A 121,896-nucleotide genomic window follows, 5' to 3' on the forward strand; every position below is an offset into this window, starting at 1 on the left:
TTATCCCATATCCTGTTAACAATACAAAACTGGTTATCTACTAATAAATTGGCACTCAACCTTCAAAAAAAAGAAATTATCTATCTTTCAAGATATCCATCAGATTCGATTCCATCAGAAATACTAAAAAATAACCAATCAGTTAAACTCTCCAAAGATGTCTGCATTCTTGGAATTCAAATCGATCAATCTTTAAACATGCAAACTCAGATAAAAAATCTAACCTGGATATCACCCCATAAATTACAAGTACTATGTCATGTAAAACCATTCTTGGAGCCCAACGATTTTCGGACTATTCTACAAACATTTTTGTTCTCATCTATAGACTACTGTAATTCACTACTTATTGGTATTCCTAAATATATAAGATATCTACTACAAATCATTAAGAATACAGCTTATTAACCATTATGTCCAGCCATGAACACATCTCACCCATTCTAAAACAACTACATTGGCTACCTATATCATTTAGGGTCCAATATAAACTTGGAATAATTGTTCATTCATTAGCCTTCAATTTATACTCTTCCTGGACAAATGCTATTTTGAAACTCTATTCTCCCTCCAGGTCTTTACGCTCGGCAAATCAATTCCTCCTAACTATTCTATCTCCTAAACTCATTCGCCTTGATGAAACGTGGAAGAACACTTTCTGCAGCTGACCCAATATTTTGGAACATGCTGCCAAAAGAATTAAGAACCTGTGAAAATTCCAAAATATTCAGAAAGGCATTAAAAACACATTTATTTAGAATTGCTTTTAACATTTAATTTTATCTTCTGTTTGTATTATTGTTATCAAGAAATTATGAATATTAATTGTTATCTGCTCTGAATGAAAGGGCAGACTAGAAATCATTTTAAAATAAATAAAATAAATAAATAAAAATAGGAAGCAGATCCAAATGAGCAAAATAGGAAAGAGCATCTGAGAATTGCTCTTGTTCTTTTTCTCACTGAAGACCCCATAAAAGGGGTGAATGGAGGCCAGGGAAACCCCAGGTTCTGGCTTATTTGCAGGTGGTAGGGGAATCAGAGGGGTCTGGGGAGGCTCCAGCTGGGCTTGGCTTGGCTTATTTGCTTTGGTTCAGGGGAGAGGAGAAGCCTTGGGATGCCCCAGGACCTGAGGAATGAGGAACAAGGAATGTGTCTGCTATTTAGGATCTGCTGGGTACTTGTGACCTGAATTGGCCACTGCAGGAGACAGGATGCTGAGCTTGATGGATATTTGGTCTGACTCAACATATACATCTTATGTTTTTTTTGTTCTAAAGAAAATAAATAGGCCAGAGGATGGAAATGTGAAACTGTCTATCCATGCAGTATCCATTTATTGATTTGTCTGTTTATCTAATCTATAATGCTATAGTGCTTCCCTCTCTCTATGTATCTCCAAAGTATTTGTGTGCCATTATGTTATTGTTTTGAAAATTTTTTATGGATGTTACCTCGTACCCTGCTTTGAACTATGGAAAATTTTCTTTTTCTCCAGTATCTATGTATATCTATCCTTACAGTATCTCTTTTGCTATTTATCATTCTCTCTCTTTCTCTGTTTCAGTATTTATTACCTGAGGTATCCTCTGCAGTCCTAAAATTCTCGCTATTTGAATGGACACGGCAGAAGTGTGATCTCCCAGGATGGCTGCCACCTTGGTTGCCGGCTGACACCTGTAATTGGGGACAGTGGTTTTCTGTCCTGACAGCATCCACAGGACTCCTTGGGTAGCCATGGATTCTGTGTAACAGGAGTCAAAGATCCTGAAGCCCAGGGTCACATTTGGTAATATCTTTGGATCTCGATTAATCTCCTCCGTGGCAAAGACCATGGCAAGGGCACATTGATACAGCTCTGGGTAGAATCTGGGAAAAGAATTGATTGGTTTTGAACTGTAAAGAATTTATGAAAAGTTAACTAACAAAGTATTTGATAGAAATACTACTTTTATTAGCTCAATGAGTGTTCTAAGATATAAGCTTTATGTATTGCTAATGTCATTTCCTTAGGCCTTGCTTGAATTAGTTGTCCTTAATAGTAGGGATGTGAATCGTGTGCCTGATCGTCTTAATGATCAAATTTGTCTGGCAGGAGAAGAAAATCGTGATTGGCACGATTTTTTCAGTAAAAAATCGGTTTTTCCGATTAGTGCGCACTAACTCCCGTTAGTGCGCACTAACAGGAAGTTAGTGTGCACTATCCATTGTTAGTGCGCACTAACAGAAAATGATACAATTTGACACTTTTCAGGTCAGTTAAGGTCAGTTTAGGAATGAATATGTATTCCTATTGGCTGCCCTCTTATTCTTTGATGTTACCAAGGTTCCCACTGACGTGATGGTTTAATATATGGGGGATGGGAAATGGAAACGGTTGGTAGCTTGACAAAAAAAGTAATGTGATCAGTCAATGTGACGTGAAATGCTAGTGCATGTTTTGAATTTGCCAATCTCTGTGCATTTCAGAAAGGTGGTCCTGGAATTATTATACACACTTCGAATATATGTATATGGTAATTGTTGGTAAGTGTATTTTTGAAGTGGCCAGTACGTTTACTTTACCTCCTACTTTTACTCACCAGCTAAGCTTTATAAGAAGGGCTTCTCTGCTTGTGTGTTGCTTTTGTTTGGTGTGAGGAGAGGAGAAACATCAGCTCTTTATTCAATCTACTAGATCTATTTTATCAACCTACTCAATTTTTTTTATTGATTTATTATATCAGTGAATTAACTTGGGAGTGTTGTGATCTTCCTGCATGCAGTGCCCTATCCCTGATACCGGGAGTGCTGTGATCTTCCTGCATGCAGTGCCCTATCCCTGATACCGGGCGTGTTGTGATCTTCCTGCATGCAGTGCCCTATCCCTGATACCGGAAGTGTTGTGATCTTCTTGCACACAGTCCCCTATCCCGGTTACTGGGGGTGTTGTGATCTTCCTGTACACCGTGCCCTATCCCATTTACCAGGGGTGTTGTGATCTTCCTGCATGCAGTGCCGTATCCCTGATACCGGGAGTGTTGTGATCTTCCTGCATGCAGTGCCCTATCCCTGATACCGGGGGTGTTGTGATCTTCCTGCACTCAGTGCCCTATTCCTGATATCGGGAGTGTTGTGATCTTCCTGCACACAGTGCCCTATCCCTGATACCGGGAGTGTTGTGATCTTCCTCTCTGCACTGCCCTGTGCAGGATCTCGAGAGCTGTGATCTTCTACCTTGCAGTGCCCTATCCTTGATACCGGGAGTGTTGTGATCCTCCTCCACACCGTGCCCTATCCTTGATACCGGGAGTGTTGTGATCTTCCTGCATGCAGTGCCCTATCCCTGATACCGGGCATGTTGTGATCTTCCTGCATGCAGTGCCCTATCCCTGATACCGGGCATGTTGTGATCTTCCTGCACGCAGTACCCTATCCTGATACCGGGAGTGTTGTGATCTTCCTGCACGCAGTGCCCTATCCTGATACCGGGAGTGTTGTGATCTTCCTGCACACAGTGCCCTATCCTTGATACCGGGAGTGTTGTGATCTTCCTGCATGCAGTGCCCTATCCCTGATACCGGGAGTGTTGTGATCTTCCTGCACACAGTGCCCTATCCCTGAAACCGGGAGTGTTGTGATCTTCCTGCCTGCAGTGCCCTATCCCTGATACCGGGCATGTTGTGATCTTCCTGCACGCAGTGCCCTATCCCTGATACCGGGAGTGTTGTGATCTTCCTGCACACAGTGCCCTATCCCGGTTACTGGGGGTGTTGTGATATTCCTGCACACAGTTCCCTATCCCGGTTACCAGGGGTGTTGTGATCTACCTGCATGCAGTGCCCTATCCCGGTTCCCGGGGGTGTTGTCATCTTCCTGCATGCAGTGCCCTATCCCTGATACCGGGGGTGTTGTGATCTTCCTGCACGCAGTGCCCTATCCCTGATACTGGGCATGTTGTGATCTTCTTGCATGCAGTGCCCTATCCCTGATACCGGGAGTGTTGTGATCTTCCTGCATGCAGTGCCCTATCCCTGATACCGGGAGTGTTGTGATCTTCCTGCACGCAGTGCCCTATCCCTGATACTGGGAGTGTTGTGATCTTCCTGCACAGTGCCCTATCCCGGTTACCGGGGGTGTTGTGATCTTCCTGCACACAGTGCCCTATCCCGGTTACTGGGGGTGTTGTGATCTTCCTGCACAAAGTTCCCTATCCCGGTTACCAGGGGTGTTGTGATCTACCTGCATGCAGTGCCCTATCCCGGTTACCGGGGGTGTTGTGATCTTCCTGCATGCAGTGCCCTATCCCTGATACCGGGCATGTTGTGATCTTCTTGCATGCAGTGCCCTATCCCTGATATCGGGAGTGTTGTGATCTTCCTGCATGCAGTGCCCTATCCCTGATACCGGGAGTGTTGTGATCTTCCTGCACGCAGTGCCCTATCCCTGATACTGGGAGTGTTGTGATCTTCCTGCACAGTGCCCTATCCCGGTTACCAGGGGTGTTGTGATCTTCCTGCACACATCCCGGCTGTGCTGCACACTATCTCGAGCATAGCGCCACTGTAAAAGGTAGCGCTATTTCCCATGCTACTGCCGGCGATAATGTTCAAAACATTATCACCAGCAGCGGTGCCGCTGGCCTATTTCCCTAATCCCCTCCCTAACTCCTCCCCGACTCCTCCCCTCCACCTAATTTGAATTCTACCACCGCGATAATGGCCTTTCGTGGGTTGGAAAATAACCCCCTAAGTTATCTGACTAACTCTGAATATTGGCTAACTTAGGCGTGAATTTATCAAAATGCACTAAATATCGCATGCAATAGAAAAAGGGGTGTGTTTTATGGTAATAGGCAGTGGATTGCAATTTGCACTAATTCCTATGCAAAACTCTAAGTTACCGCAAATTGCAATAATATTTTCACACTTTGAGATAAGTGCCAGAATTGTTGGCCACTGAGGGGGGAGAGGGAGGGAGGGAGAAAGAGAGAGAGAAGAGAGAGAGAGAGCACCTAGCCATAATGCTGTCACACTAGATAGCTATTTAATTTACATCTCTAAGGCAGGCCCATCTAGTAACTCAAGGTGAGGTTTAGGTATTAGTTTAGGGCTTAGGGGCCACTTTAACATTCAAAGTGAGACGTATGAACAGAACAGTGCTCTCGAGTCTCTTGTGAAGATTTGATGACCTTCGGAGTGAGGAAACTCACCCAAAGATGAGATTTGTGCAATGTTCTCTCAACCTATCAAGCTAGGTTATTGATAAGATCTCTACATTCTAAAAAAATGTTTCCTTTGAGACCCTTCCAAAACTGACTGGAGGGCACTGTCTGAATGTTACTTACCCATCTGCCTGTTGCATCCTGCTTTTGGGAATTGAGGTTTTGGAGGGCTGAACTAGAGAAGGGGGTTCTTGTTTCCCCATCTGTTTCTACTTGAGAAAGAGAGTTTTGAGTTTGCGAAGAAAAAAACACCAATAAACTAACCAGCTCAGCCAAGTCTAAGCACTGCTGCTTTTGCCCATATTTCAGCTCCAGGTCTGTGCATTGACCCAGGATTCAAAGCCAGGTGCTAAAGGGGTGTTTGCGAGTTTGGAACATGTTTGCTTTTGGAGTCACCACCCAGGGAAATGATCTTGGTGTCACTGTGGGCAATGCATTGAAATCCTCAGCTCAGTGCATGGAGGAGTTCAAAAAAGGAAATACAAAGTTGGGGATTATTTAGAAATGAAAGGATAACATAACTGAGAATATCATAAAACCTCTGCCTGTATGACCGCACCTTGATTACCTTTTCCCCTACCTTCTGTGTACTGCAGGAAGTTGAATGGAAGAGCCTCCAAGTTGGCCACCTAATTTGCTGCCAACCCTCACCTTTCTCTTTCTACAGAGTAACTTCTGCATCTACTTCCCTCAGGTCACTTACCTCCTAGGGGTACGAAGCTCTATGAATATCAGGCCTGTGTAGGGCCTGCCGAGCCTGTACCATCTTCTTGGCATTCCGGTAGACTCCAAGGAAGGGGATTAACTTGACAGGTGAAGGGGTTCACATCCCTGTCAAGTTAGGCTTTTGGGCCCTCGCTGCCATTTTCCTGATGTCCTCACACTTGCAGAAGCAAGAACAGTAAACACGGCAAGTACATGCATATTTTTTGTCGCATATGAAAAGTATGCAGAGACTTTTAACATACCCACATAACTGGGGGGATGGGGGGGGGGGTGAGCAGTGAGATACACATATTTTGTAAACAGCATGACTGCAGCCACACAGTTTATAAAATACGACTGTAACTTTAGATGTATTGTGCTGGCATAAGCACACTATTGAAAATGACCCTCAATATTTTATATTTCTTACATTTTTATATTCATTTGGAACAGAAAGTGTGCAATGTCTGTTATTGCCACAACTACTTCATTTAAAAATCTCCTTTCAGGAGTTTGCTCTTCAACTGCCAGGCTTCTGTACATGATCAGCAGAACAGCTCTCTTCTATTTACTAAAACTCTTAATAACAGGAGCTGCTAAGAAAGAGACACATGCAAACTTAATGTCTCCTTAAAATTAAATTCAGAATGAAAATGAATGAAAAGTTAAAATCTTAACTATTTCATTTACATATATTATGTAGAACATATTTTTGTTAGTGTAGTAAATTTTACAACACTTATAGGAGGAAGTAAAACAAATATTCTTACTTGCTACATGTTCTGGGAGCGGGAGATTCAGTGAAGCTGTGAGCAGGAGCCGATGTCGCCAAGTGCACTGGAACCGATCCTCCAAAAACAATATCCCCATTCCTGGAGTAATCCTGGAGATCTGGACTGGGAAGGGAACAGCTGTTTTGGATGGGGTGGAGATGACACCACTGAAGGAGCAGCATTAAGATGAAAAAGATTATCTGAGGTCTAACTGTTGATGATTCAACCTGGCTATAAGGTTTAGACAAAGTTAGGGAGCACAGAGTGAACTGGATGTTGTCATGGGATGCACTGGTTACCTCTGTCCTAATTTGTTGGACATCCCAGTCTGGACTCTCCATAGAAGCTAAAGAGGACATGCCTTCTTGCAATTTGCGTCTATCCTGTAAAGCAGGCTTTTTATAGATCCTAACCTGTGATTTTTGAGGGATCCCCGAGGAGGGAGATTTCAAGGTCTAAATTTGGACTTGGGAAGATATAGTACAGAATATATAATTATCTGTGTCCTGTGAGAGGTTTACCACTGATGGGTTAATCACCAGCTAGAGAATATAATTCTTTTAATGATGGGCTATGCAAATTGAAGTGTTTGAAACACTGTTATTAGGGGAGATAATGGTGTGGGAGCTTCAGTTAAGGACCCAATAGAGTTGCTAACCCTCCAGAATTTTCCAAGGGTCTCCAGGAATTAAAGATCAACTTTCAGGACAATGTTGCAAGCAACCCTGGACAAAAAAATTACAGAAATCTAGAAAAAAACAAAAAAAACTGAATGATGAGTCATTTTTATCTGGATATCACCTTCTCCTTAGATTCATATATTTTTTTAAATTATAACTTTAGGACTATTTTCATTGTTACATAGTAAATAGTAATATTCTGCCTGTTATTCCTGTCCAGACTGTAATTATATATATTAGCTGAACAGTATGTAGCCGCTACCAACTTGCAGGTCTTGTGGAGGAATTGGGGTGTTATGAATCCCAAAACAACTGTCACGTTCAGGATTAGTGAGCACTTGATCTACTGTGTAGTTGGTACTGCCCAGCTGATTGGAATATGGACCGGGCCTGTGTAGGCAGAGGCAGACACGCCATAGGCTGGAATGTAGTAGAAAGGCTTCACCTATAACAGCCTCATCAGTCTTTGAGTTCTGAAGCTGGCAGGACTTACAGGAATGTCCACAGTCCCAAGTAGCAATCTGGAGGTCGAAGCAGGTGGCAATCAGACAAGGTTGATATCCAGGCAGGGGGTGAATTCAGGCAGCGGTCAGGCTAGGTTGATATCCAGGCAAGCAGTCCAAGTCTGCAACAAGTGATCAAGCTGCAAAGGATAGAGAAGGGGCAGAAGGCTAGGAGGGAAGGTGAGCAGGACCAGCCTGGGCATGACAGCAAACAGAGGCAAGGCAGGGGGACTGGAAGGCAAGTCACAGAACAGGAAGAAAAGGCAAGGAACTAGAAATCAGGACACAGGTTGGAAGCAAGGAAAAGAGAAGGAATCAGGAACATGGCAAGACACATCAATGAGAGGTGGAGAAGGACTTGTAGTGAAGATGTTGGAAGAAAACACTGTTGGCGTTTAAATATCCCAGTGTTAGGATTTGTGGGTATGTGGGCCCTGGGCCGAGGTGAGAGATGATACCGCCCACGGGGAGGAGCCCTGTGAGCCTCACCGTCGGTAGGTGAGCTCTCAGCTGACGTCAGACACAGTGCAGAGGTCCTAGAATCTTTATTAAAGAAGTAGCGCGGCACTGCCCGCGAAGTGGGAAGGGCAAGAGTAAAGTCACACAGACACAGAAGTGTCTCGGAGTCTGTGAACTGGGGGGATACCCCAGGAGGATACCTCAGTAGAGATGATCCGGTAGTGGTCCGCAGAGTGGGGTACACCAATGAGGGTTTCCTCAGTAGAGATGATAAGGTAAAGGTCTGCAGGGCAGAGTACTCACGGAAGGAGTAGAGATGGTTCCAAAGGAAGGCCCCGGGGAACGGGGCAGGCAGCAGTCCTAGGCAAACGGTCCTCCGAGGAGTGGATAGCCAGAGATGAGAAAAGGGCCCCCGAGGAGGCAGGAGCTGGAATGAAGAGTCCTTGAGAGTGAAGCGGATTCAGCAATGAGGGAACTTGTTGCCAAGTCGTAGGTAGGCAGGGCCAGCCGGCTTAAGAGTCCTTGAGGAATGATGTCATTCAAGGGGGATGCCCCTGAGGTTCCTGCCATGACATGCTTAAGACTGGCCCGTGCGTGCGCGCGCACGTCTAAGGAACTCTGAGGGCAAGATGGTGGTCAGCAGCATGCACGCTGTCCAGGGAGGCCCGGGAACAGTAGGCCGTCTATGATCGACGGGCGTAACAGTACCCTCCATCTTAGGGCCCTTCCCCGGGGGTTTTGGCTTCCTTGGGTGAGAAGCATGAAACTGCTTGATTAGTTCCTTGTCAAGGATATTGACTGCAGGCTCCCAGCTGTTTTCTTCAGGGCTAAATCCTTCCCACAAGATCAAATATTCCCATTGCTTCCTGTGCTTCCTCACATTCAGGATGTCCTGTAACTGGTATGTTATGTTCTCCTCAGATGCCAGAGGTTGGGGCTCAGGAGGTTTCTTAGAAAACTTGGACAGGATGAGAGGCTTCAACAGTGAGATGTGGAAGACGTTGTGAATCTTGAGCGATGCAGGTAGGCGAAGTCTGTACGTGACCGGGTCCAGCCGGCGAAGTACGGGAAAAGGCCCGATGAATCTGGGAGTGAAGTGGGCTGAAGGAAGTTTCAAGCGAATAAAGCGGGTGCTGAGCCTCACCTTGTCTCCCGAGTTAAACTGTGGAGCTGCCCAATGATGGGCATCGTAGAATTTCTTTGACTTCTAAGTGGCTTGCTGTAGAAGTTGTTTGGTGTGCTCCCATAGCTGATGTAGCTCTTGTGCAGAGGCCTGCATCACTGGAGAAGGTACAGACAGAGGTATTGGAAGAGGAGCAGAGGCTGGCGTCCATATACTACTTGGAAGGGTGATGACCCGGTAGATGCGGCCTGGTGGGAGTTTAAGGACAACTCGGCCCAAGGTAATAAGTCAGCCCAGTCATTCTGCCCAGAGTTCACATATGCCCAAAGGAACTGTTTCAGGGTGCGGTTTGTCGTCTCTCTCTGTTGCTCACTAGTTAGTTGAGGAAGGTTTAAACGGGTTAGGAATTGTTTGCAAGCCTGCAAAGCCATATGCCCAGTCAAATACAAGAGAGTATAAAAGGCTCTAAAGGATGACAAAATAGAGGGAGTATCATAAACCACTTGGTATGCTGTGCTCTTTAGCACTACAATCTGGTGTGGGCCCCTATTGGATCTAATCAAATTCGCCAGCATTCTACCTGCTTTATTACCAAATTGAAATAGTTTAAATTGGTAGTAGAATAGACTTTTTTTAGCACGCTGATGTAACAAAGTATTAATAGTGGCTTGGAGGGTAGAATATTTATCTCTGTTAGCTCTGGTATTAGCATGCTGTAGAACACCACGGGCGCGCCAGTGCTGCGTGCCAAGGGTGAGCAATTGTTTGTCAATCATTTTCTGTCTGCGCACCGTATAAGAAATAATCTCCCCCCTAATAACTGTCTTAGCTGCATACCAGAACAGGACGGGGGCACTGGTGTTTTCGCTATTGTGGTGCGAATATTCCTCCCACTTAGTACGTAAATGATGTCGAAAGATGGGATCCTCATGCAGGTAGTATGGATAGTGCCAAAGGCGGGCCTGAATATAGGCGGGAGTCCAATTCATCTCAAACCAGATAGGGAGCATGGTCAGTCACGTCTCCCACGCCCGTTGGTCGTGGGAGACGTGACTGACCATGCTCACCTCCCTGGTTACAGCCGCGCTCGATATGCCACGGACTGCTGGGAACGTCCGCGGCGCACCACGTCATCTTCTCGGGCCTGCAGGCCTTGCCTCATGGCAGGAACGCTGCCGACTTCAGGCTCCGCCCCCTGCTGCCTGTTAGCGCGTGTGCATGCCACACCAGGGAGATTTAAAGGGCCCAGAGCGGGAAACTCTGGACCAGCCTCCCCGATGACTTCATCCTGGGAGGGGTATTTAAACACCTTCCTGCTATCTCTCAATGAGTTAGCAAAGACTCATATTTCTTCCTGTCTCGCTACTCTGCCGCTTCTGTGCTGCCGCTGGAAGCTCTCTTTCTGCCCTTTGGGGCAACTGCTAACTTGGGTACCCGCTCCTCGGGGGCTCTCTGCTTTATTTCAGGTGCCTTACTGGGAACAGGTACTCGCTCCTCAAGGGCCTGCTCTCCCTTCCTCGGTGCCTGAACCATCTTCTTCAACCTGGTAGAATCGCATACCTACAACAAACACCTAGTGAGTACCTTAACTCTCAGTCTATCTCATCTGCAGTACTGCCTTGCTGGGAAACCTGCTTCAGAACCTTCCAATACCAACGAGGTGAGAAGGGCTCCCTCTGCCGAGGTCCCTAAGACTGCAACTACCAGACTGCCTCATTACTGCCACCTCTGGTGGTACTCTTCAAGCTGTATAATAAAGAACTAACTATGTTTGTGCGTTCTGAGTCTAGCTCAGTACTGTGGCTCCTCACGGGGCTCCTCCCCATGGGCATGGTATTCTGCCACAGTACCCAAGGATCCACCCAAACACTGCTTAACGGCAACAAATGGCTAACTCTATGGATTTGGCTCAGCTCAACGCTTTACAGGCCATTCCTGGTTTGGCCCAGAAGAGTCAGGAGACACAAAGATTCCTAGAGGCACTGTCAACCTCCATCGACCGCTTGAACACTCGCCTGGACTCCCAAGCAGGAGATTTGGTGGTTTTGAAGTCTATTCCTGCTCTCCTCCAAAAGGCCAGAATCTTCAAACCTCCTTGGATCTGGTTATGGTGGACATTCATCGCCTGACCCTCCGACAGGACCTTTTGAAGCATCTTGAGACTGCACCCTCTCTACCTACTACTTTACCTGCGGTTTTGGATTCTGCTCGTGCTGTGATTTCGCTGCCCACTCCGCCTCGCTATTCTGGAGATCCGAAGCATTGTCGAGGCTTTTTAAACCAATGCCAGATGCACTTTTCCTTGCAATCAACATTGTTCCTGATGACTCAGTCAAGACAACCTCTTTCTTTCACTTTTGGATGATAAGGCCTTAGCTTGGGCCTTCCCCTTATGAGAGCATTCTGACCCCTTGCTCTCTAACCTGCCACATTTCATCTCAGCCTTCAAACAGGTTTTTGAAGAACCCGGCAGATTACCCACCATGGGTTCGGACCTCATCCGTCTTCGACAAAGATCCCGTCCTCTGAGTGAGAACACCATAGAGTTCCGTACCTTAGCCACGGAGTTGAATTGGCAGGGAAATTGTTTGAACACCCTATTCCTTGAAGGCCTAGCACCCCAAATCAAGGATGAGTTAGCAGCCAGGGAACTCCCTCTCTCCCTCGAAGGGCTCATCGACCTCACCAGGAGGATTGATCGCCGACTCCAAGAACGGGCATGGGAGGGTCATACCAGACGATTCGAACAATTCAGGGATCCTTTTTTCCTACCAGAGGATTCTCCATCCTCGCCAGAGGAACCTATACAGTTAGGACGGACCCGCCTTTCGGCAGCTATGACCGCCCATTCGCCCTATCCAGAACAGCCAGAGAACTCTGCCAATGTTATATCTCTTAAATCGGCAAGGAGGAAGTCTAACTCGTGTCAGGGAGGAGCAGAAGTCATCACCCCTGGCCTTACCACGAGCATCTCCATGTGTACGCTGCCTGCGACACTTGAATTAGCATCTTCAAGAGTGTCTATCCAGGCCTTGGTGGACTCCGGTTCTGGGAGTAACTATAAGGAACAAGAGATTCAGAGGCTGCACGCTCTCTTACAGACCCATCCTGTAAGGACGAACATCCATACTCAGTTGGAGATGAGTTCTTGGATTCCCCGAGTGGGAGGGAAGACTGGCATCCAGATCATCCTGCAGCCCTGCGGAGGGCCCTGAAGAGGGGGTACTGTTACTGCCGTAGGCCGTGGGAGTCGCGACCAACCGTGCTCACCTCCCTGGTCACAGCTGCGCTCGATTTGCCGCGTACCGCTGGGGACGTCCGCGGTATGCCACGTCGTCTTCTCGGGCCTGCAGGCCTTGCCTCGTGGCTGGAGCGTCGCCGACTTCAGGCTCCACCCCCTGCTGCCTGTTAGCACACGTGCCACACCAGGGAGATTTATAGAGCTCAGAGTGGTAAACTCTGGACCAGGCTCCCCGATGACTTAATCCTGGGAGGGGTATTTAAACACCTTCCTGCTATCTCTCAATGAGTTAGCAAGGACTCTTATCTCTTCCTGTCTCGCTACTCTGCTGCTTTCGTGCTGCCACTGGAAGCTCTCTCTCTGCCCTTCTGGGTAGCTGCTAACCTGGATACCCGCTCCTCGGGGGCCCTCTGCTTTATTTCAGGTGCCTTACTGAGAACAGGTACTTGCTCCTCGAGGGCCTGCTCTCCCTGCCTCGATGCCTGAACCATCTTCTTCAACCTGGTGGAATCGCATACCTACAGCAAACACCTAGTGAGTACCTTAACTCTCAGTCTATCTCATCCGCAGTACTGCCTTGCTGAGAAACCTGCTTTGGAACCTTCCAATACCAACGGGGTGAGAAGGGCTCCCTCTGCCGAGGTCCCTGAGACTGCAACTACCAGACTGCCTCACTACTGCCACCTCTGGTGGTACTCTGCAAGCTGTATAATAAAGAACTAACTGTGTTTGTGTATTCTGAGTCTAGCCCAGTACTGTGACTCCTCACGGGGCTCCTCCTTGTGGGCGTGGTCATCTGCCACAGTACCCAAGCATCCATCCAAACACCACTTAACTGCAACAGGGGCATGATCAGAGATAATCACCTCCTCAATATCTTCTGCGTTGACCTTGAAGAAAATACAAGCGCTGACTAAAATGTAATCCAATCGGGCTGGGATGCATGCGCTCTCGAGATATGTGTAAAATCCCTAGTGGTTGGGTGTAATATACAAAAAACCAAAAAACCAAAAAGTCTCAGGATCCAAATCTTCAAAACTGTGTGCACCCGATGTGCTGATAATTATATTTAAAGTTTTTGATAAGACCGCATCAGCAAGCCAGACAACGGCAGTAGGGTAACATGCCGTCCGGACTACATTTGCGGCGTTCTTGTCAATTAAATGAAAGTCTATATTCAAGAAGAATTGACAATTGTTATGGATTATCAATGCATATGTGACATCTGTTCCTTAAAATGTGATTGAAGAATAAAGCCCGACATCGGCCGGTGTTTCGCGATAAAAATCGCTTCTTCAGGAGTCAATTGCAATGATTTCAATAAATATAGAACAGATGCTATTTGAAAACAAAGAAACATATATCAAATATGTAATCTGCACAGAATTATATCAAGTACTTAGCTTGGGGTGTTACAGCGGCGCCAACCTTCATCCCGGACGATACTGTCTCCCATAAGTCAATCTTCAGAATGGGACAGAACAAACCCTGAATCACTGACCCTTTAAAAAGCCCGCGTTTTTATGTGCGTGGTGACGTGTGACGTCCCGTCTCACTGATGAAACGTTGCTATGGTGACGTATCAACAATGAGCAGCGCTGTCAAAATAATAACGTGATCCTGACAGAGAATAAACGATTCAAAAAATGAAAAAGAATTCTTTCATAAAAATAATTCTTTCACAAAAATACTTGAGGTTCCGTTGCTGAATTCAGCCCTTTAGGCTCGACTGTATCAAGACGATGGATCCAACGTTGCTCCGCACGTAATAAACGGTTGTTGAAATCACCACCACGCCAGCTGGGGGATAATTGTTCAAGTGCGCAAACTTTCAAATTATCAAAAGTGTGTTGATGTTGAAGACAGTGAGCTGTCAATGGAGCTGTCAACCTCCCCGTGGAAATGCAGGACCGATGTTCAATTAGTCGACTCTTCAGTGCTCGCTGAGTCTTACCTACGTACCACAAATTACATGGGCACTGTATTAAGTAAATCAATCCAGTGGAACGACAATCCATAAATTGTCTCAAAATGTAAGTAAAATTTATTCTTGTGAATAAATAAATAAATAAATTTAGTTTTCTTAGAAGCCTCTCATGCGGGACTTTGTCAAATGACTTCTGGAAATCAAAATATACCACATCTACTAGTTCACCTTTGTCCACATGTTTATTCACCCCTTCAAAAAAATGTAGATTTGTGAGGCAAGACTTCCCTTGGGTAAATCCATGTTGGCTGTGTCCCATCAAACCATGTCTATCTTAATGTTTTGGGATTTTATTTTTTATAACAGTTTCCATGATTTTTCCAGGCACTGAAGTCAGGCTCATCTGTCTATAGTTTCTGAGATCACCCCTGGATCCCTTTTTAAATATAGGGGTTACATTGGTCATCTTCCAGTCTTCAGGTACTTCATATGATTTTAATGATAGGTTATACATTTTTACTAATAGTTCTGAAATTTCATTTTTTAGTTCTTTCAGAACCCTGAGGTGTATACGATCCAGTCCAACTGATTTACTACTCTTCAATTTGTCGGTCAGACCTACCATATCTTCCAGGTTCACCATGATTTGGTTCAGTTGATCAGAATCATCACCCATGAAAACTTTCTCCAGAATGGGTATCTCTCCAACATCCTTTTCAGTAAACACTGAAACAAAGAAATCATTTAATCTTTGCACAATGGCCTTATCTTCGCTAAGTGCCCCTTTAACCCCTTGATAATTCAATGATCCGACCGACTCCCTTGCAGGCTTTCTGCTTCAGATATATTTTTTAAAGTTTTTATTGTGAGTTTTTGCCTCTATGACCAACTTCTTTTCAAATTCTGTCTTAGTCTGTCTTATCAATGTCTTACATTTAACTTGCCAATGCTTATCTTTTATCCTATTTTCTTCTAAAGGATCCTTCTTCCAGTTTTTGAAGAGGCTAAAATAGCCTCTTTCACCTCGCCTTTTAACCATGCCAGTAATCGTTTTTCCTTCCTTCCACCTTTCTTAATGCCTGGAATAGCCTGGTGAGTATTTGTTCAGACTTAACAGAGATTTTGGGTGGTTTATTCTGCCATTGGATCTGGCACAGATAAATATACTGGTAATGGAATCTTAGTATGTCACCCATATACTATGGGAAATGATGAAGATCCTGCCAATTCGCTTACATTATTATTATCAGAACTCTGCTTAGGTTAGTAAGGAGGCCCAGTCATTCTGCCTATTATTGACATAGGCATGGAGGAATGTCTTCAAAATGTGATTAATCCTCTCAATTTTGCCCATTTGACTGGTGGTGATAAGCAGAGGAGATGTCAAACTTCTAACACAAATCTTTCCAGAACTTGGACATAAATTAGACTCCTTTGTCACTGACAATGTGATCAGGCAGTCCATGCAGAATAATGATATGTATGAAAAAATGTTGGGCAAGTTCAGGGGCCATGGACAGGCCAGGAAGTGACATAAAATGCATCATCTTTGAGAAGCAGTCCATGGTGACCCAGGTCATGGTGAATCCCTTAGATGGAGGAAGGTCTGCTATCAAATCCATGGAAATATGGGACTATGGTTCAGCTGAGACTGGTAATGACTGGAGGCATGAGTTAGAGGGCTTGTTGCAGGCGCAATTTGAACAGAATTCAACATAGCGTTGTCTGTCCCTGGGGAATTGAGGTCACCAATAGTGCTGAGACAGTAGCTCCAGGGTCTTATTGTAAGACCCTGGAGCTACTGTCTCCCAGAGGTGCTTGTGAACTACTGTTTTCCCTGCTGGTAGCGCAATTGTGGTGCTGGCAATGATCTTGACTGGATCAATGATGTGCTGAGGAGGTTCCTGGGTATTCTAGACCTCAAAAGAGTGAGACAGGACATCTGCCCCTTATTTCTTCTCCATTGGGAGGTTTGTCAATTGGAAGTAGAAGCAATTAAAGAAAAGGGAACACCTTGCCTGTCAGGGATTCAATTTTGGGCCTGTTGTAGGTATAGGAGGTTCTTGAGGTAAGTGATTATGAAGACATCTTCAAGGAGGTGTGTTTATTCTTCTAAGGCAAGCTTAATGGCAAGAGGTTCATAGTCCCTGAAGATGTAGCTCCTTTAGGAGGGCATACAGTTTTTGGAGAAAAATAAGCAGGGGGTTATTTTCCCCTTGGAACCAAGTTGAGAGAGCATTGCCCCAACACCATTGGTTAGGGTGTTTACTCAGAAAGAACTGTTTGTGGGGATCTGGGTACTTTAGCTAGGAGGTGGCCACAAAGGCCGATTTGAGTTGCTGAAATGCTTGGATCACTGCTTCTAGCCAGTTCCAGGTGTTGGATCCCTTCTTGGTCAGGGCTGTAAAGGTTGTTGCCAGTGAGGAGTAATTAGGTAGGGCTTTCAGTCCTACTGGATGGGGCCACTCCTGACTAGCAGAGACTTTGGGTCCATCTTCAGCCCCGATCCAAGATGATATATCCCAGGAAGAGTAATTTGGATTTGGGATGTGAATCGGTGCCAGAATTGGTTCCGGTTTCGTGGACCTTCGGGAAATTCTGTTTCCCGCAGTCCGAACGTTTTTTTTTTTATCGGCTGCGCCTGAGCTGAAAAACAAAAAACCCACCCCGACTCTTTAAATCAAATTTTTTAGAATACCCCACCCTCCCGACCCCCCCCCCCAAACTTTTCTAAAGTACCTGGTGGTCCAGTGGGGGTCCCGGGAGCGATCTCCCGCTCTCGAGCCGTCAGCTGCCACTAATCAAAATGGCGCCGATGGCCCTTTGCCCTTACCATGTGAAAGGGGCTATTGGTGCCATTGCGGTTACTTCCCGGAGTGCATACCTTTTAGCTAACGTGGATGGCGCCAAGTCCTGGTAAACTGCCAATTTGTTGGTTTGCCAATTGATCTCCTTCATCTTCCTAGTTGATTCCAGTACCCGCTCCTTTTGTACATAGTGATGGAAGCATATAACAATATCCCGGGCACCATTGTCCCTTCGCGGCCCTAGTGCTCGATGCGCTCTATCCAGCGTGATATCAGCCTCTGTGACCACTGCAACATTTTGATCAGAGGTGTTCTGATTTAAAATGAAAGCACACATTTGCTTCGCTACCAGCGCTGCATCAGAGAACGCTTCTGTGTCCGGGACCCCTCTGATGCGGAGGTTACTCCTCCTATTTCTATTTTCTAAATCTTCCACTTTATCAGAGAGAGCCAGGACTTCTTTGCGACAAATGCCTTGCTGAGAATTTAAATGATTGATAGAGTCCCCGTGCTGCTCCACTCGCAAATCTATCTCGTCGACCCTGTGGCCCAACGCGCCAAAATCCTCCCTGAGATCAGACATGGCCGCCATGAGGTCGGCTTTCTGCTGGCGCAGCTCCGCCCGCAGCTCTATGAACCAGCCCCGTAATTCATCCCTCGAGGGGAAATTAAAACGAGTGTCCTCACCTGCCGAACTCGTGGCAGGGGGCTCCGACAGGCTGTGCTCCTGGCTGGTCGGTGCTTCAGACGCCGCGGCAGCCATCTCAGGATCCTGATCCTCAGGCGACTTGCTGTAAGCAAATTGTTTCAGATCCGTCGTTCGGCGCTTGCATGCCATGATGGGAGCCAGGACGCACTGCCTTTCAGGTATACTGCAAATTTTGCGAGGCTTTGGGTGGAAATCGCTAAATTTGGACGGTGATTAGGCCTGCGGAGAGTGGAGCACTGCCCTCAGACATCCTCTCTCATCGGCTCCCTAGAGCACCCCCCCCCCGCTATTGGTGCCATTCGCCGGCCCCGGTCACATGGTAGGAGCAATGGATGGCTGGCGCCATCTTTAAAAATGGCGTGGGCCATCCATTGCTCCTACCATGTGACAGGGGCCAGCCAATGGCACCGATAGCCCTGTCACATGGTAAGGACAAAGGGCCATCGGCGCCATTTTGATTAGTGGCAGCTGATGGCCCGAGAGTGGGAGATCGCTCCCTGGACCCCTGCTGGACCACCAGGTATTTTAGAAACGTTTTTGGGGGGGTCGGGAGGGTGGGGGATTCTAAATAATGAGATTTACAGGGTTGGGGTGGGTTTGGGGGTTGTTTTTGTGTGTCCTTTCTTCCCGACCCATCCCCCCAAAACGATAAGAGATCCCCACGAATTTCGTGGGGTTTTCCTATCGCTTTCGGGGACCCCCGATATTTGATGATTTTGAAAATATTATCCGATATTTTCAATCGTCAGAAAAATTATTCACATCCCTAATTTGGATTGCTCAAAGGAGTATTTTCCAGCTTGGCATACAGCTGGTTTCTTCTTATGTGTTGAAGGCGGTGGCATAGCCATGGGTGGGCCTGGGAGGGCGGCTGCCCACCCAATTTGGGCCCAGGACCACCCAACTGGCACCGAAACTGCAAGGCTGTCGCGGGATCCCATCTCCGCGACAGCGAAGAGAAGGACCCAGGTCTGGCGCACCATTCCGTGCATTTGCATGGCACACATGGGGAAGCGGTCCCGTGGCCGTGTGGCCGACTGATCTTTCTGTTTGGGGGGGGGGAGGAGAGCGGAAGTGCCACGCACAGCTTCCACTTCCTTCCCCCAGAGCAGGAAGATCAGCTGGCCTCTCCTGCTGCCACCCGCTGCCTGCTATCTTTGGGCCCTACGGCCGACTGATCTTCCTGCTTGGGGGGGAGGGAGGAAGCGGAAGCTTCCTCCTGGCGCTTCCGCTCTCCTCCATCCCAAACAGGAAGATCAGTCGGCCATACGGCTCAAAGATAGCAAGAAGCGGGTGGCAGCAGGAGAGGCCAGCTGATCTTCCTGCTCTGGGGGAAGGAAGTGGAAGCTGTGCATAGGCTTGAATGTGTATGTGTGGTTGAGAATGGGAGCCTTGGTGTGTGTGTGTCTGTGTGAAAATCTGAGCCTGGGTGTGTATGGGAGTGAGAATGGAGTCTTGAATGTGTGTGGGTGAGAATGGGAGCCTGGGTTTGTGTGTGGGTGAGAATGGAAGCTTGAATGGGTGTATATATGGGTGAGAATAGGAGCCTGGGTTTGTGTGTGGGTGAGAATGGGACCTGGGTTTGTGTGTGGGTGAGAATGGAAGCTTGAATGTGTGTATATATGGGTGAAAATGGGAGCCTGGGTTTGTGTGTGGTAAGAATGGGAGCTTGAATTTATGTATGTGTGGGTGAGAATAGAAGCCTGGGTTTGTGTTTGAGTGAGAATGGGACCTTAAATGTGTGTGTGTGTGTGTGTGTGTGTCTGTGTGTGTGTGTGTGTGTGTGTGAGAGAGAGAGAATGGGAGCCTGGGATTATGTGTGGGTGAGAATGGGAGCCTGGGATTGTGTGTGGATGAGAATGGTAGTCTGGATTTGTGTATGTGGTTGAGAATGGAAGCTTGAATATGTGGGTAAGAATGGGTGCTTGAATGTGTGTATATATGGGTGAGAATGGGAGCTTGAATGTGTGTATGTATGGGTGAGAATGGGAGCTTGAATATGTGTATGTATGGGTGAGAATGGGTGCCTGGATGTGCGTCTGTGTGTGCATAAGAATATAAGCCTGGGGATGGGTGAGAAAGTGAGAGCTTGAATGTGTGTCTGCAGAGAATGTGAGCTTGGGGGTGAGGGGAGAACATATGAGAATGAGAGCTTGAGTGTGTGAGGGAGTTTGTGAGAGAAAGCATGTAATTGTGTGTGTGTGTGGAAGGGAAGAAGACAATAGTAGAAGAAAGACACTGAAAAGGAATTAGGAAATGAGCGACAAGGGAAAAAATGGGAAAAAGACATGGACCAACTGATTAAATAAAAAAATACAAAGATCAGACAACAAAGGTAAATATATATATATATATATATATTGAAATGTTAGCAATTTAAATATCCAAAAACAACGAATACACCTATTAAAAATGAAAATACTACCACTCTGGCTGTATGTACTCAGTGTTCTACCTCTACTTCTCACCCAAGCGACTATTGCTAAATATCAGAGAGTAGTTACTAATTTCCTATGGAGAGGAAAAAAACCCGAGAATTAAATAATCCAATTTTATGAAACCATTATCCATGGGTGGAATGAGTTTACCTGATTTGAAATTTTATAACCATGCAATCAATTTGCGACATATAGGAGATTGGTTAATGGGCACACAATATTTTTCTGATATTAGTCTGGAAGCACAGCTACTTACTCCGATATCGCTTCGTTATGCTCTACATGTTCCTTATGCTTCCTTGTCAAGCACAATCAAATCAGATCTCCTTCTGCAACCATTACGAAAAACTTGGAAGTGGCTATTAAAGAAGATTTCATTATCTGACAAAATATCTCCATTTCTTCCATTTTATGGTAATCCAATGCTATCCAGAAACTCATCTACTTCACGTTACCGTTTATGGGATCGTTCAAGACTCAGATGCGTTGGACAGTTATCTACCTTATAAATGGCCTGTGACCGACGGCCCGCAAATGCGCAGTAGAGCGCAGCTCTACTGCGCATGTGCGGGCAAGGATGTCGATCAGAAAAAAAAAATGGCGGTGGGGCCGCAGGAGCGGGAGGAGAAGCAGCGGCGCCGCGCGCGCGCGCGCGGTGCCGCTGCTTCTCCTCCCCAGATCTGCCGGCAGATCTCGGGGGGGGGGGGGGTGTCACTCCCGCGCCCCCCCCACCGAGATCTGCCGGCAGATCTCGGGGGGGGGGGTGTCACTCCCGCGCCCCCCCCCCTCGAGATCTGCCGGCAGGAGTGGGAGGAGTTAATGGAGCCGGGTGAGGGTTGCGGGAAGTCGCGCTTACGGCGCCGGGAGGAAATGGAGGTGGGTGAAGGGAGGGAGAGGGGGACTGAGTGAGTGGGAGGAAGGGAGAGGGGGGACTGAGTGGGAGGGAGTGAGGGAGAGGGGGGACTGAGTGAGAGGAGAGGGAGGGTGGAGAGGAGTGGGTGGGGGAGGGGGGTGGTGAAGAGTGAGGGGAGAGAGAATGAGGGGGAGGTGAGAGACAGAGGGATGTAGCCCGTTTTAACGGGCTTTACGGCTTGTCCCCCTATAATGTAAGGAATGTTATCTAATAACCCTGTACCCAGTTAACCTGCTCCTTGTTAAATATAAAGGGATCCATCTTTACTTTTTCAGAACTCTGCTCTCTTTATAGACTCCAACCTATTGATTATTTTCAATATCTTCAGGCTCATCATTATGTGATATCAATAGGCTCACCCACTTTCATGGATCCCAAGTGGCATTTTTTACAAGTTGTTTTGATATAGACGATCCTCAGAAACGTTCCATTTCATATTTATACAAACAATTGGAGACTTCATTAAAGAGTTGGTCTTTGGAAGAAGTACAACTTAAATGGCAATCGGAACTTAAACATTCAATATCAATTGCAGCACTAAAGTCTGCTTTTGTCATGACACGAAAAATTACCTGCAATATGCTTCTGCGTGAGACTCTATATAAAATCATATATAGAATGTACATATCTCAACATCAAGCATACAGAGCTGGTTTTTCTAATTCTGATATATGTATCAAATGTGGAGGAGGGTCAGCGCTCTTAGGTCACTCCCTATGGAGTTGTCCAATAATTCAAATTTTTTGGAAGAAGGTTTATCATTCTGCTAATATGGTTGTGGGATTTAAAATTCCTTTTTCATATTTGGTGGCACTCTTTGGAATCTTTCTCAAATCTTTCAAAGGAAATAAGAGCTCGATTCTCTGGATTATAAAAGTTTTTTTGTTGGCTTGTAAAGCTATATTGACAAATTGGATAACATCAGAGGGACCTTCTATAATATATTGGCGTTCTTCTATAATAAATCTATTAACCATGGAAACTCTGGCCAATACCACTCTGCCAATCAGAACCAGAAGAGCAATAAATGCAATTTGGCTACCCTTTATACTAACATTACCACATGACTCAAAAAGTCTTTTTCTTAATCGAATAGATATCTAACAGATGATCTTTAATGTACTTTAATAAGGACTAGATAAGATCTTTAATGTACTTCAATAAGGACTGAATAAATTTAAGAACCTCATTGGTGCAGGGAGGGAGGGAGGGAGGAATGAAATGGAGGGATGGTTTTGGGAGGAGGGATAAGAGTTAAATGGACTAGGAAGAGAAAAATGAACATAAGAGTTTTACAAAAAATATGCTGTATGTAATCAGATATATACTTTGTAATGTTCATTATTTTATGCTTTTTAAAAATAAAAACAGATTTACCATAAATATCCAAAAACAAAAGAGCCCAAAAAACCAAATTCCAGACAATCAAAATGTCAAAACACAACAAAGGAACCGGTAATCCAACAAACTTTTTCATAAGAGCTCTTCCATCAAAACAGCAGATATTTTGTGAATCATGGAAAGAATAACAAGGAAATTCATATATTTATGAAAACGCCGCATCAGCAAGCCTGTCGGCGTGTTGTGAATTAGAACCGCCGGACTTCTAATCATTTGCGGCTAGATGACAGTACTTATACACAACTTGAAATGCCGAATTCTTTAGCAAAAATTTACAGCTGTATGTCCCAAAAGGTATTACGTTATTTTTGCATTATGTCCCGTCAATTGATGTATTTTAGTTCGCCCTGACAGCGGCCGGTGTTTCACTGTGGAAACGCAGCTTCTTCAGGGGAGTTCAAATGACATTTCTTTGTCAAATTTTTGCTAAAGAATTTGGCATTTCAAGTTGTGTATAAATACTGTCATCTAGCCGCAAATGATTAGAAGTCCGGGCGGTTCTAACTCAGAACACGCCGACAGGCTTGCCGATGCAGCGTTTTCATAAAAATATGAATTTCCTTGTTATTCTTTCCATGATTCACAAAATATCTGCTGTTTTGATGGAAGAGCTCTTATGAAAAAGTTTGTTGGATTACTGTTTCCTTTGTTGTGTTTTAGCAATTTAAATATGTCATCTTTAGGAATGTGCATTTCTTATATTTTTGTATTTTGCTCTTTCTTAAGTATTCCACTGTTCAGACATTTTAGTTTCTCAGGCTTTCTATTTTGACTATATCTGCATGTTTCTGTTTCTAATTTATAGTCTCTTATTTCTATATTAGGTAAGGGTCGGTCTCAGTTTTGCCTGTGTATGACAGAAATGCAGTATTTCTAGCATATAGTTTCTCTGTAGTAGTAGTCCAGCTTGTTCTGTTATTCCTGTAGGTGATGTATTAATGTTCTAGGGCCTGGTGTAGTATTTGCATTGCTGCATTTTCATAAGGTTGCTGTTATTTGAATCCTGAGAGTCAGTGCTGTGACTGTATGGCAAGGTTCTAGATGCCTTTTTCTTTGCAAGAGTTTGTGTTACTTCACAAAATAGCAGTGGAGGGTTATTTTTTGCTGAGGTGAAACCAGAATTTGAATTTTTTTTTCATGTTATGTGAATTGTTCTAGCTCTGTGCTGCACCTGTTCTGATGATTAATTATATTGTATTGTATTTATGTAGATTTCTGGTTTTCTGCAAAGTTGGTTCATGAAAGAATACATTCATTTTTGTTTTATTACATAATTGGATCTGATTTTCTATACTTGTGCATTTATAAACTGCAATAAATATAAAATAAATTCTGATTAATAAGGAATTTTTAATGCTGGTAAGTGCTTAAATTATTGAAGTAAATTATTTTAAAGTTTCATCCATGATGCATAATGGCTGTTGCAAATTACTTAAAAAGCCATTATAGGGTGCAGTATATGGCATTATTTAACAATAAGAAAACTAGTAGGTCTCAGACCTTCATGCCTACAGCCCACCCATGTTAACCTTGTGCCCACCCAAAAAATCAATTCTGGCTACGCCACTGGTTGAAGGATGGTTTTTACTTGCTCCTGGTGTTTGACTAGGGAATGAGAATAAATGAGAATGCTGTCCAAAAGGACTGCAGGAGGTCTCTGAAGATCTCATTAACCATGCTCTGGAATACAGCTGGGGTATTACGAAGTCCAAATGGCATGACCAGATATTCGTAGTGGCCATTGGGGTATTGAATAAGGTTTTCCACTCATCCCTTTTGCAAATAACTAGGAGTTTGTATGCCCCCCTGAGGATCAATTTTGTGAAAATGGTAGCCTGTCAAATAATTTGGAAATGAGATGTAGGGGATGCTAATTCCTTTTGGTGATCACGTTTAGGCCACAATAATTAATGCAGAGCTGCAGAGACCTGTCCTTCTTGCCGACAAAGAAAAGTCTGGCCCCTGCTGGAGATGTAGAAGGCTGGATGAAACCTTGTGCAAGGTTCTCCTTTATGTATTTCGACATTGCTTGCATCTCAGGAACTGACAGGGGACATACCCTTCCCTGAAGAAATGTCTTGCTGGGAAGAAGGTCAATAGGACAATCATATGCCCTGTGAAAAGGTAGACTCTTTGCTTGCTTCTTACTGAACACATCCACATAGGCAGTATAAAGTCAAGGGAGGGCAGGTAGTACAGGTTGTACGGTCAGTAGAGATAGTACTGTTTATAAACCCTGCTGAAAGCATGTGTTGTGTCCATTGGTCGCAGATGGCTGCGACCGCTCTGCCTTACCTCTTTTCTACCCTTTTCCTCCTCCTTGGGCAAGATGGCTGCCTCCGGTGATGAGTGCCGAAACCCTCGGTGTCTCCAACTCAGCATGGGCGTCCCAGTCCGCCATGCTCCTTCCCGTGTCCTCCTAGGGCGCGCACGCGCACATTGCCTACACTTAAGTACATGTCATGGTGGGAACCTTGGGGGCGTCTCCACCGCATGATGTCAATACCTCCGGGTATTTAAGCCTCCACTACGCTACCTTCATTGAGTTAGCAAGGACTTCGGTTTAGCTACTCTGACCGCTCTAAGCTGCTCACTTAGATGCCTCACTTCCCTCTGGGGATTCTCACTCCAACAAAGCTCTGGGCACCCACTCCTCAGGGGCCCCTCGCTTCCACCAGCACTTTGGGGTTTCTACTAACTAGACAACCGTTCCTCGGGGGTTTATCTCTCTTTCAGGATTCTGTGCTATCAGTTACTCGCTCCTCGAGGGCCTATCAGTCCAGTGTATCCTGCACCATGGACCTTTGGTCCCACCATCTCCATTGCCTGGAATATGTCCGTACTACGTTCCTATAATTACCTCTATGATCCAGTTCTCCAAATCCACCCACCAGGTTTGGCTTTCCTGCACTGCGGGCCTCTAACCACCTTGAACATCTGGGTGAGACTTCTACATTTGAGATTGTCTGAACGTATTGGCACCTTGCCGGACTTCAGTGCCTTTCCTTCCTGCTTCATACCATCTATCTACAGCAGTACAATAAAGCTTTATACCTACAAGTGTCTGCTCTCTGAGTTTAGCCTATCGCTGTGGTTCCCCACGGAGCCCCTCCCCGTGGGAGGAGTCATCTCCACTGCGACTAAGGGTCCACACGATGCCACAAACACAACAGCATGTGAGCCTTCATTGGGTAATTTTGGCCTGTGGCCAGTGGATTCTTGAGTTATGCCTTTGGAGCTATGGTAACCAAAAAATGATGGGGTTCACTGACCTGGCAATAGTCTCTTGTACACCAAGGAAATTGTAACCTGAGGTATGAGCTATGTGACTTGAAGATTGCATTTCTGTATCAGATGGTCATCTATGAAATTCCCTGCCACTCTGGAATCTAGAAAATCTAGTTGAGCTTCAGTTTGCTGATCTTCACTAGCACCAGAACCAGCATCTGTGTTGAGGGAGAGGACCGTGAGCAACCTCAGGCTGCCTCTCCCACCAGTATTAGGCTTGCAAGTTTCCCAATTTCCCTGGACACTGGGTGGCATAAAGGCCCAATATGGCGCAGTAGAGGCACAGATTCATGTAGATACGGTGGCGCTTCTCCTCCTCTGAGATCTTTGTTCTACCAAGTTGCATAGGTTCCTTATTTATTGTTTGCAGTGTGGGATTCCTTGGGGATGGTAGTAGCAGTCTCTAGAAGCAGAGTGCCAGCTGTAAGTTCTGACTGAAGGAATCTCTCTCTCAGGCTTGCTCATGGAACCTCACATATACCTTTACTCAGAGATTAATAAGGTTGTCTAGAACCATAGATACATCCCTCCCTGCCAGTTCATATTTAATTCGGTTGGCAAGACCCTGCCAGAAGATGGCCACCAAGCTCTCTTAGTTTCATTGGAGTTCTGATGCCAGTGTCCAGAAGAGAATGGTGTACTTGTCCACCATCTTGCTTCCTTGCCAGAGATGAAGTAACTCTACAGCTGTGGAGGATGAGCAGCCAGGTTCATTGAAGATCCTCCAAAATTGAGTCACAAGGGGAAAGCTCAAGCTAGGGTTGATCCAGAGAGCAGAGAGAGGATAAAGGTCATCTTGGTTCAGTTACTCAGGAAATTGGCTGCTTAAAGTGCATTAAACACTGATTGAGAAAACCATGACAAGTTTTGGGGTTTTCATTGTCTCGGGGCAGTGGCAGCCGGTGCTTGTACTAAAGTGGAAGGAGTCACCACTGGAGGTGTGGCTGGTGGGGCTGTGGTCTGCAGGGTGTTCGTCCATGTGGCCAGACCTTGGAGTAGCCCTGCAATCTGTTATACCGTGGGTCACAGACGGCTGCGACCATGACTACTCATGTCCTGCACCATCTTACTTCCCTCTCTGGGCCTGCTCGCAGCGCAGGCTAGTCTCCACTGCCGCGTTCCTCATGGCGGTCGAGTCGCCGCCGCCACCCATGTTGACTCTGGGCCTTCCTAGGCATGTGCGTGCACCACCAGGCCCTCCTTTGAAGCCTCTTTGGTGGGAACCTTGGGGGCATCCCTGATTGATGATGTCATTGGATCAAGGAACATAAACTCCTCCTTCGTCCCCAGCTAGTCAACTTGGCAATGAATTCCATTACATCTCTACAAGCTCCTGCCTCCATGTTCCTGTGGCTATGCTATCAGACTCTTTGGACTCTGGACTCTGCCTGGTACACACTCCTCGGGGGCCAGTGTGCGCACTCTACGGGGACTTGGTCTCCTGGCCTCCCCCGCTCCTCAAGCTGGCCCTGCGTCCTCCTGAAGCCCTACCTTGCAGGCTCCCCGCTCCTCAGGGCTGCCCCCTGGAACATCTTTACCACTTGGGCGTTCTATCTCAGTGCTTCCCCGCTCCTCAGGGTTGTGCCTACAAGCTATATAGAGACTGTCAGTGCTTCCCCATTCCTTGGGACTGCGCCTATGTGCTATACAAGAACAGTCAGCGCTTCCCTGCTCCTTGGGGCAGTGCTTCCATGCTATACAAAGACTGTCAGTGCTTCCCCTCTCCTCGGGGCAGTGCTTCCATGTTATACAGAGACTGTCAGTGCTTCCTGCTCCTCGAGGTTGAGCACACGTCATCATTTGGAGACCTGACTTGGGTTTCCTGCTCCGTGGGTTGGCCCTACGTCTTTGCATCAGCACCCTCCTTCGCTGTGCAGCTCCGTCCCTCGGGGTTGCCTCTCTGGAATACCTCCTGCATGTTCAGTCTTGCACTTCCCCACTCTGCGGGCCTGCCTAGCGCCTTCCCCCTTCGGGGGTCTCTGCTCAGGTACTATCGCCAGCTTGTCTTCTTACTGTGGGAATCCCTCCTGGCTGGGTCTACTACCCCGCTCCTCTCCACAATCTCACCCAGAGTTTCCTGCTGTGCCTGACCTCACCTTCCGACAGTGTGGACCTGTGGGGCTCCTCCCCACAGGTGGTAACAACTCTCATCTTGGGCCAAGGGTCCACATACCCACAAACCTTAACACAATCTGAGGAGTGAGTTGCTCCTGCTGCTTTTGCAGTCTATAGGTTAAGCCTTGCAAGAATGGAGGTGAAGGCATATCTGCCAATCTCATGGCCTCCACAATCTGTCACATTCAGGATTGGTGAGCCCTTGATCTACTGCATAGTTGGGATTGCCCAGCTCATGGAACAAGGACTGGGCCTGTGCAGGCAGAGATAGACATCTCAAAAAACATATAATTGTGATGGAGAAGGTACAGAGAAGGGCTACCAAAATGATAAGGGGAATGGAACAGTTCCCCTATGAGGAAAGACTAAAGAGGTTAGGACTTTTCAGCTTGGAGAAGAGATGGCTGAGAGGGGATATGATAGAGTTGTTTAAAATCATGAGAGCTCTAGAATGGGTAGATGTGAATCGGTTATTTATTCTTTCGGATAATAGAAAGACTAGGGGGCACTCCATGAAGTTAGCATGTGGCACATTTAAAAATAATCGGAGAAAGTTCTTTTTTACTCAACGCACAATTAAACTCTGGAACTTGTTGCCAGAGGATATGGTTAGTGCAGTTAGTATAGCTGTGTTTAAAAAAGGATTGGATAAGTTCTTGGAGGAGAAGTCCATTACCTGCTATTAAGTTCAGTTAGGGGTAGATTTTAAAAAAGTGCGCCTTCGCGTACTTTTGTTCGCGCACCAGTCGCAAACAAAAGTATGCTGGATTTTAGTAGATACGCGCGTAGCCGCTAAAATCCAGGATCGGCGCATGAAAGGCTGCCGATTTTGGGCAGCCGGCGCGCGCCGAGCCGCGCAGCCTGCCTCCATTCCCTCCGAGGCCGCTCCGAAATCGGAGCGGCCTCGGAGGGAACCCTCTTTCGCCCTCCCCTCACCTTCCCCTCCCTTCCCCTCCCTTCCTCTACCTAACCCACCCCCCCGGCCCTATCTAAACCCCCCCCTACCTTTGTTGGGAGATTTACGCCTCCCGGAGGGAGAAGTAAATCCCCGCGCGCCAGCGGGCCGCTAGCGCGCCGAGACGCGACCCGGGGGCGGTTCCGGAGGGCACGGCCACGCCCCCGGACAGCCCCGGGCCGAAACCACGCCCCTGGGCCCGCCCCCGAAACGCCGCATCCCGCCCCCAAAACGCCGCGTCGATCGGCCCCGCCCCCGACACGCCCCCGACATGCCCCCGACAAAAACCCCGGGACTTACGCGAGTCCCGGGGCTCTGCGTGCGCCGGCAGGCCTAAGGAAAATAGGCACGCCAGCGCGCAAGGCCCTGCTCGCATAAATCCGAGCGGATTTACGCGAGCAGGGCTTTTAAAATCCGCCCCTTATAGAATAGCCACTGCCATTAACAATGGTAACATGGAATAGACTTAGTTTTTGGGTACTTGCCAGGTTTTTATGGCCTGGATTGGCCACTGTTGGAAACAGGATGCTGGGCTTGATGGACCCTTGGTCTGACCCAGTATGGCTTTACCTGCACCATTTTCTTCCCCCATGGGTTGAGCCTTTGAGTTCTGAGATAGGCAGGATTTACAAAAATGTCTGTAGACCTGAGTAGCAGTCCAAAAATCATGGCAGGAGATGATCACTCAAGGTCAATATCCAGGCAGAGGGTCAGGGCAGGCAGTGTCAGGCATAGTCGATATCCAGGACCAGGCTGGGTAAGACAGCAGAGGCAAAGCAGGGGACTGGAAGGCAAGGCACAGACTGGAAGGCACGGCATGGAGCAGGAAGGCAAAGCAAGGAATTGTAAGGCAGGGCATGGGATGGAAGGCAAGGCATAGAGTAGGAATCAGGAATGTGGCAACACACAATGGCGATAGAGACGTTGGAAGGCAGCAGCCCTGGTGTTTAAATGTCCCGTGTTGGCTGACGTCATAGGGTTGCACTGGAGTGAGGATCCTGCTGCAGGGCCTACAAGAAGGAAGCACTCATGCCTAGGGAGCAGCAGCATCTTTAGCTGTGGCAATGTGGTGGTGAGTGAACGCCAGCCATGACATGACTACTGTGATCGAAAGCGCATTACAGCAATAATGCCAGTTCTATTCATACATTTACTTCCCCAACTATCTCCTAAAAAATAAAATCCCATGGAGGTAATTTGTAAATCCATTGCAGAACAACAATCTCCTATCTGTTGTTTCAAGCCACCCTCGCATGGTAATTGATAAAGGCTGGATCTCTTCTTTACCTGTCATGGTACAGTTATGAGTGGGGGTTGTATGTTAGTTAAACGGAAGTAATTAGTTTGGTTAATAGCACACATATGTGTAGGCGTAATACTATTACAGAAACAGTCTGAACAATTCCATATTCTGGGCATACACTTAGTACGTTTAGGACATGCCATAACAGTTTTATTACATCAGAGACCTGGGCATATGCACTTACGTCTCCACTCACTGAACACACAGGCTTGCATCAGAGGCAGGGTATTGCAATGGGAAATACCAGCACTGGGTGGCATTCTTAACAGCAAAAGTAGTTTTGTTCATTGTCTCAAGGAGTGGAATAAAATGGCCAACCACCATCTGTCCAGGTTACATGAATATCTAACAGTTAAGTTGAAGGAGTTGGCCCAGTTCATTTTGTAATTAAATTAATATACGTGTTTGTGAAGTGCGGGTATGCTTCCAGTATTAACCCTTGAATAAGAAGAACAATAAACAGAAATTCCATGGTGGGGATCTAAACCACTGTATAAGGCAACATCCTGGGGGCCTACTCCCAGTGTCACTCCTCATCTCAATTATTTGTCTACTTCGACCTCATTTACGCTATCATGTATTTCCCTTCTTGGTCATCTGTGTGCTCTACTTCTCAGCCTATGGCAGGATAGCAGGTATTTATGTGAGATGTGTGGATCCAGGTTTTTTTTCCTTTAACTTTCACTGCTGACTGCATGTTGAGCATCAACCCTGACCTATGCTGAGACTGCAGTGTCACACTCAAGAGTAGGGCCGCAGCCCCTGCTTTGGGTTTTGGCCTATTCCCTAGGTGAGACCCTGGCCTTGGGCTAAGGCATAGGCCCAACATAACTTTTTTTTTTTTAGATTTTCAAAACAAAATGAGATTTGATGAAATTTCAATTGGAATTTAAAGTTTCATTTTGAGAATGACTCGAAACAAAACAGGAAAATGTGTCACATTTTCCATTTCATTTCTTCCAACTGCCCATCTCTTCAGTGTAGTACTGACTCTATTGTGGTGTTTTAGAAAAAGCTTCATTTAATATCTTGCAAAAAGAACTCTGTTAGTTGAGATAAATCACATTCAATCAAGTTTATGCCCAGAGCTGGGGATATTAATATGAGGCACCCAATAACCACTTCACATGGGCACAGATTGATGGTTCTGGAATATGTACCCCTAATACTGAACAGGATTACCGGCAGTATCTCTGGTCAGGGCAATTCAGTTTTACATGCTTAGCCAGTCTGGTTTTAATAAGAACATAAGAACATGCCATACTCGGTCAGACCAAGAGTCCATCAAGCCCAGCATCCTGTTTCCAACAGTGGCCAATCCAGGCCACAAAAACCTGGCAAGTACCCAAAAACTGAGTCTATTCCATGTTACTTTTGCTAGTAATAGCAGTGGCTATTTTCTTAGTCATAAGAACATAAGAACATAAGAAATTGCCATGCTGGGTCAGATCAAGGGTCCATCAAGCCCAGCATCCTGTTTCCACCAGAGGCCAAACCATGCCAGAAGAACCTGGCAATTACCCAAACACTAAGAAGATCCCATGCTACTGATGCAATTAATAGTAGTGGCTATTCCCTAAGTAAACTTGATTAATAGCCGTTAATGGACTTCTCCAAGAACTTATCCAAACCTTTTTTGAACCCAGCTACCCTAACTGTACTAACCACATCCTCTGGCAACAAATTCAAGAGCTTTTTTGTGCATTGAGTGAAAAATAATTTTCTCCGATTAGTCTTAAATGTGCTACTTGCTAACTTCATGGAATGCCCCCTAGTCCTTCTATTATTCGAAAGTGTAAATAACCGATTCACATCTACTCGTTCAAGACCTCTCATGATCTTAAAGACCTCTATCATATCCCCCCTCAGCCATCTCTTCTCCAAGCTGAACAGCCCTAACCTCTTCAGCCTTTCCTCATAGGTGAGCTATTCCATCCCCTTTATCATTTTGCTTGCCCTTCTCTGTACCTTCTCCATCACAACTATATCTTTTTTGAGATGGGGCGACCAGAATTGTACACAGTATTCAAGGTGCGGTTTATCCTTTCCACTTGACTGGAAGATTGGGAGTGGTTTGGGCAGTGTTTCATTCCCATTACGAGGATCACATGTTAATATGCCTGCATGGTGAGAAGGTGATGGTCCTCACACATCACCTAGATACGATTTTAGTCAGTGCTGGGGAGGACCTGGCTGTTGTGGTACATATGGGCACCGACGACATAGGAAAATATGGGAGAGAGGTTCTGGAAGCCAAATTTAGGCTCTTAAGAAACAAGAACAACTATCTGACTCTCTATGTCCTCAGAACGCAGGCTTCTGTCTCTCCCTGTTGATAATTAGCTCTTTAAGAGAAGAACTGATTATAGGGCTGCCAGATGCACTCCTCTCTTCCTGGCTTCTGACTCCAACTCCTGGCTATCTCCACCCTGCCCACACAGACAAACCTAGAAAAATTGTGCCTTTTCTACCTTAAATGGTCTCTTAGAATTCCTTTGGCTTTCTCCTCTGCTGGCTATATAGTGCTCTTCTCTGGGCAAGCTAAATATTAGAGCCCTTTTCTCAACTTGTTAACACTGTGAGTGCTGGATGCCAGTTCTTCAAGTTGCTCCCACACTGTTTTTTAAATTCCCACACTGTTTTTTAAATTCCCTGAAGACCAATCCGGATCCTCAGGGACAGGGCCATACAATAGGCTTTGCCATCTGAACTTAATTCTCTTTGAGGCAGTCTGTGGCTCTATACATAATGCACCAGTTCTGAAATGAGCAGACCTGGTTCAAGACCAGGACCTATAATTATTTCCCTGACATTATTCCCCCCCCCCCCACCTGCCCATCCCCAGGGATGACCTCCAAGCACCCCAAAGTTTCATCAGGTTCTGGCATCAGCCCCCAGCACCCAAGGGCTTGCTTAGAGGTATAACAAAATGTCCTGCAATAGAAATAGGTACATTAGTTCTGGGTGTAAGTATACACCCTATGGATGGAGGCTTTTCTGGAGCCACAGTCCAGAGACAGAAATAGGCTATGAATCAGTGGCAGTTGAAACAAAAACAGTTCGGTTAGTTAAGACTGCATATTGAAAAACATTCAGAATCTCATACTTGTCCAATATCTCAAAACTCTTGTCCCCAGTTACACGGGCCATATCTGGATACAACAGCATTTCATAGTCTGATGTGGAGCTGGAATCTGAAAGGATAGGCAGCACTGCATCTGTTTTAAGATGTAGTTTTTGTAGGCAAAGAAATGCTTTGTTTAGTCACATGGTTCAGCAAATTTGGGGGTCATTTACTAAGCATTTTTCCCATAGACACAGAATGGGTGAAAACCTATTGGGCCGGATTTTAAATGCCCTGCGCGCGTAAATCCGGCTGGATTTACGTGCGCAGGGCCCTCGCGCGCCGGTGCGCCTATTTTGCATAGGCCGCCGGCGCGCGCACAGCCCCGGGATGCGCATAAGTCCCGTGGCTTCGTAAAAGGGATGGGGGGCGTGTCTGGGGCGGAACCGGGGTCAGGGGGCGGTTCGGGAACGGGACCGGACGCGTGGCGCCGGCCCAGGGGGCGTGGTCGAGGCCTCCGACCAGCCCCCGGGTCGGGTTATGGAGGTCCAGCAGCTCGCTGGCGCGCGCAGATTTACGTCTGCTTTCAGCAGGCATAAATCTGCCAACAAAGGTAAGGGGGCGGTTTAGATAGGGCCGGGGGGGGGGGGGGGGTGGGTTAGGTAGGGGTAGGGAGGGAAAGGGTGGGGGGAGGGCGAAGGAAAGTTCCCTCCAGAGGCCGCTCCGAAATTGGAGCGGCCCTCAGAGGGAACAGGCAAGCGCGCGCTGGGCTCGGCGCGCGCAGGTTGCACAATGTGCACCCCCTTACGTGCGCCGACCCCAGATTTTATAAGATACGCGCGGCTACGCGCGTATCTTATGAAATCCAGCGTACTTTTGTTCGTGCCTGGTGCACGAACAAAAGTACGCGCTCGCATACATTTATAAAATCTGCCTCTATGTGAATAAGCCCCTTGGAGCACCGTCTTCAAGCATTGGATCCAGCAAAGAGTCTGGAATTGAATCAGGCTTGGCCAATTTGGCTCCAGCACGGGCTTTTGTAAAGGAAAAAGAACGCATTCTGTCCACAAGAGTCCGGACCTTCTGCAATCTGCATATTCCACTTTATATCTTCTATAATCCCAGATAGGTCAGGGGTATCCTGTTTCAGCATGGCTTGATTCCTTGCTGGCAGTTCACATGGAGCATGCACAGGACCTGAAGTTGGATTCTCAGCCTGCTGTAGAAGTGTGCGTCAAAGTTTGGTATAGTCACCTCTTATGGTTTTCAAAATCTCTGGACTAAGGCGTTAAAATACCCCTTAAAATTATAGCTACATTGGCTCCTGATTGCCTGGCGTGTATGATTTAAGATGCAATGTTTGGTCTTTAAAGCTTTATATAATCTGGGTTCTCACTGTTTCCACCATTCAAAAATATCAACCAATGCATTTGCTGTGCTCGGCCTCTAGGAATCTCCTGGAGATACCATCTCCAAAGCTCTTAAAACTAGTCTTGTCAAGAAAAAGGATGTTCAGTACAGTGGCCTCTGTTCTCTGGAATGAAATATCTGATGAGATCACGGCAGAGACAGACTTGTGCTGTTTTAGGAAGCTGTTAAAAATGCATCGTTTTTCTCTTGCCTTCAGCATCTAGGTTTCTAGCAGCAGGAATGTCCCCGATAAGATGGATCTGTATTGTGATGCTCATATATATGTTGTTGCTTTTGTGTTCTGATATTTTGTTTTCTTGCTGCTATAATGTTTTATGTATTGGGTTGTACATTTGTTTTATAAAAGTATCTTGATTATGAATATAGTGATGTAATCCTCTGAGACTAGTAGACCAGCAGAATAGAAACATTGCAAATGAATAAATAAATAAATAAATAAATAGATAGGGATGTGCAGCCAAAAAGTTTTCGTTGCATTCGTGATACGTATTCGTGGGGGGTTAATTCCGTTTCATGCGGAAGTATGGAGAATTCCATAAGTTATCGATCTGTCAATACGTTACTACGGCGAGTTAAATTAGTGTCCCAGCTAAAATTAAAATTAACTACAACCCCCCACCCTCCTGACCCCCCCAAGACTTACCAAAACTCCCTGGTGGCCCAGCGGGGAGTCAGGAAGCCATCCCTGCACTCGTTTGCCGGTTTCATCACGGCATGTCATAGGGGCTACCGGTGCCATTGGTCAGCCCCTGTCACATGGTCACCGGCACCATATTGTGCTCCTACCATGTGACGGGGGCTGACCAATGGCACCGGTAGCCCCTGTGACATAGTATGGGCAAAGGCTATCGGCACCATTTTGAGTCCTGGCATCGGACGGCAGGTCGCTCCGGGACCCCCGTTGGACCCACAGGGACTTTTGGCCAGCTTGGGGGGGCCTCCTGACCCCCACAAGACTTGCAAAAGTCCAGCGGGGGTCCGGGAGCGACCTTCTTCACGCCGGCCGTCCGATGCCAATACTCAAAATGGCGTCGATCGCCTTTGCTCTCACTATGACGGCGATCGGCGCCATTTTGAGTATTGGTATCGGACGGCGATTTTGAGTCTCAAAATGGCGCCAATCGCCTTTGCCCTCACTATGTGTGTCATAGTGAGGGCAAAGGCGAGCGGCGCCATTTTGAGTATTGGCATCGGACGGCCGGCGTGAAGGAGGTCGCTCCCGGACCCCCGCTGGACTTTTGGCAAGTCTTGTGGGGGTCAGGAGGCCCCCCCAAGCTGGCCAAAAGTCCCTGTGGGTCCAACGGGGGTCCCGGAGCGACCTGCCGTCCGATGCCAGGACTCAAAATGGTACCGATAGCCTTTGCCCATACTATGTCACAGGGGCTACCGGTGCCATTGGTCAGCCCCTGTCACATGGTAGGAGCACAAGATGGCACCGGGGACCATGTGACAGGGGCTGACCAATGGCACCGGTAGCCCCTGTGACACAGGCTATCGGCGCCGTGATGAAACCGGCAAACGAGTGCAGCGATGGCTTCTGGACTCCCCGCTGGACCACCAGGGAGTTTTGGTAAGTTTTGGGGGGGTCAGGAGGGTGGGGGGTTTAAATTTTTATTTAGGAGGCCGAATAAAACAGATATCTGTTAAGTACGTGGGGGGTTGCGATGGGTTTCGCCTCCCCACGTATTTAACAGATAGGACAAAATAAGTTGTGGATTACAAATACGTGGAAAACGGATGCACATCCCTATAAATAGATAGATAGATAGATAGATAGATAGATAGATAGATAGATAAAGGTAGAGTGAGGCAGTCCTTCAGGGGCCACCACCAGTTTTGAGTTTCCCCACTGAGCAAGAAGCTCATTGACTTTACTTTGATGGCCTCATTTCTAAAATGAGGGGAGGGTGGAGAGTGCTGCACCCAGTCATAGCAATGATTAAGGTATTTTTTAAATTGCCCTCCAATGCCACCAAAAGACTTTGGAAATATTGATTTGAACTTGGTAAAGACATCAACTAACATCATTTGTAGGAGGTGCCAGGTGTAAAGGTTGGTTTTGGTGAGATTTCAGGTTCCCCAAATCTCTGCTGAAGTGCTTTCAGGAAAGCTTTAGAATTCCATTGGGGTGTAGTCTGGAACTAGCTCGGAGCAAACTCCTTTGTTAGTCCTGGGCGTCTCTGGCAATAAAGTCTTCATAAAACCAGTAGCTGCACCCATCAATAAAGTTCTGCAGGTCCTTTGGGTTTCTCCAAAACTCTGTTGGTTACGATGGTCTCATATTTTGTATACAACACACAAGTTTTAAGTGTAAGGGTGTAGAATGAATTGTATATCATAGTGGTAAAAACTTGAAGTCACTGTTCTTTATTCCAGCGTTAAACAAGGACTGAATTGTGATCAGGATTGCTGCATAGATTCAAGTAGAACAGCTTGCAGGGTCTGGCACATTGCTTAGGCAGAGAAGTCTGCTGCAGAGCTGACTGCAGCCTAAATAGCTCACACCTGTAGTCTTTCTTTCTCCAGCACCACATACAAAAAAAGCTCAACTCATAAAACAAAAATTCTAGCTCTCAATGAGTACTACCTACACTTCTTTTAATTTTCTGGTACAGCCTTCACTGTAGGCATCACAAACTTCTGTAAGTGGATCCACTTTGCAGTACTCTCCAACGAGAGCATCAGATGCAGTGTTCCTTGGGTCCAGGCATGGGGAGAACCGGCCTGATTAGCAAATGGTCCACTCAGGTAAAGCTCCCCTGCTAGCAGTCCTCCAGAGGATCCGTTCAGAGGGGCAAAAGAACAACAAAACAACAATAATACAAGAAAGGTTTGATTAGTGTATATTCCCCTTTCAATCATTCACTGGGTGAACAATGTTTCTTCCTGCTTGCAAATGCGGTGACGCCATAGCGAATATTCCCTTGTCTACAGGTCAGCAGCTCTGCTCGCAGTCTTGTGCCTATTCACACTCCAGTTTACTAATGTAACCCGGGCACCTTTTGTGAGTTACTATTAAGCCCTGGTCATAGACTTGTGGTGCAGTTAGAGAAAGGAATTAAGGGGAGGATCCATTCAGTGACAACCTTCCCATTGAGGGACTGTAATGGATATCCCCTGCAGGAGATTTTATAGTAGAGCTCCACAAAGGGCTCAGGGGGCAGTCTAAGTTGGAAGTTAGAAAGGAAGGTTGGAGTTTTACCTTAGTTATTTTTTGGGCCTACCCAGAGCCTTGGAAGCCATCTGAGATCTCTCCAGTGTAAATCAGGGCTCCACTGCTTTTCTCTCCACACGAGGTGCAGAGTGGTTGCTCAGGGACTGATTTGGATTTTGATCTTTTGATTAGTAGGAGCCCTGCTTAAGGCTTGGGCCTTTCGGAGGCACAGGGACTGGGGAACCCTGAGTTGAAGATGCCTAGGTGTAGGGAAGACCTGCCCCTGAAGTGGTGGTGATCTGTTGCAGAAGACATCCAGTGTTATCTGTTTTGGGGAACAAAAGTTATTTTCAAGGCCTGGGAGGAAGGATTTTCTGCCCCTCTTCCTACCCATCAGTGGACCTGCAGTTCCATCCAGGATCCCTTCCACCAGAGATCCACATACAGAGAAAAGACAACAAACTGTGAGTAAATATTAGATCTAATTGGAAGACAGTGAAACCCTGGGGAGATAGAGACGTTAACTTTCTGTGCCAAGACAGATTTTTGTTGCCATCCAGGAGGGGCTCCCACCCAAAAAAGGGGCCTTAATCTAAGGGGACCACTGCTCAACTTAAGCCAGGAGGGTGGTTGGATTCCCGGCCTTACTAAAGACTCTTGCACAGATAAAGGCAACAAGAATTGTTCACTAATTGAGAGAAAGAAAGAGAACTGTGGAGCTGGAAATCATATTATTGTGCCACTAAGCCAAGCTTTTTACAATAATGAATTATTTTGGACTCTAGCTCAGTTGTCCCTGTGTCTCTTTTGGCAGCCAGCATACAGCACCCAAGACACTGAGAAAATTCACCTAACCCAGGGAATTCAGCCTAGGATCTGACAGGACTCCTTTCTACCCCTAATCAAAGAATCCACACCTGGGGAAATGAGGGAGATCGAAGAGCTAGTCAGGGTTCCTTCCCCAAAGAGTATAAATAACTTTATGGTCTCACCCATGCTGGATCTGCACACCAGGGTGGGGTTACATAAAATGTGACAGAGACCACCATTAATAAAACCTGGGTGAACCCCAAGTTTAGCTATAGAGAGAAGATTAGTGCAGTGGGTGGTACCATTCAAATACAGCTCCTCCTTCTGTGGAGTCCGGAATGGCTGTACCCCTAAGAGTGTATTTAGGAGCTCTCCACTGTGAGCTCGGGAGGCAGTCCCTTTAGGTTTCCAAAGCGTGCAGAGTTGTAGAGAAGTTTATCTTTTGTTGTTTTTATAGGCCTAGTCAGCAAAAGCATGCTAGCCCAGCCTGTGTATCATGACCAGGGTTGGGAGGGTATTCTATTCTCGATCTGCAGTAACTTCGCCTTGCGGGCTGGCCTGCGTTGGGTTCAGCAGCTCCTTGCCAATGAAGGCCTATCTGAGGAGGAAGCCCGACAGGCCGGATGCCTAGAGGCGGTGATTGCCTACAGTGCGGACGCTCTTCATGACCTCCTCTGCGCGTTCTATGGTGTCCGCCGTTTCGGCCAGGCGTCTCTTATGGTTAAGAAACTGGTCCGCGGACAGGGCCTCCAAGTCTCGCCTGGGTTCCCTTCCCTTTAAGGGCAAGCTGCTCTTCGGCAAGGAACTGGATGACATGATCCAACTACTGGGCGAGAATAAAGGGTACCATTTGCCGGAGGACAGGTCGAGGTCAAAGGGATCTTTTTCGTCTCGGTCCAGGTTTAGGAGCAGTCGTAAGCCTCGCTTCTCCCGGCCCTCTACCTCTTTTTCCTCTTTTCGTCCGGGAGGTGGAAGGCAACAGTCTCAGTCCTTTCGAGGCAGACGTTTCTGAAGGCCTGCTTCCACCTCCTCAACACCGAGTGGTAAGTCTCCTCAATGATGGCCGGCCGGTCCATCCCTCGGTCCTGAAGGTAGGGGGCAGGCTGTCCCTCTTTTACGAGGTTTGGACCACAATCACAACAGACCAGTGGGTATTATCGGTGATAAAAGACGGCTACGCTTTAGATTTTGCTCGCCTTCCCCATCCAAGATTCTTCCCCTCCCCGTGCGGACACGCAATCAAGGGTGAAGCAGTTCATCAGAAGTTGATCCGGTTGTCAGAACTGTGGGCGATTGTTCCAGTTCCCGCCTTGGAGCAACAAAGAGGTCACTACTCCATATACTTTGTCGTTCCAAAGAAAGAAGGTTCTTTCCGTCCCATTCTCGATCTGAAGGAGGTCAATCATTGTCTCTGGAATCCGCGCTTCCGCATGTAAACCCTGAGATCTGTGATTGTGTCGGTAAGGCTGGGGGAGTTTCTGGCCTCACTGGACCTCATGGAGGCATATCTGCACATTGGGATCCGGAAGGACCATCAGAAGTACCTTCGATTCTTTGCGTTAGGGGAACACTATCAGTTCCAAGCATTGCTCTTCGGGTTGACGACGGCTCCCAGAACTTTCACCAAGATAATGGTGGTGGCGGCGGCCCAGCTGCGCCAGGAAGGCCTGTCCGTCCATCCATATCTGGACGATTGGATGATCCGCGCAAAATCAGATGAATCGTGCCGGGCGGCGGTTCGGCGAGTCCTACAAGTGATGCACTTGCTCAGCTGGGTAGTCAATATGTCCAAGTCAGCTCCAACCCTCACAGTCGCTGGTTTTTGGGAGCATTATTCGACACGCGACAAGGCAAGGTTTTCCTCTCGGTGGACCGCTGTCGGAAGCTACGAGGACAGGTTACGGCTTTTTTACGAATGCAGCCACCGACGGTCTGGGACTACCTGCAATTGATTGGTTCCATGTCCTCTACACTGGAATTGGTTCCGTGGGCTTTTGCGCACATGCGGCCCTTGCAGGCGGCGTTACTGTCACGATGGAGCCTGGTCTCCGAGCAGTTCCAGCTCCCCTTGCCCCTGACGGCCACGGTATGGTCCAGTCTGAGGTGGTGGTTACATCCGGACAATCTGCTACAGGGGGTCTCGATTGTGGCCCAGGAATGGACAGTGGTCACCACAGACGCGAGCCTCTCCGGCTGGGGAGCAGTATGCCTGCGACAATCGGTGCAGGGTCGCTGGTCCCCGACTGAGTCTCGCTGGTCGATCAACCGCTTGGAGATCGGAGCGGTGCATCTGACGTTACAGGTGTTTCTTCCTCTGGTGCAGGGAAAGTCGGTCAGAGTCCTTTCAGACAATGCTACCACAGTGGCCTACATCAATCGACAGGGAGGGACGCGGAGTCGGCCGGTGGCCTTGAAAGCCCGGCTCCTAATACAGTGGGTGGAGAGGTACCTTCTCCGCATTGCCGCATCCCATATCGCAGGGGTAGACAACATTCACGCGGACTTCCTGAGTCGTCATTAACTGGACCCAGGGGAGTGGGAGCTGGCAGACGACGCTTTCCAGCTCATCTGCGACAGGTGGGGACAGCCGGCCATGGATCTGATGGCAACCTGTCAGAATTCCAAGGCGCCCTGCTTCTTCGCCCGTCACAGGGAACCAGGGGCGGATGCCCTGGTGCTTCCTTGGCCGATGTCCATTCTCCTGTATGTTTTTCCTCCGTGGCCTCTAATAGGAAAAGTTCTTCATCGCATAGAGGGTCATCCCACGGAGATCATTCTGGTAGCCCCAGAGTGGCCGCGCAGGCCGTGGTTTGCAGACCTCGTCAACCTGTCATTGGAAGCGCCGTTACGCCTCCCGGCATTTCCAAATCTTCTTTATCAGGGACCCATCTGTTTCGATCAGGCAGATCGCTTTTATCTAGCGGCATGGCTTTTGAAAGGCACCGGCTGAAGGGGAAAGACTATTCGGATGTGGTGGTGGCCACCCTCTTGCGGTCATGTGAGGTTTCGACTTCGCTATCATATATGCGCATCTGGAAAGTTTTTGAGGCATGGTGCGACCATCCCCGATATTTTGGCTTTTCTCCAGGGGGGCTTAGCTAAGGGACTGTCTTGTAGCTCTCTGTGAGTACAGGTGGTGGCTCTTGGTTCCTTGGGTGGGTCAGTGGATGGGGTGCCGTTGGCATCTCACCCGGACTTGGTCCGATTCCTGAAAGGAGCAACGCACCTGCGTCCACCAGTTGCCGTACCTTGTCCCTCCTGGAACTTAAATTTAGTTCTCAAGGCATTGTGCGCATCTCCGTTCAAACCTCTGAAGGTTGCTTCTCTGAAGGATTTGACTTTGAAAGTCGTATTTCTAGTGGCGATCACTTCGGCTAGGAGGGTCTCAGCTCCAGGCCCTATCCTGTCGGGAACCCTTCTTGAGGATCTCCGAGTCGGGTGTTAGTCTCCGGACTGTCCCTTTGTTCCTTCCCAAAGTAGTATCTGCTTTTCATTTGAACCAGTCGGTGGAACTTCCAGCGTTCTCCCATCTCGAAGTTTCGGATAAATTCTCCAAGGATTTGAAGAAGTTGGACATGCGTAGAGTCCTCTTATGCTATCTGGAGGTTACTAATGGTTTCCGGGTGTCGGATCACCTCTTTGTACTCTGGAAGGGCTCCAATAAGGGCAATATGGCGACTAAGACAACCATTTCACGCTGGTTAAAGGTATCGATCAATTCCGTGTATCTCTTGAGTGGTCGACCTCTTCCTTTGGGGCTGAAGGCTTATTCCACGTGTTCGCAGGCGGCTTCCTGGATGGAGTGATATCAGATATCTCCACTGGAGATCTGCAAGGCAGCAACTTGGAAATCGTTGCATACATTTTCTCGACATTATCGGCTGGATGTTCAGGGAGGGTAACTTTGGAGCAGGCATATTGAGAGTGGGCCTCTCCATTGCCCACCCTAAGAAGTGAGCTCTGGTACATCCCAGGAGTCTGGACTGATCTGGTATATACAGAGAAAAGAAAATTAGGTCTTACCTTCGATAATTTTCGTTCCTGTAGTACCAAGGATCAGTCCAGAGTCCCGCCCTATGCTGCAGTAAGTTCGGAGAGTCCGCTGTTCTGAGTTTTTTCGGTCAGTTTGATAGTTCGGCTAGTTTGTGAGTCTGTTTCCCTTGTCTGCCTGGATCAGGTTTTTGTTGGGGGGCCATGACCCATCTGTTCCCCGGTTGACTTTCATGTACATAGTTAGTTTCTATATGGGGGGAATTGTCCTGCTTTGACATTGCGTAATACTGACAGACTGTGGGTGGCACCCCAGTATATATGGCAGAGCCTGTCAAGTTTTGCTCTGTTTCCACCTGCTGGTGCGGAGGCATAACCCAGGAGTCTGGACTGATCCTTGGTACTACAGGAACAAAAATTATCAAAGGTAAAACCTAATTTTCTTTTCACGAGACATTACCGCTTAGATGTAAGGGCACAAGACGAGGCATCCTTTGGTGAGAGTGTTCTGTGCATGGTTCTTTTGGGTTCCTACCCGGTTTAGGGGTGCTTGGATACATCCCACTTGTTTGGACTGATCTGGGTATGTTCAGGAAAGAAAACTTGGCTCTTACCTGCTAATTTTCATTCCTGTAATACCATTGATCAGTCCAGAGACCCACCCCATAGATGCTGAAAGACTGAATTTCCTGCCAGGTTGATACGCAAGTTTTTACTTTAAAAGAAAAAAAAGAAAAACAATCCTCTTTTGGCAGGATCTGCGGTGTTCCAGTTCCAGTGTTATTTTCGTTTGTAGATGAGTAAAGCCTGCAGCTTTGGGGGGTTTCCAGCCTTTTGGATCTATTCGCTCATGTGAGGGGTTTTAAGAATAATCTTGGCTTGGGGACTGAGGGACTGCAGGTGGCACTCTCTGTTATGTAGCAGTGCCTCAAAGTTTTTTTTTCTCTGACTCCATCTGTTGGTAGGGATGTAAAACCCTACTTGTCTGGACTGATCTGTGGTATTAAAGCAATGAATATTAGCAGGTAAGAACCAATTTTCCTTTCAGATGCCATACCTGTTAAAGAACTATCTGTCAGTCAACATAAGCAAAACATCATCCACAAACATTGACAATTTATAAAATGCTTACGCAATCTGAATTCCACAAACAGAATTAGCTGCCTGGATTCTAGTGGCCAAAGGTTCCAAAAATATAGCAAAGATTAAAGGAGATGGGGCATCCCTATCAAGTGCTTCTTGCCACTTTAAAGGAGCCAGAATACCTACCATTCACCTTCACACAAGCTCTTGGTTGATCATATAATTTACTTATCTAATTAGTGAAGAAATAGCTGAATTTCATCCTCCCCAGAGTCTTATAATAGAAAAGGCCAGTGGAGCATATCAAAGGCATTTATGCATCCACAGACAGAAGAATTGAAGAAAGATTTTCTTTTAGCACCCACCAGATAATATCCATGCTTTTAAATACATTATCTGCTGCCATTTAATTAGGTATAAAGCCAGCCTGGTCTCTGTGAATCAAGCTAGAAATAAATTTAGCTACAATTTTCGCTAAAATATTATTTTTAAGGGAAATAGTCTAATTATCCACAAAGTGAAGGATCTCTTCCAGGTTTAGCTAGGATAGTTATACCCACTAAGTTAGAATTCTGCACCAGAGATCCTTCATTTTTTTTTTCTGTCCTCTTGGTTACCCAGGACTAGAAGTTTAAGAACTGCTTCCCATAAAGGCCTTTCCAAAGAACATAAGAAATTGCCATGCTGGGTCAGACCAAGGGTCCATCAAGCCCAGCATCCTGTATCCAACAGAGGCCAAACCAGGCCACAAGAACCTGGCAATTACCCAAACACTAAGAAGATCTCGTGCTACTGATGCAATTAATAGCAGTGGCTATTCCCTAAGTAAAATTGATTAATAGCCGTTAATGGACTTCTCCAAGAAATTATCCAAACCTTTTTTGAACCCAGCTAGACTAACTGCACTAACCACATCCTCTGGCAACAAATTCCAGAGCTTGATTGTGCGCTGAGTGAAAAAGAATTTTCTTCGATTAGTGTTAAATGTGCTATTTCCTTCAGGAAGGTTCTCTGCTATCAATGGGTGAAGAGGAACTTGAGGGAGAGAAGAGGAGGAAGACCCTTGGAGATTCCCAAGGAGTTTCCACCTGGGACACATGACATGGCCATTTGGAGTACCATTTGGACGTCAGGTACTATGGAGAAGAGGACAACTGTCAGAGTTAGGGTACTCCCAGCCAACTCAGGACAACTGCAATTAATCAATAGGGAATAGCCACTGCTTGTTGCCAACATTAGTAGCATGGAATCTATTTAATGTTTGGGTTCTTGCTGAGTACTTGTGACTTGGATTGGCCACTGTTGGAGACAGGATACTGGGCTGGATGGACCCTTGGTCTGATCCAATATGGCATATCTTCTGTTCTTAAAAAATTAATCATCTTACTCAAAGGAGAGACCAAAATAGTTACACATACTTTATAAAATGTAGCAGTAAAACCATCCAGTCCTGGGGCTTTACCCATTTTAAAATCTCCACAGTTTGAATTTTTTTAGTCTAGAAATTGCTGTTGCCCCTCAGAAAAAATGGGTAACACATGTTCTAAATAAACTCATTCTCTGAAACAGAAATCTCAGAATCCAAACTATATAGAGGTCTATATTCAGACACAGTCCTGATAGCAAAGTTAGCCAGATAATTGTATCCAGCCAACTTTGGAGGCATATTCAAAAGTGCAACCACTCTATTGAATATAGCTGGCTATCTTCTTTAGTTAGCCAGCTAACTATAGCCGGCTAACTTTAGCACAGCTCTGACTCAACCAGACTTAGCCGGCTAAGTCAGCTGGCTAACTCTGAATATAGGAGTTAGCCAGTTAACTTAGCCGACTAACTCAACTCCTACCAGTTATGCCTTTAATCGCCACTAACTTATCTGGCTAAATTCTAACCTCCTAACTTAGTAGCTGGCTAGAATTTAGCCAGATAAAGGCTGAATATAGCCAGGTAAGTCATTTAGATGGATAACTATCCGTCTAAATGGCTTTTGGATATGGACCTCATAGTTTCTTATAAAACAACAATTTCTATAATTTTATATCTGAATTTGTTGTCATTACTGATCCATTGTTCCCCCTAATTTTAATTTAATTTTGCACTGACATGGATTTTAACTTTCTGGCCAATAGTATCCCTGCTTTATTATCACCTTCATAGTGAGACTATTTAACTAACTCTATTTGATAAGCTACAGTGTCAGCATTTAATGCTATAAGTTCCTCTTTAGCCGCATTTAGTTGTAACAAAATAAATTCTGATATTGTGTGTTTATGTTGATGTTCTAATGATACTTTGTTTAGCAGAAGTGTTCTGATCCTGTCCTTTTCTTATCTTTTGTAGGAAGCCCTGGATATAAACTTTCCTCTTATTATTGCCTTTAAACGCCTGTATTTCCTTAAATTCCCTGTTTCCCCTGCTCTTGTTTTATGTAACTTTCATTTTCTGTTAGCAATGTTCGATGTAAACCGGCATGATGTACCTACGAATGTCGGTAGATAAAAATCTTAAATAAATAAACATTCCCAGAGTGTCTTTGGAGCAATAGTTTCCACATCATCTGTGGTCTGTCCCGCGACTGGCCACCCTTACCCTCTCTTCTGGCTCGCCGCGCAGTCCCCGATGCCGAAGGTGCGGCCGACCACTGCAAAGGCCTGGCACATGGGACTAGAGACACCACTTAGCTGAGCAGCGTGTTTCTAGGCATGCACACGTGCGGCTCATCACCATTTAAAGGGCCCACAGATGACATCACAGGCTCTCCTGCATTTAAAGCCAGTTCGGACCTGCTACTCATACCTCAGCAATAGGTCTCACTCATTGAGTAGCTGTTTGTCATGCAGTCCATGTGCTCTGTCTTTGGTTCCGGTTTCTTGCTTCCTGTTCCTGTTTCTTCGTTGATTCCTGTCTCCTCATCTGGTGGTTCCTGGTTTGTCTGCTCCCTGTTGTCTTGCCTTGTCTTCCTTTCTTCAGATTGAATCTTCAGCTTTGCACCTCAGCTTGAACTTCAGTTTCTTCTTTGGTATTGGATTAGCGGCTAACCTTGGACCTCCTTGACGTCGCTGAATTGCTACTTCCCCTGACCTTGGTTCATTGTTTCTGCTGCCTGCCTCGACTTCTGCTTGAACTGACCTATCTTCCTCTTGATGGCCTTCTTCTACCACGATGGACTCTCCTTCACCCAGAGGCCCGCGCCTAAGTCCTACCAGCCCCAGCACCCAAGGGCTCAACCTGCGAGGAATGTGGGCTGGTATTGGTGAAGTCCCTGTTGGGCCTCTGCTCCACCTGCCGACGGTGAGGACCTGCAAGGCTCCTCCCTGTGGGTAACGCTAACCTCACCTTGGTTAAGCTCCAGAATCATTTCCCATTATCTATATGTGCTGAAAAAATATCAATCAAGCTATAATATTGTGTATGTTTTTCTTATAAACCACCTAGACGGATAGACTCCTAACCCACAAGGGTGGATTTTAAAAGCCCTGTTCGCGTAAATCTGCCCGGATTTACGCGAGCAGGGCCTTGCGCGCCGGCGCGCCTATTTTCCAGAGGCCGCCGGCGCGCGCAGAGCCCCGGGGCGTGCGTAGGTCCCGGGGTTTTCGGAAGGGGGCGTGTCGGGGCGGGGCCGAACGACGCGGCGTTTTGGGGGCGGGACGCGGCATTTCGGGGGCGGGCCCAGGGGCTTGGTTTCAGCCCGGGGCGTTCCGGGGGCATGGCCGCGCCCTCCGGAACCGCCCCCGGGTCGGGTCTCGGCGCGCGTGGATTTACATCTCCCTCCGGGAGGCGTAAATCCATGGATAAAGGTAGGGGGGTTAGATAGGGCCGGGGGGGGGGGGGTTAGGTAGGGGAAGGTGAGGGGGGGGTGAAAGAGAGTTCCCTCCGAGGCCGCTCCGATTTCGGAGCGGCCTCGGAGGGAACGGAGGCAGGCTGCGCGGCTCGGCGCGCGCCGGCTGCCCAAAATCGGCAGCCTTGCGCGCGCGCTGATCCAGGATTTTACAGGATACGCGCGGCTACGCGCGTATCTTATAAAATCCAGCATACTTTTGTTTGCGCCTGCTGCGGAGAACAAAAGTACGCGATCGCGCAGTTGTTAAAAAATCTACCCCACAGTGCCGGTATATAAAAATCTTTTAATAAAATAAATTAATAAAATAAATCCATAGTGGGTACATGGTCACACCAAACCTGCTTAATCATCATTTTCTACACCCATACGCAATCTATCCTGGAGTACAAATTACGATTTGGAAAAGAAAGTGTAATTTCTAAATTTAGGAAAGCAGTGTCTCCAAACATCAATAAGATTCTAATTGTGGAGAAGACTCTTAAGTTTAGCTCTATGAGTAGGGGTAGTTTGCAGGAAAATATCAGCCCAGGGGATTTTTATAAGTATTCTATGCAGCCTGTGCTTTTAACAGCTCCCAAAAGTATACCAACCCAATTGTTGAGAGGTATCATCATATCATCTGGAGCTGGCAGAACTGAGATAAACAAAATCTCTTAACAAATTTCATGTATTTTCTAAACAACTAAGTAAAGCACATCCTAGACCAGGGGGTGAGCAAACTGAGCTGCAGTCCCACTTCCATTCATGCAATCGGTTGGCCTCCCCACAAGTTTGGTTATATCTCTCATATATCCTGGATTCCTTGTCTGGTATTAAAGACTTTTGCCAACCAGTTACCAAGTAATGAGATAACCATACTGACACACACAATCAAACACAGACAAAGACACACACAAAGCCATTTGCTGCTGTGCTGCTGTTCATTTGCTGGCTAATTTTAAAAGGAATGCCCCTCTTCTGCCCCTTATTCCGTATGCATGTACTTTGCGGTTTCTTAAAATCCGTGTTGCGCACATGCGGCCCACATACACATGGATGTGGCCATTTCTGCGCAAGTAATGCTTTTAAAATCTAGCTCTCAGTGAGTAACCCCCTGCCCCAGTACTACCATATCATTACGTAAAAGTTGATGCTTGCTGCCAGCCCTTCCTCAACCTGCCGCAACCCCCTCCCTTCTCTAGTCTCACCCCTTCTTGGTACTATCACTTGTCAGGAACCTCAGTGCTTCCACAGCCAGCTGTCCATCTCAGCGCTCAACCAAGCCATCTCAGACAGAAGCCTCAACAGCTCCTTCCTCTTGCTATGAAAGTAGCTTGTCTGTGCTTCTCAGAACCTCCCCCACTCCAGCATATTCTCATTGACTCTACTACACAGAGTCTGCTTTTTTTATGCTTCCCTAGGACTGTGTTTCTCAACCTTTTCACACCTAAGGCACACCTACATTAGAAAGCTAGACAATATCAGTTTCTCTAAGATATTGATCTGGTTTTCTAAAGACCTCAGTGTGTACAATTTTTCAAACTGTCATGAATATTGTCACTTCATTGGATCTCACTATCAGTGAATCTAAGTTCATTGATTTTCATTTTAGCTTTTTACCATTGGGGTTAATCCTTAGTCCTTGTTCTTTACTTAAAAGGTATAAGATAAGTTCTATAAATACTTCCTGTGCAAGTAGGGGGGGATTGTGGAGCCGATATTGGCGCCTCAATGGCTAGGACTAGTTTACAGTCCTAGCCATTGTGGAGAAACTGATATGGTCTAGCTTTCTAACATTAAGGAAAATGGGTAATGAAAGAAGGGAACATGAGACCTGGAGCCACACATTTTCGACTTTGTTTCATGATTGAACAATTAGGAGTCAGCAGACTGCCTCTAGTGCCCAAGGTCAATAAGGGCAACTGCTTTACTGGCAGATAACTTTCTATTGTGGTAATCCACAGGATGTGGAAACACATATTAGTCTGATTTTTTTTTTTTTCTGGAACTGTCTTGGCAATGAGTTGTCTTACATAGCTCATTGTGGTATCTGCCTGTAAAAATTGGCCCGGGTAGTTCTGAGGCTCCCATTGGTCCAACACACGTCCTGCAATCTCACAGCTTGGCTGTCCTTGGGAGGAGAGGGGGAGGCTTTGAAAAGAAATGAACATTTATTCTGCATTTACTGTCAGTTCACTGCAGGTTTTCTTGATATAAATCCTTTTAATCTCAGTAAAGGGCTGTCTTAGTTGATGGATATTTTCCCTGCATGGAACTTAAAGCAGCTTGTCAATATTAAGTCACTTAAAGTCCTTGGGGCTGCTCAATCATACATATGCTCATTGGGACAGGTACCCTGGTCACATTGGTTTTAATTATTGGAACATACTACAAGGTGCCTACATTGTTGGAGTCCTGATGATGAATGTCCCAGTTTAGAGCCCAAATGTGATGTTTTCTTAGCATCTAGTCAGATGAATCCAGAATAAGTGGATTATGCACCTCTACCAGCAGATGGAGATGGAGCAAACTGATGTCATAGTACATATACCCCTACAGTGACATCAGCCTACCAGTATTCTCCGTCTCCAGCAGATGGTGGACATGCATCTCCCTATTGGGGATTGCTTCATTTTGAAATAAAGGAGAATTAAGGATATTATATTCTCCCTGCTTTTTGCAGTGATACCAAAAAGTCTTTCCCACAGTTGAGAATTCCTGAGCTGATTTCCATGGTCCCTTAGATGAGTGCCTTGGTCCGGTAGGTGATTTTTCAGCCAACGTGGACTTAGCTACTTAAAGATGAACTTTAAAAGCCCAGTGCATGCCAAAATTGAGAGATGTGTGCGCATGTAGGGCTTACACATGCCCACCATATTTTAAAAGCCATCTACATACATGAATATCTCCCACTGTGCGATTATCTCACTCAGAATCAAAAAGCAACGTAGTGTGGGTGGGGCATGGGCATTCCAATGCAGGGCCAAGGGATGTGCGTGCAAATACCTACATGCCTGGGTGCACACCCAGTTCTATTGCTGCATAAATTTACTTTTCTATCAATATCAAAATTTCTTAGTCTCCTAAGATTATACTATGTGATGTATATTTATTTTTATTTATTTATTTAAACTGTTTTCTATACCGTCGTTAAGCTAGAAGCCATCACAACGGTTAACAATATCTGTCCATGTTTGTCGTTCAGCTTTCCAGCTTCAGACTGTATATTTTCTTGTTATGTTCTGTTCTAAACTCAGTAAAATATTAATAACAAAAAAAAACCCAATAAGGCACTTAAAATAATGTTGCTTAACTGTTATTTTAACCTCTAGACAGGTGCCTGTAAGGTATGGTACAGAGTTTCATAACATAACATAAAACCAAAATAACTAATGCATAAACACATAAAAACTTCTGCTATGGAGGAGGTGAAAGTTTAAAAAAAAAAAAAGCCATCCCTGAGGGGTTTAAGGGTCTAGGGTAACTCAAAGGAGTGCAGGCTATTAAACCAGGGGGGTTTGGAGGACCTAGCTCTACAGTGGGCGAACTAGTGGCCAAACTGGTGACACTGGCCTTGGCTTGGACGTGCACCAGTTATAAAATTCCCTGTCTTATGTGGCTGAAAACCTATTGGCGCGGTTGGACGCACCTACTTAAAAAAGTAGGTGCACACATACGTGCACCAAGGCTGTTTTTATAATGTACGCATATATGTGCACGAATGCTATAAAATCGCCAAATCCTTGGGCATGCGCCAACACACAAGCATCAATGTGTGCCCACCTGACCCTTTGAAATTTACTGACCCCTAGATCACGCCCCATAAATTGTAATTTTCTTGTTTTATAGTTAAAGGAAAAAAAGGAAAAGAGTATTAGAAATAAAGCAAAAAAGGGGAAGGGAGAAAGTGGAAAATCAGGTGCAGCTATTATTTGAAGAACAGAGTTAGCATTCCTGCTGCTAATAGCAAGTTCTTTGTGCTAGAATAGGACAGCCCTCCCTAGTGTCAAATCAGGATTCACAATTGCCCAGCTGGTGACATCATAACCAGTTACTTGCAACAAAATAATGCTAACATCATTATGAGATTGCTTATTTTTTTTAGCATCTTGGGAAAGTAGATTTGGGGAGGATGACATCTGGAAATATATTTTGAGTAATATAATATGAAATTTTCGTTTCAAGGTCCATCAGGTGATGCAAATGGCCTATCGCATTTTCTTCTTGCTTATGGCCTGCTTCTTACTAAATGTTACATTGCCAGGTCCCCGTGTTAACAAAATGATATAACACTTGGGCAGAAATATGCAGGCTAGGACACCAGCGCTGGAGGACAGAATGGCAAATATCTCCACGGCGACCATGTATTTCCCACGTGTGCTCAGATAGGCTGGTAGGAAGGAGGTCCAGACACTAAGAAACACAGTCATACTTAAAGCAATCCACTTGGACTCATTGTAGCGGTCTGGAAGTTTCCGGGCTTGAAATGCTATGAGGAAGCTGATGCCAGCCAGCAGGCTCAGGAATCCCAGCATGCAGTAGAAGGCGATCCGTGAGTTCTCATTGCACTCCAGGAGGATTTTGGCTGGAGAGTCCTTCCAGTTGAACTCTGGGAAAGGGGGATATATACATATCCAGGTGAGGCAGATGATGGCCTGAATTGACAAACAGCTCAGGATGATAGTGACTGGGGTTCTATAACCCAACCACCTTCGGTACATACTGTCTGGGGATCTGGCCTTGAAAGCCACCACAACCACAGTGGTTTTGGCAAGAATACAGGCCACGCAGAAGGAGAAGACTAGGCCAAAGGCAGTCTGGCGCAGGGTGCAGCGGAGCTCTATGGGCTTTCCGATGAAAATGAGGGTGCAGAGGGAGCAAAAGATGAGGGAGGTTAGGAGAAGGTAGCTGAGACCTCGGTTATTGGCCCTGACAATGGGGCTGTGTCTGTATTGAATGAATATCAACAGGAGCACAGTAGCAATCAATGAGAGGAAAATGGCAGCAGCTCCCAACCAAGCCCCCAAGGTTTCACTGAAAGAAAGGAACTCCACCACTCTCCTGATGCACCGATCTCGCTTCTGGTTGCTCCAGTGGTCATCAGGACACTTGAAACACAAAATGGCATCTGTAAGAATATAAATAATAATTAGTGCAGTTTCAAATTATAGATTTATAAAATTCATTCATGAATAAAAGAAGTTGAAAGTTAAAAGAATTTGACACAATCAATCTGGACTCTTAACTACTGGATCAAAACCAAACTAACTAAAGCAAGTTTCCTAGACTTTAGAATGACTGACTTCAAAAAAATTAATGATTATGCTAGGGAAGCCTTATGAGGGATAGGGGGCTCTAAGAAATACAGAGGAAGAAAGGAGAACTGAAATAGCCATAAATATTTGAGTCAGGCATATTAGCAAGGGAAAGAGAATAAAAGGACCACTATGGTTCACCAAAGAAGTCAGAGATAAAGCAAGAGCGATAAAAATGACATTGAGAAAATACAGGAGGACAGACAATATTATGAAATGAAACAAGGGTAGGCAGGAGAAATCATTTGACTGACAAAGATTCAAATAGTGGAGTATATTGCTCAATCAGTAAAGGTAGAGGATAAAACTTCTTTAGATAAGTAGCCCCTTCCCAGGTTCTCACCGCAAAGGGGGTCTGCTGGGTCTAAAGGTCCATTCCTAAGTAAGTAAAGAAGATACACTTCTAGGTCTTTGGGATCAAAGGTTGGACTCTAGCAGATAACTCGTCACACATTCATGAATACTGTGTACAATTCTGGTCACCGCAACTCAAAAAAGATAGTTACGAAGGAGATGGTACAGAGAAGGGCGACCAAAATGATAAAGGAGATGGAACAGCTCCCCTATGAGGAAAGACTAAAGAGGATAGGGCTGTTCAGCTTGGAAAAGAGACGGCTGAGGGGGGATATAATAGAGGTGTTTAAAATCATGAGAAGTCTAGAACGGGTAAATGAGAATTGGTTATTTACTCTTTCTGCTAATAGAAGGACTAGGGGGCACTCCATGAAGTTAGCATGTAGCACATTTAAAACTAATTGGAGAAAATTATTTTTCACTCAACGCATAATTAAACTCTGGAATTTGTTTCCAGGGGATGTGGTTAGTGCAGTTAAGGGTAGTTTTTATAAAATTGCGCGATCGTGTACTTTTGTTTGCGCACCAGGCGCAAACAAAAGTACGCTGGATTTTATAAGATCCGCGCGTAGCCGCGCGGATCTTATAAAATCCGGGGTCGGCGCGCGCAAGGGGGTGCACATTTGTGCAACCTGCGCGCGCCAAGCCCAGCGCGCTGCCTGTTCCCTCCGAGGCCACTCCGATTTTGGAGCGGCCTCGGAGGGAACTTTCCTTCGCCCTCCCTTCCCCTACCTAACCCACCCCCCCGGCCCTATCTAAACCCCCCCCCCTTACCTTTATTCCATGATTTACGCCTACGAAAAGCAGACGTAAATCTGTGCGCACCGGCTGGCTGCCCCGCTCCGTGTTCCAGTCCCGGGGGCTGGTCCTGAGCCCGCGGCCATGCCCCAGAACGCCCCCGGGCTGAAACCACACCCGCGTCGCCGCCCCCAAAATGCCACGTCACGCCCCCGAAACGCCGTGTCATTCTGCCACGCCCCCGACATGCCCCCTCCTGACCCTTTTAAAAACCCCGGGACTTACGCGCGTCTCAGGGCTCTGCGCGCGCCGGCAGCCTATGCAAAATAGGCACGCTGGTGCGCGAGGGCCCTGCGCACGTAAATCCGCCTGGATTTACGTGCGCAGGGCATTTTAAATCCGCCTCATAGTGTGGCTGGGTTTAAAAAAGGTTTGGATAAGTTCTTGGAGGAGAAGTCCATTACCTACTATTAATCAAGTTGACTTAGAAAATAGCCACAGCTATTACTAGCATCAGTAGCGAGGGATATACTTAGTTTTTGGGAACTTGCCAGGTACTTGTAGCCTGGATTGGCCACTGTTGCAAACAGGATGCTGGGCTTGATAGACCCTTGGTCTGTCCCAGTATGGCATGTTATCATGGGAACAAAAGTATTGTACACCTGTTATTGGCGATTTCAAAAAGAGCGATGATAATTGAGAAAACAGATAGGACAGATAGGAAAACAGACTACAAACTATCATAAGAACAACAAAAACAAAGGCCTCCCAGAGAGCATGGACAGATAGAAAAAGAGACTATCATAGGAAGGACAAAGACATAAGCCTCCCAGAGAGGATAGATAGAAAAAGAGACTATTGTAGGAAGGACAAAGACACAGGCCTCCCAGAGAGCATGGGCAGACTGGAAAACAGACTATCTTAAAAACAACAAAAACACAGGTCTCCCAGTCTGCTAAGTTGTGTCAAATATGGAGATATTCAGCAACACATAATATTCCATATGTTAGCCGGAAGAATCTTATCTGGCTAACTTACATATACAATTTGTTTTAAGTATCTTCCTCAAACTTGTTGAATTGTGACCATGACAAACTTTGGCCTAGATTTACAAGCAGTAATAAGGTGATATTGCATGTTAAACATGAGATATCTAGCAACAATATCAAAATTAATGGTACAACAGGTATATATATTAAACACCTCAAAGTTTTTCTTAGCCAAATATATGTAGGCCCCTTACTTCGAGGGTCTGTATTATGGAACAGACTCTACTATTGTACAGGGTCACCTTGCTTTAATTTTAATTTTTTAAATAGTCAGTCCTAAATTAGATTATATATCCTTTTTGTTGAAATTTTTCTTTATATTAAAATCAGTCATCAATTGTCTCGCAATCTCTATAGGTACAAAAGGGGACACTAATACTCATCTACTCCATTCCTGGTAGTTCACCCGACACAGCTGTGTTTCGGATATCATCGTCCTGCTTCAGGGGGTATCCTTCAGTATCTCCTTATGGAAGCGTTATCACTGAGCCTTCTACAATTTGTTGGCTTACTTCTTCTTTTTAATTCCACGTCAGCCCCGTTGGGTTGCGTCTGCTCTTGAAATGGCATCCGCCTAAAGTGATCATTTTATACCCTCAGACCCGGAAGTTACTTCGCCGGCAGCCATAGTCTTCTTTCACGTCCAGTGCTCCCGTCCAAACCGGAAGCTGTTCAGCCGGCAGCCCCAGTCTTCTGTCGCGTCCGGTTCATTACTTTTAAAGACACACCAAACCTCCTCTTATTTCCATGATATTATATAGGGGGCATAAAAACATATCTCTGTTTATCCATCTTTCATAAACCATCCCTATTATGTACGCTGTGTTCCATATAATGCACGTCGTCGAATACAGTCTTCTTTCACGTCGTCTACATTTAAATAAACACCTCCCCTTCGCATCTTGGATCTGTTTTCACGTCATCGAGCACGTGATCGAATTTATGTTCAAATCTTCTTTCACATTTCATCCTAGAATCCAGATTCACATAACACCTCCTCTATTTTTGATCGTATAGGGGAAAATCAAACATCCTATCAAAATCTTCTGTTAGCATAGATTTCTAGTTGTCCATCATCCATCGTAGGGGCAAAAAACCACATCCGTCTGTAAATTCGCCAGCAATTCCTCTCTCATTGATCACCTCCTCTCAACACTCCAAACACATGGATTCACTATTAGGCACCACTTGTATCTTAAAATGCCACACAGGGTAGACTCAGATAGGCACATGATATTCAATTAATGTACATTACTCTTCATAATGGTATAAGACCCTTCCTTCCACACATCTCAACTGTTCCCAATTATTTAAAAGCTACTAGATGAGCGAGTACCAGTTCACCTTCTCATTTAATCCTGCTGGATCTACTGTATTTAAACAATAGATCCAATATTGCTCACGCATATTTAAACAAAGTTGGATATCCCCCCCACGTGGGTCTAAGCGCACCTGTTCAAGAACTAGCCATTTTAGATCCGTAAAATCATGCTGTTGTGTAATGCAATGTGGTACCATCGGTGCAGTCACTTTCGCAGTTCTTATACAGCTTCTGTGCTCAATTAGTCGAGTTCTTATTTTACGTTTAGTGCGGCCAATGTACAGCAATTTACACGGACACTGAATGGCGTAGATCACTCGTTCAGACTCACAATTAGTGGATCCATCTAGTCTGAGGATTTTGTCGGAATTAGGTACTTGCCACTGGTTCCCTGTCACTGCCAGGGTGCACATATCACAGTGGCCACACACTTGGTGGCCACCGGAAAACTGGGGTGCAGCTGTGGACACAAACGTGGATTTAACCACTATGTCCCTAATATTTTGGCCCCTGAAAAATGCAAACCTTGGCTCGATCTGGAAAATAGGATGGAGGGTCAAGACATGCCAATGTGTCTTAATGATGTTAATTAGTCTTCCAGCTTGTTTCGAGTACTGGAGGGTACATGTAGTTCTTTGGGAGAAGGGGCGTTGTTGATATTGTAATAGAAGGTATCGATTGGCATATAGGGCCCTTTTATATGCCTTTTTAATAATTGCTCTCGGATATCCTCTTAAGGCAAATCTATTTGTTAGTTCTAATGCTTGAACCCGAAAATCTTCTACAGATGAGCAAATGCGCCGCAATCTTAAGAATTGGGAAATGGGCAGGCCGTTCTTTAAACCCAAGGGATGGACACTAGAATACTTCAAATAATTAGTACGATCTGTCTTTTTCCTAAACAGGGTTGTACTAATGCCATCTTTGTTACGTTGAATCAAGATATCTAGAAACGCTATGGATTGGCGATCAAAATGTCCTGTGAACTGTAAATTATTGTTCACTGTGTTCAACCAAGTCAAAAATGACTGTAAATTGTCTACAGAAGACACCCAAATAAAAAATATGTCATCAATGTATCTTTTATATACCCGCATATATTGGTACCAATGTGACTTATACAATATTTGGGTTTTGAAGTCAATCATATAAAGATTAGCAATATCGGGGGCGACTGTTGCCCCCATTGCTACACCCTTTACTTGAAGATAAAGAGTCTTGTCGAATTTAACAAAATTTTTGAACAAAACTAATTTCAACAGGTCCAATAAAAAGTTAGTAGGCACAGCATGTGGACGTGAACGAGACTGAAAATTTTTTTCCAGTAACTCGAATGCCTCCTGTTGAGGAATATTCGTGTATAGTGCAGTGACATCCAAAGTGACTAGCCAATATTCTTCTGGTAAATCTGACACCTCATCCAGAATCCGCAGCATATGTGAAGTGTCTTGCAAAAAAGATGCTGATTCCAAAACAAATGGTTTTAAAAAGAAATCTAAGAATGTTGACAGAGGTTCCAAGACTGAGCCTCTGCTTGATACGATTGGACGACCAGGTGGGGTCCTAATGTCTTTATGTATCTTCGGGAGGGTGTATAACACCGGAATGACCGGCTGTTTTACCCTTAGTGCCCGGGCTTCCCTCGATGTAAGAAAGCCCTCTTGTAACCCTTTCTCAACAAGGTCATCAATAATATCCTGTAATTCTTCTGTTGGATCAACAGATAAGGCTTGATAGTAATCTGTTTGGCTAAGTTGGTGATCGATCTCTGATAGATAATCCTTGGTGTCTTGGATAACGATCGCTCCACCTTTGTCTGCAGGCTTTATTACGACCTGTGGGTTATCTGCTAATTGTTTAATGGCCCGATATTGATCATAGGACCAGTCTACTGCCCTAGTCTGGCCGAACATCGAACCTTGTTCTTCCAATTGTCCCAAATCTCTCAATACCAATTGTATAAATGTTGCAATAGCCGGGTCCATAGGACCTGGAGGAATCCACGTGGAGCGCGGTGTAATAATAGAATTATCCTGCAGATTACAATCTTTGAAAAACCACTTCAATTGTAGTCTTCTAAAGAACCGATATAAATCGATCCTAGTTTTGAATGGATTGTATTTACATAAGGGTATGTATGATAAACCCTTTTCCAATACTTTCAAAGTTGTATCCGATAATTCCAGTCTGGAGATATTTATTACTCCTGGTCCCTCCTGATTATCTACTGACCTCAGAAATTCTGTTGACTGCGATGTTGAGCCCGTGTTATTGGTCCTTGCCATAACTTGGCACTATTGCGTGATATCGCAGTATAACATGGGTTATTTGAAGATGTTTCTTCCCCTTATTAAAATGAGCTGCTTTGCATGCATTTGCATGTATAACAACCTAATACATGAAAGCAGCTTATCAATAAGCAATCCCATGAAAATAAAATTTTGCACTGAATTAGAAAATAAGCCCATCATTTTAGCAATTTTTGAGAATGTGTAGTTAAAACAATATGGGGGCACTGGGATGCAAACATTCATCCAGATACTCCCCCAATGCTGTTTCTTTAAAGGCCAACAGGCCCCTGAAATATGCTTAAATCCCACTTGAGGGTCTTTTGAGACCCCTGACCCCATCACCTTCTGAGGTGGCAGCAACTCCCAGAAGTGTTAAAAAAGAATATGTTGTGCAGTGAAACCCCCATCCCTTACCCTAACCCCTCCCCTTCAATATGCAGATATAAAGAACAGCCTATTGAATACATTGAAAATCCCTTGGCAGTGTTTTGTTAATTAAGTCATTGCTTTCAAATTACTGATTTGGATCCTTCCAATATAGTTTTTCAAAATGCGACCTGTGTCAGAAGATTGCTAATTTACTTTATACTACTGGAATCACCTCTATGAAACTTTAATAAATCTTGCCTAAAAACAGCACTGAGTTTTGGACATTAAATTGTGCTCCCTAACTTGTTGACTCCTAATGATACTGTAGTTTAGGTTCTTTCCAACGAGATATCAGAACCTTCTACCTAGGAGGACATCAAGACCTTACACAGTTGTGACACTAAAAAGTAAAACACAGCAGTACAGGAAGAGAGAGAGACTCCCTTCACAAGAACTACTGGACATTTTTTAACTTACTTCCAGAGCACAAGATGGTCAAATGTAAGTGGATGTTCAAAGTCAAGCACAATTCAGAAAAATACAAAAAACTTAATGCTGAATTTTGACATACTTTTTAACTATTTGCATACATTCTAGCATTTCAGCATATTTTGGCATGTTAACAACCTTGAATACTTTTGCAAGTCCGATCAATGCAAATTTAACAGTGCAATAACTATAGTTTGATAGGAAAACCTTTTCAAAGCACCCTAACAGATGTGCTAAAAAAAACAGCTGTTCAAAATCCACCACTGTGATCTCATGGAAAGGATGAACCTTGGGAGTTGACCATTCAGCCATTGAGAAGAGGTTGTTGGAGGACTGATAGCAAAAAGATCACTCACTAGCCTAGATACGAACATGCCATAGATACTGGGCCAGACCAAGGGTCCATCAAGCCCAGCATCCCGCCTCCAACAGTGGTGGTTATTATTATCTAAGTCAACTTAATTAATAGCAGGTAATGGCTATGAAACTATACTAGCAGTCTGATTCTCCATCTTCCTCTTGCCTTTTGTATCTGGTCACATCAGCACAGTTTCTGCATATAGAATCATGTAACTAACTGCATATAGGGATGGTAACTTAAAAACAAGTGCTCCTTATAGAGGCTTGTAGTTTTCTCAGAACAGCACAGAACACACACCTCCCCCTTCCACTACCCCTCCTCTGTTTTTTAACAGGCAAAAATGTTGTTATAATAGCTGAAGATGTTTAACAAGGAAAAGAGGACAGAAGCACAGACCCTTTGAAGTACAAAACACACAGAGGAAAAAAGATATTTTGAAAGCAGCGCTTTAGAAAAATGAAGTTTAGCCATGAAAAAAAAGAACCCCCATGGCCCCCCTGCTTTCCTCACAGCCCCTGCTTGATCCTATGTAGGTTGCCAAGGCAACCTCAATGGCTCCCTGGCTTCTCAGGAGGTCATAAATAAGAAGTGCTGTTTTTGATAAAGAGTCCAGATATATTTTTCTTTGCTCTTCTGAGCAGGAAGTGTTCAATTTCACCCCCTCTGTACCACCATAATCTCCACCATCCTCTGGCAGAATGATGCATTGTAGTTTTTCAGCACACCCCTTCTCCTACCACCTCCTCCCCAGCAGGGCCAGTGGAAGCACTAGGCAAACTAGGTGATCGCTTAGCAGTGGCGTAGCCAGAATTGATTTTTTGGGTGGGCACAAGGTTAACATGGGTGGGCTGTAGGCATGCAGGTCTACTAGTTGTTTTTTTACTGATAAATAATGCCAAATTATGCAGCATAGCATTCACATCTACGCCTAAGTATGAGGTTTACTTAATGATACAAACATAATTCACGGTGATTTGTGGTACTTTAGCCTTCTTATTATTACGATTTTATACACGGCTCCTACCTGTCCATAAATTTTGAGAGAGCGGTTGTGTTGCTTATATTTAAATTGCTAACATCTCAAAATATAGATATATATTTTTACCTTTGTTGTCTGATCTTTGTATTTTTCTAATCAGTTGGTCCTGGTCTCTTTTTCCCATTTTTTCCCTTATAGCTCATTTCCTAATTCCTTTTCAGTGTCTTTCTTCTATTACTGTCTTCTTCCCTTACACACACACACACACACACACACACACACATACACGCTTTCTCTCACAGACTCCCTCTCACACACTCAAGCTGTCACTCTCATATGCTCTCCCCCCCCACCCCCCCACAAGCTCACATTCAAGTTCTCACTTTCTCACCCCTCCCCAGGCTTATATTCTTATGCACACACAGACGCACATCCAGGCACCCATTCTCACCCACACACATAAACCCAGACTCCCATTCTCACCCACAAACCCATGCTCCCAGTCTCACCCACACATATTCAAGCTCCCATTCTCATCCATACATATACACATTTAAGGTACTATTCTCACCCACACATACACACATTCAAGCACCCATTCTTATCCACATATTCAAGCTTCCATTCTCACCCAACCACACAAACCCAGGCTCTCATTCTCACCCATATATACACACATTCAAGCTCCCATTCTCACCCACCCACAAACCCAGGCTCCCATTCTCAACCACACATACACACATTCGAGCTCCCATTCACCCACATATTCAAGCTTCCATTCTCACCCACATACACACCCAGGCTCCAGTTTTCACCCACACACACTCCCATTCTCATCCACACATACACATTCAAGCACGTGCACAGCTTCCGCTTTCTCCCCCAGAGCAGGAAGATCAGCTGCCTCTCCTGCTGCCACCGGCCTCCTGCTATCTTCGGGCGTCAGGCCGTACTGCCCGCCGAACTTCCTGTCGGGGGGGGGGGAGCGGAAGCGCAGCGCACAACGTCCGCTTCCTCCCTCCCTCCCCCCCCCCCCCAAGCAGGAAGATCGGCGGACCATACGGCCCGACGCCCGAAGAAGATAGCAGGAGGCCGGTGGCAGCAGGAGAGGCAGCTGATCTTCCTGCTCTGGGGGAGAAAGCGGAAGCTGTGCGCAGCGCTTCCGCTCCCCCAAACAGGAAGTTCGGCGGGCCGTTTGGTCCGAAGATAGCAGGAGAACGGGTGGCAGCAGGAGAGGCAGCTGATCTTCCTGCATTGGGGGGGAGGAAGCGGAAGCTGCACGCGGCGCTTCCGCCCCCCCCCCCCCCCCGAAGAGGAAGACCGGTTGGCCATATGGCCGCAGCAGCGCTTCCCCACGTGTGCCGTGATGGCGCGCGAGGCATGGGTTCTCTTGTTCGCTGTCGCGGGGATGGGATCCCGCGACAGCCTTGCAGTTCCGGTGCTAGTTGGGTGGGCCTGGGTCTAAGTTGGGTGGGCACCTGCCCACCCAGGCCCACCCGTGGCTACGCCACTGTCGCTTAGGATGCCACAAGTTTGGGGGCGACCCAGCAGCCACCTACTGCTTCCATCGGACCTGCTAAGAATTGTGAAAAGACTTTGTCCCGACTCCCGACCCTGGTGGCAGCTGCAGGACCTCCTTCTTCCAGCCCTCGAGAACTGGAAGAGAAAATGTGTTGTGGGCCCACATGGGCAGAAAGAAGAATGCCCAATCATGCAGCTGGAAGGAGTGGCCGGAAGAAAAGACTGAGAAGGTCAATTGCAGCATCACCCGGGCCGCGTGGCAGGAGAGAGGCAGCGATTGGCCGGGCCGCGCATCAGGAGAGAGGCAGCGATTGGCTGGGCCGCGCGGCAGGAGAGAGGCAGCATATCTGCTGAACGAGGAAGACAATGGAGGTCTCCTGATGGTGTGGAAGTCCAAGAAGAAAGCTGCTGCTGCTGCTGCCTACACCTAGGAGGGAGAGTAAAAGAAAAGAGTACATGCGTGTGAGCATGTGTGAGTGCATGTGCATATGGAGAGAGAAAGCATGTGGGGGAAAAAAGAGTATGTGTTTGTGAGAGAGAGCATGTGAGGAAGAGTGAGTGTGAGGGGGAGAGAGCATTTGTGTGTGAGAAAGCATGGGGGGAGAATGAAGAATGTGTGTGTGTATGTGTGTACATGTTAGGGAGAGAGAGCAAGTGTATGTGTATGTGAAAGCAAGTGGGGGAGAGTGAGTATGTATATGAATATGTGTGAATAAGGGAGTATGCTTGTGTTAGAGCTTGTGTATGTGAGAGAGAGGAGAAAGTCTTTGTATCACAGCCACCACCTCCTGGCATTAATCCATGACAAGCTCAAACTGAATATCAAAATTTCCCAGGTATGAGTGTGGGAGATTTTTTATCCTTATTTTTAATTATTTGGTAGTGTTTATGTGTTTGCTGTTTTGAAATATTTTATTGGTGTTTAGGAAAGCTTTCAAAATTTGCATGAGTCTTTATTTATTGGATATTCTATTCATCAGCTGTTTTGAAATTATTTTATTAGTATGATTTAACTATTCTGATTAATGATTTATATATCTTGATTTTATTGTTTGTTTCATGAGGAATGGTGAAAGTTTTGTTTTTCCATTGTTACACTGTATAGAGTCTGGCATGTTGTGTTTTACAATTCAGTTTTTGTCTGTACATTTCTAGTTATACTTAATGTGGCTTTATTCTGTATTTGGTGAGGGTTTGTGTTCTGCATGCAAAGACTGAGATGAAGCATTCTTTTAGCATGTGGTTTCTCTGTAGGGATCTGTAGTAGCTTGGCCTGTTCTGTTTTCCTGATAGGAGGTGTATTGATATTTTAGATTCTGGTGTAATATATGTGGTATTCTCTTTCATAGGTAGATAGGGTTGTGACTGTTTTTGAGTGTTGGCAGATAGTACCGTGTTGATACGAGAGGACCATGCCGACACGAAACATGTTACAATAGGTGTGAACTCTGAAATATACCAACATGCATCCATGTCCAAACCATTCAATGACGCACGTGTACTTGTATCAATTCTAACTTGATTTAAAGCTCATGACCATCATAATAGGCATCATCGTGATAGCTGTCGCTTTAGAACTCTGCCTTATATTTAATCATAGGTCAGAATTTTTCAAGTGATATGGAAAAAAATTTTTTTTAAACCTTTTAAATAACTGCAATTAAAATGTTCGTTCATGAACTACTTAACTTGGTTCAAAGACTTCCATTTCTTCCATTAGACGGTTAGTCGATGGTCAATTACCATTATGCTTATTTTTCAGTATCCTTTCTTTGCTGGTTATTCATGTATCGCTTCTCCACTTACACACACTGCTCACACTCTGGTCTCCCTGACATGGGACCGTGTTTCAGACAAGCTTGTCCTTTCTCAAGGGTATTATTCTGCGTCAAAACACCTCACATATTACAATTGATTATGCATGATCAATCCTAATAATTCAACAAATAATGTGTCATAGAGCCGCTACTTTCAGAACAGCACATTTCAGGTTACTTACTCGTATTGTCAAAACATGGCAGTATAGCATTCTCTTCCTTTTAATTCGGGAAACCCCGGAACTGATATTTAAGTGCCGCCTAGAATTCAATGCCCCTAATTGCGTCATTATGCTCCTCCCCTTACTACTGTGAATCATCCTCCCCTTACAATTCTGAATCGTCTTAAATGAGGGAATACCACTCTGTGGAGGCATTAAGACCTGATGGTGCTACTGTTTTCAATTTGAAAATCCACTGTTGTTCTTTATAGTTTAAAATTCTGCTAGGGTCACCCCCTCGTGGATTCTCCTGTATTTTTTCCAAAACCCTACATCGTAGGTCATCAAATGTGTGCTTCAATTCTTTACAATGCACTACCATCGGAGCTGTAATCTTGTCTGTGGTAATGCAACTCCAGTGCTCGATCAATCTTGTGCGGATGGCCCACTTGGTTCTGCCTACGTAATACAGTTTACAAGGACACACTATTAGATAAACAACCAGTGATGATGATGAACAGTCAGTATATTGATAGGATGAATGTGTGCACCCTTTTGTGTTTTGCCAATCTTCTCCTGTAATTGCTTGATCACAAAATGAGCAACGTTGACATGTCCAATGCCCCCGAGGGAGGCTAATATCTACTGTTGATGATGGTCTCAAATACGAATGCACTAATGTGTCACCTATATTTTCCCCCCGACTGTAAGCAATCACTGGCCATTCAGCAAAGATGTCTTTATGCGGGTTCAAAACATTCCAATGTCTGATAATCATAGCACCAATCATAGCTGCTTTATCTGAGAACGGAATTGTACATACTAATGGGGCTGGACTATCATCAGAAGATTTTGACAATAGCAACCAATCACGTGCTGCGTTGGACACGTGCTTTAAAGCCCTCTTAATGTATTTCATAGGGTACCCACGACTTAAAAACCTGCTCGCCAAAATTTCAGCCTGATGAAAAAATTGTTGTCTTGAACTGCATAATCGTCTAAGGCGCAAAGAATTGTCCAACAGCCAAATTTTTGCATAAATGATGGGGATGGTAACTAGTGTAATGCAAGAGGGTGTTTTTTTTCACATGGCTTTCTATATAAGCTGGTGACGATCTTATCTTCCTCCTTGCTTATCTGTAAATCAAAAAAATTGATATCAGAGACATGAAATGTCATTGTGAATTGAAGATGGCTGTCCAGAGTATTGATCCACCTGTTGAATTGCTGTAATGAGGCTACATCCCCATGCCATAAAAAGAAAATGTAGTTGATATAGCACGTCCAATTCGATGTGGGTTGGAATTCAATAGTGATTCTTCAAAAGACGTAACATAAAGATTTGCTAGGATAGGGGCCATGGTGGTGCCCATTGCCGTTCCATGGATCTGTTTATACCATACATCTTGAAACACAAAAAAGTTGTGGCATAAAGCCAATTCTGTAAGGGCCATTAAACATTTTGTAGGAAAACGATGAGGGCGCATTCGTGCTTCTAATGTCTTGCGTATTATTGCTAGTGCCTCCTGCTGCGGGATGCTCATGTAAAGAGCTTGGATGTCCATTGTGACAAGTAGTGCATTTGACACATTGTAATAAGCTGTAATTTCACTAACATTTGCTTGGTATCCTTGCAATATGACTGGGCCAACGGGACGAACGGTTGTAAGAAAAGATCTACAAATGTAGATAGTGGCTCAAGGAAAGATCCTATCGTGGTAATTATCGGTCTACTGGGAGGGTCAACCGGGTCTTTATGCACCTTAGGGAACATATATATCGTTGGTGCTATAGGACATTGTACTTGTAAAAATTTAGCTTCTTTGGTGCATCATAGCCTTATTGAAAAAAAATGGATCCCTACAAAACTCCTGAAAGACAGGCTATAGAAAGAGGGGACCAGCCCCCAGTTCTCAGGGTTGGTGAAAGCCCCGCTACATTCTTAGGGAGCTCAAAATGGAGTGGGAAGGATACCAGTCTGTAAGAATTGTGCATGATTCTCTGGAGAGCATTGCCTTTGCCAGCAGGGGCTGACTGATACAGAGATAGACAAGATGCCATTGGTATAAAAATTGTTTGACTCCCAAGAAAGGAGTGATAATGAAGCAGACGGATAAACCCCCGAAAGACAGGTGGTAGAAAGAGGGAAAGAGACCATCATTCTCAAGTAGGAGCAAACACTCCTTGAAGTTCTTAGGGATCGCATCCTTAAAGCGGAGTTGGAAGGGCAACGAGTTGTAGGAATTTTGATGGAATTTGCAGAGAGCATTACCAATGCCGAAGGAGATCCCAAGACCTGTTCAATAATGAATGCCAAGAAAATGCAGATCCAGTGACGGACATAGACAACGGCGACAAATGTATAGATTCTATGGACATGGAACCGTACCACGTAGCAGTGGATGCATCTTGTCTATCTCTGCATTGGCCGGCCCCTCTTTAGCAAAGACAATGTTCTCCAGAGAAGCATACACATTTCCTACAGCCTGGTATCCTTCCCAAACCACTTTGAGCTCCCAAAGTATACAGTGGGGCTTACACCTGGCCTTGAGAACACCCCCAAAAAAAGGACATATTACAGACATTTCCAAAATACTTTAACAGATGCACTGACAAAACTGCTGTCCAAAGATTAGGGGTGTGCAGAGGTAAAAAATTAATTTAGCTTTTTGTTGTTTTTGGGAGGTTTTTTCCTCAGAAATTTTGTTTCGCTTTAATGTTTAGTTCCTTTCTTTCAATCAAAAAAATGAACATTAAAAAAAAAAAGGAAAAAAAAGGAAATGAGGCCTCTCACCCCCACTACTCTTCCCTCCCACCTGGAAAAATGCCAGGGCCAGGATCCCCCTGCCCCCTACTTACCCGGTCCAATGGGGATCTGATGGTGAGGCCTAGGCCCAGGCCAAAGCCTTGATCTTGCATAGACTAAGACCATGGTAGGTTACTGTGACCTCAACCTAGACTCCATGCAAGACAAGTCCAGGCCCAATGCTGGGGCCCAGCCCAGAGGCTGGGACTCTAGGCTGGGGCCTTGGCCCAAGGTCAGACCCAGGCTCTGAATCCAGAGCAGTGGATGAGTAGGTCCTTTTCTTGTCTTCTTTCTTCTACAAATAAAGGTGTTCACTGGGGATGTGTCTCAGTAAATTAACTCCGGCATATCCTCCTCAGTGGAGGGTGCCATTTTGCAGTACTGCCTTGTACAGCATTGCCATACAGCAAAATGGCACATCTGCAGAGGAGGATGCACCGGAGTGAATTTACTCTGGCACATCCTCAGTGGATGTCGTCATCTGCAGAAGAATGAAGACAATAAGATGCCCTTTGCGACCAGTGCTGTGGGCTCTGGGCCTGGGCCTGACCCAGGATGGACATCCCAGAATCAAATCCTGGCTTCCGGGCTGGGCCCTGGTAAAGGGCCTGGGCCTCGGTCAAGAACCAGGCATTGGGACCCAGACTCCAGACAGAGCTCCAGTGTTGGGCCTGAGCCTGGGCCTGGGCTCCAGCCTAGGCCAAAACCCAGGCCTCGGGACCCAGCTTGCCCATGGCATTGGATACCCAACCAATCAGTTAAGTGGGGGCTGGAAAATTTCCTGACCCTGGTAAAATTTGTTTTGGTGTGGCCTGGGCCTTTGCTTGGGTCTCAGCAAAGGGCTAGACATCAGTCCTGGCCTAGGACGAGACCCTGGCATCGACTTGGGCTTAGACCGTAGCCCCTACTTTGGGCCTCAGCCTATGCCCTAGTTAAGGCCACGGCTTTGGGCCTAGGCGTAGGCCAAGGCACTGACATCACACTCAGGTGTAGGCCTCTGCACCTGCTTTGGGCCTCAACCTATATCCAAGTAGGATGCTGGGGTCTCTGCCTAGGCCCAAGGCCCTAGGCCTGACCGGAAGTATTAACTGAATTAGATGAATAGCATTTGTTTAATTCGGGGGTCCCTCAATTAATTTGGGGGGCTTTTAAATGAAACAAATTGGCCCTTATTCATTACATTTTGTGAATTTGATTAAAATGAATTCACATCCCTACCAAAAACTACCACTGTGATCTCATGGAAAGGTCTATGTCATCCACAAGGGGCAGAAAGGAGGTGTGTCGATGTGACATTCTCAAAAAGGACAAAAAGAGATGTGGTGTGGTGGGGGTTAAAACAGATGTCAACAAATGGCTGGGGGTAGGAGCAGAGAATGTGTCAGGGCTTGGACTGGAAGTGAGCACTGATCAACTGAGAGGGTGGGTTTTAAAATAGAAGTGAACACTGATTGGCTGAGCCACCTGTCATTTTTCCATGCTGCTAAAGAATAGTGCTGAAACATTTGTTTTATAGTAAGTGTTTTTTCACCTGGAAGTTTGGGGTCCCGCAGTACACCTCTTTTTCTGATCCTGAATAAGACTGGGTCAAAGTGGTATGATAAGAAAAATCCATATACAGGAGACAAAAGGGGATTTCTAAAGCACTTTTAACACACACAGAGCTGGTGCCTATGCTCCAGAACCAATATGGCTACTATAATTCTTCACTTCTGGGAAATAAAGAGACAGGGCAGAAAGATTAAATACAGTAATTATTTTCATCAATCAAATTAAAATAATAATGATATTTCCCTGCTCCCTTTGGGGCACATTTTCAAAAGGTTACGTGCGTAACTCCCGAAAAGATGTCCCAAGCTGCCCCTGCTAGTGCCGAGCCTATCTTGCATAGGCTCAGCGTCGCGCGCAAGCCCCGGGACACGTGTATGTCCCGGGGCTTCAAAACAGGGGCATGAAGGGAGTGGGTCCGGGGGCGTGGCGGTCCGGGGGCAGGTCCAGGGGCGGGTCTGGGGGTCAGGGGGCGGTCTGGGGGCAGGTCCAGGGGCATGGCGGCGGTCCGGGGACGGTCCCGAGTCCTCTGGCACAGTGGCCTGTGCTGCGGGATGGCGCACTGGCGCGTGCAAGTTACACCTGCCTCGGGCAGGCGTAACTTCTGAAATAAAGGTTAGGGGGGGGGGGATCTAGTTAGGGCTGGGGGGTGGGTTAGATAGGGGAAGGGAGGGGAAGGTGGGGGGGAGCGGTAGAAAAATTCCCTCCGAGGCCGCTCCGATTTCGGAGCGGCCTCGGAGGGAATGGAGGCAGCCTGCGCGGCTCGGCACGCGCAAGTTGCAGAATTGTGCACCCCCTTGTGCGTGCCGACCCTGGATTTTATAACATGCACGCGCTATAAAATCTGGCGTAGATTTGTTTGCGCCGGGTTGTGCGAACAAATCTGTGCCCGTGCGCAGGTTTTAAAATCTGCCTCTTTGTTTCTCCCTCATTCCTTCATTTTCTTTACCATTATTTTTATTTCATTCCTTTCTCTATATCTCTTTTCTGCTCTTTAATCCAGTTTCCTGGGCAATAGAAAATATTTACATTAAGAAACCCTCCCGTGATATTTTATCACGGGAGGGGCCCAATATTGTGTGTGTGTGTGTGGGGGGGGGCGGTCCCATGATATTTTACTCCTCCCTGACAAAATACAAGGCAGTATCGCTGAGTTCTTTTGTCTTGCGAGACAAAAGAACGTGGCAGAGGCTTTGGAAAAGCGCAGTGGTGACTCTCGTTGTACAGAGCCACCATTGCTTTAAAGGGCCATGCAGCCCAACATGTCCCCCCCCCCCCCCCAAAAAAAAAAAAGTTTATAAAAAGTCACTGAGGGTCTTACTAGACCACACTCCCACCCTGGGGCTGCCTTCTGAGGAGACTCCACAAAAAATAAGTTAAAAATTATAAAAAAAATTCCGCCATGCAGTGATGACTGGGCCCCCTGCCCAAACCCTTTCTGAATCCAGTAATCCCCCCCCCCCCCAGTTCAATAAATGCCCCTGATCCCCCAACCCACCGACCTCCCTTTCCATATTATGTATAGGCCCCCCCACATTCCTAACCTCCCAAAGTTATCTGGTGGCTTAGAGGCGCTCACTCCAGAGTCGTCCCCCCCCCCCAAAAAAAAAAACAAATAAACCCCGACATGACTGTACCTTTAAAAAAATCATTGGAGGACCTGGGGTGCTCCCTCGCCCCAGGCCGGGTCAGTGCCTCCTGGTAGAGGCATAGGCTGGTTGGTACTATTGTGGAAAATAGTACTGGCTGGGCCCGAGGCTGAGGGAGCTCCCTGAGCCTTCATGATAAACCTCCCTAATATTTGGGAACTATAAAGCACAAAATAAGAAAGTAAAGACCTGAAGATTAAGAAACTATGACTTTCGAAGACATCTCTTTGACTTTCATCACTGGTTAGGTGCATTCCGAGGTTTCCTTGAGGCCCCTCTCCTCCCCCTCCTCTTTTCTCTCTCCCTTCACTGAGGTAGGTCTCACCAGTTTGGTTGGAGATCTCTCCCTCAGGACAGGGGGTGCAGTGGAAGCAGCAGACAGGTCGTCCTTCCTGTGGAACTTTCCTGTACCCCGGGGGACAGCTCTCACTGCACACGGAGCGTGGGACCTGAGGGGGCAACAGAAGGGAACATTAGTGCTGCCTAATGGTGAAGAGAGAGTTACAGAGCCTGACGATTCTCCCAGACATTCCTGAAAACACTGAGAAGAGATTCTCATGAACACAGCCAGATTCTCTTCTTTTCCTGTATCTCATTCTGGTCTAGGGGAGGACAATGTTCAGAATCGTACCTGACCTGTGTAAAACTTGGCCTCTTCAGGACGTCTGTAAAGCACGCATGGGATTCACAGTGACTAGATGGGAGGAGTATAGAAGCCTGTACACGCAGCATTTTCACAAGCCTGCTCACTATTTTATCCCTCTTCTGCAAGCCGCACAAGTGGCAGCTGCAAAGTGCGTAGCTGCTTCTACTGCACATGCTGCTAGTTTTTCTTATAAAGAGAAATTAGCCGGGTAGCTTTTTTTGCAAACTATCTTCGAAGTGCAATAAAAGAGCTCAGTGGCGTAGCTACGGGTGGGCCGTGCTCACCCACTTCAGATACAGGCCCATCCAAGTGTCCGTTGCCAACAGAAGATAAAAAATAATCTGCGCTTGCACCTTTAGCCAAGCCCATCCTAAGAGAAAAGAAATCCAGTGGTGGGCCTGGAGCCAGCCCTTATGCACTTCAACAGCACCGTTCCCCGGCATGAGTTTCCGTGTTTACAGGAAGCCCGTGCAGAAGGAGTGGGTGGGGTCATTGCAGGGCCTGCCTGTGCATGCAGGCTGGCTTTCTTTTCTGTACCTGTTGCTACAGCTGCCAAATGGACCTGCCATGGAAGAAGCCCAAAAGCTGAGCGGAGGCTGGAAGCTGGAAAGGGGCTGATTTTGCAGGGAGGGAAAAAAAGCTATTAAGGTAGTAGGGAAGAGAGAAGTCGGGAAGGGATTTGTAGAGAGAGGAATCAGAAGTAACAACAGACTAAGAGCTATATAATGTGCACAGAAGGGGAAGGGAGAGGATAGGAGCACTAGAGAGGTCATATCAGGAGGGAGCACTAGAGAGGGAGCACTAGAGAGGTCAATTCAGGAGGGAGCACTAGAGAGGGAGCACTAGAGAGGTCATATCAGGAGAGGGGAGGCACAAGTCAGAGTGACGTCTTGGAGGAGGATTAGGAAGGGAAAGGGGCCATATGGGATATATAGCAGCTATGGGGTGAGGAGGAAGAGGACTGGAAAGGAGCTGTGGGGAAAAGGAGGGAGACGACCCAAATGTAGACCCTCCTCCCATGTTTCTTCCATGGTCTTTCCCCTGCCTTCGGCTGACTGAGCTGACAGTACCAGTGCTCAGCATCACAGAGCACGGCACACAACCAACTACAGCCATTGCGCTTACCTAGGAGGGGGCGGCTCTGCTCATGGGGTCTCAGAGATTAGGAAGGAAGGGAGAAGCGGAATCTTGAGGACAAGGATTGAAGGAGAGAGAGGACTCAGGGACTGGGAGGAGTTGGGTCTCCGGGAACAATGGGGACTCAGGTTAGGTGGGGGATGCCATAGAGGAATAGGAAATTAGGATTAGTAGCAGAACTGGGACCTATATTGGGTGAGGTTTGGGGTAGGGGGAAGCGTGTGGATTCAGAGAATGAGAGGGAGATTGGGGAATCAGGAATTGAGTTGAAATTGAGGGTGGGGGCAGATTCAGTGAGAGGAGTAGGACATTGTGACGAACATGATTATAAAAATAAAATGCCCAGTCAAATATAGAAAAAAAGCAATTTATTTTAAATGTAGTCATTGGAATATGCCATTTTTATGAATATGCATCTCTAATAGTTTTATATTTTGCTCAGCACAGAAGGAAATGCATTTGTTTCTGTATCCCCAGGGTTGCAATTCTCAGAGTCTAGCTTATTGGAGTTTCCAGTTTGTCTATTTCTACTTCTAGTTTGTGGTCCCTTATTCAGTATTTGGTGAGGGTATATCTGTGACTGAGATGATGGATTCTGTTAGCATGCTGGGTCTGAGTAGGGATCTATAGCAGCCTGACTTTTCCCCCCCCCAATTGGAAGTGTATTAATGTTCTAGAGCAGTGGTCCTCAACCTTTTTCCCATCGTGACACACCTGACAGACCATGCTCACATGTGTGACACACTGGTCATTACAATTCAAAGTGAAAATAAAAAATAAAGGTCCAGTATTATTTTTATTGTCAAGAGTAAAAGATCTGTATTCTGTCTGAACAGAAATTGCATAAATAGTAAACAGCCCACACCAAAACAGCACCAATTTCCAGCACTTAAACAGTAACCACCTTACCTAAGAAAAGGCAACACTGAAAATATTACACCAGGCCTTAAGACACCAATACATCTCCTATTAGGAAAACGGACCAAGTCAGGCTGCTATAGTGCCCTACACAAACTACATGCCAGCAGAGAACCTCACCTGACAAAGAATAGAGACCAAAACGCATAACTAGAAGCATGCAGACAAAACCTGAATTGGAAACCGCAACAAGCCAGACACAAAGACCCAGTAATGAAAAATAATAAGGATACAAAAAAGTTTTTGCTCTGCATACCTGGGAACGTTTGATATCCAGGTGCCCTGAGATTGTTTTGAATTAGCAGGAGGAGGGATGGTTTGCTTGCAACTTTCTCCTCTCTCTTTCTCACACTAGCTCTCAATTGCTCACATATACACATGCCTTTTCTCTCTCTTATATAGGCTCTTATTTACACATTTACACACATGCTGTCTATCTTTTCACACTTACACACACACACAGGCTTTCAATCACACACATACATGCTGTCTTTTTCTCTCACACACAGACTCTCATTCACATGCTTACAAACATGCTCTCTCTCGTTCTCTCATTTACACACAGGCTCTCAATCACATACTCACATGCTCTTTCACCTAAACCAGCCCTCAATTACTCAGACACACATGGGGGTACATTTTAACAAACAGCGCGTGCACATACTTTTGTTCACGCACCACGCGCGAACAAAAGTATGCTGGATTTTATAAGATACGCGCGTAGCCTATAAAATCCGGGGTTGGCGCGCGCAAGGGGGGTGCAGATTTGTGCAACCTGCGCACACCGAGCCCGGCGCACGCTGCCTGTTCCCTCTGAGGCCGTTCCGAAATTGGAGCGGCCTCGGAGGGAAAATTCCTTCCGCCTCCCCTCACCTTCCCCTCCTTTCCCCTACCTAACCCACCCTCCCCAGCCCTATCTAAACCCCCCCCTACCTTTGTTGGCAGATTTACGCCTGCTGGCGGACTGCTGGCGCGCCATCACCCGACCTGGGGGCTGGTCTGGAGGCCTCGACCACGCCCCCGGGCCGGCGTCACGCCCCTGACACGCCTCCTGCCCCGCCCCGAAATTCACGCCGCCCACCCGACACGCCCTGACACGCCCCCTTTGCAAAGCCCCGGGACTTATGCGCGTCCCGGGGCTAGCGCACGCCGCCAAGCCTATGCAAAATAGGCTCGGCACGCGCAGGGGCCTTTTAAGAGGGTTACGCGCATAACTTATGCGAGTAACCCTTTTAAAATCCGGCCCATGCTGTCTTTCTCTCACTTTCACACATGCTCTCAACCACATACTCACATGCTCCCTCACCTAAACCAGCTCTCAGTCACACACAGACACACATGCTTTCTCTCTTATACACACAAGCTCTTAATCATACTTACACATGATCTCTCTCACCCACAAAAGATCTCAATCACACACATATATTTTTTCACACAAACAGGTTCTCAATCACAAACTTACACATACAGGTTCTCAATCACAAACTTACATTCATGCTAGTATGAAAAAAAAAAAGTATGAAAGCTTGCTGGGCAGACTGGATGGACCGTTTGGTCTTCTAGACGTCTGCCGTCATTTCTATGTTTCTATGCTATCTCTCACACACTTACTCTCTTTCACATATACAGGTTCTCAATCATTCACATACATGCTGTCTCACTCACACACACAGGATGTCAAACACATACGCTTGCTCATTCTCTCACTCCCCCCCCCCCTCCCAAACTAGCGGCAGCAGCAGCAGCAACAACCTCCTTCATTTTCAGCCCTCGCGGAGAAAGGAGTCCAATCAGCTGCATGGGTTGATGTTGTTCCTCATCTTACTCCAACCTGTGCTGCTCATTTTTAAGGCCGCGCCTCTCCTTTTCTTCAGGCCGATGCTGCCTGCACTAGCAAGGTCTTTTCTTCCTGCTCATGCACCCACTGCTCACCACTTCCTCTTCCAGGCCGGGGGGGAGGGGCGGGAAGAAGAGATCATGCCGGTGCTGCTGACTCTATCTGTTCTGCTGCGTTCCGCCCGGGCTGTCAGCATTAAGCCAGGGTGGAGGACCTATTTCGCTTGGGTAGGGGGAGCAGCTGGGTCAGTGGGGGACCTGGAAGTGTGGTGACACACCTGCATGTTCTTGGCGACACACTGGTTGAGAACCGCTGTTCTAGAACCCATTACAATATTTTCTGTGCTGCCTTTTGCTGGGGGGGGGGGGGGGGAGGGGGTCCTTGAAGAGCCTGCACAACCCACTGAGCAAACCTTGCATCTGCACAGGCCTGTGGCACATAATTGAGCCAGTCTGTAAAGTCTGAGTATCCTGGAGCCTGGCTGGACAATATTAACTGATAATTATAAAGTATTCTGGGACTTAGTTCAAAGTCTCTAATCTGAACGTCTCCAACACAAAATCTATATTTTGGGAATAATAGGATTTTCTGCGCTGATTTGATTTGTTCTGGTGCATCATTATTTTTCTTGTATACATGACATACCCTACAGTCCTGAGGCTTATATATTGGGTTTTAAATATTTGGGTAGATTTTCAAAGGGTTACACACATAAGATACGCGCATAACCCCCGAAAACCTACCTCTGCACGCTCCGAGCCTATTTTGCATAGGCTTGGCGGCACGCGTGTATGTCCCAGGGCTTTAAAAAATGGGCATGCTGGGGGCAGGGCCGGGGGCTTCGAAGGGGTCCGGGGTGGGTTGGGGCGGGGCCAGGGGCATGGCAGCAGTTTGGGGGCGGTCCCGGGTGGTTCCAAGTTCTCCGGCACAGTGCACCGGCAGCCGGCGTAACTTCTGCAACAAAGGTGGGGGCGATTTACTTAGGGCTAGGGGGTGGATTACATAGGGGAAGATGGGGGGGGGAGTGGTAGAAAAGTTCCCTCCGAGGGCCGCTCCGATTTCGGAGCGGCCTTGGAGGGAATGGGGAAAGCCATCGGGGCTCCCCTTGGGCTCGGTGCATGCAAGGTGCACAAGTGTGCACCCCCTTGCGTGCGCCGACCCCAGATTTGATAACATGCGTGCGGCAGCACGCACATGTTATAAAATCGGGTGTACATTTGTGCACACCGGGTAGCGCACACAAATGTACCCCGCGTGCGTAACATTTAAAATCGGCCCCATTTTGTGGTAACAAAATTTGTACTTTTACATAATTCTAGAGGGTAGCTTTCTACAGTTATTATGGAGAAAGACCACTGGACCACCCTCTTCTCCATCCTCTTCCGCCATAACCACAAATGAGCTGCTTGCTCGTTGCTGGTACTACAGAAAACAGATGTCCCAGATTTGTCCATGAGAAATCTGGTAGCCTGCTATAACCTAACTTCACTGCTCACCAAAGCCTTAGAAAGAGGTTGCATGGGAGACAACGTAGTAATGGTTTGCAAAGGGCAGAAAAAGAGGTAGCACTAACCCTGGGTCCTGAGTTCTAGGAGTTAGTGCTGTTATGGTATGCTAAATTTGCTCTATAGGTTAAGAGTGGTTTTGTATTACTTTACAGTGTTCCTGGCAGTGGAGAGAGTCTGTGTTGCTGTCACTGAAGTGATACCGGAATTTGAATATTCATTTAAAGTTTTATATTTGAAAGTTTGATCAATTATGTGTTTTTACTGAATCATTCTCAGAGGGATGGGAGGAGGATGGCAATTAGTAACATTGTTGCCAAAATTTTGGCAGGATCCCTATTGATCCAATCCCTGAGTCTGCTAAATAGCAAATAACACCTCTGGGAAGATTCAGCAGTGTGCTCAGTGAAGACAAAAGCAGAATGGGGTGGGGAATTGAGAGAGAAACTGCTGGGGACAGGATAGGCCCTAAGGCAAACTCTAGATCCGAGAGCCAAAATTAGGCCTGGTTTTCAGGATATCCAGGATAGCTTTGTATACAATGGAGGCAGTGCATGGCGCCCAGGAGACAAGGCTGTGCATCTACAACAGCCTGGCCAGAGTTCCTGCCCCATCCCCGGTAGGGCTGTTCCCGATTGGTGCTTTTCATTGACACTTGTCAGTGTAAAAGACCAATCCCCTTTCAGGACAGATTTCTGAAAGGATATTGGTCCTTTCACTGACATGTAACAGTGAATGGACTAATTGGCAGTACGTGAAGGAGTGAATAAATTAATATTAAGCGCCCTATATTTAATATTCATTTATTCTCATCTTCACTTGCTACCAGCAGGGGTTACAATTGGGCCAGACCTTGGGGATGCTGCTTTCTGTGGTTCCCCCTATGAGTAATCACGGAAAGCAGGATTTTTATTTTGAGACCTTGAGCAAGGCATTATTTTGCTTTCCTTCCTTCCTCCTATTTAGTATCGCAACAATGCTTATAGGAGGTATCACAAAACAGGACTTTTTGGGTTTTTTTGGTGAACCCTTGAGCACAGCATGCTATAATGCCAGCTGACAGGCAGGCGTTAACATTTGCCATGTTAAAAATGAGCACCTTGGTCATGTGGCAATTTTTGGCATCATAGGGTAATAGCTAATAGCTAGTCATCTACATGGACTTTACATATGATGAGTGCTATTAACTACAAACTGATTTTGACACTCGTTTTGGAAATGCTGATCCCAATATTCCCTTGGATACAAGTCTAGTATGTCCAAAATGCACTTCCAACTGCATGTTTAGTGGCACGCTGACCTAAGTGTCTAATACTGCATCAGCCTCTGTATATATCCACCACTTTAAGAGGAGCACTTTCAACTCAGGGTGGGTTTGGGGGGGGGGTGTAGGGTGTTACATTGGTGCACTATATACCCTTGCACCCTGGCCATGGGGAGGGAATGAAGGACTTGAACAGGTAAATGTAAATCGGTTATTTACTCTCTCAGAAATAGGACTAAGGGGCACTCCATTAAGTTAGCAAGCACATTTAAAACAAATCGGAAAAAATTATTTTTTACTCGATGTACAATTAAGCTATGGAATTCATTGCCAGAGGATGTGGTTACAGCAGTTACTGTAACTGGGTTTAAAAAAGGTTTGAATAAGGATTTTATGATGCAAACCCACCCTGAGTAGAATGTGCCCCTCTTACAGTGGTAGATATATATATACTGTCATATTATCTCTCCCTCCCTCCCTCGAGTATATATGGTAGTTCAGCAGTCTTGAGGACCCCTCTGGTTCTTCATCCTATAAGCCACCCACTTGACCTGAACCCTCATACTGAACTGAAATTCTTAAAACTCGATATCTCCAGACTTGCTCCTCATCAGGACTATCAGAAAAGTTACACGGATAACACGCACCATGGTCAGTTTTTCTAAAATTCAGAGTTACACGCATAAATCTTGGCCCAGCCCAGGAACGCCCATGCCCTGCCCCTTTTCTGTCCCCTTGTTCTTGACGCGCGTGGCTTCTTAAAATTCGCGTTGATTTTGCGCAGCCCACATACGCATGTATGTGGCTGTTTTTGCGTGAGCAACGCTTTTAAAATCTACCTGAGTGTTTGTGCCTCGCTAAATATTATTTTTTTTTGGAGGGAGTGGGAGGGTGGAATGTTACCTGGGAGTATCCCCTTCCCCAGTGAATGAGGCTCTCATTTAAGCTCAGCTTTCTGTCTGTTGACGTCAGTGGATTATAGAAGCCCACTGTCAGGTATCTGTTGCCACCATCAGGGGTCAGGTGCCAGTTCATGATGTCAAAGACAGAAGAGGCGTCCCCACGCTCATTGAAGTACAGCTCTTCTCCCACAGGGTTCCAGAAGTGGACTCGCTTCAAGTGCTGGAGAACCTGGATTGCAGCAAAAAAGGAGAACTGAATAAAATCAAGGACTTCTGGTCCATCACTGACTCCTCAGCACCCTCCCTGCCCTTATAATGCAATGCTTTGCAATGAAAACATCAGCCAATCAGAGGTCAGCATCCTTTTTGGTGGGGTACCCGGTTATTTCTATAAGAGTGTCACATATTCTGGGTACTGATTTCAGTCAGTGACTGTGCTGTAGAACAGTAATTCCTTTTCTAAATTTAAAAAGAAATGTTTATTGCATTTCAATTAATACAATAGCAATGAAACCTTACAGCAAAGCATTTACACAATACACTAAAACTTATCACTCACCTCTCTCCCCATTCCACCTGCCCTCTACTGTAATTGCATTGCAGAAATTACATCACATTTGTCTTTTGTCTGCGTTTTTCGAGTAGAGCATTAAGCGGTGGGGGGAACAATGAAGTGGTGGAGGGGTCTAGATAAGCTGGGGGAAGTGGGGGTTAACTGGTAGAGATTTCAGCAAACTGGTGAATAAAAGTATGTGAACATGAATTTTCATAAGCAGAGTGTTCGCAATCATTATAAAACAACTTCATCTAAGCATAAATTGTGGTAAATACCGACACATTACATTTCATGTGTGTTTACAATATGGGGCGGATTTTAAGAGTTACGCACGTAACCTTAAAAAAAAACCCTGCGTGTGCCAAGCCTATTTTGCATAGGCTCGGCGGCGCGCACAAGCCCCGGGACGCCAGAACAGTGGCCATTTGCCGCTGTGCCCGGGATCGTGGGCCGGCCGTTGGCCGGTGCGCATAAGTTACGCCTGCCAGGAGGCAGGCTTAACTTCTTCAACAAAGATAAGGGGGGGGGGGGTTCTAGGTAGGGCTGGGGGGTGGGTTAGGTAGGGGAAGGGAGGAGAAGGTGCAGGGGGGCGGAAGAAAGTTCCCTCTGAGGCCGCTCCGAAATTGGAGCGACCTCGGAGAGAATGGAGGTAGGCTGTGCGGCTTGGCGCGCGCAAGTTGCACAATTGTGCACCCCCTTGCACAATTGCGCCCGCGCACAGGTTTTAAAATCTGCCCCTTTTTTGTGCGTAGTTTTCCAAAATATGGGTGTGCATTCATTTAAAACAAAAACATAAAATTGTGATGAATAAGGCTAATTTGTTGTATTTGGGGGGCCCAGAACCAAATCAAGGGCCCTCCAAATGAAATGAACCTTATTTGTTTCGTTTTAAAGCAATGCATCAGGCCTAGGTCTAGGCCTGAAGCCAGGGTCTCACCTAGGCCGAGGCTAAGGCCCAAAGCAGGAGCCAGGGCCTAGGCCAGAGCATGATGCCGTGCCTCCATTATAGCCTCAGACAAGACCCCCGAAAATTAAAAAAAAAAACTAAACTTACCTGATCCATTGTATATCTGATGAATGCCAGGTCCCAACACTAAGACCTCAACCCGGACCCAGGCCTGACGCCGTGACCTGACCCCAGCAGAGAGCATAATTTGGCTTTCAAGCAGCCAAAGAAAGAAGAGGACCAAAGAAGAGCTCCCAGGACTGGATTCCGAGGCCTGGGCCTGACCTTGGGCCATTGCCCAGGCATCGGCACCCAGCCTCTTGGCTGAGGCCCTGGCATCGAGCCTGGGTCTAGGCCTAGAACACAACATCATGACCTGGCCACAGGAGCAGGTTCCGGCCTAGGCTGAGGCCCCGGTGTCGGGACCTGGCCTCCGTGTCATATCACAGCTTCGGGCCTGAGTCCGGGTGTAGGACCCGGTGTCGGGACCTAGCCTCTGGGGCAAGTCATGGTATTGGGCCTGGGCCCAGAGTTCTGGTCTAGGCCGAGGCCTCAGCATCAGGACTCAGCCTCCAGGTCGGGTCGCGGCATCAGGACTGGGTCCAGGCTGAGGCCCTGGCTTCAGGACCCAGTCTCCGGGTCAGGCCTCAGTGCCCAGGCCTGGGAGCTCTTCTTTGGTCCTCTTCTTTCTTCGGCTGCTTGAAAGCCAAATGATGCCATCTGCTGGGATCGGGTCTCAGCGTCGGGCCTGGGCCCTGACCTAGGCCAAATTCCCGGCATTGGAATCTGGCCTCCAGGTTGGGTCACAGCATCAGGCCTGGCGTCAGGAACCATCCTTTGGGTCGGGTTGCTGCGTCAGCATGGGGTCCGGCCTAGGACGAGGCCCAGATGTTGGGCATTCTACCATGGTCTCAGCCTATGCAAGTCCAAGGCTTCGGCCTAGTCCGAGCTGGCGGATCCCCACCAGACCAGATAAGTGGGGGCTGGGGGTATGGTTCTTGGCCCCAACATTTTTCTGAGAGGTTGGAAAGAATGCCTAGTTTTCATTGTTTTAGCCTTATATATATATATTTTTTTTTTTATTGCTTTATTTGTTTTTTTCACACAAATGAAACAAATCAATCAATCCAAGAAATTCAATTTGTGGGGGGAAAAAAGCCTCCTGAAAACAAACAAACGAAAACGAAATATTTTCTCCTGCACATCCCTATAGAAAATATGTGGCTCTCTGCATCAAAATGATGTGCGCATACTCAAACATACATGTGTATTTTGGGGGCAGATATAAACAGTATATTATAAACTCTTTGGTTCATGCTGCACATTTTATAAAATGCAGGCATAACTTTGTGTGCACATATGTATTCATGTATATGCTGACTTACACACACTGTTGAAAATTACCCTCTAAGAGATAATTTTCAAAAGATTACCAGATAAATCTGCCCAGTTTAAAATTTGTTGTTTTAACTGACTAAATAAAATCCCTAGACCAGTGAGACCACAGGCAAGCTGGAGGCATTCCCCGGGCACAATATTGAGTGATAATCAGCTAAATTTTCCCTAAGTTTGGTTGGCTGCTGCTCTGCTATCTTCTTCCAGGCCCTGCTATTTTTTAAAAAGCTCCTGTGCCATGATTTCCCTCCTCCATCCTCCTTCCTGGCATCCAACAACTTACAAAAAGCCCTTCCCGAGGCATACTGTTTCAATGATGAATGCTGCCAGCTTGTCAAAAGCCTAAAATGAGAACTCATCCTTCAACCAAGAAAACTAGATTGGAGGTAACACGAGAGATGAGTTTCTCGTACCTCGCTCCTGGTCTCTGGAATTCCCTCCCTCTTAGTCTGTGCAGTGGAAAGAATTTGCTAAATTCAGAAAAGATCTCAAAAACATACCTCTTTTCACAGTTTGTCTATAATTAACTTTATCTGGCACTTCGCCTTGTCTGGGCATTACTATCAATTTTGCCTGTTTTGCCATACTGTGTATTTTTATACACTGGGTTTACTGAAAACCGGTAAAGGAGGTGATGATCCCCTTGTCAGGTCCTTGGTGAGGCCTCACCTGGAGTACTGTGTTCTGTTCTGGAAACCATATCTCAATAGAGATGGAGACAGGATGGAAGCAGGCCAGAGAAAGGCAACCCCTTAACAGAAGGCATAGGGTAACCTGCACGGAGAGGCAGCTACTACCATAAGAAACATGCTGGGCAGACTGGATGGACCATTTGGTCTTTATCTGCCATCATGTACTATTTATTGTCACTCTTTGAAGGTCCTGTTGAAAGAAATGTTTTGTCTGTGTATTAAGGTAGCATTGTTTTGCAATTTTATTTTCTATTGAGCAGTAGGTAGTATATGTGACTATTTATTGTCTGTTTTTAGACTAGTCTCTGTATTATTTTGTTTTTTATATTAGTCTCTGTTATGAGTGTCCATATGTTATTATTTCTGTTTGTTACAGTTTTATTGACTTTTATTTTGTTATTATTTGATTTTATTGCATTGCCAACTTTTTTATTGTAAATCGCTTTGAGTGTTATACACAGGCAATTAATCAAGTTGTAATAAACTAAACTAAAAACTAAAACATCTCAGATAGATTTGGATTTTCATATAATGGAGTTAAAGTAGATAGGAAGGAAAACAGATTGAGTTTTGTCCCTAATCTTTTCCAACTCCATAGGCCTGATATAATCAAGGAGTGATCCAGTGACGAGAGCTCTGAGAGTTTCTTAGGGATCCACAATTAGGTTGAACAGTAAACTCTCCAGCAGATTCTGCTGCCTATTCCATACTGTCCCAATGTTTATCTTTGCCTCAGTGCATCCGTCCAAGATGCTTCTCAGCTGCATAGCTCAGAAGTAGAATTTTAAATCTGGGCTTGCCAATCCATCCTCCTTGCTACAACATAGGATGACACATACAAGAAAACCGCTGAACTACTTATCTCAATCAAAAACCAACTAAACTCCCTCAAACTCATAATCAACTTTGACAAAACTGAAATTTTACTCATGGACAAAAAACCTAATCCATCTCTACCACCCCTGACAATTCCTGACAAACATACCATAACTATAATACCTACAAACTATACCAGAAACCTTGGAATTACCATTGATAATGAACTTTCTTACAAGAACCACATCACAAACAAAACCAAAGAAGGTTACCACAGACTCCTTACCCTAAGACACCTGAAACCATTCCTCAACCCCCACGACTTCAGAACTGTACTCCAACTTCTTATCTTCTCCACCTTTGACTACTGCAACTCCTTACTAATCGGATTACCTCTCTCAGCCCTCAAGCCGCTCCAAATCTTACAAAACTCAGCTGCCAGAGTACTAACTGGCACAAAAAGAAGTGAACATATCACACCAATCCTAACAGCACTTCACTGGCTACCCATCAACGCACATATTGCATACAAATCAATGACTATTATCCACAAAATCATAAATAATGATAACCAAGGTCTTAACTCAATAAACATAATCCCTCAAAAACCTACAAGAAACCTACGATCCAATAACTCTGGTTACCTAAACATTCCACCTGTCAAGGATGCACATCTGGCAACCACACGTGAAAGAGCCTTCTCAATTGCCTCACCCAAAATGTGGAACTCCCTACCTAAATTCTTACGAATTCAACACGACCTAAAAACATTCAAAAAGGACTTAAAAAGTCCTCACTGACTTTCAATCATCTAATCATACCGACTCTCAACTGAACTCCCAATTGCTTACCCCATGACTCACCTTTTTTTCCCTTTTCCTTCTTCCCCTCCCCTCTATCCTAATATTGTTTCTTCCTGGACTCGATATCCAACTCCCTGATTCTGTTTAATGGTTCAAAATGTTTCTATACTATTACCCATTTAAGAATCTGTTTACTGTTCTTACTAATCCTCAGTTACAAGATATTGTACACTTTTGTAAACCGTTATGATGGCTCCCCCGAATAACGGTATATAAAACTCATCAAATAAATAAAAAAATAAATAAATAGGAAACCCCCTCCTGTGTCTTCTCTACTCTTTCTCTCTCTCTCTCTCTCTCTCTCTCGAGTATATATGGTAGTTCAGCAGTCTTGAGGACCCCTCTGGTTCTTCATCCTATAAGACACCCACTTGACCCCGAACCCTCACCCTGTGCTGAAATCCCTAAAACTCAAAATCTCCAGACTTGCTCCTCATCAGGACTTGCAGTAAAGTTACATGGATGACATGCACCATAGTCAGCTTTTCTAAAATTCAGAGTTATGCCCATAACTCTTGGCCCTGCCCAGGAACGCCGACGTCCTGCCCCTTTTCTCCCCCCCCCCCCCCTTGTCCTTGACGTGCGCATACTTCGCGGCTTCTTAAAATCTGCGTTGCTTGTGTGCAGTCCACATACGTTTGTATGGAGCTGTTTTTGCGTGAGCAGTACTTTAAAAATCTACCTGAGTGTTTGTACCTCCCTAAATCTAATTTGGCACATCCAGCACACACTGGGACATACCCCTCTTCCAGGGACAAGAATAGGAAGAAGAGGTGTCACCCTCCTTAGTAGTTGGTAGGGATGTGAATCGGGCTTCTGACGATTGAAAATATCGTACGATATTTTCAAAATCATCAGAAATCGGGGGCTCCCCGAAACCGATAGGAAAACCCCACGAAATGTTCGTGGGGGTTCTCATATCATTTTGGGGGAGGGCGGGAAAAACGGCACACAAAAATAACCCCTAAACCCACCCCGACCCTTTAAAACTAATCCCTTAGCTTCCCCCACCCTCCCGACCCCCCCAAAAACTTTTTACAGGTAGCTGGTGGTCCAGTGGGGGTCCCAGGAGTGATCTCCCGCTCCCGGGCCGTTGGCTGCCACTAATCAAAATGGCGCCGATGGCCCTTTGCCCTTACCATGTGACAGGGTTTCCGTGCCATTGGCCAGCCCCTGTCACATGGAGGGAGCACTGGATGGCCGACGCCATCTTTAAAAATGGCGCGGGCCATCCAGTGCTCCTACCATGTGACAGGGGCCGGCCAATGGCACGGATACCCTGTCACATGGTAAGGGTAAAGGCCATCAGCGCCATTTTTATTAATGGCAGCCGACGGCCCGGGAACGGGAGATCACTCCCGGGACCCCCACTGGATCACCAGGTACCTGTAAAATGTTTTTTGGGGGGTCGGGAGGGTGGGGGAAGCTAAGGGATTAGTTTTAAAGGGTCGGGGTGGGTTTTTTGTTTATCGGCTCGGGCGCAGCCTATAAAAAAAAACCCGATCGGGCCGGACAAAAAAAAAACACGATGTGAATCAGAACCGGAATCAGAACCGATTCCGGTTCCGATTCACATCTCTTGTAGTCAGGGCTTTGGGAGTAATCTCCCCCCAACACACACTTGACAAAGAATCCAGGCCCTGAAAGGAAGAGTCAGTGTTCAAGCTAGGCCTGGAAGGTACCTGCCCCAAAGAGTAACAGAAATACTTTTATGGCCGTATTGGGTAGCAGTCCATACCTGGAGATGGGGTTACATTTGGTTTCAGCTTCCTGCAGCAAGGCCCCCTTCCTCATGAAGTATTCACACCCCAGAGGTATTGACATATATCTTCTAAAATATTTGGTTGTAACCACAAGATGTAAATGAATTAGTATTATGATTATTATATATTTTTTCACTTATAGCACTATAAATACACTTGCATACACTGTCATAGATACAGCAGTTAGTAAAAGCAGTCAGTCAGATTTCTCCATTTCTTCCATTTCTCACCTGCCAAGGCTGAACATCTCTAAAGCTGGAGCAGTTTCCTCTGTCAGGGTTACAGGACAGCAGATTGTGCAGTGCATGAGCCAGTGCATAGACACCATTGTAGGCACAGTAACTGTACCGCATGTTCTTCACATCATAGGTGGAGCTTGGCAGGTCTTCCAGCCTCTCTGTGCCCATGCAGGGTTTCTTCTCCCCACTTGGACCCTTACCAGTTGTATTAGGGCCCTCTTTCCATTTACAATCAAACACATGCTCCCAAAAGGGCCTGAGGAAGATGTCAGGAGAAGAGTCACTGGGACGATTCTTATACTGGAAGTCGCTGAAAGAGGGGATGTACATGGAGTGGATTGTGACTCCAATGGTACCATTCAGCACCTCCCATAAGCGCCTGTTGAAGAACAATGGGGATATAATGAGACCTGGGCTGAAGATCCAGACCTTCTTCACCTGCCCTAGTGCCATCTCTTCTAAGACTGGTCCAATCTCTGTTGGGTATCCATAGACAATGATAACCTCTGCACTTGATGTACTTAAGATTTTCACCAGATTCCGAATCTTCATTGGGCTTCCATCTTTGCCGAGAGTTTCAGAGAAGGCCACGCAGACCTCTAAGTGAGCAAGCTCTGTGTTCAGGACCTGGGCTCCATGCAAGCCATAGTCAGTAGAGGAGAACAGGATGCCCACCCAGGTCCAACCAAAATGAGCCACCAGTTGGACAATTAAGTACAGCATGGCCTCGATGCTACCAACTGTCCTCAGGAAAGAAGGGAACTGGAGTTCCTCCCCCAGGACTGGGAGTGCTGATCCATAGCTGATCTGGACAAGAGCAAAACAAAAGCTGAAATGATGACCTCCAATATTTACATGGGGAAAACCAAAAGAAATGGAAGCTTGCAAATAGTTCTGAAGGATTCTAAAGATTCTGCAGAAAGAAAGGCAAGGAGTCAAGGTGGCTCATAGCACACTTATTAAGGTGAACATAACATGCATATCCTCTGAAAACTCAGCAAAACATTATGTTAAATCAGAGGTCCTAGGCAAACTTACATGCCATATTATATTTTTATTTTATACAATCTGTTTACAACAATATTTCAAGCGTACAATTTCTTACACATATGGACCACAATACCATATATCACCTATTATAATCCCATTAGATTTGCCTAAAATACCCTATCATATCCCCCATCCATACTTTACCCTTCAGTCATCCCAATCATACCATTCACACATACCTCACATAAAACCTTAACCATATTAAAACATACTTTGTAGAGGACAACCACAATTGTCTCAAATTGACTATATCGGCTTATAGCACAATATATTTTTCACTATGATGCTATTTTTTCTCTCATAATACACTTATAATTATGTCAGGCAATTCGTATATACATCATAAATACATGTCTCTTTGATTACAGAATTATTATATCATACTCTCCAGCTGTTATGTTATATAATTTACACAATACAACTCTAATTATCTCAAGCATTCCAATGGTTCTATTATGTCATGCTATCCTCATACTGTCCAACAAGAGCCTCATTTCACCCCGTCTCTCAGGGCTTCCTTAGAAGCCTCTCATGTTCTTAAATTGTCATCAACTTGTTGCCCAATTTTTAAGCTATCACAGTTCTTGTTGTGATATATGGTATTGTGGTACATATGTGTAAGAAATTGTACGCTTGAAATATTGGTGTAAACAGATTGTATAAAATAAAAATATAGTATGGCATGTAAGTTTGCCTAGGACCTCTGATTTAACATAATGTCATAGCACACTTACACATAGCTGAAGGGAAAAGCAGCATGGCAAGATTAAAGTGTTTAGGTTCTTCTGAGACTTCTGGATAATGGAGCACAAATTATAGTTAAGAGGTTTAGTGTAGCAGCTGTAAAGCTCCTTGCATACTAATATCTTTACTACTCTTTCCCACTTTTCATCTTCCTACATATACAATATCTAATAGAAGCTGATATTCAAAAGATCTAGGTGCCTAACTTCAGAAGTTAATCGCCTAGCTCTGACAAATAGAAAAATTTCACTATCTGAACTGCTGAATTTAGGTCCCTAAAAGATAAGTGGGGACAGAGGTGGAATTAGGTTGGGGGAATTATTTAAGGGATTTAGCACTGATTCCCAGCACTAGGAACCTAACTTACAGGTCGATACAGTTATGCCGCGTTAGAAAGAGTGCGGCAGTGCGGCAGTGCGGCAGTGCCAGGCGCACCCTCGTTCCCCGCGCGCACAGTTCTCTTCACCTACCGCTCGATACTCTCTTCAAATTGACATTTGAAATGACAAGCACCAGGAAGTGGATGGTTCCCCCCCTCCCGAAGCAAGGCGCAGGGCGAAAATTAAAACGGGAATAAAGTGTAAAAAATGGGGGTAAAACCAAAGGAAGTAAAGTGTAAAAAACCATGGACGACCTCCATATTAACATTGCAGCGTAAATTGTTTATATATATGTATAAATACCTGTCACTTTCCTGTCACTTTCCGAATCCCCCAGGCGTGCGGTCATCAAGGCGGCGGCGGGAGCCGGTGGGCGGGTGGGCGCCCATTCATCCAGGCGGCGGTGGCGGTGGGAGGCGGCGGGCGCGTGGGCGCGCGTTGGATCCAGGTGGCGGCAGGAGCCGGCGGGCGGGTGGGCGCCTGTTCATCCAGGCGGCGGCGGCGGGAGCCAGCGGACGGGTGGGCGCGCGTTGGATCCAGGCGGCGGTGGGAGCCGGTGGGCGGGTGGGCGCGCATTTGATCCAGGCCGCGGCCGGAGCGGGCGGGTGGGCGTGCATTCATCCAGGTGGAGGGAGCCGGCGGCGAAAGCGGCCTCCGGCAGCCCCCGCCGGCAGTGAATGAATGCACACCTGGATCGAACACGTGCCCATCCGCCCGCCGGCTCCCACCGCTGCCTGGATCGAACGAGCGCCCACCCGCCCGCCGGCTCCCACTGCTGCCGCCTGGATGAACGGGCGCCCACCCGCCCGCCGGCTCCCGCCGCCGCCTGGATCCAACGCGCGCCCGCCCGCCGGCTCCCACCGCCGCCTGGATCGAACGCCCGCCCACCCGCCCGCCGGCTCCCGCCGCCACCTGGAGCCAACGCGTACCCACGCGCCCGCCGGCTCCCGCTGCCGCCTGGATCCAACGCGCGCCCACCCGCCCGCCGGCTCCTGCCGCCGCCGCCGCCTGGATGACCGCACGCCTGGGGGATTCGGAAAGTGACAGGAAAGTGACAGGTATTTATACATATATATAAACAACTTACGCTGCAATGTTAATATGGAGGTCGTCCATGGTTTTTTACACTTTACTCCCTTTGGTTTTACCCCCATTTTTTACACTTTATTCCCGTTTTAATTTTCGAACACCACACTAACACCAAGTAGAGGGTAGGTGGTAAACTAACAGGTTAAGGACGCGGCAAAATAGCGGGTTACAAAGGAGATAATCTGAGCGCGTGTCACAGTATCGGATGGGAATAGCTAATTCCTTCATTAAACAGCTAATTTGTTCATTTACATATCATATACATGCTGGGTGCGGAAAGGGTTATGCGTCTGTTTTAAGAAGCGCTAAGGATGTGTGAAACTGGAGACTGTATCGCAGGATTGCCTTACGCGTCCGAATTGTGCGCTCACAGCGGGTTACAGACGGGAAATCTTCAACCGTACGTTACAGTATCGATCTGTTAGAGACCTAATAGTTGGACATGGCTTGTGTCTCGGAAAGCAGGGTCTTGGTATCTGGGGGGGGGGGGGGGGGGAGCTCAATCCTGCCATCATATGTATGATGAGGAGGCAGGATTTCAGCTTTCTTCTTTGAAAAGACGTCATCAAAGTCAGCATGCTGCTGTTGTAGGTTTGACATGTTTGTGGACCCTTGGTTGCTGTATTGATGACTCCTCCCACAGGGAGGATCCCCGTGGGGAAAATACAGCAATAGGTTGCCTCTACAGTAAAGACCACAGAGAGAATGGAAGCTTTATTATGCATCAGTAGGCAATGCCCGAGGAGTGGGCTGCGTTCCTTAGCCAGTGGAGTAGGTCTCTGATGAATAAGTTCAGTCCAGGCACTGAGTTGTATCAAGTGCAGAGAAGGTCTCACCAGAAGCTGGAAGTGAGGGGTCCGGTAGTGGTCCGCGGAGCGGGGTAGGCCGAGAACCCAGTCACAGATGACGTAGTCAGCGATGGTAGATACGGTAGTGGTCCGTGGAGCGGAGTACACTGAGAATCTATTCTGTGGTGAGACAACGCAGAGAGACTGAAGAGAGAAGGTACTCACGAAGGCTGCTAGCTGTAGGAGAGGTGGCCTCCACAGTTCGGAGGAAGAGCGCCGGAGCCAAGATATCCTCTGTAGATGCAGGTGAACCCAGGAGGAAGGCAGGCGAGTGCAAGACCCTGGGGAGCGGGTACCTAGGATCCTCATGAGCTGGAAAACCTGGAGATTAGATAGGAGCGAAGCAAAACCCCAAGGAACGGGTGCCTTGAGCGTCCTTGCTGGAACAGCATAACTCCGGAGGGTGGGTGGAAGTGAATAAGGCCCCCAAGGAGCGGGTACTTAGAACGCCCTGGTGTAGCTAGCGTAACCCTGGAGGGTTTGTAGGAGTGTGAACTCAGAGCGGACGACTCTGAAGGAAGTCAAAATTAGCTGGAGCGGAATCCTTGCTAACTCATAGCTGGATTGGAAATCGGAGGCTAAGTACCCGGAGGTAGTGATGTCATGCGGTGGGGACGCCCCCGAGGTTCCCGCCATGATGTATTCAAAAGAGAGGGTGGCGCGCATGCCCTAAGTGACCTCAGTGTAAGAATGGCGAACGCAATCTCCCATGCCGGTCTGGGGACGGCGGAGAGGTCGGCGAAGAGAGACGGAGGCAGCCATCTTGCCCAGAGGAGAGGAAAGAGAAAGAAAAGAGGTGAGACAGAGAGGGCACAGCCGTCTGCAACCGATGGGTGCAACAGCTGCAGAGGGAGTCCCGGAAGAGTTGTAACCACAGTCAGGTGGTGAGGAGGTTGCAAGCACTCCAGGTAGGAATGTATACAGCTTGACCTCATCTGATGAATTGTAGAGTAGCCCAGTCAAATTGCAGGCGATGCTGCTGGAGCCAGGGTAATCCCAGGACAATTGGATGTATGGCCCTGGAGATTACATGTAAGCTGAGTTTTTCCATATGAAGGAGACCAGTGTGTAGGGTCACCAGTGTAGTCATCAAGGTGATTTGGCCAGGAAGAAAATCTCAATAGATAGAAGAAATTATCATGGGATATGCCCATTGGAATGTGGGAATGAGGAGTTGATCCACAAGCTCTTTCATGATAAAGTTCCCACCAGGACCTGGATCCAAGAATGCCTGTGTAGAAAAGGTTCTGGAACCCAATTCTAAGGTCACAGGAAATATTAGTTGGGAAGCTGAAACAGTAATGCCTAGGGTCACATCCCCACTGGACCCTAGGCACTGGAGTTTTATTACTCCAGTGGGCACTGGGCTAGCAGATGTCCCCAGAAAGCGCAATACAGGCATAGACCCTGTTGTTTACAGTGGAACCGCTCCTCAGGGGCCAAATTACTGTGACCCATCTGCATGGGCTCTTCAGGAGGAGTAGAGATTGGAGGAGCAGGGACCAGAGGTAAAAATAGCCATTGGAACAGGGGTGCCAGTGCAATTTTTCTTTGAGGTGGGCGAATCTCACGTGCCTTCTGCTGAAGTCGGTGATCAGTCTTCCTAGTCAGCTTCTAAAGATGCTGGGAGGTCCTGACAAGTGAGCTTGTCCTTAATCTTTGAGGAGACACACTCAAGAAATATTGTGATGAGACAGTTCTCCCACAAGTTGAGCTCCATTGCCAGGGTCCTAAATTCTATGTGTTAACATTGTGGACCCCTGTGCGGTGGTGTAGTTGACACAGCTGCACGTGCAAACCTGTGTGGCCTACACCGACCCCGGGCAGAATTGTCTGGGTGGGGCTATCTTGAGATTCACTAATACCAACCAGCATTCCTGTAGGTTAAGCTCTTGCTGCAGACAGCCAGAAGGACTTAGGCAGGTCCCAGGGACAAGGCAAGAGGGAATGTCCAGTTCCAAGTAAAGGTTGAGGCAGACAGCAAGCAAGGAAGTCCAGGACATGAACCAGAGTTGGAGCCGGCAGCAGAAGGCAGAATCTGAGAGATGAACCAGGGTCAGGGCAGATAGCAGCCAAGCAATATCAGGTCCAAAACCAGGGTCAGGTCCAAGAACCAGTTAGAGAAGTTTGGGGCCAAGCCAAGATCAACTAAGAAGTCAATCTGAAGAAGCAGAGAAGCCAGGAGAGGAAACAAGGCCAGGACACACAAGAAGACAAGAGGCAGAGGAAGAAGCAGACACCAGACAACCAAGGAGCTGGAATGCAGGAGCAGGGGCAGGAAGCAGGACGCTCAAGGCAAGAACAAGAACATGCAATACGCACTGAGAATTAGGCCCCTTAGGCCTTTTGCTGAGGTATTGGCTGGTTGCAAGAGACTTCATTTATATACACCTGGAGGATGTGACATCATCAGCCAATGTCACAGGAAGTCTTGGCTAAGGGGCCTATAAAGGCAATCTAAATTTACAAAAAGTTTTTTTCCAGGTCCTTGGAACAGCATGCTACTAGAGGCTACACCAGAGACGATTTGGATCAGAAGTGAGGGGCTTTCACAGGGGAAGTGGCTGGAACCTAACACTATGGTATACTCTGCAAGGGTTCTGAAGTGTTGGCGGAGATGGAATAATCGGAACCCTTCATGACTGTTCATCCAGGCTCTTAAAAGACCATCTTGAACAGTTCAGTGAATTGTTGCAAATTGTGCAATAATGGGTCTGCATGCTCCTTGAGGGTGGAGGCCCACGCTAGGGCTATTCCATCCAAAAGAGAGAAAATGTAAGTCATCTTTGTCAAATCGTATGGGAACAATTGTGCTTGTAAAGAGATGTGTACGCAGTACTGATTCAGGAACCCAAAACATTGCTTGGAGTCCCTGAGTGGAGCTGACAGTTGCGGTATGAGATGGCTAGAGGCTACGGGAAGTATCGGCACTAATGAAGGAGGTGAAGGGGCTGCCGAGGTAGTGTGTGCATCCAGTTGAGTGGACAGCCAGTCCAAGGAGGTCACCAGGATCTCCAGGATCTTCTGCTGGTCTTGCAGCTTATGGGCAAGATGCAGGATGGCCTGCAGGGATGTCAAGTCTACCTGATCCATGGCCTTGGCAACCTGTTACATTTGTGGACCCTTAGACCGAGGTGGGGTGGATGCAACCTGCAGGGAAGAACCCTGAAGGTCCACACAATTGGCAGGCAGACCTGGATGAGGCAGAGGCCTTTACCAGCCCATGTACCCCCTGGGGGCCGGCAGGTCTTAGGTGGGGGCCTCTGCTGAAGGTGGAGAGATCTGTTGAGGTAGCTGGGTCAGAGTAGGAGTAGGTGAGGTATATCCGGTGGCAGGTGGCAATCAGGAAAATCCAGAAGTCAGGCCAAGGACAATACCAGATATCTGAAGAACTGAAGACAAGGAACGCTGGAGCAACACGCACTACTGAAGAGTAGGGAGACCTGTTGCTGAGGCATTGATGGAGAATCCATAGGGGCCTTTTATAGGTTTGGGAATGATTTCATCAAGAGGTGCCTCTAGCTCTTTCCTGCTGCTGGCACTTTATAACTAACGACGTTGGATGTACACGCTCCTTAGGAGGCGCGGGACCAGACACTATTGTTGACATTCTGCCACACTGGAATGAGGCAGTGTGCTGTGAAGGCACTGGGAGACCAGGCCATGTTGTGATCCGATGAGAGAGACCTTGCTGGGAAGTGAGTATTGACCACCAAGCGCAACAACCATATCCATATACCATAGATTTGCCAACACTCAGAAACCATGAGGAAATCTGGGAAAAACAAACAATTACATAGTCAGATACAGTTAGGAAATCCTCCAAATACACATAAAAGCAAAAAACCATTTTCTTTTGGACACTATGGGGTAGATTTTCAAAGGGTTACACGCGTAACCCCGAAAACCTGTCCCTGCGCGCGCTGAGCCTATTTTGCATAGGCTCGGCGGCGTGCGCAAGCCCCGGGATGTGCGTTTGTCCCGGGGCTTTGAGAAAGGGGCGGGAAGGGGGCGAGGGCGTGGCGCCCATCTGGGGGTGGTCCGGGGGAGGGACCAAGGACTCCGGCACAGCGGCCGTACCGGAGGTTCGCACAAGTTACGCCTGCCTTGGCAGGCGTAACTCCTTGAAATAAGGTGGGGGGGGGGGATTTAGGTAGGGTTGGGGGGTGGGTTAGATAGATGAAGGGAGGGGAAGGTGGGGGGGGAGCGGAAGAAAAGTTCGGAGTGGCCTTGGAGGGAACGGGGAAAGCTATCGCGTGCATGTTATAAAATCGGGTGTACATTTGTGTGCGCCGGGTAGCGCGCACAAATGTACCCTGCATGCGCTCTTTTAAAAATCTGCCCCTATATGACCTAAGAAAAGGACATCATACACCAGGATGAAGCACGTCTTACTATTTTTCACACCAGCTACTACACAAAGAGGACAAGTGTAAGAACATCATTTACAGGATGATACACTTCTTCAAGAGAATAAGCATCTTCAGGCCCATCAATGCTCAGAGCTTGGCTCCTGAAAAATGCAAAAATATGCTTTCTTCACTTTCCTTATTTCTCCCCTAGCATCTTCTTAAGAAGAATAACAAAATTGAATTCATTTGAATTAAATGAACCACAACTCCCATAAAGGTCACACTCTTTACATTACATTCCTAGCTGGAAATGCTCTAAGAAAACACCTTGGTTGTTCATTTTTTTCTAATTATATCCCCATGGTTCATTCCTGGGTGGAGACTACTGTAACAAAAACCCCAAATGACCAAAATCATATAACTGGATCTTAGCATTTCTGGAACTGCAATAAATAATCATTACTTATATTTTCTTTTTATCACAAAATACAACTGACAGCAAATACTCTTCGACATTAGGAAGATAAGATGGAGTCCCTTCAGACATGTTACTCTTGTGAGAACTTTATCTCTGAATAGAGCACACACAGGCAGAGAATCATTGGAGAGGCCTTAGGCACAGTTCAAATCCAAGCCTTTACCATGTTCAGTCCTGAGGAGCCTTCGCAAAGATCTTGACATTTAAAATACCTGAAAATGAAACTCGTACCATAGGTTTTATGGGCATAAGCTCCCCTGAGGTGGCTGGCACCAGGTTCCTGAGGGTCTCATACAAGGGAAAATTAAGCCATAATAGACTTCTTTGAATCAGTTTTACTGATAGAAAAATATAGTTAATAGTGGCCAGGATCAGGCTTCTGTACCACTTTTCTCTAGGCTGGGTGTATGGCAAGTCACTGAAGTTGGTTTCCTTCCTTTGGCAGATCCTGAAACACCTCAGCATTGTTGGGCTTCAGAGTCAGTATAGTCCAGAAAGAAGCACTGGCAATCAGCCCAGATTCCCTTTCCACATCTACCTGCTGGGCCCCAAAGTCCACACAGGCTGATACTGGTAAGTGTCCTCTCAACCAGTCCCCCCAGTTCTCAGAAAACCAAATCAGTCAAGGAAAACGGAGAAAAACATCCATGTCCTTTAAATTGGGCTGCATTTGAAAAATCCTCTCTCTGCTATTAATTCAGTGAGGCTTCTATCGACGTAGCTCTACCATATATTTGACTGTGGTTTGGTCCATCGGTCATCCCCTCCAGGTGCATGACACTATGGATTTGGGACCCTCCGATGGATACTTAGTCACAGTTGCCATAACCTTACCTTGTCTCTTTCTTTCCCTTACATCCTCCAAAGTCAATATCCTGGGGAAAAAGCTATGAGCAAGTCATAGATCAGTTACTTAGCACCACCATTCTTCTAACGGCAGCTCATGCAGTTTTAACCTCATCTGAGTTACAGCAGCCAAAATGCCCACCTCAAGACAGTCAATTCCATCAAGGTGCAATATGCACAATATATGGAATTGAATTATTGCAATAGAAAAGAACAATTATGTCTTCAATCACCTGTTCCTCCACTTGATCTGCCCAGTCTGGACCAACTAGATTACCTACAGTTTCTTATATCATCTTACCCACAAATTTTAAAGGGGGTTCACCGCCAACACTTTAGCATTGAAACTCCCATTCAATATAATCTCCTCAGGAACTCTCTCTGTCCCTTCGACATCCTTCTAACCCTAACCCAAATCCCATTTCCTTAAGAGAATTTACCATAGGTCCTTGGCCTCATGTTTTCCCCACCAGCCAACCCCTCTCTGTTTCTGGTACTCACAGCTCTGTTGGGCCTCACTTCCTCAGATCCTCAGTCCTTGCTCTCTTTTGACTGTCTCCTAGGGATGTGCAGAGGAAAAAAATTAATTTTTGTTTTCAGTTTGTTTTTGGAAGGTTTATTTTCACACAAATTTCGGATGGTGGATTGTTTGATTTGTTTCATTCATGAGAAAAAAACAAATCAAACAATTAAAAAAAACCGCCAAAAAGGCCAAAAAACAAAAACGAGGCATCCCGGGGCTTTCCGCCCGCCTGCCTGGAAATATTCCAGGGCCAGCATCCCTTCTGATCCCCACTTATCCAGTCTGGTGGGGATCTGCCGGTGAGGCCCAAGCCAAAGCCTCAATTTTGCATAGACTGAGGGAGCCTTATGTCGCCATGACCTCAGCCTAACCAAGACCGACACCTCAGATGGACCTAGGCCCAATGCCATGATCCGACCCAGAGACTGGGTCCCGATGCCAGGGCCTTGGTTTAGGCTGGAGCCCGAACTCAGGCCCGAGGCTGCGACCCAGCCTAGAGGCTGGGTCCCGATGCCTGGGCCTAGGTCAGAGCCCAAACCCAGGCCTGCCACATGACCTGGCCTGGAAGCTGAGTCCTCATGTCGAGGCCTGGCCCGGACCCAAGATTGACACCGCAACCCAACCCAGAGGCTAGGTATTGACACCTGGGCCTCTGCCTAGGCCAGAGCCTGGACCTAGACCCATTGCTCAACCTGACCCAGAGGCCAGGTTCAATGTCTGGGCCTTGGCCGGAGCCAGGTCCCAGGCCTGACAGTGCAACCCAGCCCGGAGGCCAGGTTCCAATGCCGGAGCCTCAGCCCAGACCCAGGTACGACACTACAACCCAAACTGGACGCTGGGTCCTGATGCCTGGGCTTCAGCCTAGGCTGGAGCATGGATTGAAGCTCAATACCAGAACCATGGCCCAGAGGCTGGATCCCAATGCATGGGCCTCAGCCTAGGCCAGAGCCAGGACCCAGGCCCGATGCCACGGCCCAGCCCAAATGCTGGGTCCTGATATTGGGGCCTCAGGATGGACCCAGTTACATGTCGTGACACGACCTGGAGGCCGGTTCCTGATTCCTGAGACTCAGCTAAGCATGGAGTCCAGACCGAGGCCCGATGCTGCAACCTGGCCTGGAGGCTGGATCCTGATGCCAGAGCCTTAGCCCAAACCTAAGTCCAATGTCAGGACCTGGCCTGGAGGCTAAGACCCGATGCTGGGGCCTCGACCTAGGACTAGGCCCAGAGCCCAGGCCTTGCAGTTACTCCCTCATCATTTTCTTCTTCTCTTCTGATGCCATCCACTTTGGTTGCGCTGGAGATAATTAACTCCGGTGCATTCATCCCAGCAGACGGCGCCATTTAGATGTAGGGCAATACCGTACACATTGTGTACATCAAAATGGTGCCATTCGCTTGGGTGCATACATCTGAGTTAAAGAACTCTGGCGCAACCCCAGTGGATAGCATCAGAAGAACTAGCGGTCGATGCGGGAGCAGCTGTGAGGCCTGGGCTCTGGACCTAGGCATAGGTCAATGCCCCAGCATCGGGACCAGGTCTCCAGGCCAGGTCCTGGCATCGAACCTGGGTCCAGGCTGAGGCCCCAGCATCAGCACCAGGCCTCTGGGCAGAGTCGCTGTTTCTGGTTTGGGTCCATGTTCTGGCCTCAACCGAGGCCCAGGCATCGGGACCTGGACTCTGGGCCAGGTCTTGGATTTGGGCCTGGGTCGGGACTCTGGCCTAGATCGAGGCTCCAGCATCAGGATTCGGCCTCCAGGTCAGGTCATGATTTCAGGCTTGGGTCTGGACTCTGTTCTAGACTGAGGCTTGGTCATGCCATCGGACCTGGGTCTGCGTTCCGGGCTAAGCCCAGGCCCAAGCATCAGGACCCAGCCTATGGGTCGGGTCTTGGCATCAGGCCTGGGTCTAGACCAAGGCTCAGCCTTGCCATCGGATACCCAACAGATCATATAAGAACTTTTTCAGGTCTCAGCTGAGGCTCTACCATCGGACTGGGCCTAGGCTGAGACCCTGGGGTCTTACTCAGGTCTAGGCTGCAGCCTCAACTTTGGGCCTTGCCTTATACCCTAAGTGAGGCCCTGGCTTTGGGCCTAGGCTTAGGCCGAGGTGCCAGTGTCATGCTCTGGCATAGATTGTGGCTCAATGCATTCTTTTCAAACAAATGTAACAAATAAGATTTGTTTCATTCAGGGGAGCCCTCAATTTGTTTTGGGGGCTTCCTGAATCAAATAACTTTTATTCATTGCGTTTTTGAAATTTGTTTGAAATGACTGTACATCCCTAATACCTCCTTAGATAGTTGGAGCCTTTCCGATACTTCTCCCAATGGCACATCTGCCCATGGAAAATAGTTGGCTTCTGCAGTGTTTTCCATGTTCTTTTCTCTCAACTCTCACACATGCGAGCTCTGGCATATCACACATGCTAATTCCAAACCTGGAGAGGGACTTCTTGCACCAAACTCCCGGTATTGGAAACAAACCAGTTCCTGACACTGGAGCCTTGCCTCGGACCCAGAACTAATGCCAGGGCTTGGCCCAGAGGCCAGGTACTGACACCTGGGCCTTCGGGCAGGCTGCAGCATCTGGCCTTGGCTCGAGCCCTGGCCTAGCCAAGGCCCAGGTGTTGGAACCTAGCTTCTGGGGTGAGTCCCGGCATCATCAGGTCTGGGACAAGCTCTGGCATAGGCAAAGGCCAAGGAGTTGGGACCTGGCATCTGGGCCAGGCTCTGGCATTAGGACAGGGTTTGGGCAGAAGCCCTAGCAAGATCTGGCCTCTGGATCAGACCATGAGGTTGGGTCCAAGGCTACAAGCCTAGGCCTTGCATAGGGCCTTGGCCGAGGTCACAGCATCCTAACACTCCCTAGGTCTGTGCAAGGCTGAGTTTTCAGCCTGGTCTTAGGTGTCAGGACCGAGGCCTGATCCCGATGCCTAGGCCCAGGCTGACTCCAGATTGGGTACAGGGGGCTAGGAACTATCCTGGCCCCAGTATTTTTTAAGTTGGAAGATATGGGTGAGGGGTACGGGAGGCTTTGAGATCCCCGTTTCTTTTTTTTTTTTCAGTTCTTTGGGAATTTTTTAAATGTTTATTTCACTTTTTTTAAAAACTAAAGAAATAAAACAAACATTACACAAAACAAAATTTGTGGGGGAAAATACCCCCCCCAAAAACAAAATGAAAAACAAAACAAACTTTTAATTCTTCACTATCCCTAGTCTATTCTTGCCTTTGGCTTTGCAAGTATTTTCTTGGAATTGTTTTTAAGTCATGAAATCCAATTATCATGCTCTTGTATTATTTATTAGAATATGAAAGTGAATTACTTTGGCTGTGTAATCTGTAATTGTAGTTGCTACATTTGAGCTGTCTACCTAGGAGATCATTGGCTTTGTGCCAAGGCTGAAGAAGATATGATTGAATATGTCCTGAGAAATGATTTTAATGAACATTTGGCCAATGTTTTATGGAATTACCATGCCTCTGATTTTTGAAATAGTTATGCTGATGTAATCCTTGAATTTAGTAGGGATGTGAATCGTTTTTTGACGATTTAAAATATTGTCCGATATATTTTAAATCGTCAAAAATCATTAGAGCCACGATACAATAACAATTCCCCCGATTTATCGTCAAAAAATCGTAAATCGGGGGAAGGGGGAGGGGAAGGGGGAGGGCGGGAAAACCGGCACACTAAAACACCCTAAAACCCACCCCGACCCTTTAAAATAAATCCCCCACCCTCCCGAACCCTCCCAAAATGCCTTAAATTACCTGGGGGTCCAGCGGGGGTCCGGAACGACCTCCTGCAATCGAATCGTGTTGTCTTCAGCCGCGAATCGCGGAAAAACGATTCGCGGCAGCAGATCGCTCCCGGACCCCAGGGACTTTTGGCCAGCTTGGGGGGGGGGGCCTCCTGACCCCCACAAGACTTGCCAAAAGTCCAGCGGGGGTCCGGAACGACCTCCTGCAATCGATCTCCTGCCGGCGCCATTTTCCGTACGGAAAAACGATTCGCGGCAGGAGATCGCTCCCGGACCCCCGCTGGACCCCCAGGGACTTTTGGCCAGCTTGGGGGGGCCTCCTGACCCCCACAAGACTTGCCAAAAGTCCAGCGGGGGTCCGGAACGACCTCCTGCAATCAAATCGTGTTGTCTTCAGCCGGCGCCATTTTGCGCCGCCATTTTGCAAAATGGCGGCGCAAAATGGCGGCGCAAAATGGCGCCGGCCGTAGACAACACGATTCAACTGCAGGAGGTCGTTCCAGACCCCCGCTGGACCCCCAGGTAATTTAAGGCATTTTGGGGGGGGTTCGGGAGGGTGGGGGATTTATTTTAAAGGGTCGGGGTGGGTTTTAGGGTGTTTTAGTGTGCCGGTTCACGATTTTAACGATTTTAACGATATTTTAAAAACCCAAACGGCGACGATACGATTCCCTCCCCCTCCCAGCCGAAATCGATCGTTAAGATGATCGAGGACACGATTCACATCTCTAGAATTTAGGACCTCAATTGAAAGTCATCATTTTTTGTCTCTACAAAAGCTATATTGTGCACTATAATTTTACATGGCCGCATTGAATCCAGTCATGATCTGATGTCACCTTCTTAGTACAATGGCATGATTGTATATAATTTTTGTGTTCTTTACCTTTAGGAGGAGTATCCAGGAGATCATCAGTTGCTCCTTGATGAACATGATGATAACATTAACGAGGGATTCATGGATGAATATTATAATGGTTATGTTGATTTTTTGGTAGATGATTTCATTACACATCATATTAATTTTGGATGTAGGACTTTGCAAGGTCCACAGCTGCAAAATATGATTTTTTTTTTTTACCTGGGCTTTTGATGGGAACTTTTGATTTATATTAGAAATTAACTTAGGAAGTAATGAATAAAGAAAAGCTATGAGCCACAAGGAAAAAAAGAAGATGACGTGAATGTTTTTGGGGGAATTTGGTTTTCTTATATTGAAGCATAGAACATGACAACAGATAATGATTATACGTGGATGATCATCCAGTCTGCCCAGCATCTCCTGCTCAGCTTTATAGCCCTTTCTCTCCCTCAGGGATCCTCTATACTTGTCCCATGCTTTCTTGAATTCAAGTACTATCCTTGTCTACACCATCTCCACTGGGAGGCTGTTCCATGCATCCATTATTCTTTCTATAAATAAATATTTCCTTAGATTATTCCTGAGTCACCCCTTTCAATCTCTTCCCATGACTCCTCCTTTCTGTAGAAAGAGTCCTAAGAACATAAGAACATGCCATACTGGGTCAGACTAAGGGTCCATCAAGCCCAGCATCCTGTTTCCAACAGTGGCCAATCCAGGCCATAAGAACCTGGCAAGTACCCAAAAACTAAGTCTATTCCATGTTACCATTGCTAGTAATAGCAGTGGCTATTTTCTAAGTCAACTTAATTAATAGCAGGTAATGGACTTCTCCAAGAACTTATCCAATCCTTTTTTAAACCCAGCTACACTAACTGCACTAACCACATTCTCTGGCAACAAATTCCAGAGTTTAATTGTGCGTTGAGTAAAAAATAACTTTCTCCGATTAGTTTTAAATGTGCCCCATGCTAACTTCATGGAGTGCCCCCTAGTCTTTCTATTATCCGAAAGAGTAAATAACCAAGTCACATCTACCCGTTCTAGACCTCTCATGATTTTAAACTCCTGTGCGTTTATTCCTTGGAGATATTTAAATATCTCTATCATATTATATTTCCTTTCCCTTCTTTCTTCTACAATATGCATTCTTAGATATTTAAGTCTGCCCCCATATGCTTTATGATGAAGACTATTTTAATAGCTGCCCTCTGGATTGATTCTAATTGGTTTAAACACTTTTGAAGGTGCAGTCTCCAGAACTTACACAATGCTCCAAATGAACTCTCATACAGATGCAATATTATCTCCTTTTTCCTGCTAGTTATTTCTCTCCATATGCACACAAGCATCCTTCTGGTTTTTGTCATTATCTTGTCTATTTGTCTACCTTAAGATCATCATATATCATCACCACAAGATCCCACTCATTTTGTGCACACATCTTTACTTCCTATATTTTACCTCTTCATTGGGTTATTGCAACCCAAATGCATGACCCTGCATTTTTCAGCATTATCTTCCAGATATTAGACCATCCCTCAAATTTCACTAGATCTCTCTTCATGTTTTCCACAACTTCTAGGGAGTCTTTCCTATTTCAGATTTTGGTATCATCCACAAATAAGCAGTCCCTTCCTGATAGCCCTTCCACAATATTACTAACAAAAATGTTGAACTAAACCTAGGACCAAGCCCTACAGCACACCACTGGTAACCCACATTTCTTTGGAGTGAACTCCAATTAATGCTACAGTTTGTCGCCTCCCACTTTGTAACCCAATGTCAGTCACTTTACCTAGGTCGTTCAGTTTGTTTATACGTTACCTATGTGGAAATATATCAAAGGCATTGCTGAAATCCAAGTGCAGCGCTCTCCCCTGATTTCATGTCATCGAGTCAAAGAAATTGATCAGGTTCATTTGACAAGACCTACCTCTTGTAAAACCGTGCTGCCTGAAGTCCAGTAATCCATTGGTTTTCAGAAACTGCACTATCCTTTGTTATAGTATCAATTCCATTAATTTGCTCACCATGAAGGTCAGACTAACCAGCCTGTAGTTCACAGACTTCTCCTTACTTCCTCTTTTATGAAGAGGAACATCTTCTGTCTCCAGTCCTTTGGAACCACTTAAAGAAATATTGCAGACAGTAGAGCTGATAGAATGTCCCTAAATTCCCATAATACCCTCAAATATATCCCTTCCAACCCCATTGCTTTTAATTTTGGTGTTGTGTTCCGCGGTCGTGGCGTCCCACGACTGCGGCCCCCTACCTTATCCATGTCGTTCCTTCGCCGCGGGAGCCCGGGGGAGGGCTCCGATTCAGGCCATCGCTCCCGCGCGGCCTCCCAAGCTGCTCGCTGCAGGGAGAGTCGTCCTGCTCCCCCCTCGTGGCGTCCAGTGGCGTCTCTCCTCCGCGGGGCAAAATCCAAGATGCCCGCCGCCATCTTTAGGCGCGAGGCTGCGCCTCCTCATTAGCTTTAAAGGGACATGATCCCTTTAACCAGGCTCAGCTGTTCCCTATGAGCTAGAGCAGAGGAAGTATAAAAGGAGGCTTCCTCTGCTCATTCCTCGACTTGGCAACATCTTCGATCGCTGTCTAGTCTGCTTGCTTCGGTGAGTTCCTTGAGCTTGGCTTCTGGTTCCTGCTTCATCTTGGGGTTCCTGGTTCCTGACTTTGGATTGGCTTACGGTGATTCTCTGGTTCCTGACTGGCAAGTGGTGATTCTCTGGCGTACGACTTCGGACTGGTGAGCGACATCCCTCTGGCACCCGACCTAGGACTCCTTCAAGACTACCGTCTCCAAGGGCCCACTTAAGTCCCAGTGGCCCGGGTCCCTACGGGCTCCTCCCAGGGGGATCGCGGGCTTCTAGGGTGAAGCTCCAGTAGGCCCTTGCACTGTCTCCTGACCTCTCAAAGGTCCACCTAAGTCCCAGAGGTCTGGGTCCCTACAGGCTCCTCCTGGGGGGACCACAGACTTCCAGGGGTGAAGACTCAGTTCCTCTTCCCGGCTCTTCATCCGCCTCCAGAGTCGCAGCAGTCCCTAGTGCCCAGGGTCAGCTGGTTCTGTCTCCTGCTCTGCCTCGCCACCCGACGAGAGAACCTACAGATAATCCAAACGGTATACCATCCTCCCGTCGGCCAAGGGTTCACAAGCATGAGCATAATATTTGGTAGCTCCCTGTAAGCATAATCTTCTGAAAATTTTTATTTTTGGCAATTTTTTCAGGTCCTACTCCAAGCCCTCCCTCTGTTGTTTAATCTCACCTGAGGTCAATATTGAAAGCCTTTGTGCAGGTAACATTTTGAGTTATACACACAAAAAAATGAGCTTTCAGTATTATTCCCTGCCAACTGCATACAGTTTGTTCTCCCAACTTTTTAAATGCACATAATTTATTCAGGCAAAAAGGGGTATCAATCAAGGCACTCAGAGGGGCAGGGCTAAACTTTAGCTAGTGAGCATACAAATTGCACACTCTCCAGCTAATGTTATGTACACAAATCTAGATGAAAAAATCACCACCCTAACTTTATCCAAGTATATTGCATCGGAGACTTGTGTGTGTAAATTCTGTTGAATAATTGGGAACTTTTCTCAGATATTTTTGCTGCTTGTCATTTCTCTGAATATGAACCTACACTGTTTGTATATCACTGTGTGAGGGACCCAAGATTGTCAAGAGGATGGAGACATGGATGTTAAAGTTCAGACTGTGCTTTATTGCATAACACAAATGAAGGTGCTTTGCCAGCAGTGTGCCCAGTGCACGGTTCGGATGCACATAACACATTGTAACAGCTTCAAAGGGGAGGATAGGAACGGGGCCTTTTAGATAATAAATACATGTTATGTATATAGTGCATTCAGACTTTAGATCCTGTGCCTTGTTTTGTTCCACTCATTCGGCAGCCTTCTGAAACATGGGCGGAGAAAGGCATGGCCTTGGACAATGTCCTGCACACATAACCGCAGAAGGCAGGTGTTATGCCACCGATCGCGTCCTCCCACACAACTCTCTACCTCCAGTTGGGTGCCATTAGCCACATACCGATAAGCATTGATGGAAATGAGAAAGAAAATGGTGTCTTATCTACAAGCCAAGCATCACCTTATAGGCCAGCCTCAAAATTTTCAAAGAGGTCCGATTGCCTAAGTATAAAGGAAACATGCGCGGCTCCAGGGTACTTGCCACCATGTCTAGGATGCACATTTGAGCGTCGCAGACCACTTGCACGTTGATGGAGTGGGAGCTTTCTGTTGTGGTAAGTCTCCTCCCTCTGATGGGGTGGAACGATGGCCACATGAGAGCAGTCGATAGCTTCGATGACATTGGGAAAGTGTGCAAAGGCATAGAAACCTCTCTTCAAGTCCATTAAGTCCTGCCTGTCACGAGGAATTTTATGTATTGATTAATGCGGTCAGTTACAGCTGCAATGACCTGGTCAAGACAGCATGAGAATGTGGTTTGGGACATTGCCCCCACCACCCTTACAGTGGTTTGGAAGGAGCCGCTTGCTATGAAATGGAGGATGGCCAACAGTTTGGTGAGGCCAGGGACAGCACTGAACCTTGCCGTGACCGGATCCAGATCCCCTTCGATGTCTTCATGTAATTCCAGGATTGCCCGAGAACTGAGACAATACCTGCTAAGCACAAAGTCCTCAGGCATGCCCAGCAAGGATGTTCGTGGAGGAAAGATATGCTTCCTGTAACTTCAGGCCCGTGGCCTAGCGTGTGCACATCGCTGGGCAGGACCCAGACCCCGCCGCAGCGGAGCCTCAGCCTGCGCTGCTGGTACTTCCCTGGGACGTCTTGGAAGTGGCCTTGGGTCCTGTTCTGGTTGTTCATCTTCTATTGTATAATCAAAAAGGCTTCGTTGTCCTTGTCGAAGATGTAGTAGACTGGTGCTTGCTACAGCATGCCGACCTGGATCATCAAAGATCCGTTTGAAATCAGCCACAAATTGAACCAGTTCTCTTAGCAAGGAGTCTGAGCATTCCCATAGGGGGGAAGCCCAGGCCAGGGCCTTCCCTTGTAGGCGAGACAGGATACGTGACCTTTGTCAAGTCAGCCTGGAATATAGAAGGCTGCAGAGCAAATTGCATATAGCACTGGTTTATAAACCCTCTGCAGAGCTTGGAGTCGCCGTTGAAATGTGGAGGCACTGGAAGTGCCAACAAGGCACGTGGTGACGTTAGACATGGCTGTGGAGGAGGAGGAGCCGAGTCATTGACAAAGGCATCGACCCGGGCATGAAGACGATCCATGGAATAGGCCAATGCTTCGAGGAACTGCTGCTGTTTTTGCACCTTGGAAGCCAGGCCTGAGACGGCCTGGAGGGCACGCAGCTCCACCGAATCCATGGCTTTTGCAACCTGTTGCATAGGAGGTGGATCCTTGGGCTGAGGTGGGGTTGACGCAACCCATAGGCGAGGGCCTACGGGTCCCCACCATCAGCAGGTAGAGTGGGCTGAAGCTGGAGGCCACTGGAGAAAGAAAATCACCTATACCAGCCTACGTTCCCCTTGGGTTGAGCCTTCGGGTGCCAGGGCTGGCAGGACTTAGGCGGGCCTCAAGGTTAAGTACAAGTAGTACAGCCCAAAGACAGCAGCCAGCAGGTGACATGGTCCTAACCCAGTTGGGATGTGGAACAGGAATTCAAGCACCATGTACAAGAAGGAACTGAAGGTGCCTGAACAAAGGAAGGCCGAAGCCTTAATAGTCTGTGTCCAGAGGATAGGGACAGAAGCATCACTGTCAAGCTTGAATGGAAGCTGGCGGCACTTGGAAGGTGTAGCAAGCAACGTGGAACCCTGAACTCAAGAAAGGCTGAGGTGTGGTCAGACGTAGCAATGGTCAAGGCACGGAGAAGGCAGGCGTGGTCAGATGTATCAATGGTCAAGGCATGGTCAGGCGTAGCGATGGTCAGGCTTGGAGAAGGCAGGCAAGGTCAGGCGCAGCGATGGTCAGAACCAGGAAGTCAATCAGCACACAGATGAGATGAACACGGAACAGGAACCAGGAACTTGGAGAAACAGGAACATGAAGCAAGGCTCACGGAGAAGCAACAAGTACGAGGAAACCAGGAACAGGAGACCAAGGAGACCTGTTGCAAAAGGCAATGCTTCAATGCGAGGCCTGAGCATTTAAGTGTTGAAGGAACTGACATCAGCATCCGGATCCACGGCCAGGTTCCCACCGCGAGCCCTTTAAAGGTTTCACTGGTGTGTGCGCGCCTAGGGAGGGGCGCGGCAGCGCTGGCGGTGTCTCTCCGCAAACCCCGTGGAGAGGCCCAACGGATGGAGGGCCGGAGGTGTTGGCAGAAGTCCGAGGTCGGGACTGGCAGCTCTCCGCTGCCAGCAACGAGGATCGGGGCGGGAATGGGCGTTCCTGGATTTCAATTTCAAATTTGCACATAAATACTTACACACACAAGCGCGTGTTGCGGTCCTCTGCTGCGTAACGTCACTTCTTCTATGAAGGACACTAAGTAATAAAATAAAGATTAATAGATAGATTGGTGGGGTTTTGAGGGTTGGGGCTCAGGGGGGAGAAGGGAAACTATTAAATTAGGGGAGTTTGGAAGTCCTATCTCTTACCTGGGTGAACTGGGAATGAAGTGGGAAAACTGTTAATGGCGTCAGCACAGGTGTCTCTTAACCCCCCCCACACACACACACTTATACGGTAGAAGTGGCATTTGTGTGCATAGGCGTGCGTCCACTTAAAATTGCGCACACATATGTGCACGTTCAGGCAATTTATAGCATACGCACATATGTTATAAAATGGCCGCTTACCTGGAGGTGGGCTGATGAATGCGTGCACATGTGCGCCCGTGCACCTGTTTACCATCCCTTTGTTTGAATGATGAAGTTTGTTAATCTTTAGAGAACATTTGATATCATCGTTAAAAGGTGCAATATATATGATGTTACTATTGAAACGCTTAATGTGATTTAATATCTTACAAACTTTTTGGATAAGAAATACTATATATGTAATGTGTAAAGAGTGGTATAATATTGTAATACATGTATAAATTATCACATATATTGCAGGCTAGAAATACAGGGTGTTTCAAAATGATGGACACAATTTCAAAGCAATATATATTTCACAATGGGTCCATCTTTTCGAAACACCATGAAGTATTTTTAGTGGTTATAAATGAATGGTAAGTATGATTTTTATGAGTGATATGGGTTTCTGTGAATGAGGATTATATATTTTTAAATGTCTGCTACAGCATAGGAAACGGCAGAAGAATAATGGCTGATTTTTTTGTATTAATGTATAATAAATTGATATAAAATCAATATGATATATTTAACATTTGAGTGCATTTATTTTTTAGAATACTTGGCAAAGAAAACATTTGGACACTTTTGTTTGGAATTTTGTGTTTTGGGTGTTAGAGTGCTGGTCTGGTATTCTTTATTTTTTTGTAAAATCAGGAGAAAAATCCCTCTTTTGTAAAGCAAATTTTGTTTTACATATTTAGCTTATGCATTTTCATTGATAACTTTCTGGATCTCTCTGGGTTTGTTGCAGCAGCTTTACAAGAGTCCTTCCAGACCTGCACTCCTTAGCTCACCATCTGCTGTTATAAAAGGAGGAGGTTTAATGAGGTAGCAAGGTATGGCTGCGTGACGCTGTACAATTTACAGACTCCTTTTCCCCGGGCTTTCAGGCCTTCCTGAACCCAGGGTGGGTTTCTTGTGGCAGATTTTTCAAGATTTTAAATAAAAAACATAACATTTTTATATACCACCTTCCTCACCTGAAGGAGACCAAAGCAGTTTACAGTAAGAATATAAGTACAATAACAAGCATAAAATGTCTAAAATACATTAGTATAAAAAATCTGACAAAATCCCACCCTTAATCTGAAAACCTATCCATCCCCTACAATCATTAAGGGATAGACAGAACTACAATTCACCCAAATTACATACACAGGCCTTTACTATACCCAGCACCAAACAAGACTCAAGACCATGTACAAAAAGAATATAATAAGTTAGGGATGTGCAGAAGGAAAAAATGTGTTGCTATTCGGTATTCGTTGTGCTGGGACCCAAATCTGTTGCATCCGTTTTCAGGGAAACCCGATTTGTCCACTAGTTGCATTCGGTATTCGTTTTCCATTAAAGTTGGAAAAACAAAAAAAAAAACCCATCCCAACCCTTTAAATTTAATTAAGTACAACCCCCCACCCTCCTGACCCCCCAAGACTTGCCAAAAATCCCTGGCGGTCCAGCAGGGGTCCTGGAGCGATCTCCTGCACTCAGGCCGTTGGCTGCCGGTATTCAAAATGGCGCCAATAGCCTTTGCCCTTACTATGTCACAGGGGCTACCGGCGCCATTGGTCAGCCCCTGTCACATGGTCGGAGCAATGGACGGCCAGCGCCATCTCAACATGCAAAGAATCCCATAGGATAAAGACATGTTAGGCAGTAAATTAATGTTCACTAAAAATAAATGTGTAGAACTGTTACACCACTCCCAAATTCCTTAAAATTGTCCTTTATGCAGTCTCTTTGTTCTAAGTACTAAAGCCTAAAAGCTGTGACTTGGCAATTTGCTGTATGTAGACATATATATATATATAGATATATATATATCTATATATATATCTATATATATATATATCTATATATATAGTTACCATATTGTTAGAATAAAAGAGGATTTTCCTCCCAAATTGACTATCATGTAAGATTCTGATAACTTTGAATTATTTTGGATTGTGCAGCAATTGTCATTGAATTAAGTTCAATTATAAAAAGTGCATACTATCCCATAACATAACATTATAACACAAAAGTAGAAGTATAACAAATCACTGGATTATTCAAAGCTCTTTTAAGCAAGTGCTATATCAACGGCTTATATTTTGCTATAAAATAAATGCATTTTTGTTGCACTGAAGGTATAATCATTAGGAATATACATTCTGGAGAAATTAAATAGAAAATAACAATAAAATTTCCTCCTTCGTTTCAGGTCATATACATAATGAAATGATTTAAATTTTGACAAAATTTCATCAGAATCTTATTTTGTTTTGAAAATTTTAAAAAAAGTCACCCGTTGGGTTTAGGCCTAGGCCCGAGGCTGGGGCCTTGCTTAGTCAAAGGCCATGGCTTGAAGCAGGAGTCACAGCCTATGCCTGAGCACAATGTCGGGATCTCAGCCTAGGACAGGGGGCTAATGCAGGGGCCTTGGCTGAGACTCTAGCATAGGCCCAGGCCCAAAAATTTTGCTGGGCTCAGGAAATTTCCTGACCCCCACTTATCTTCTCCATTGGAGATCCAACAATGCAACCAGGCCCAGCAACCAACCTGAAGGTTGGGTCTCAATTCCTGAGCCTAGACCAAGGCCTAAGCCCAGACCAACACACCTTTTCTTACCTGCCCTGTTTTAGTAAAGCTACAATGTTAGAAGGAAGTATACTAGTAGTGGGAGACTGGCTGCTTTGGGCTGTTCAATGACAACAGGCAAGGGAGGTTCAAATGTCTCCTAGGGATGTACCCGCAGTGGAACCAGAGCTGCTAGTCCCATTCGTGGAGTACCCTGGCCCATGCAGGAGGCCTTGCTGGTGGAACAGGGAGCACATCTTTCATCCATGAATCACATTGCTGGGTATGCTGGAGGAAGATGTGGTTAAGAGGTATCACCTCAGCTCTCAGGCTATCACGGAATTATATCATGAAATGAAAGGTGATCTGGATCCAGTCATAGAAAGGTCCTGCGCTATACCAGGCCTCACCAAATTATTGTGCGCCCTGCTTCATTGCATCTGGCTCCTTCTAAATAACAGTTGGGGTCATCTGGGGAATGTCACAAATGTCTTTTTCCCCGCTGTCTGGGCCAGGTCATAAGAGCTGTACATGGCCACATTAATCGTTACACAAGATTCCCTCATGAAATGCAGGGAAGCGAGGGTTTTAAGCTGTTGCCAACTTTCCTAAAGATCTGGGAGCTATTGACTGCACTCACATAGCCCATCATCCCATCCCATCTCAGGGAGATCTACTGTAACAGTTGGCTCATAGATAAAAGTGATGCTTCTTTCTATAGTTTCTGGCTATGTGTTTACCGCAAACTCCACTGACACGGGGGGCTGTTGGGAATGTGACTGCATTGATTACATGACAAGTGGCTTGCACAGTTAGGTCTAGAAGCCATAGTGCCCGGGTCCGGCTTTCTCTCTCCATGTCAGAGAGGCCTGCTAATGTTGCGTGCCCAAACAATGCACTTGCCACAAAGCTCTTTGTGTGACCAGCACTACAGATTTTCAACTTGTTATCTTTATGTATGTGGCTGTTCAAATCCTCCCATGTGGAGTCACTTGTCAACCAAAACCTTTTAGTGTCTACAGTGCAGGGACTTCAAGGTCAAGGACAGAGCCCTGTTAGTGCTCTGTCAGCCAGGATGTCAGCCACAGTTTGTCTTGACCATCAAACGGGTTAAATAGAAGCTGGGGGCTGTGAGGAAGAAACCACTTAGGCCTAATTAGGTAACATTGTGTGATCATGGAGCACAGGTGCACTAGACAGTAGTAGACACTAAATAAACCTAACAACAAAGAGATGTGACTGGCCTATTATATTCAGCGTGATTGCCTGTCTAAAAGAGTCATGTCTCATCATAGCCTTTATGTAGGATTGCCAACACAGTATACATGACTTGCCCTAGCTTGCACCTTTGTGCTTGTGTCAGCTACGCGTTGGACCCAGTCCTAGCCCTCGCATGTGGGCAAGATAGTGGCCAGGTATAATGGAACTCCAGCAGGGCCTAGAACATGGATCCCAAGTGTTCTATAAGTCATAGAAATCACAAGTTGTTCAGCTGCTTAAAGGCACAGCCTGAAGCTACAAGTTGACACTTACAATCATCAATCATAGAGTCGACATGTTACAGTCAGATTCCCTAGCTGACATCCGTATGCTTGGCACAGACATCATTGATGGTTGATGACAAACAGGCCAGGAACAACAAAACTGGGCCTCAATAGGAAACCTAATTGCTAGAGCTGGCTGTAAACAATATGTCGTATCCCAAGGGTTCCTAAACGTTTTGGGAGCACGGACCCCTTTTCAATCTCCAAAATTTTCATGGACCCCCACATGCCTCCTTTTCTTTTTTACCTACAGTTATATTCCATATATAGAATACTTATTAATGAAATAACAAATAAATAATTAGGAGCATACCAGGCTTATTCATAATATATAAAACATGAAATAATGCTTATTGATATAAATGGAATACATATAATTGCAAAGCACAGCAGTAAATGTGCAAGAATGTACTTATATTCAATAACTTACGTAGTGAAACTACAGGCAGCCAAACAGCTGGATCTGGAGCAATTGGGGGGAATGGACTGCTGGAGGGAGAGAGAGAGAGACAGACTGGTGGAGATGGACTGTAGAGGGGGAGAGAGACTGACTAGGATGTACTGGTGGAGAGAGAGAGACTGGAGTAGTGAGCAGGGAAGAGAGTGGAGGAAGGAAAGAGAGAGAGACTGGTGGGGATGGACGGGTGAAGGAGAGAGAATGGAGTAGTGAGTAGGAGAGTAGTGGAAGGAAAGAGAGAGAGAGAGACTGGTGGGGATGGACTGGTGGAAGAAGACAAACTGGTGGAGGGCTAACCAGACTGGTAGAAATGTACTGAGAGAGAGAGAGAGAGACAAACTGGTGGGGATGGACTGGTGGAGGGAGATAGACCGGTGAAAGGAGATAGCGGGAGGGACTGGTAGAGGGGGAGAGAGACTGGTGGGGATGGACTGTGGAGGAGAGAGAGTCTTGGAGGATGGACAGGTGGAGGGAGAGAAGGGGGTCTGGTTGGGATGGAATGTGAAGAAAAGGCAGAGAGTGAGAGACTGGTGGGGAAGGGGGAAGGAGGGATGTTTGAGACAGGGCTACATCACTAAAAAGGGAGATGTGGAGAGAGATTTGGTGCACATATCCCTCCCAACCCTCCCCCTAACATGATATTTATGATTATTATTATTATCATTATTATTATTTTAAAGAAAATAATCTGTGACAGGGAAACCACCCTGTTAGTTTGATCTTGGTGGGGGTCGAATGGCTCTCTCCACACCTGCCTGTTATCAAATTCTAAACGTACAGAGATAGGACACCCCCAGTCCTTAAAGGAAGTTGAAGAAGGTGTTAAGAGGGTGGTTTTCATTCAGTGTGGCTATTGGGAAGAACATTGATCTAGTGTGTTTATCAAAGGAGGAAATACAGCTGATTATTCCCTGGAAGACATCTTATAAAGTGGCAGATCGGGAGTGGTTTATAACACATGGGATCAGTGTTTATCAGTGGGATAAACACTGTGGATCCAGAAAGTCTAGAGGACGTGAATGAATGTGGAAAAAAGGATTTGCATTCACAAAAAAGTGGGGAGTAGCTTGCTTGTTACAGTGGTTACTACCCCAAACCAAATAAGCCTGATATTTCACTTTCAATGTATATTCAGCATAGCTCTCTGCTTCAACGGCAGGGGGAATGAAGAAAAGTGGATCTATATACAGACAACAACCAACAAGAACTGAATTACATAGTCTGGGTAAACAAATAAGCATGGGTGTAGCTTGCTTATTGCTGCGGTTACTACCCCTAACTAATTAAGCTAGATATTTCACGTAGATGCAGCTCCAACACTGCTGTTTGCATTAATGGTGGGGGTGGAAGGGAAATAGAACCAAAAGGTTACTAAGAGCCAAGAGTAACAGATAAGTATGAGAAAAAAAAAATGCGAAGCTAGCTGGGCAGACTGGATGGGCCTTCTGCCGTCATTTCTATGTTTCTATATGCCATCCCTTTTCTGTGAACTAAGCTATAGTGTAACTTCAGCTTATTGAGTACTATAGGCAATATGGAATGAACCCTCATATTAGAATAAGAACAGAGTGGTATATTTATGTACAGATTACCTATAAAGGGTGTAGGCTTCTGTCGGATTGTATGGCGTGCAAATGCAACATAGCACATCTATAAAAAATTGTTAATTTTGATCACTGATGTAATAATGTGGTAACATCATGTAACAATTTGTGTTAAAATCATATTTTGTGACAGCTGATGTTCCTACTGTGTTCAACTATTGATGGTATATGTTTGGATAATATATGCAAAAGTTTGAAGATTTTATCTGGCATGATGAAAGATGTTTTTAAGGTATGGATTGTGTATGAATGTGGTGTGTGTGTATGTAGGGTGTGGTATTTTCACTACATTAAGGGGTAGATTTTAAAAAGGTTACACGCGTAAATCCCGGGGATTTTACACGCGTGACAGGCCTTACACGTTCCGGGCCTATTGTAAAAGGCCCGGTCATGTGTGTATGTCCCAGGGCATAGGGGAGTGGGTGGGGCGAGGCCCTCGGCACAGTGGCCATTTGCCGCTGTGCTGGGGGATCGCGTGCCAGCAGGGTGCCGGCTCGCGCTACTTGCTCCTGCCTCCAGGCAGGTACAACAGGTAAAATAAAAATTTGGGGGGTAAGGTTAGGGTTAGGGGCGGGAAGGCTAGGGGAAGGGGTAGGAAGGTCAGGCTAGGGGGTAGGGAACGGGGAAAGGCCGCGGGCGTCGGCGCGCGCAAGTTGCACATTTGTGCACCCCCTTGCACGTGCCAACCTCCGATTTTATAACATGCATGTACCTGCGAACTCACGCTATAAAATCGCGTGTCAATGTGCACGCGCCAGGTAGCGCGCGCACATGGACGCACCGCGCAACTTTATAAAATCTACCCCCAAGGTTGTTATTTGAATTGTGTTATCTTGCTGAATAAATATAGACTCTCATTAGTTTTGTTTGTAGTTATAGTTAATCATACAGAAATATTTCCTGGACAGTTTTATATTTCATGATTCAAAATTACAAACAGAATTCAAAGATACAGGATTCATTAAAGTGGTTTACTGATGGGTCCTGTAAAAATGCAGCCTTTGCAGATATACTATTTTCAGACGAGGAAGAAGTACCAGAGAGGAAATAACTTTTATTTGCCCAGCAGGAACATCTGCACAGTATGCTCTGAACTAGCTGTATATCATGTTTGCAGTAGAGATTTGCAACACAATTTAACCATATATACTGATTCAGACTATGTTTTTTCATCTATACATTATCACCTTAGGAAGTGGAACAAGAGGGGCTTTGTATCTGCATAGGAGGAGCAGTTATCACATCACAATTTGTGGCAGTGCCTCCTAGAGGTATTATAAGAAAGGCAAGAGAGGGGACTTATGACAGAAAAGATTATCGTGGCAGTCCATGGGGAACACTATAGCTGACATATTAGCTCAGGAGAGTGCTGAAAGTGCTGCCCGATTATCTACATCACAGAAGAGTGTTTATGTACAACAGATATGAGCCATAAACATCAAAGTTATTGATATAACTCCTCCAATGTGTCAAGAAAATGCCACCACTAGTGAGATGCAGCAATGGAAGCAGGCAGGTTGTAAAAAGATAGGAAAATGCTGAGTACACCCAGGAGGACAGTGGTGCTGTAGTTTGACTTCTCTTCATCTTATTTTAAATTCACTTCAATATTTAGACCATGAAAGTGCTGGGGGATTACACAATAAGGTGACTGTTACATGATGGGCGCAACAGCTCCATACCCGCTGTCAGGAAGTTGTGGCTAATTGTAATCTTTGTACTACAACTGTACCCCACAGAGGAGTTAGTATATCTCCCGGAAGTATACCAAAACCATCAGGTCCTTTTCTCAAGTAGCATTGTGATTTTACTGACATGACAGATAAGTGCCAAGGAAAATGATACTTGCTTGTCTGTGTCTGTAGTCTTTCACAGTCGATAGAAGCTTTTCCTTGTGTTAAAGAAACAGCTACAGCCATGGTGTCAGCTCTTGTTATTCATAAATTCCACAATTTAGTATACCTGACAAAATAGTGACTAATAATGGTTCCCATTTTCATAACGCTTTAGTTACAGGGTTTATTAAAGCTCTTCAGATTACACACCGCCGTGTAAGAGTTTATCGCCCAAGCAGTAATGGCATTGTTGAACGTTGTAATGGACTGTTAAAGACCAAGCTCAGACAACTTATGTTTTCATCTAATTTAAATTGGTTACAGGCTTTGCCTTCAGCTTTAATGATTCTGAGGAATTGTCCCCTATGTGCACTTCAGCTTATTCCATTTGAATTGTGCACAGGAAGAATTTCCTAGAGTGTAGCCAGATGGACTCAGGATCAATGGGTATAGTGTACTCCTGATAGCAGATGGGAGACAGAGTTAGATTTCAAACTGACTTCAGCCTACATATACCCATGCATGAAGCTCAGCTCTTCAGTATTTCTCCGTCTCCTAGGCAGAGATAGGGACACCACACACACTAGAATAGTGTTAGCAATTTTAAACCAAAGAAGAAAGAAAACTTACCTCTAGAAGATGCTCTCCTGCGGTGATACCTAAGGGTCCCTCCCCCAGTCGAGAATTCCTGAGGCGATTTCCGAGATCCCTCAGAGGCAAGCCTCGGTCTGGTAGCCGGTTCCTGGCGTGGACTTAGCCCCCAGGATGGTTGAGAGGCAGCGGGTGTAGAATCGAGCGCGGCGGTGAAGGTAATTCCCTCTCCCCCCACAGCCGGAGACCGCCCGGCATGAGACCGGGAAATGCTGAGACCAGGTAAGGTAGAAACCTCTTAAGTCTCCTGTCTCCGAGGCTCGAATAGCCGCACAGATCGTCCCTTCCGGCATCTGTTAAATCGGGTTGAGCAGCCCCATCTGGGCTAGACCCCGGTCCGGTGCGAGGGTCCACCCACGTGGAGACCCTCCGGGGGGGGGGGGGGGGTTCGCCATCTTGTCTGCGTGGTCGTCGGTGCCATTTCCCCCCCTTGACCGCCTTATTGCCCGCTCAACTGAGCTGTGCGCACAACCGACTTGTGCGCACAGCGGCGCGCACATCTGTGCCTGAGCACAGCAATGCAATAACGTCCCGCATAAACGGCCCAAGTGCACAAATATTGCCGCGCGCCCATCTCAGCCAAGGGCACAAGTAGTAGCCTGCACCCACATCTGTACACATCCCGCACGCACATCTTCAGCGCACCCGAACCAGATTACCTCCGCATGAACAGCTTCCTCAAAGACGGCTTGTTGCCAACTTACCACTATCATAAAGGACAGTCAGTATATCGTACACATTTCACCCACAAGCCCTGGGACTTGGGATCTTTCAAGGTTCAGGTTGCCTCTCCCACTGCCATTCTACTTGAGGGAGATGAGATTTTCACTCATTTGTGTGACTTGCGTCCAGCAATAATATGTGGTTAATCATTGAATTTCTGATTTATTTAGGCCTTCCCTCTGTAAGGGGTTTCCCTTTAGGGAAAATGTATTTATTTATTTTATTTTATTTAAGAGTTTTTATATACCGTCATTAAGTTATTCACCATCATAATGTTGAGTTAAGTACGGATAATATAGGAGTCCAGATTGTTCATCAATTAACACTTCCAAGTAATGTTTTTTCTTGCATTGTTTGTACACCCTTCCCTTCTCATATGGGAAACTTGCCGGCAGTTGCCTCTCACTGACATTATGCCAAATTCAGGGATTTACCTAGATGTCACTTCACTAATACAGAGTATAACATGAGAACACTTTACTCCCTTGTCTGTCGATACTTATTTTTCTTCTTTTAAAGCCACCTGGGGCGTTCAGTTTTTCCAGTGGTTAACTTTTCTGGTTGCATTGTAGCAGTTTCAAGTTCCTTGAAGTTTTACAAGTCCCCTTTTACTTATGGTCCCTATATAGGCAATGTCTCTGTGTTATCCAATTTCATGGACCTGTATGTAGTCCATTATTGATTATGTGACCGTTTTCTGTACCCTTCTCTACCTAACACTTTTACATTTTGTGTCCTTGTAACATTAAACTATTTCTCCAAGATTATACCATTACATACAACATCTCATTGCACTTCTCCTCTTGGACACCATTGCCGTAGAAGTGTTCCCTCCGTGACTCCAGAAGATGAAGCAATCACTGCTTCCCTGGAATATAACTCCACCTACCCGCTAACAAAAGTGTGGCTTGATGCTCTGTCTTGGACTTCTTAGATTCCTATTTTCCAGCCGCCAGCCATTGCTGCCGAACTTGGGATGGCATTTCGGTGTCTTTAATCCTTACTTCATGTTTTGACATTTGAAATGAATAAAGCTATGGAGGCGCTTCAACTGCAAATTAATGAACTTGCTATAGTTTCCAAATATAACAGACAAGGACTTGATTATATATTTGCTAAGGAAAGGGGATTATGTGCATTACTTAACAGTAGTGAATGTTGTACTGTTGTTAATCGATCAGAAATAGTTAAAAATGCAATGGAGAAGATACAATCTTTGGTTAAACTGTACATTTAAGATTTTCAGGGAGGAATAGATACTTCAGTTTGGACTTGATGGCATGCATTCACTAATTGATTTAAGAATCTGGGAGGAGGAATGCAAGGGATATTAGGATTTTTGATTGTTTTCTTTTGCATACTATTATTGTTAACTTGTTGCCTGCCATGTATTTGTGCTTTATTTCATCATCTCTTTACCAATTTTATTTCAAATTCTCAAATTAACAATACCACTCTGTATTTCACCCAAACGTCTGAGCGGTATTCCTCTCTGCTTCGTACAGAGAACGCTGATTATCCTGAGCTACCTGGTCCCCAGAAAGAGAGGAGTGCTCAATGATGGGTAACAGGTTGGAGATAGAGGATCAGTGCCTTAGTCCCTATCTGACCGGCCGAATCTAAGACAGGGGGCCTTCTCTCCTGGGGTGTACATAATGACAAAAAACATGTGGTGAAACCTCTGAGTGCATTGCATGTGAGGTTTCAACAGGGGAATGAGGAATCTTAATATTACATACTGAAAAATTCTAGATTCAGTCACTCAGAGCGTTCTGTACACGTGCCAGACAACATGCATAGACGAAGTACTGTGGTAGGCATGTGGTAGGCATGTGCTCGGCATGTGATAGGCATGTGGTCAGCAGAAAAAGTATGAAACTTAGTAAAAAAAAAGGACAAAGAGGAAATGTGGGTGTGAACGAGAGGAAAGCAGTATAAAGATCTGGCAGAGACAAAGAACAAATCAACTATCATCTGTTTTTGCTAATTTTTGGCAGTATAGCAGAGAAGATCTCTGTCCCTCAGAAACCTTTTGCGCTTTGTTTTTCTTTCTGAGGAGCTCCTTTACTCCTCCTGTGAATAAATTTTGTTTTTCTTTTGCTAAAGACTGCTGATATTGTTTATTGAAGAAGATGAATTAACAGAGGAAACTACTTTAGTTTTAGTACTTAGTGGAACACAAGACATGGTGCAAAGGAAAACAGTGCTAAGCATTAATGATCAAATTTGTCATAAAATACTACACTAGCATTTAATTTTAAAAAGGGTAAACCATGATAAAATGAGGAAATTAGAAAAAACTAAATAGAGAAGTTGCAAAGGTTAAAACTCTGTATGAGGCATGGCCATTGTTTAAAGTGCCATTTTGGAAGTCCAGATAAAATATATTCATTCCATTATAAAGATTTAAGGAATACCAAAACGATGCCAGAATGACTGCCAGCATGGTTAAAGGATAAGGTAAAAATAAGCAATTAAAATTAAAGGACATCTTTCAAAAACCGAACAATCTTTATCCCATATCCTATTAACAATACAAAACTGGCTATCTACTCATAATTTGGTACTCAACCTACAAAAAACAGAAATTATATATCTTTCAAGATATCTATCAGTTTTGATTCCTTCAGAAATACTAATAAATAACCAATCAATTAAACTCTTCAAATATGTCCACAATATTGGAATTCAAATCGATCAATCTTTAAACATGCAAACTCGGATAAAAAAATCTAACCCGGACATCACACCATAAATTACAACTACTATGCATTGTAAAACCATTCTTGGAGCCTAACAATTTTCGGACTATTCTACAAACACTTTTGTTCTCATCTATGGACTACTGTAATTCACTACTTATTGGTATTCCTAAATATATAACACACCCACTATAAATCATTCAGAATACAGCTGCTCGCTTATTAACCAATACGTCCAGCCGTGAACACATCACACCCATTCTAAGACAATTACATTGGCTACCTATATCATTTAGGATCCAATATAAACTTGGACTAATTGCTCATTCATTAGTCTTCAATTTACACTTTCCCTAGACAAATGCTATTGTGAAACTCTATTCTCCCTCCAGGTCTTTACCCTCGGCAAATCAATACCTCCTAACCATTCCATCTCCTAAACTCATTCACCTTGACGAAACACTTGAAAGAGCCCTTTCTGCAGCTGGCCCAATATTTTGGAACACACTGCCAAAAGAATTAAGAACCTGTGAAAATTCCAAAATATTCAGAAAGGCGTTAAAAAAACATTTATTTAGAATTGCTTTTAACAATACATTTTATTTTATTTTATGTTATCTTCTGTTTTGTACTATTGTTATCGAGAAATTATGAATGTTCTTTGTAATCTGCCCTGAATGAAAGAAGGGCAGACTAGAAATCATTTTAAAATAAATACAATAAATAAATAAAAACAGGAAGCAGATCCAAATGAGCAAAATAGGAAAGAGCATCTGAGGATTGCTTTTGCCCTTTTTCTCACTGAAGACCCCATAAAAGGGGTGAATGGGGGCCAGGGAAACTCCAGGTTCTGGCATATTTGCAGATGGTAGGGGAATCAGAGGGGCCTGGGGAGGCTCCAGCCTGGCTTGGCTTTTTTGCTTTGGTTCAGGGAAGAGAAGAAGCCCTGGAATGCCCCGGGACCTGAGGAATGAGGAACAAGGAATGTGTCTGCTATTTAGGACCTGCTGGGTACTTGTGACCTGAATTGGCCACTGCTGGAGACAGGATGCTGGGCTTGATGGATATTTGGTCTGACTCAACATAGCATAATTTATGTTTTTTTGTTCTAAAGAAAATAAATAGGCCAGAGGATGGAAATGTGAAACTGTCTGTCTCTGCAATATCCATTTATTGATTTGTCTGTTTATCTAATCTATAATGCTATAGTGCTTCCCTCTCTCTATGTATCTCCAAAGTATTTGTGTGCCATTATGTTATTGTTTTGAAAATTTGTTATGGATGTTACCTCGTGCCCTGCTTTGAACTATGGAAAAATTTCCTTTTCTCCAGTATCTATGTATATCTATCCGTACAGTATCTCTTTTGCTATTTATCATTCTCTCTTTTTCTCTATATCAGTATTTATTACCTGAGGTATCCTCTGCAGTCCCAAAATCCTCGCTATTTGAATGGACACTGGTGAAGGGACATCTCCCAGGATGGCTGCCATCTTGGTTGCCGGCTGACACCTGTAATTGGGGACAGTGGTTTTCTGTCCTGACAGCATCCACAGGACTCCTTGGGTAGCCATGGCTTCTGTGTAACAGGAGTCAAAGATCCTGAAACCCAGGGTCACATTGGGTAATATCTTTGAATCTTGATTAATCTCCTCTGTGGCAAAGACCATGGCAAGGGCACATTGATATCTCTCTGGATGGAATCTGGGAAAATAATTGATTGGTTTTGAACTGTAGAGTATTTATGAAAAGATAACCAACAAAGTATTTGGTAGAAATGATACTTTTATTAGCTCAATGAGTGTTCTCTAAGATATAAGCTTTATGTATTGCTAAGGTCGTTTCCTCAGGCCTTGCTTGAATGAATTGTCCTTAATAGACCCAAAAGTTTTCATCGTAAGACATTTCCTGATGAAGAGATCATAGCAG

At 46.0% G+C, this 121,896-nt stretch overlaps 1 protein-coding gene across 1 annotated transcript; it reads right to left on the reverse strand.

The window, feature by feature from the left end:
- Positions 1–51,634: 51,634 nt before the first annotated feature.
- Positions 51,635–121,637, reverse strand: LOC115098356 (extracellular calcium-sensing receptor-like). The gene is made up of 5 exons (XM_029614902.1): positions 121,380–121,637; positions 86,134–86,949; positions 78,874–79,101; positions 70,989–71,112; positions 51,635–53,023 (listed from the first exon to the last, which is right to left on the reverse strand). Exons 1-5 carry the CDS (start codon positions 121,635–121,637, stop codon positions 52,104–52,106), a joined length of 2,346 nt encoding a protein of 781 aa, XP_029470762.1. The 3' UTR covers positions 51,635–52,103.
- Positions 121,638–121,896: the final 259 nt, after the last annotated feature.

This window comes from Rhinatrema bivittatum, chromosome 1, assembly GCF_901001135.1.
Source record: "Rhinatrema bivittatum chromosome 1, aRhiBiv1.1, whole genome shotgun sequence".
NCBI lineage: Eukaryota > Metazoa > Chordata > Amphibia > Gymnophiona > Rhinatrematidae > Rhinatrema > Rhinatrema bivittatum.

What these genes read in the sequence shown, in the direction of transcription:
- LOC115098356 (XM_029614902.1), bottom strand. Translation starts at nt 121,637, where the DNA reads ATGGTCTTTGCCACAGAGGAGATTAATCAAGATTCAAAGATATTACCC. An exon ending in GGGGAAGGGGATACTCCCAG is followed by an intron (nt 71,113 to 78,873) that starts GTAACATTCCAC and finishes TTGCCCCCTCAG; the next exon opens with GTCCCACGCTCCGTGTGCAG. An exon ending in AGAGATCTCCAACCAAACTG is followed by an intron (nt 53,024 to 70,988) that starts GTGAGACCTACC and finishes ATATTCTTACAG; the next exon opens with ATGCCATTTTGTGTTTCAAG.